Source organism: Phytophthora cinnamomi (genome assembly GCF_018691715.1).
Source record: "Phytophthora cinnamomi strain GKB4 chromosome Unknown Contig39, whole genome shotgun sequence".
Taxonomy (NCBI): domain Eukaryota; phylum Oomycota; class Peronosporomycetes; order Peronosporales; family Peronosporaceae; genus Phytophthora; species Phytophthora cinnamomi.
The window spans coordinates 971,061-1,113,396 of NW_027150972.1; the positions used below are offsets into that span (position 1 = coordinate 971,061).

Here is a 142,336-nt window from a genome sequence, read left to right on the forward strand (position 1 = left end):
ACTACCTAGGTGAGCCAACTCATAACAAACCCCTATATTTTAGAAACACTCAGCACAAGCCTGTGAAAGGCGACGCAATGTCGCATTTGATGAAAATATTCGATGGATGGACACATTCCAATCCATACTAACTGAGCTAGAAGACTGTGGGAAATATGTTGATGATACCGGAAATCGAAATATATAGAAAAAAAAAACTCAATGATTATCTAAAGTTGCTACGAGAAGCCATCTTCAGCAACGCTGCTGATATCAAAACACCACTTGGATATGATGCTTTGGCGATGAGACCCTTCGAGAGCTACACGATGACGCAGAATCTGCTTTTCAAGAATATGAAGAAGCTCAAAGCCGCTTGGAGAAGAATATACACGATTCTAAGAAGTCGGAATCAAAGGCTGATAAAGACGCAGTAAGAGCGTTAAGGGCAGTGGTAAAAGCTACCAAAACAGCATATTGAATCAAATTTCGTGCTTACCAATCTAAGCTTCAGCAGCAGCGAGAAAGTGATCAAATGGGCGATAATGATACGTTAATGTCAGCTTCAGCACTTGCTAAGGTTGAACGGGCAAATCGGCTGAAAGGTCGCGGACTACAAGGGGCAGGTGTCGTGCCATTGGAAGGTGTAGAGCGTAAAGGTAGGGCTTACAACCTGAATGACATTCAAGGCAAAGCGACTCCATCAGCATATGTTTATCGCAAGCTTGGTTCTAAATTTATCAGATTGCCAGATCTTGACAAGAGGACGCTGACCATCGTTCAGCCAAATCGCAGAAAGGTTGGTCCGATGCGTGAGATCAGTGATTCTCTACAGATCATGATAAAGGATCTGGTATTTAGAAACGATATCAGTCAGGAGAAGTATGATCATCTATATATTGATGATAAGAAGCTATTCAAAGAGATACTTGAGATGACCCATCTTCAATACAACGTTGATCAGCATCTTGAGGACCCGCTCGAGTCGCTTCGGATGGAATACGATAAGCTCAAGGGAGAACTGATGCTTGGCAATACAAATCCATCGATTCTAAAGCAACTCAAGGTAGTATGTGTGGATATGTACAGCAATCGATTGATTTCTGATTCTGAATTCAAATCGATTATCAAGGGACTCCTATAGCTATGTTAGTACTCGACCCACGAAACATTTCCAAGAGTGGAGGGCTCTATAATCTAAATGCTGATCAAAATCTTGCTGAGCTGAAGGCTATCATGAAGGATCTGCTCGTCAAGGAGGTTCTATCAAGCGATCGACGTGCCATGTGGGCATCTGACAAGCCATATTCGGCGAAGAAAGTTGTATCCACTCAACTGATGCTACTGGCGACGAATGGAAGAAGTCGGAATCTAAGGCTGGATCAGGCGTTTGGGCTTATAAAAAGAAAGAAGTGATCGGTCAAGACCATTGCATTATGAAGTCATTGAAGCAACTGTTTTTTGGCGCGGGCTGACTCCCCGCTCGGAGCGACTTCGTCAGCTTTTTTAGCTCATTAAGACGTCCATACACATCGTCTCGATCCGCTTTGAGAATCTCCAACTCAGTCTGCTGTCTCAAAACCAGCTTATGAAGGAGTAAGAAGACCTTGCCATAGTCAACAGTCATCTGAAGACCTACCAGATCAACTGTTTCATCCTCGACGTGTAAATCTGGATTTGAAACGTAGTTGATACAATGGTAGAGGCCTGCCTTCAGCATTTCCTGAGCACAGTATCCGAGGTGTCCTCCGGGTCGGTTTTGTATTTAAACATACAAGGCTCAATTTTCAGTTGACCATCGCACACAGAGTCCTCCACCGGTTCAAAACAATGCTTTAGAAGTCGATCACTATATGTATAATAAGCAGTAGAGCTAAGCATTGAACCAGCACATGCGATAGCTATTGGAACAGAGCTTATAGGATCAACTGTCGAGACAAGACCTCCGGATTGCTTGAAGTACGCTACACCAGCTGCCCCAGCGTCTATAGTGGTTGAAACTGTTATACCCACGTACAATCCATATAGAGGCGTCGTAGTACCTATGCCTACTTTTCCAGCGTTTGTTGCTCCCAGAATTGTCATCATGGTACTATCCGATGTACCAAATCGGAGATCACAATTTGACATCGTTCCGATCAACATCGCATTTGTAGAAGTTGAATTGGCACCATTTGACATCTGAATGCAGCCCCTTACAGGCGTTGCATTGGATCCATAGTAGTCTGAGCAGATCGTATATGTTCCATCAAGCCAATTAACACCATCTCCAGTGATGGTTTGCCAAGCAGTTTGAGAAGCAGCTGGAGTGTCAATTAAAACGCCTGAAACAGCTTGAAATAAATTTGACCAGCAGTCTCCCCCAATGCCAACGCCTCCTCCAATAATTGCGGTTCCTGTCTGCTGCGATGTAGCTGCTATAGCCGAACTCATTTAAAACTGCCGTTAGCAATCCAAAGCGCATGCGAATTCGTCAAAGTCATATTAATGCCAGCACTCGGGGAATTATCGATGTAGACGGTCGCAGCACGAGTGGCTGTTACGCTAATATGCGAAGCAGCTAATTGTGGGCGAGCAAATGAAGTAATTACAGCACTGGCAGCAGTTCCACCATTATCAGTACTTGTATCGGTATAGGTTGTAGCCAATGAATAATGCTGAATTTCTGATGTTGTCCAGGATGGTGCTGAAACTGCAGTGCCACCGGTCGTCATATTCTTTGCAATTCCAACTCCTCCAGAGATAACTAAAGCGCCAGTAGTCGCTGATGTAGATAGAGTTGTATCAGCTAAGAGAGTAGTACCAGAATTTATCCAAAGTGCGTATTCATTCGTAAACGATATATTGGTACCTCCAACGGGAGGAGCATCGATATAAACAGTACTTCCAGTAGTTACGGTAACGCCAGTATTACTTACGGTCATTGCTCCTCCATAGAATGATGATACGACAGCACTTGCAGCAGTGCCAGAAGCAGCAGTACTTGTATTTGTATAAGTATTTGAAGAAGAATTAGAGGCAATACCATTGGTTAGCCATGATGCTGCTGAAATAGTAGATGATCCAACTCCACCAAGTGTGATATTTTTGCTAATGCCCAGTCCGCAACTAAGTATCAGACTACCAGTTGTGCATGATGTACTGGTAGTCGTATCTCCAATCAGTGCTGGTCCAGAATTAATCCAGAGTGAATAGGAAGTACCTATTACAGCAGAAGCTCCAGCTCTGGGTGAATTATCAATGTACAAGGTCGCAGCGGTAGTAATAGTAGTTGGTGAGGTTCCAGCAATAGTTGGTTGGGCAAAACTATGGACTACTGAAGTCGCAAAACTACCACTTGAATTGATGGTATATGTCGTGGCTATTGAATTTAATTGAATACCACTTAGGCCCCAGTTTGTGTATGTACCTTCAGTTCCACCAAATGTAATATCCTTACCAATTCCAATACCTCCAGAGACAACTAAAGCACCAGTAGATGCTGATGTAGATAGAGTTGTATTGGTTAATGAAACTACTCCTGAAGCGCTAATACTAGTAGCACCTGATATTCCACCTGAAAGTGATAGAGATGTTAGCGTACCAACGGATGTGACATTAGGTTGAGATGCCGTGCTTAAAGTACCACTGATATTGCCACTCACGGTAAGACCCGTTAAAGTACCAAGCGATGTAATATTAGGCTGAGATGATGTACTCAGAGTACCACTGATATTTCCACTCACCGTAAGACCAGTTAACGCACCAACGGAAGTGATATTACGTTGAGCCGATGTATTTAAAGTACCACTAATGTTTCCACTCACCGTAAGACCCGTTAGAGTACCTAACGACGTGATATTAGGCTGGGCTGCGATTTGGATGGTTCCAGTAAGGTTTGCAGATGATAGCGAATTGATACCAGTGATATTGCCCGATGCATCAAGTACCAGTGATTTCGATAAAGCTGCAGTGCCAGGTGTAATACCGATTACGTAGCTTGGCGCCGGTGGTACTGCTGCACCGTTAACAGTTAGACTTGAGCAACTTAGTGCTCCTAATCCGCTGAGTGATCCATCTGGAGCAACGACAAGAGCTACTCCAGGAGTAGCTGTTCCAGCTGTTATGCCCGTAATGTGGTTCAGTCGATAATCATTAATACCGAGATATAGTGTTTGGGCGTATGCATATGTCAAGTATCCCGTCTGATCAAGCGAGAGGTAGAATGCTGGATTATAGCATGAAGAAAGGAAACTAGGCTTGGGATAACTAAATCCACTCATTAAATCGAAGATTGAGTGGCGCAAGCCCGAAATGGATCGATTATTTTCAACGGAGTTGAAAACGGAGCGATTTCTAAGCTTGCTTATTTTCTGTGGCCTCTTATATAAGTCAATTGATTTTTAGTCATGAGCTCTATTCCCGACTATGGTGGATCACTCCCAAAGAAGTACAAATCCGAGTCAGTCGGTGATATCAAGGAACTTGGCATCAAAAAGCTATTTAGGATGGTCATCCTTGGTCCGTCGTTCTCAGGTAAGAACAACCTGTGCTACCATATTCTCAAACACGCACCACATGTCTTCAGCCGCCTCCACATCATCGCTAGAGATCCACATCAAGAGCTCTATGACTACCTCCGCGACAAGCTTGAAGGATTCATCACGTTTCATGAGACTCCTCCTCAAGTAGATGCTATTAGAATCACTCCTGGAAACAAACCTGAGCTTGTGATCATCGATGATTATTCGAATGATAAGTCCCTTCAGAAGAATGTGTTCAGCCATTATTTCACAAGGGGTCGCCATCATAAACTATCGACTATCTTCCAGAGCCATAGCTGGTTTGCTACAGATAAGATGATAAGACTCAATACTGAGATCGTCGTGATTCTACGTGCCAATAGTAAGAGGGATCTACAAATGTTTGTCCGGGATTTCAACATCGAAGGAATTGATGATAAAAAAAATGATGGTTGCGTATAATAGAGCAGTCGCACGAGGTAAAGGTCAAATTTTGCTTGTCGATAGTGTTAAAAGTGACCTAAGATATGGATTTGATCAAGTCGTTAATCCACCAGACCTTTAAGAACTTTGGGACTCTTACCAACGTCGATGCTTTGCAGTTCGTTCATGTTGGGATTTCACCAGTCTTTGAATTTCTGAGCCACAAGCACATGTAATCTTTTCGCTTGTCCTCGCTTAAATTCGGTCTCTATTAGCCCGAAAATATTCCATATCGCGAGCGTTCTTAGTGTTTTTATGATTAATTCGATATTGACGTCCCTGTTCGAGTAGTCTATTTTTATTCTCTTGGTAATAGGTATACGGATATTCTAAGCGTTCGTCTCTTGATCGATAGGCCGGCTGCTGTTGACACAATCTGTCGAATCGATAACGAGCTGCTCGAATTCGCGTAGCTGTCGCCGATCATCGACTTCATGTTCACTAATGCAATGAATGTCGAAGTTGTCAATCCCAAATTCGAGAAAATGATTATAAATCATGGCTGGACAGCGATCAAGTTTACCGTCGGCCCATCGTCTATAATTAGCTTTGTGCCCCCACCAGCGCACTAATAACGTTTTATGGGTGCTTCCGATATATACGATACTCTCACCAACATTGGTTATCTTATATACGCGTTCGATCATATCTGTATATATAAAGTTCCTATATCGTAATCATTTTATCTATTAGATTTAAAATCGGTTTCTACATATAGCAATCATGAGTGGCTTAGTCAAGATTGGTAATACTAATTTAGTACAAAACGGCTTGAATAATACCTGGCGATACCAATTTCCAGGCTCTGCTTGTAATTTCCAAGATGTCGAGGCTTCGATTCAATCGATTTCACTGTACAACTCCGAGTTCAACATCGATTCAGGGCAATTCGCTAACACCAGTTTCGCGATTGAAGTGCCTACTGCTGCTACCACTTCTACTATTAGTGTCAATCTCCAAGACGAATACTACTTGTACTCCGATATCAACCGAAATATACAAACGACGCTGGTCGCAGCTGGGGCGTATCTGATTGATAGTAATGGAAATAATGTTTTCTACATTCAGATCGAAGGGAATTCAACCTATTATGCGTGCCAGCTTGATTGCTCAGCTATGTCCACATTGCTTCCAACTGGATACACGCGACCAGCAACGGGTCTGTATTCGACAACGGGAACTGGTCTCCCAACGACGACACGAGTTCCGCGTTTGATCATCAATAATGCCAATTTTGGTTTGATTCTTGGCTTTACAACAGGAACATATCCAAGTACATCTCAGACGACTTCTACGAGTCTTCTGAGCAATACCATTCCAGCTATCAGCCCTTCTACGAGCTACATAGTTCGGTGTGATCTTATCAGGAATGACTTCGTGATTTCGGGAGATACGATGGCCTGTTTTGATAAAGGAAATGCTGGTATAGGTCAGCAGATTCAGTACTTCCCATCGCATGAAACTTGGTGCCAGACGGATGACGGCCCTCGGGCGAGCATTACCCTCTCGATATGGAACCAGAACAATCAACCAGTGAAATTTCGTGATAATAGTGTTAATATCATGCTTCTACTGCGTAAGAAACGAAGCTAAAAAAAAGTTTTTTTTCTTATTACTGGTCACATCGTGAAACTTCCAGCGAGCATCGGCTTAGAGCCTCCGGGCTTGCTTTTACGGATAGAACGAAGCTTAGCCATATGAGCCTTAGCATCAGGGGAACCCTTCGAAAACTTGGTTTTTCGCTTAGGTGCTACACCTACTCCAAAGCGATGCTTGATACCCTTGCGGACACTGCTGATGAGCTCGTGATGTCCAGGCTTGGTTGCCTTAGAGTGTAGGAAACATTCGCCCTCATCGATGACGTCAGTGATGATCCCCTTTGTCTTAGCATATCGGAGGGCATTGCCCGCATGTCGCTTGACATCTGCGAAACTAACGCGACCTCCTTCCTCCTCACTATCATAATTGTCTACACCGATTCCGGTAAGAGACTTTAGACCTGCTCTAACAGGCACAGAAGCTTCAGGAGCACCAACTGCGGTAGCAAGAGCTGGAATAGCAGCATCAGCAGCCTTACTTAGTAGTCCCGAGTCTTTGGCGAATTTGAAACCAGACTTGATTCCCGACCAAATCTTACTCCAGATAGAGCCTCCCCGAGCCTTCTTGTAGCCTTACATAATTTCATGCTTCGTGATGTGAAGCCGGACGCCACGACCGCCCTTTTTGGCTTTTAACACCTTCTCATGAGATTCAGGGTGCAAGTGTAATTTGGCACCTGTTCCAGCCAGCTCGGCTGCTGTAAGTGATAGCTTGCCAGATTTGACAGCTTTACGTAGCTTATGTGCGGGGACACCGCTTGAGATGATAAGTTCACGGTATATGATCGTAGAATATTTAACTCAGATTTTTAAAACACTACGATATTTAAATTATAAAATCGTTTGAAGATATCCATGTGATTATACTGCTTTGCATATAACCAAAGGGTACACCATATGCCGCAATATTCTTCATGAGCGGATTGGGTTTGAATTTCGCTATATTTGCTGATACTATAGCTTGTTGGTGGGCCTTCTCCCATTGAGTCGTAGTATTCATGATCATGGACCGCTGTCCAATGCCCTACATGCTGGTTTGGCTTGCGTAGTAGAATCAGAAATGATCCTTTCCTTGGTAGAGCCGAATTGATCTCATTCGACTCATAGATGTGGTCAAGATGGATATCCAGCTGCTTCTCTAAGATATTAAATCGTGATCGGAGGAGACTGGTTTGACTAAGTTCATTTAATTATTTTTTGTACATCCTATATCGAGAGCTATATAAGAGCTCTCAACAAGCAAGTCGGAAACTCAACTCGCCGATCAATTTCTATATCAGTCTTCGCTGAAGAGCGACCCGGCCGTCAAGGTCAGTTCACGCAAGCGCGTTCCGTATGTGATCGATCTAAATCAGGATTCATACGCGAATGGCGTTATTACAATCGATGCTACTGCTCAGCTCAATGGGGAGGAGGGTTTCGCATGCCTTCGCGATGCGTACGTTGTAATCCCGTACAAAGTTAGCATGAAGAACACCCACGCAAGTACTACACTTGCATCTGTAGCCAACCGTCTATCTGTTGGTCTTAAATGTGGTGTTTGGAATGTTATCGATGGTATGTCTCCCGAGCTCAATGGTAAGTCTGCCATTAGCATGAGTGAGTACAAATTATTTGCTAACAACCTACGAGCTCAGGCGGAGACTTCGCTCGACTATGTAAATAAGCATGGTGCAGAAGATTTCCTTTTCCCTGATAGCTCGGGCTCGTTGTTATTCACATCTGGTGCCAGTAGTCTCTATGGTGATGGCTCCAGCGCTACTGCTGCGGATATTACTCCAGCTCTTGGGACGTCTTCTACCGGTGTCGTACCCTGTAAATGATGGATTCGTCAAGCGTCTTCTAAGCAACCCTCCAGTAGCTGGTGGTCAGAACACGAACGGATGGGCTACTATCGCATCGGGTGCTGCTAATACGATCGCTAACCAGTTTGGACGTGGTGCTTTTGTACCTGGTTCAACTGCTGCAGGTGCTGTTGCAGGAACGTGGAACTATACGCTTAAAATCAACCTCGTCGATCTTCACCCGATTTTCAAGGAGTTGGACCTCATGGCTAACCCCCAGATCAAGCTTCGTTTCCGAGTGAATCAGGGTGCGTCCGTCATCACACTTGGTGCGACTAAGTCAATGACTCTATCATCAACTACACTTGTTTTGGGTCAGAGCTGTCCTATTATGGTAGCATCTGCTGCTGGCTCTGCTCCGAACTCAGGTGTGTTTAATGCTACGACCGCAGGCCAAATATCGGTTGCGTGGGGTGTAATTACAAACTCCCTGGAGCCTACTATTGATTCTACATACATCCCATTCACGGCTACCCGTCTCTATGTTCCGTTCCTTGATCTTGAGAACCCCCAAGCTATCATCAGTAAGCCTAACAAGACTATCAGATATACGAGCAGTGGTTTTACCAGCGAGCTGGCACTGGTGTATCTTCTACTCAGCTAAATACTGCGTTTGACCTACAGCTGTCGGCAAGCCTGAAAAACGCTAAGGTAGTTGCTCTACTTCCATTCGCGGAGACCTCTTCAGGCAACTTCAATGCCTCTACCATTCAGCAATTCCAAAGTTGCTTCGATAGCGCTCCTTGGACCGTTCAGCCTGGTTCGTCGATTCATAATTTCAATGTACGTATTGGTAGTCAGCAAGTGTTTGATATCAGCTATGACTGTGATTTCCAAGATTTCATTAATGAGTTCTCTAAGCTCGGCTCGATCAATGGTGACCAAACAAAGGAGTTATCGAACGGCCTTATTGACTACCAAACCTGGCAGCAGACTAACCGTGTCCTCGTAGCCGATGTGTCACGTTTGACCGAGAAGGATGTTCCTCAGAGTATCCAGTGTAATGGGGACGAACGCCTCGACACAAGGCTGCAACATGTTGGTTCTTGTTGGATTCGAGAACGAGATGTCGTTTAATAGACTCACAGGTGAGATTTTAGAATATACTGCTAACTAAGTTCTCGTTTGTAGGATCGAACGATTATATAATCGCCTTTCTTTAACATAATTCTATCATCATTAGTCTTGACTAATAGGAGCGCCTTACCTGACCCACGAGCGATTTGCTTAATTTTTATATCGATACTAATCTGGGACAATAGTAAGTGTAAGACTCCTCTATCTGTGAAGTTATTCATAGTTATGCTAATGATTGATTTGTTTTTTCTAAGATCATGAATGCCCATAATTAAATATTATTTTTTCAAATTTTTCCTGATGCCTATCTATATAGATAGACTGGATAATAATCATGAGTTCATTAACGTTTGGTAAGCATAAAGGAAAGGTTATTGAAGATGTATATGCTTCTGATCCAGGCTACTGTCGTTGGCTGCTGAATCAAAAGATCCCCTACAACTAACAGAGTCTCCAGTCTGTCTGTCTCCTGTCCGTCGTATCCCTCCCTTGGGGTATCAGCCTGCCGTAGCGCATCGTTCTACCGCCCTGCATTAACGCATTAGTAACCTGCCCTATGGCATCTCACCATCTTCCGGACTGGCTTATGTTTGCCCGATATTACAACATAGCCATGCGTGATAAGTATAACGCGCTGTGATTGGCCGATTTTGCGTCAGCTTTCACATTTCCTTTTTTGAATTTCGCGGGCGGCGGAGCGAGGAAGCGCTCGAACGTCGGGCGCTACAGCGAGCCCCACAGGACGAGAGCGCCGCACAGGGACTAAGGTACGCTTAGCTACATAGTTTCCTAACTGTAATAGAAGTGTCGGTTTCGGGAGTTCCGCCTGTTGGGATAACTGGTACCTTCAGGGCAGTCGAGGTATTATAGTGTGGGATTAAGGGCGGCCTGGTGCCTGCTCCGGTGGGGCCACGGGGGAGTTGCAGTGGGTTCCACGACACGGTCATGTAGTCGAGACTCCCCCGTTGGTGCACAGATGCCAGGCGGGTCGTCCCGAATCTGCAACATTGCTCACTTACCTGCACCCCGGGTTTAATTACCTTGGGGAATGGCATTTGGGTACTGCAGCTCTCCACTATACTGACCGTTACTTTCTCTAAAGTGGGTAGCAATACCCATTTTAAGATGATAAGAAAGACTGCAGCTGGCACCCGCCGCCGACGTAGGAATTCGCGTGCCCTTGCCGCAGCGACCGCTCTTGGGAGCCGCGACCCTGAGGTGCCCACGTCCGCCCGCCAGCGGCGTGGGAAATCTCATACCAATCCGGGGTAAATGGGGCAGATCTCGGCGAAGCCGGGTGACCTGCCTCATCTCCGGGCCAGTGGTCGTGTACGGGACCGGCGCTTTAGGTGGACGCACCTATTTGCGCTTCTGTGTCCGCGGCGGGGCGCGTGTATAGGACCCAGGAAATGTCGACGGTGTTCTTAGACTTTATGTCTAACCCGCCATGTGACTCTGTTGCGTGTGCGTAGGCAACAATGGCTCGAACGAAAAAGGAAATGGACGCGCGAGGAGATCGAGCAGGCCATGCGGGACAATGAGCGTATCAACGCAACCCCGGCTGCCCCAGAGGAGCCCGCCGCTAAAAAGCGCCGCCAGGGACGTCGGAGGGCTAAGCGCCATAACTTAAACAAGGAATTTCAAGCGCTTAACGTGGCAGACACAGCTGCAACGGTCACGGCAGTCGAGAGTCGCACCACGGTCGCGAACACGTATGCTGAGCCTCCACCAGTCCGCAGAGAACAGCCTCCGGTCCCGGTAGCCGCGCCTGTTGTTCCTACAGTTGCATCAGCGAGTGCCACCACAATTGAACAAGCGCCTGCCCTTACCTCGGCGGAGGCAGCACGTAGGCGGCGTGCATCAATGTCGGCTTCTCAAAAGGAGCGCACGCGAGCCCGCGACCGTGAGAGAGCTCGAATTAGAAGGGCTAATATGACGGGGTCCCAGTGCGAGCGTCAAAGACGCAGAGCTGCAGAACGTCAACAGGCACGTCGCGCGTCAGTCCCCGAGGCCGAACGGACCTCAGAGCGCGGACAAAACCGTTTACAACGGGCCAATAGAAGAGCTAACCAAACTGAGCAACAAAGGGAGATCATTCAGGAAGACGACCGTCTCCAGCATGCACAACAACGACAGCAAGAAACTCCTGATGAACGTCAAGAGCGCCAGGAACGCGATCGTACTCGCCGTGAAGAACGTCGGGGTAACATGACGCAAGAGGAATCAGAAGCGGAGCGAGCAGCCACTCGAGAGTATCATGCCGTGGTTCGTGATGCTCTAGACGATGAGGAGAGAGAGAAACGACGGCAACAGGAGCGTATACGGCGCAGTACTCTTCGCAGAGGTCATGCACTCGCAAACCAAGAGGATTTCAGAGTCTCCATGCTCAGCGGCGCCAACATCGTCAATGGGCGCCACAGACTACCTCTAACTACGGTCTGCCCTCATTGCAACGCGTGGAAATGGCCTGCAGAATCCAAGAAAGGCTGTTGTTTGGAGGGAGCGGTGCAGCTACCTCCACTACGAGCCGCGCCTCCGCGACTGCACCAGTTGTATACGGATGCCGATTTTCGTCGCCGCATTCGTGCCTACAGCCAAGTGTTTGCCTTCTCGTCGATTGGGGCTTCCTGTAGCAACCGGTCCAACTTCAGGGACGTGAACCAAGACGAGAGCGTTGCTGGACAACGTGGTGTATACACGTATCGTATTCGAGGAGCCATGGGGCACTACCTAGGCTCTCTACTTCCGCGTATCGATACGTTCACAAACGAGCCCATGCCTCCCACGTTTGCCCAGATCTACATCGTCGATCCAGACACGCAACAGCGAGCGGAGCGACGCCGAGGTATCTTCGCTGACCTCGATTCTGGAACGCTGCTGGAGATCGAGCAAATGATGGAGGAGGCCAATCCGTTCGCGCAACAATTTCTCAACTTCGCGGAGAAGCTGCGCGCCGACCAGGCGGCGGGAAAGGAGGTGGTTGATATGGTGTTCCGGCTACACGAAAAGAGGTTGAACCCACGAACCCACAACCTACCAACGGTCTCGGAAGTTGGGGCGACTCTTATCGAGGACGGCAACTTGGACAGCCCGCGCGACATTCTTCTGCGTACTAAAGATCACTCACTGCTGCGCCTCTTCGAGACGCACTCCGTGTGTGACCCGTTGCAGTACCCCCTACTTCTTCCGCATGGAGAGCTGGGTTGGACCTACACAGACGTGTATGCGAACAACGTGGTGCGCAGAAAGAAGCGTGAAATGTCCCTCCGCGAGCACGTAGCCTACCGCTTATTCCAGAAAGTCGGTGACGAGTCGGTACTGCACCAAGGTGGACGATTATTTCAGCAGTACTGCGTAGATCAACGGGCCAAGTGCGAGCAAGAGCAACTGCGTTGGGTAGCATCTCATCAAGCCGAACTACGGGCCGATCAGTACAGCGGGGTTCGAGGCGCGCTTCTAAGTGAATACACAGCGGTTCTGCGCGAGGGAGAAGCTCTACTGACGGAATACAACCGCGAAACTGGGGCGCTACAACACCCCGATGAACCGCAGCGTCGCTCGGGACACTTCCTGGACCAAATTGGCAAGCGCATCGTTCTACCAGCCACGCATTCGGGGAGTCCGCGGGCCATGTACAAGTCTTACCAAGATTCCATGGCTATCGTGCGAGAGTACGGGAAACCGGACATCTTCGTTACTATGACGTGCAACCCTACGTGGGAGGAGATCCAAGAAAAGATACAGGAGCCAAACCAAAGCGCTCAAGACCGCCCCGACATCGTAGCCCGCGTTTGACAGCAGAAACTCGCGGCTATGCTGAAAGACTTGGATGAAGGCGTACTGGGACGTGTTCTGGCGAGGATCTACGTGGTGGAGTTCCAGAAGCGGGGCCTCCCACACGCACACATTCTGATTATTCTTGCAGACGAAGACAAACCGCGTGCAAGACAAATCATCGACAAGTTGTGCTCTTCGGAGCTCCCGGACGCCGAGATCAAACCCCAGCTGTACGAGACCATCCTCACGTGCATGATGCATGGTCCATGTGGCGCAGCTAACCCCTCCAGCCCCTGCATGAAGGACGGAAAGTGCACGAAGGGATACTCGAAGCCGTTGGTAGAGGTTACACAAGGAAACGTGAACGGGTTTCCTGTCTGCAGACGTCGCCGCCGCCCTCCAGGAGTACTCAAGTTCAAGGGAAGGGAGTACGACAACGCCACCATTAACCAGTGGGTGGTCCCGTACAACCCCTACCTTTCACAGAAGTACAACTGCCATATCAACGTGGAGGTTTGTACTGCTCTCACGGCGGTCAAATACCAGTACAAGTACGGCTACAAGGGGTCCGACAAGGCTGTAATCACTGTGGAAACGGTGGGCGGGGAGTTGAACGGTGCAAGGATGGATCCCAACGAGATTCTTTGGTACCTGAACGCAAGGTATATATCTCCGATAGAGGCATGTATGCGGCTTCTCAACTTCTCTATTCAAGGCAAGACGCACTCCATTGTACAGATGACGATCCACCTGGAGAACGAGCAATTTGTAACCTTCCGCTCGAGCGACAACCCGGATCGAGTTCTCACGCGCGGTCGCCACTCGATGTTGACCCGCTTCTTCGAATTATGTGCGAGCGAGGCCCCGGAGAACCAAGTGGCAAAGACCATGGTGTACCAAGACATTCCGAAGCTATTCCGCTGGGATGACAAGGCAAAGAAATGGGTTCGTCGCAAACAATACCAAGCGGCGCTTGGGCGGATGGTTCATGTGACCCCTCGGGACATGGAGCGATTCTACATGCGTGTAATGCTGTGTCACCGCAAGGGACCTCAGTCCTTTGCCAAGCTTCGGACAGTGGATGGTGTTACGTATGCGTCGTACCGCCAGGCCGCACTCAAACTGGGCTACCTTGAAGACGACGCAGAATGGATTGCGTGTATGGAAGAAGCCGCTGCCTTCAAGATGCCGTACCAACTCCGCCAGCTCTTCGCGACGATCATTGTTTATTCTCAAGTTTCGGAGGTTCGCGTACTGTGGAATCGATTCTACGAGGTTCTTTCTGAAGACTTCGCGTACACATACCGGGGCTTGGAAGGACCGGAGAAGGAAGACATGATTATGTTCCACACACACGCAAGGACCTTAACGACCTGATCCAGATCAATGGCTACGTAGTGGCGGACATTGACCTCCCTCAGCTGGATGTATACCCGCGGCTGGTGCTGGATTCGCTGTTGCGGAACAACCTCATTCGACGCGAACTGGAGGGGTACCAGCACTCTACCCTTCAAGCCGTTGTGGACCAAGAAAGCCAGCTGAACGGCGGCCAACGAGCTATTTGCGACGAAATCATCCAGGCGGCCGAAGCGCCAGTTCAAGGCAACAAGCTGTTATTTATTGACGGTCCGGGAGGTACAGGAAAATCAACTCTGCTGCGGCATATCCTGGCGAAGGTGCGACTGTCCGGGAAGATCGCGATTGCTGTGGCTTCGAGTGGAATTGCTTCGCTGTTGCTCATGGGTGGGCGCACAGCGCATTCAACGTTCAAGATACCTCTCAAGCTGAACGACAAGTCGACGTGTGCGATTTACAAACAATCGCGCCTCAAGATGTTGATCGAGCGGGCCAGTTTGGTTATCTGGGACGAAGCTCCGATGACTCACAGGCACGCCTTCGAAGCGGTCGACAGGTCTTTGCGTGACATCATGGGTAACGACCAGGAGCCTTTTGGAGGAAAAGTATTTGTACTTTCGGGTGACTTCCGCCAGATTTTGCCGGTGGTAGTGCGCGGTACACCTGCAGAGACCATCGACGCGTGTCTGAAGTCATCTACGCTATGGCGACACTTCAAGCAGCTGCATCTCACGGAAAACATGCGTGTACAATCGGCAAGTAACGACAGCAGCGCCGCAGAGCTCGCGGCTTTCTCGGAGTTTCTCCTACAAGTGGGAGAGGGTAGGCACGAGGTCAACAGGTCCCTGGGCAGGGACTTTGTGAAGATTCCGCGCGATATGCTGATCGACAACATCTACGAAGAGGGTGACGACATTGAAGACGAAGAAATCACACCTGGAGCTGTTCCACGGGGTTTGAAGAACATTATTGATAAGATGTACGCCGACGTCAACGATCCCGAGGTTGCTACGGACGAGTACTTCGCCAACAGGACCATCTTGACGACTACCAACGCCGTGGTGCACCGCATCAACCAAGCCGTCTCTGAACGACTCTCCGGGGAGGCCCGCGAGTATCTATCGGTGGATTCAGTGGATGACGACAACGAAGGCAACTTCTTTGAACCGGAGGTGTTGCATTCGGTGACTATCAACGGTATTCCTCCACACAAGCTGGCATTGAAGGAAGGCGCCCCAATTATGATGATGAGAAACCTGACTCCGACTTGGGCCTCTCCAACGGAACGCGACTACGGGTTGTCCAGCTCAAGCCCCACGTCATTCATGCTACCATCATGACTGGCGAACGGATTGGTCAAAACGTTCTAATTCCAAGGATCGTCTTCGTCAGCGATGGGGACGCGCGCGAGTTCCCCTTCCGCTTGCGACGCAAGCAGTTTCCAGTTGTACCAGCTTTCGCCATGACCATCAACAAAGCCCAAGGCCAAACTGTCTAGAACCTGGGTTTGTATCTGGCAACACCCTGCTTCTCCCACGGACAGTTCTACGTGGCGCTGTCGCGGGTTACATCCAGGTCCAAGTTCAAGGCTTAGATCGAGTATCCAGAGCTGGAGGAAGACGACGGTGCATACACTGACAACATTGTGTACAGGCAGATATTCGAAGATGCTTAGGCGGAGTAGGCATTCAGCAGTACACACTTCATAAGTACATAAATTCATGTCTGTTTTGGAAGTTCGTTCCAGTTTAACAGTATATCCCTATGACGAAACCATCGCCCGCCGGAGCGAAGCGGAGGCGGGCATACCCATCCCCCAACGACAAAGCGTTGGCTAAGCGAACTAATCAGCCCGCCGGAGCGAAGCGGAGGCGGGCGGTCCACACTACTGTGGCCAAACCCACACCCACCGCCGCGAAGCGGCGGCGCTCGGCTAGTTCTAATTGATTCGAACCCTGCGATTGCTGAGTTTATTAACAGCAAATTCACTAATGATGACGGATCGTTCCTAATGACGTGGGGAAAGCACAAAGGGAAGACTATCCAACAGATCTATTCATTCGATTGTGGATACATCGATTGGCTAAAGAAGAATGACTTTGTTAATGAGAAGATGCCCAAGTTGTTAGCTGCTCTAAATGAGCTCTAAGCTAATGGTATTTTTTTTCCCATAAGATCAATCGACTTTGTGTGATACGACCCGCTATTACTTATATAGTTATTGTTGCTATCTGTGGTGCTCGGAGGTGTGGAGGAGGCCTCCTTCGCACCAGAGGGTGGTTAGCGGTTGTATCTAAGGAAAAGTGTCTGTTGGTGTAGAACGTTCCAGGATCGTTTTTGTTGGTAAATTACAGTTAGAAAAAAAAACGCCGGGGTAATATTCTAAGCATTACTACTCAAGTCTTATTTGCCGCTCTCATTCCAAGTTGGTGGTCCATCGGCTTAGTAGCTATGGCCCCGTCCCGAAACCGAGCCCGGCGCACCCAAGAAGACCTCGACAATCAAGACCGTGAACGCTGGGATCAGCTTTTCGTCGAAGAGGAAGCTCGGCATCGCGCTCTATCGCGTATAGAACTTCAGACCAACCAAGGAGAATCTGACGACGATCTTGCGTCGCCGTCACCGATATACGACCGATGCCTGAATGTGCAAGGTGCCGAACGTGTGCTGAGAATGTGCAACTTCGCGCCAATAGAGTTTGAACGACTGTGAGACGCTCTGGAGGACCACATTCTACGCCATTGGAATGTTGGTAGAGGGAAGAAGAGCTCAAACGGTCCGAAGGATATTCTCTTCATGATGCTTGCTCCGCTCAAGCATTGCGGTAGCTGGGACTCAGTTTCCTCGATGTTTCACATGGATCCCTCACCGTTCCAGAAGATGATCAAGAAGTTCATCACGATGCTTGAGCCCTTCGTGTACCAGACCTTCGTCGAAGAGGAAGAAAAGCGCTGGACAATGAAGCAATTGACGGTCACTGGTAGCACGTTTGCTAACTTTCCTTGTGCTCGTTATGCAACCGATGTTACATTTCAGCACGCGGACACTCCCAGTGGTCGCTTCAACGAGATAAAGAAGTACATCTCGCACGATCGAGTCCTTGTTGAAAATTACTTCGGGCGGCTGAAGAAATTGTAGGGGGTTATTTCGCACAAATGGACCTCGGATCGACCATCTTACAACATGTTCTTCAGAACATGCTTGGCGTTCACTAATTACAGCGTGAGGTGCACTCCTCTGCGACGTGAGGAAGGTGTATACTTTCAGCGCTACGAGACGCGTCTTATTGAATTTGGCCTCGCCATCGAAGAAAGCAAGAAACTGAAGCGTCAGAATTACAGAGACAACAGACGAGCAAGACTTCAGTTTCAATCTCGAGCCGACGTTCGCCCCAGAACATCATCAAGTCGTAGGGCGAGCGTCAGCAGTGTTGGAGTCGACAGTGGCAGGCGCAACAGGTCCACTACCAATCGTCGGGCGAGCGTCGGCAGCAACAGCCTGCTTGACAGTGACTGCAGTACCGAGTACGGGTCGTCGTGACTTTTTTTTGCCTTTTGGCACCCCTCGAGGCGAACGGTCGATACTACTGCCGTAGGTATACTACTACTGTAGTACCTCCGTTCGGAAATAGATGACCATTTGTTTTTTTTGCGCAGCGCTCCGCCTCGTTCATTTTCCTGATTATAAAATTGTGGGAGGGCCGGAGATCTAGAGTTGACACTAAGCATGCACAGTCCAGAGAGGCGCAGGCGTTCTTGTTCCGCCGCACTACATACACAAAAATGGATCTAAGGTCTCAATACATACTTGAGGGGCACTTGATTTGGCTTCGGGTGCTACGAGGATACCACTTGCTGCGATGGATAGCAGGGAGGCGCTCGCATTAGCGAGAGATGTTGCATCGCATGGCAATGACGTTGGAAGACTGTCCGTTCGCATCAGTTTGTCCTTACGCAAATGTCCGAGCCGGTAATCATTTCCACCATTAGACTTCATGATATGCTCCATGGGCGCTGGCAGCGGGAAGCGCGAGTCCTCCGTCCAAGCGTCGCTCTCAGCCTTCGCGTCACGCTCATCGTCAGCAACCGAGCCCTCCATCGTCGTCGGATCCCGCATCGCTTCCAGCACACGACGCGCGCCAAGTCGAGCGTGGGGCACTTGCGCATGTACATGCGAGACACGGGGGGAATCGGTCCGGGCACGAAAGGCGGGCGCTCCTCGTCCATCCAGGAGAACTCCAGCGGCAGCCTCAGGTTCAGCTCCATCGTCTCCGTCGAATCCGTCGAATCAGGCGTTCCAGGCCTCGGCGCAGCAGCGTCAGCGCGTGGCGTCGGCGAGGTGGGGGACGAGAGTCGTCCGGGCGGTTGGCAGGGGCAGCGGGGCGGTGGTCCATCTTGCACTCTTTCTTGACTTGACCACAGCTGCTACTCGATCTCCCATCGAGTTGATTCCACGCTTCCAATGCGCTCGACAACTTGGCGGCCCACGTGGAAGTACATTGCAACCCGGACGATCTCCCCACGTGTAAGCACACCTCCTACACTGCGAAGCAGTAGGGTTTCCCAGATGGCCTGGCGTTCACTATCCGTAATCTCCCTCATCCACCAACTTTCGAATTGAATCCGGAAGCCAGTGTGCGGGGGCCAGTGTGCGGTGGCCAGTGAGCGGGGGAAAGCGCGGGAGATTCAGAATTCAAACCCGATCGGTTTAGAAGGGGAATTATGTTGAGTAGGCTGAAATATGATTGGAAACGGTCATCTATTTCCGAACGGAGGTAGTAATTCATTTGAGTTAGTCTGAATATACTACTCCGTCTCAAAATTGATGTCCCATCCCACTCTTTTTTTAGTCTCGAAAATGATGTCCTCAAACTTTATTTGATTTAACTATGGTGAGTAGTCTGCTCCCTGTAATGCTGCGACACAATCACGGCTGTTTTGGGGGAGCACTGAAGGCTGAGAGGCAGTCTTCCCTCTTCGCTTTGGCCATGTGAGGAGGCTTGAACGTGTTGCCTCCTGTATCCTGAATGCACAAGTCCATCGACCCCTGCAGGCATAAGAACTCGGCATTAATTGTCGATGGCGGCAGCTCCCAATACGCTGCTGTAACGGCATCAATGAGCTCATCAAAGTGAGCTCCCGCCTTCGCGGCGTGCTTGAAACCTCCATTGGACTGGGAAAGTAGGAGAATGGGCGGAGCTGGACGCTTGGTTTGAGGAGGAAGGGCGACATCTGCGATCTGCCGCCCTGTCCCAGCTCTTAAATCACCTCCGTGGCCATTCATTTAGTCACTCTGCTGTCAAAACTAACCGCGCTGAGTAAATAAGCACACGGTTCAAACCGTGAGAACGCGCCGCGTCGTATTTGCCAAACCGCGCTGCAAAAGACGAAATATTGACAAAACACGCATGTGTTCTACAACAATGGGACATCAATTTTGAGACGGAGTGGTACCTTGCACGCTTTTCATTGAAGGTGCACCATCGCATCTGTTTGTTACAAATATAAATCGACCTACCAGAGTCCATGCGACATTGTATTAGCGGGGGTACTCCGTAATTGAATTTAGGTCCTACTAGACCTCCAAATCAGAATTTGACAACTACGCGGTGAGCTGTGCAATCAGGGAAAACGAAGGTGCGACATGTTAGGGTATTCATCTCTCGGCCGAGAGCTGACCAAGGGATTGATATTGAAAGAGCTGAGAAGATATGATCAGTCGTTCACTTGGTCGGCTCCTTCGTGCGTGCACGAATCGCGCGAATTCTCTCTGCTTTTCACTCAGTCGCTGCATGTCATTCTTCAAATTCCCATCTCGCAACCGATCATCATGGCTCGCTCCACTCCCAGCACCCGATCCTCGCTTTCTTCAGCCCGCTCTGGACCGACTTCGAGCTCCCTTCGCCCCGAGGAAGCCTCGGAAGAGAGGCGCAATGCTCGTCGGGGTTTCTTACAGCTCCAGGAGCTGGAGAGTTTACGCGCGAGCAAGCGCGCGCGTCATCACTTCGGTCCATTATTGCCTGATAGTGACGAAGATGAAGACGTGGACCACGCCATTTTGGACAACTTCCAGGCGCTTGGGTACCGCGTACCAAGTTTTACCGTCACTTTCACTGCACGAAAATCACGATCTGCCCATTTAATCAGAATCCGATCGTCCAACTCGGAATCTTTCGTATTGTGCTAGCCGTAGTGGAATAAAGGGAGTAGCTGAGCTCGTGTCATCGTCATGGTGCTCTCGATCAGTAGCAGGCGGAAAAGGGAACAAAGGTTGTGCTTGGGCAACTAGGCCCTACCGTGCAAGGTAGGCCCTACCGTGCAGGGTAGGCAGCTTCTGACCTCGAGGTCTACTGGTACTCAGCTGCGCGTGTGCTCCACACAAAAGCCAGCTGTGTGGCGAACAATAGCCAAAAATCCAGCCGGTTCGCTTGAAGTTGCTATGCACTGCGAGCGCCCGTAGCGTCGTCGAGACGCTTCACCTCGGCCGCGATTCTCGCGGCTTCTTACAAGCGCGGCGAGGCGTCGTGGCCCCGCGCGACCTGCAAGTATGCAACGAGCAAGTTCGAGGTGCCGGCAAGCAATACAATAGTATTAATAAAGCGCCGTCTTGGATGGAGATCAAGACAACCCCGGTAGCGACAGCAATGAAGGTAAATGCAAGCTGTTAGTCTTGCAGTTTTGTGAAGCTGTGTGCTGTAGAGTGTACTGTACTAGTAATTCAGGAGTGGAGCGAAAGTAAGGGTTGCTCATTTCGCGAGATTCTTGTCATGTTCTGCATACGGCGTGGATGATGGCTGTACGCAATCCTGCACATGGTCACGGTACCGTAAATCACGGCGGTCATGTAACGTCGTAAAAAGTCCAATACATAAGCGTAAAAAGTCTCGTAAAAAGGTTTTCGACACTGAATTACCTTGACGCTTTGAGGAGAAGTGTGTGGACCGCCTATCAGATAGGAAACACCTCCGTGTTGGCGTCGAGAAATCGTTTACGACACTTTTTACGCTTATGTATTGGACTTTTTACGACGTTACATGATCGCCGTGATTTACAGTATATACGGTGTGTTCGTAAACTTTCCGTATCTTAGAGCGCTCATCCGCAACGTAGTGGTAAATGCATGTGAAGCTGGTTCTTGATCATCCGTGCGTTGGTTCTCTTCGTATAAATTATAGGCTACAGCCTCCTGTATCAAAACATCCAGACACAGAACTGGCTGCTCATTATTATTAAAAATTAGATTTTGTTTTGCCGGACGACACTTGATCAACTTATTTATGTGGAGTCAACCTTTGGGTCAGGAGCGCAGGCAGGCCATCCAGAAGCAGCGGTGTCCAACGCGCGTGGGAGATGAAGCCTCGAGCTGGTAGATCACAGCGATCTGAAGAGGAGAAACAAGATTTCGATAAAGAATTTCCAGTTATTCTTTGGTTCTTTTGAGCAATAATCTCGTCTTTCGAAGTATTATCTACTCAGTGAAGCTATTAATACAGCGTGCACGTTAGCCAAATCCGTTTTCTGCGACACTTATTACGCAGGGACTGACTTTTTTGCGTCTGCTATCTACGTAATTGTGCTTTATATGATTTTACATATAATCTTGGGATAGGATTTCCTGAACCGGATACATATCCATCTGTTACTGTACTGCCACGTGCAGGTATACATTTATGGCGTAATCTTAGGAAATGTTATGATACAGAAGGATTTACCGTAAATCACGGCGGTCATGTAACGTCGTAAAAAGTCCAATACATCAGCGTAAAAAGTCTCGTAAAAAGGTTTTCGACGCTGAATTACCTTGACGCTTTGAGGAGAAGTGTGTGGACCGCCTATCAGATAGGAAACACCTCCGTGTTGGCGTCGAGAAATCGTTTACGACACTTTTTACGCTTATGTATTGGACTTTTTACGACGTTACATGATCGCCGTGATTTACGGTATCGATGCAAACCACAGCTTGCTTCATTCTACGATTCGCACTTCTCCTCGCAAGTCCCCCAGCCAAAACCCAAGAACGAATATGCGGTCAACCAACATCGCGTTTCTCCTCGGCTCTATGATACTACTCCTGGCTGGATGCGCTCTCTCCGAACCGACGAAATATGGCCAGGGCGGGACCGGCACGATGGCCGCGTTAGATGCGGCACAGAACAGCAGAGTCCGTGGCGAGACCTCACTCAGGTCGCTTCGAGAAACAACTAACATGATGGACGAAGAGCTTGGAGGAGAAGAAAGGGGTTTAAGTCTATCTTGGTTGAAGAAATTGACTCCTTGGAAGCCCAAGGATGTAAACAGTTTGAACAAAAAGTTGCAAGCACAGCAGTTGAGAAACTTCCGTAAGGTGGAGGCGAACAAGGAAAAAGCTCTGAAAGCGGCAACGGAACTAGCAACACGACGAGCCAAGTATTCAAAAGAAGTCAAGATCTTCGAGGAACTTCTGGCGAGTAAAGCCGAGCAGAGCAAATGGATCGCCCACTGGTCGGATAACAAAGTGTCGGTGAGGACTGTCCGCAATCTGATGAAGAAAGCTGGCGTTTATAATGCCGATTACGAGGCAATTTTGACAGCCTACAAGAAATCTCTGAAAGATAAGAAGGATTACCTTGCACTCAGGGATATAGTAATACCAATCAGTTTTTCGTAGGGATAACTACAAATAGACCGAATTTGGAAGCGAATGGCCTGGCCAAGCCTGGGCACCGACGCGAATGCCTCGAGCAGCGACGTGACAGTAAGTTCGTTTGCCGTATCTGGCGACCGGTGACAATTGCGGTTTGCTCGAGAGCATGAGCAGCGGTGTTCATCTACTACAACTAACAGAGTATCCGGTGTGTCTGTCTGTAAGTCCGTCGTATTCCGCCCTTGGGGCATCAGCCTGCCGTAGCGCATCGTCCTACCGCCCTGCATTAGCGCATTAGTAACCTGCCCTATGGCATCTCACCATCTTCCGGACTGGCTTATGTTTGCCCGATATTACAACATAGCCATGCGTGATAATTATAACGCGCTGTGATTGGCCGATTTTGCCTCTGCGCTCACATTTCCTTTTTTGAATTTCGCGGGCCGCGGAGCGAGGAAGCGCTCGGACGTCGGGCGCTGCAGCGAGCCCCACAGGACGCGAGCGCCGCACAGGGACTAAGGTACGCTTAGCTACATAGTTTCCTAACTGTAATAGAAGTGTCGGTTTCGGGAGTTCCGCCTGTTGGGATAACTGGTACCTTCAGGGCAGTCGAGGTATTATAGTGTGGGATTAAGGGCGGCCTGGTGCCTACTCCGGTGGGGCCACGGGGGAGTTGCAGTGGGTTCCACGACACGGCCATGTAGTCGAGACTCCCCCGTTGGCGCACAGATGCCAGGCAGGTCGTCCCGAATCTGCAACATTGCTCACTTACCTGCACCCCGGGTTTAATTACCTTGGGGAATGGCATTTGGGTACTGCAGCTCTCCACTATACTGACCGTTACTTTCTCTAAAGTGGGTAGCAATACCCATTTTAAGATGATAAGAAAGACTGCAGCTGGCACCCGCCGCCGACGTAGGATTGCGCGTGCCCTTGCCGCAGCGACCGCTCTTGGGAGCCGCGACCCTGAGGTGCCCACGTCCGCCCGCCAGCGGCGTGGGAAATCTCATACCAATCCGGGGTAAATGGGGCAGATCTCGGCGAAGCCGGGTGACCTGCCTCATCTCCGGGCCAGTGGTCGTGTATGGGACCGGCGCTCTAGGTGGACGCACCTATTTGCGCTTCTGTGTCCGCGGCGGGGCGCGTGTATAGGACCCTGGAAATGGCGACGGTGTTCTTAGACTTTATGTCTAACGCGTCATGTGACTCTGTTGCGTGTACGCAGCCCAGAATGGCTCGAACGAAAAGGAAATGGACGCGCGAGGAGATCGAGCAGGCCTTGCGGGACAACGAGCGTATCAACGCAACCCCGGCTGCCCCAGAGGAGCCTGCCGCGAAAAAGCGCCGCCAAGCGCGTCGGAGGGCTAAACGATACAACTTGAACAAGGAATTTCAAGCGCTTAACGTGGCAGACACAGCTGCAACGGTCACGGCAGTCCAGAGTCACACCACGGTCGCGATCACGTCTGCTGAGCCTCCACCAGTCCGCAGAGAACAGCCTGCGGCCCCAGCAGCAGCGCCTGTTGTTCCTACAGTTGTAGCGGCCGATGTCTGCGCAACGGAGCAAGTTCCCGGCCCGACCCCGGCGGAGGCAGCGCGTAGGAGGCGCGCAGCAATGACGGCGTCTCAAACAGAACGACGCCGCGCGCGAGATAGAGAGAGGGCCCGGGCCAGAAGGGCGAACATGACGGGATCCCAACGCGAGCGTCAAAGACGTAGAGATGCAGAACGCCAACGGACACGTAGGGCTCTACTAACCGAGGCCGAACGAAGCACAGCGCGCGAACAAAGCCGTGTACTACAGGCCAGTAGAAGAGCTAACCAAACCGAGCAACAACGGGAGATCATGCAGGAGACCGACCGCCTGCTACATGCACAACAGCGACAGCAGGAAACGTCTGATGAACGTCAAGAACGCCAGGAACGTGACCGTGTTCGCCAAGAAGATCGTCGGTCTGCGCTCAGCCAGGAAGTGGTCGAAGCGGAGAGGGCCGCCCGCCGGGAGCATCAAGCAACGGTTCGCGATGCTCAAGAGGAGGAGGAGAGAGAGGAGCGGCGACAACAGGAGCGTATACGGCGCAGCACCCTTCGCAGAGGCCATGCACTCGCGAACCAGGAGGATTTCAGAGTCTCCATGCTCAGTGGCGCCAATATCGTCGATGGGCGCCACAGACTGCCTCCGACTACGGTCTGCCCTCATTGCAACGCATGGAAATGGCCTGCAGAGTCCAAGAAAGGCTGCTGTTTAGAGGGAGCGGTGCAACTACCCCCACTACGAGCTGCGCCTCCGCGATTGCACCAGTTGTACACGGACGCCGAGTTTCGGCGCCGCATCCGAGCCTACAACCAAGTGTTTGCCTTCACGTCGATTGGGGCTTCCTGTAGCAACCGGTCCAACTTCAGGGACGTGAACCAAGACGAGAGCGTTGCTGGACAACGTGGTGTATACACGTATCGTATTCAAGGAGCCATGGGGCACTACTTGGGCTCTCTACTTCCGCGTATCGATACGTTCACGAACGAGCCCATGCCCCCCAAGTTTGCCCAGATCTACATCGTCGATCCAGACATGCAACAACGTGCGGAGCGACGCCGAGGTATCTTCGCTGACCTCCACCCTGGAACGCTGCTGGAGATCGAGCAAATGATGGAAGAGTCCAATCCGTTCGCGCAACAATTTCTCAACTTCGCGGAGAAGCTGCGCGCCGACCAGGCAGCAGGAAAGGAGGTGGTTGATATGGTGTTCCGGCTACACGAAAAGAGGTCGAACCCGCGAACTCACAACCTCCCCACGGTTTCGGAAGTTGGAGCGACTCTTATCGAGGACGGCAACTTGGACAGTCCGCGGGACATCCTTCTGCGTACTAAAGATCACTCGCTGCTGCGCCTCTTCGAAACACACTCTGTGTATGACCCGTTGCAGTACCCACTACTTCTTCCGCATGGAGAACTGGGTTGGACCTACACAGACGTGTATGCGAACAACGTGGTGCGCAGAAAGAAGCGTGAAATGTCCCTCCGCGAGCACGTAGCCTACCGCTTATTCCAGAAAGTCAGTGACGAGTCGGTACTACACCAAGGTGGACGATTATTTCAGCAGTACTGCGTAGATCAACGAGCCAAGTGCGAGCAGGAGCAACTGCGTTGGGTAGCATCCCATCAAGCTGAACTACGGGCCGATCAGTACAGCGGGGTTCGAGACGCGCTTCTAAGTGAAAACACGGCGGTTCTGCGCGAGGGCGAAGCTCTGCTGACGGAGTACAACCGCGAAACTGGGGCGCTACAACACCCCGATGAACCGCAGCGTCGCTCGGGACACTTCCTGGACCAAATTGGCAAGCGCATCGTTCTACCAGCCACGCATTCGGGGAGTCCGCGGGCCATGTACAAGTCTTACCAAGATTCCATGGCTATCGTGCGAGAGTACGGGAAACCGGACGTCTTCGTCACTATGACGTGCAACCCTACGTGGGACGAGATCCAGGAGAAGATACCGGAGCCAAACCAAAGCGCACAAGACCGCCCGGACATCGTAGCCCGCGTTTGGCAGCAGAAATTGGCGGCGATGCTGAAAGACTTGGATGAAGGCGTACTGGGACGTGTTCTGGCGAGGATCTACGTAGTGGAGTTCCAGAAGCGGGGCCTCCCACACGCACACATTCTGATTATTCTTGCAGACGAAGACAAGCCGCGTACAAGACAAATCATCGACAAGTTGTGCTCTTCGGAGCTCCCGGACGCCGAGATCAACCCCCAGCTGTACGAGACCATCCTCACTTGCATGATGCATGGTCCATGTGGCGCGGCGAACCCCTCCAGCCCCTGCATGAAGGACGGAAAGTGCACGAAGGGATACCCGAAGCCGTTGGTAGAGGTTACCCAAGGAAACGTGAACGGGTTTCCTGTCTGCAGACGTCGCCGCCGGCCTCCAGGAGTACTCAAGTTCAAGGGAAGGGAGTACGACAACGCCACCATTAACCAATGGGTGGTCCCGTACAATCCCTACCTTTCGCAGAAGTACAACTGCCATATCAACGTGGAGGTTTGTACGGCCCTCACGGCGGTCAAATATCTGTACAAGTACGTCTACAAGGGGTCCGACAAGGCTGTAATAACTGTGGAAACGGTGGGCGGGGAGTCGAATAGCGCAAGGATGGATCCCAACGAGATTCTTCGGTACCTGAACGCAAGGTATATATCTCCGATAGAGGCATGTATGCGGCTTCTCGACTTCTCCGTTCAAGGCAAGACGCACTCCATCGTACAGCTGACTATCCACCTGGAGAACGAGCAATTTGTGACCTTCCGTTCGAGCGACAACCCGGATCGAGTTCTCACGCGCGGTCGCCACTCGATGTTGACCCGCTTCTTCGAATTGTGTGCGAGCGAGGCCCCGGAGAACCAAGTTGCAAAGACCATGGTGTACCAAGACATTCCGAAGCTATTCCGATGGGATGACAAGGCAAAGAAATGGGTTCGTCGCAAACAATACCAAGCGGCGCTTGGGCGGATGGTTCATGTGACCCCTCGGGACATGGAGCGGTTCTACATGCGTGTACTGCTGTGTCACCGGAAGGGACCTCAGTCCTTTGCCAAGCTTCGGACAGTGGATGGTGTTACGTATGCGTCGTACCGCCAAGCCGCACTCAAACTGGGCTACCTTGAAGACGACGCAGAATGGATTGCGTGTATGGAAGAAGCCGCTGCCTTCAAGATGCCGTACCAACTCCGCCAGCTCTTCGCGACGATCATTGTTTATTCTCAAGTTTCGGAGGTTCGCGTACTGTGGAATCGATTCTACGAGGTTCTTTCTGAAGACTTCGCGCACACATACCGGGGCTTGGAAGGACAGGAGAAGGAAGACATGATCAGGTTCCACACACTCAAGGACCTTAACGACCTGCTCCAAATCAATGGCTACGTAGTGGCGGACTTTGACCTCCCTCAGCTGGATGACTACCCGCGGCTGGTGCTGGATTCGCTGCTGCGGAACAACCTCATTCGACGCGAACTGGAGGGGTACCAGCACTCTACCCTTCAAGCCATTGTGGACCAAGAAAGCCAGCTGAACGACGGCCAACGAGCTATTTACGACGAAATCATCCAGGCGGCCGAAGTACCAGTTCAAGGCAACAAGCTGTTCTTTATTGACGGCCCGGGAGGTACAGGAAAGTCAACTCTGCTGCGGCATATCCTGGCGAAGGTGCGACTGTCCGGGAAGATCGCGATTGCTGTGGCTTCGAGTGGAATTGCTTCGCTGTTGCTCATGGGTGGGCGCACAGCGCATTCAACGTTCAAGATACCTCTCAAGCTGAACGACAAGTCGACGTGTGCGATTTATAAACAATCGCGCCTCAAGATGTTGATCGAGCGGGCCAGTTTGGTTATCTGGGACGAAGCTCCGATGACTCACAGGCACGCCTTCGAAGCGGTCGACAGGTCTTTGCGTGACATCATGGGTAACGACCAGGAGCCTTTTGGAGGAAAAGTATTTGTACTTTCGGGTGACTTCCGCCAGATTTTGCCGGTGGTAGTGCGCGGTACACCTGCAGAGACCATCGACGCGTGTCTGAAGTCATCTACGCTCTGGCGACACTTCAAGCAGCTGCATCTCACGGAAAACATGCGTGTACAATCGGCAAGTAACGACAGCAGCGCCGCAGAGCTCGCAGCTTTCTCGGAGTTTCTCCTACAAGTGGGAGAGGGTAGACACGAGGTCAACAGGTCCCTGGGCAGGGACTTTGTGAAGATTCCGCGCGATATGCTGATCGACAACATCTACGAAGAGGGTGACGACATTGAAGACGAAGAAATCACACCTGGAGCTGTTCCACGGGGTTTGAAGAACATTATTGATAAGATGTACGCCGCCATCAACGATCCCGAGGTTGCTACGGACGAGTACTTCGCCAACAGGACCATCTTGACGACTACCAACGCCGTGGTGCACCGCATCAACCAAGCTGTCTCTGAACGACTCTCCGGGGAGGCCCGCGAGTATCTATCGGTGGATTCCGTGGATGACGACAACGAAGGCAACTTTTTTGAGCCGGAGGTGTTACATTCGGTGACTATCAACGGTATTCCTCCACACAAGCTTACATTGAAGGAAGGCGCCCCAATTATGATGATGAGAAACCTGAACCCCGACTTGGGCCTCTGCAACGGAACGCGACTACGGGTTGTCCAGCTCAAGCCCCACGTTATTCATGCTACCATCATGACTGGCGAGCGCATAGGCCAAAACGTTCTAATTCCAAGGATCGTCTTCGTCAGCGATGGGGACGCGCGCGAGTTCCCCTTCCGCTTGCGACGCAAGCAGTTTCCAGTTGTACCAGCTTTCGCCATGACCATCAACAAAGCCCAAGGCCAAACCGTCCAGAACCTAGGTTTGTATCTGGCGACACCCTGCTTCTCCCACGGACAGCTCTATGTGGCGCTGTCGCGGGTTACATCCAGGTCCAAGTTCAAGGCTTTAATCGAGTATCCAGAGCTGGAGGAAGACGACGGAGCATACACTGACAACATTGTGTACAGGCAGATATTCGAAGATGCTTAGGCGGAGTAGGCATTCAGCAGTACACACTTCATAATTACATAAATACATGTCTTTTTTGGAAGTGCGTTTCACATTAGCAATGCATCCCTTTGACGAAACCATCGCCCGCCGGAGCGAAGCGGAGGCGGGCATACCCATACCCCAACGACAAATCCGTGCTTAAGCGAACCAACCAGCCCGCCGGAGCGAAGCGGAGGCGGGCGGTCCACACTACTGTGGCCAAACCCACACCCACCGCCGCGAAGCGGCGGCGCTCGGCTAGTCTACTACAACTAACAGAGTATCCTGTAAGTTTGTCCACTGTTCGTTTGTTCCCGCCCTTGGGGCATCAGCCTACCGTCGAGCATCGTCGGGGGAGCGCCCTTCCCGCCTGGCGACAGTGTATTAGTAACCTACCCTATGGCATCCCACCATCCTTTTGACTGGCTAATCTATGCCCGATATTACAAAAATAGCCTTGCGTTATATTTATAACGCCCTGTGATTGGCTGAAATTGCCTCCGCGCTAAATTTTACGTTTTTGAATTCGAATTCGGGCGCGGCGAAGCGACGCAGCGCGCGGACGTCGGGCGCCACAGCGGACCCCACCGTCCGCGAGCGCCGCACAGCGACGACGGTGCGCTGTGTGTGCGCGCATAGCAACATGTACATGCGCCCTAAAGTCAATAAAGTTAATAGACGACAACCTTCTGGGCCTGAGCGTTGACTGGATAAATACATTATATATTATTACTGCACTGTGATTGGCCAAAACCCTCTCTGTTAGAATATATTGTTATTCGGGGTGCCACACACATTTCGCGATACAGCGTGCGAAATACAAGACGTGCGCTGGACAGGGGTGAACTCGGACCTTCAAGCACCTCCCACACGACCTTCCAGCACGCCGGACCTTCAAGCATGCTGGACATTCAAGCACCGAACGCGATCGCGTAGTAGTGGAGCGAGCTGGCACAGCGAGCGTAACGGAGTGGGACAAACGGTAGACCAAGTAGTGGAGCGAGCTGGCACAGCGAGCGTACCGGGTTGCGACCAACAGGAAGTCAAGTAGTGGAACGAGCTGGCACAGCGAGCGTAACGGGTTGTGACGACCAGTAGACCAAGTAGTGAAGCGAGCTGGCACAGCGAGCGTAACGGGTTGGGGCCAAGTAGTGGAGCGAGCTGGCACAGCGAGCGTAAAGGGTTGAGACGAACGGTATATCCAGTAGTGAAGCGATCTGGAACAGCGAGCGGAACGGGTTGCGACCAACAGGAAGTCAAGTAGTGAAGCGAGCTGGAACAGCGAGTGTAACGGGTTGTGACGAACGGTATGTCCAGTAGTGAAGCGAGCTGGAACAGCGAGCGGAACGGGTTGCGATAAATGGTCGTTCAACTACGCCGGACCTTCATACACGTCGGACCTGCAAGGCCGCAGGACCTTCAAGGACCTACAAGTACCGAGCGCGATCGCGTAGTAGTGGAGCGAGCTGGAACAGCGAGCGTAACGGGTTGCGACCAACAGGAAGTCAACCAGTAGAGGGAGCTGGAACAGCGAGCTGGAACAGCGAGTGTAACAGGTTGTGACGAACAGTAGGCCAAGTAGTGGAGCGAGCTGGCACAGCGAGCGTAACCGCCTATGACTGACCACACACACACCGCCGCGAAGCGGCGGCGATCGGCTAGTCTACTACAACTAACAGAGTCTTCGGTGTGTTTGTCCGTCAGTCCGTCCGTTCTCTGTCTTCGGGCCTTAGCCTACCGTAGAGCATCGTCCTACCGCCCTGCATTAACGCATTAGTAGCCTGCCCTATGGCATCCCACCATCTTCGGGACTGGCTTATTTTTGCGTGATATCTATTCGTCCTGTGATTGGCCGATTTGGGCTCTGCGCTAAAATTTCTTTTTTGAATTCGAATTCGGGCGCGGCGGAGCGACGCAGGGCGCGGACGTCGGGCGCCGCTGCGAGCCCCACAGGACGCGAGCGCCGCACAGCGACGACGGTGCGCTGCGTGCGCGACATAGCAACCTGTACATGTGCGCGATAGCGCTATAAAGTAAATAGACGACGATCTTCTGGGCCTGAGCGTTGACTGGATAAATACATAATATATTATTACTTCATTGTGATTGGTCGAAACTCTCTCTGTTAGAATATATTGCTATTCGGGGTGCGACACACATTTCGCGATACAGCGCGCGAAATACAAGACGTGCGCTGGACAGAGGCCTTCCAACGCGACTTGCAGGACCTTCAAGCACATCCCGCCCGACGTTCAAGCATGCTGGACATTCAAGCACCGAACGCGATCGCGTAGTAGTAGAGCGAGCTGGCACAGCGAGCGTAACGGGTTGCAACGAACGGTATATTCAGTAGTGGAGCGAGCTGGCGCAGCGAGCGGAACGGGTTGCGACGAACGGTATGTTCAGTAGTAGAGCGTGCTGGCACAGCGAGCGTAACGAACTGTACACCCGCCGGAGCGTAGCGGAGGGGGCTATAACAAATAGTGAAGCGAGCTGGAACAGCGAGCGTAACGGGTTGGGTCGAACGGTATGGCAAGTAGTGAAGCGAGCTGGAACAGCGAGCGTAACGGGTTGCGACGAACGGTATGTTCAGTAGTGTAGCGAGCTGGAACAGCGAGCGGAACGGGTTGGGGCGAACTGTAGGCCAAGTAGTGACGAGAGCTGGAACAGCGAGCTGAACGGGTTGAGACGAACGGTATGCCAAGTAGCGGAACGGGTTGCGCCGAACTGTAGACCCGCTGGAACGATGCGGAGGTGGCTATGACAAATAGTGAAGCGAGCTGGAACAGCGAGCGTAACCGCCTATGACTAACCACACACACACCGCCGCGAAGCGGCGGCGATCGGCTAGTCCCCTACAACTAACAGAGTATCCTGTCAGTCTGTCTGCTGTGTGTCGGTTCTCTGTCTTGGGGCCTTAGCCTGCCGTAGAGCATCGTCGGGGGAGCGCCCTTCCCGCCTGGCGACAGTGTATTAGTAGCCTACCCTATGGCATCCCACCATCCTTTTGACTGGCTAATCTATGCCCGATATTACAAAAATAGCCTTGCGTTATATTTATTCGTGCTGTGATTGGCTGATATTACCTCCCCGCTAAAATTTATGTTTTTGAATTCGAATTCAGGCGCGGCGAAGCGACGTAGCGTGCGGACGTCGGGCGCTACAGCAAGCCCCACAGGATGCGAGCGCCGCACAGCGACGACGGTGCGCTGCGTGTGCGACATAGCAACCTGCATATGTGCTCTAAAGTTAATAGTGGCCGACCTTCTGGGCCTGAGCGTTGACTGGATAAATACATAATATATTATTACTGCTCTGTGATTGGCCGAAATCCTCTCTATTAGAATATATTGCTATTCGGGGTGCCACACACATTTCGCGATACAGCGCGCGAAATACAAGACGTGCGCTGGACAGGGGTGAGTCCGGACCTTCAAACGCGACTTGCAGGACCTTCAAGCACATCCCGCCCGACGTTCAAGCATGCTGGGCATTCGAGCACCGAACGCGATCGCGTAGTAGTGGAGCGAGCTGGAACAGCGAGCGGAACGGGTTGTACGGAACGGTAGGCCGAGTAGTGAAGCGAGCTGGCACAGCGAGTGGAACGGGTTGCAACGTACAGTAGGCCGAGTAGTGGAGCGAGCTGGCACAGCGAGCGTAACGGGTTACGATGAATGGTCCTTCAAGCGCGACCTGCCGGACCTTCAAATACGCCGGACCTTCAAGCACTTCGGACCTTCAAGCCCACAGGACCTTCAAGCACGCCGAACCTTCAAGCATGCTGGACATTCAAGCACCGAACGCGATCGCGTAGTAGTGGAGCAAGCTGGCACAGCGAGCGTAACGGGTTGGGACGAACAGGAAGTCAAGTAGTGAAGCGAGCTGGCACAGCGAGCGGAACGGGTTGAAACGAACGGTATGTTCAGTAGTAGAGCGAGCTGGCAAAGCGAACGTGACGGGCTGGGACGAAAAATAGGCAACGTGGTGATGCGAGCTGGCACAGCGAGCGTAACGGGTTATGATGAATGGTCCTGCAAGCGCGACCTGCCGGACCTTCAAGGACGCCGGAACTTCAAGAAGGCTGGATCTACAAGCCCGCAGGACCTTTAAGCACCGAGCGCGATCGCGTAGTAGTGGAGCGAGCTGGCACAGCGAGCGTAACGGGTTGAGACGAAAGGTTTGCCAAGTAGCGTAACGGGTTGCAACGAACTGTACACCCTCCGGAGCGAAGCGGAGGGGGGCTATGGCAAATAGTGGAGCGAGCTGGAACAGCGAGCGTAACCGCCTATGACTAACCACACACCCACCGCCGCGAAGCGGTGGCGATCGGCTAGTCTACTACAACTAACAGAGGATCCGGTGTGTTTGTCTGTAAATCCGTCCGTTCTCTGTCTTCGGGCCTTAGCCTACCGTAGAGCATCGTACTACCGCCCTGCATTAACGCATTAGTAGCCTGCCCTATGGCATCCCACCATCTTCCGGACTGGCTTATTTTTGCGTGATTTCTATTCGTGCTGTGATTGGCCGGTTGATTTGCCTCAGCTTTCACATTTCCTTTTTTGAATTTCGCGGGCCGCGGAGCGAGGAAGCGCGCGGACGTCGGGCGCCGCTGCGAGCCCCACAGGACGCGAGCTCCGCACGGCGACGACGGTGCGCTGCGTCCGCGACATAGCAACCAGTAGATGCGCGCGATAGCGCTATAGTAAATAGAGGACGACCTTCTGGGCGTGAGCTAAATAATAATATATTATTACTGCTCTGTGATTGGCGGGATCCCTCTCTGTTAGAATATATTGCTATTCGGGGTGCCACACACATTTCGCGATACAATACAAGACGTGCGCTGAGCAGGGGTAAACCCGGACCTTCAAGCACCTCCCGCAGGACCTTCAAGCACCACTTCATACTATACCTCCAAGCACGTCATACAGGACCTTGGAGCGCCTCCCCTCGACCTTCGAGCACGTCCGACCTTCAAGCGCGACCTGCCGGACCTTCAAATACGCCGGACCTTCAAGCACTTCGGACCTTCAAGCCCACAGGACCTTCAAGCACGCCGAACCTTCAAGCACCGAACGCAATCGCGTAGTAGTGGAGCGAGCTGGAACAGCGAGCGTAACGGGTTGCGACCAACAGGAAATCAAGTAGTGGAGCGAGCTGGCACAGCGTTGCGACGAACGGTAGGCAAAGTAGTGTACAGCGCACAAAATACAAGACGTGTGCTAGACAACGGTAAACATGGACTTTCGAGCACGTCGGACCTTGAAGCCCGACCTTCAAGCACGCCGGACCTTCGAGCACCGAGCGCGATCGCGTAGTAGTGGAGCGAGCTGGAACAGCGAGCGTAACGGGTTGGGACAACCGGTATGCCAAGTAGTGGAGCGAGCTGGCACAGCGAGCGGAACGGGTTACAACGAACGGTATGTTCAGTAGTGGAGCAAGCTGGCACAGCGAGCATAACGGGTTGCAACGAACGGTATGTTCAGTAGTGGATCGAGCTGGCACAGCGAGCGGAACGGGTTGCAACGAACGGTATGTTCAGTAGTGGATCGAGCTGGCACAGCGAGCGGAACGGGTTACAACGAATGGTATGTTCAGTAGTGGATCGAGCTGGCATAGCGAGCGTAACGGGTTGCAACGAATGGTATGTTCAGTAGTGGAGCGAGCTGGCATAGCGAGCGTAACGGGTTGCAACGAACGGTACGTTCAGTAGTGGATCGAGCTGGCACAGCGAGCGGAACGGGTTGCAACGAACGGTATGTTCAGTAGTGGATCGAGCTGGCACAGCGAGCGGAACGGGTTACAACGAACGGTATGTTCAGTAGTGGAGCGAGCTGGCACAGCGAGCGGAACGGGTTACAACGAATGGTATGTTCAGTAGTGGAGCGAGCTGGCATAGCGAGCGTAACGGGTTGCAACGAACGGTACGTTCAGTAGTGGATCGAGCTGGCACAGCGAGCGGAACGGGTTGCAACGAACGGTATGTTCAGTAGTGGAGCGAGCTGGCACAGCGAGCGGAACGGGTTACAACGAATGGTATGTTCAGTAGTGGATCGAGCTGGCATAGCGAGCGTAACGGGTTGCAACGAACGGTATGACGAGTAGTGGATCGAGCTGGCACAGCGAGCGGAACGGGTTGCAACGAACGGTATGTTCAGTAGTGGTGCGAGCTGGCACAACGAGCGTAACGGGTTACAACGAACGGTATGCCAATTAGCGTAACGGGTTGCGCCGAACTTTAGACCCGCCGCAGCGATGCGGAGGGGGCTATGACAAATAGTGGAGCGAGCTGGAACAGCGAGCGGCGGCGATCGGCTAGTCCCCTACAACTAACAGAGTCTTCGGTGTGTCTGTCTCCTGTTCGTCGTATCCCGCCCTTGGGGTATCAGCCTGCCGTAGCGCATCGCCCTACGGCCCTGCATTAGCGCATTAGTAACCTACCCTATGGCATCCCACCATCTTCCGGACTGGCTTATTTTTGCGTTATATTTATAACGCGCTCTGATTGGCCGATTGATTTGCCTCAGCATTCACATTTCCTTTTTTGAATTCCGCGCGCGGCGGAGCGAGGAAGCGCTCGGACGTCGGGCGCTACAGCAAGCCCCACAGGACGCGAGCGCCGCACAGGGACTAAGGTACGCTTAGCTACATAGTTTCCTAACTGTAATAGAAGTGTCGGTTTCGGGAGTTCCGCCTGTTGGGATAACTGGTACCTTCAGGGCAGTCGAGGTATTATAGTGTGGGATTAAGGGCGGCCTGGTGCCTACTTCGGTGGGGCCACGGGGGAGTTGCAGTGGGTTCCACGACACGGCCATGTAGTCGAGACTCCCCCGTTGGTGCACAGATGCCAGGCAGGTCGTCCCGAATCTGCAACATTGCTCACTTACCTGCACCCCGGGTTTAATTACCTTGGGGAATGGCATTTGGGTACTGCAGCTCTCCACTATACTGACCGTTACTTTCTCTAAAGTGGGTAGCAATACCCATTTTAAGATGATAAGAAAGACTGCAGCTGGCACCCGCCGCCGACGTAGGAATTCGCGTGCCTTTGCCGCAGCGACCGCTCTTGGGAGCCGCGACCCTGAGGTGCCCACGTCCGCCCGCCAGCGGCGTGGGAAATCTCATACCAATCCGGGGTAAATGGGGCAGATCTCGGCGAAGCCGGGTGACCTGCCTCATCTCCGGGCCAGTGGTCGTGTATGGGACCGGCGCTCTAGGTGGACGCACCTATTTGCGCTTCTGTGTCCGCGGCAGGGCGCGTGTATAGGACCCTGGAAATGTCGACGGTGTTCTTAGACTTTATGTGTAACGCGCCATGTGACTCTGTTGCGTGTGCGTAGGCAACAATGGCTCGAACGAAAAGGAAATGGACGCGCGAGGAGATCGAACAGGCCTTGCGAGACAACGAGCGCATCAACGCAACTCCCGCTGCCCCAGAGGAGCCTGCCGCTAAAAAACGCCGCCAGGGACGTCGGAGGGCTAAACGATACAACTTGAACAAGGAATTGCAAGCGCTGAACGTGACAGAGAGGGTCGCAACGGTCACGACAGTCGAGAGTGACGTTGCGAATGAGAACACGTCTGCTGAGCCTCCGCCAGCCCGCAGAGAACAGCCTCCGGTTCAGGCAGCGGCGCCTGTTGATTCTACAGTTGTAGCGGCCGATGTCAGCACAACGGAGCAAGTTCCCGGCCCAACCCCGGCGGAGCTAGCGCGTAGGCGGCGCGCAGCAATGACAGCGTCTCAGACAGAACGAAACCGTGCACGCGAAAGAGAGAGAGCGCGAGTTAGAAGGGCTAACATGACGGGATCCCAGCGTGAGCGTCAAAGACGTAGCGATGCAGAACGCATGAGGGCACGCCGGGCTTTACGAACAGGGTCCGATCGAGAACGTACGCGAGATTCAGAGAGACGTGAGGGTCTACCGGAGAATGATCGGCGGGCTATACAGGCGGTTGATCGACTTTGGCACCAACAACGCCGACAACAGGAAACCCCAGAGGAGCGAGAATGCCGACAGGAACGTGACCGTGTTCGCCAAGAAGAATGTCGGGCTGCTCTAAGCCAGGAAGTGGTCGAAGCGGAGCGGGCCGCCCGCCGGGAGCATCAAGCAATGGTTCGCGATGCTCAAGAGGAGGAGGAGAGAGAGGAGCGGCGACAACAGGAGCGTATACGGCGCAGTACACTTCGCAGAGGTCATGCACTCGCAAACCAAGAGGATTTCAGAGTCTCTATGCTCAGCGGCGACAACATCGTCGATGGGCGCCACAGACTGCCTCCGACTACGGTCTGCCCTCATTGCAACGCGTGGAAATGGCCTGCAGAGTCCAAGAAAGGCTGCTGTTTAGAGGGAGCGGTGCAACTACCCCCACTACCTGCTGCGCCACCGCGATTGCACCAGTTGTACACGGACGCCGAATTTCGGCGCCGCATCCGTGCCTACAACCAAGTGTTTGCCTTCACGTCGATTGGGGCTTCCTGTAGCAACCGCTCCAACTTCAGGGACGTGAACCAAGACGAGAGCGTTGCTGGACAACGTGGCGTATACACGTATCGTATTCAAGGAGCCATGGGACACTACCTGGGATCTCTTCTTCCGCGTATCGATACGTTCACAAACGAGCCGATGCCCCCCAAGTTTGCCCAGATCTACATCGTCGACCCAGACATGCAACGACGTGCGGAGCGACGCCGAGGTATCTTCGCTGACCTCGATTCTGGAACGCTGCTGGAGATCGAGCAGATGATGGAGGAGTGCAATCCGTTCGCGCAACAATTTCTCAACTTCGCGGAGAAGCTGCGCGCCGACCAGGCGGCGGGAAAGGAGGTGGTTGATATGGTGTTCCGGCTACACGAGAAGAGGTCGAACCCGCGAACCCACAACCTACCAACGGTCTCGGAAGTTGGGGCGACTCTTATCGAGGATGGCAACTTGGACAGCCCGCGCGACATCCTTCTGTGTGCAAAAGATCACTCTCTATTGCGCCTTTTCGAGACACACTCCGTGTATGACCCGTTGCAGTATCCCCTACTTCTTCCGCATGGAGAACTGGGTTGGACCTACACAGACGTGTATGCGAACAACGTGGTGCGCAGAAAGAAGCGTGAAATGTCCCTCCGCGAGCATGTAGCCTACCGGTTATTCCAGAAAGTCGGTGACGAGTCGGTACTGCACCAAGGTGAACGATTATTCCAGCAGTACTGCGTAGATCAACGAGCCAAGTGCGAGCAAGAACACCTGCGTTGGGTGGCATCCCATCAAGCTGAACTACGGGCCGATCAGTACAACGGGGTTCGAGACGCGCTTCTAAGTGAAAACACGGCGGTTCTGCGCGAGGGCGAAGCTCTGCTAACGGAGTACAACCGCGAAACTGGGGCGCTACAACACCCCGATGAACCGCAGCGTCGCTCGGGACACTTCCTGGACCAAATTGGCAAGCGCATCGTTCTACCAGCCACGCATTCGGGGAGTCCGCGGGCCATGTACAAGTCTTACCAAGATTCCATGGCTATCGTGCGAGAGTACGGGAAACCGGACGTCTTCGTTACTATGACGTGCAACCCTACGTGGGACGAGATCCAGGAGAAGATACCGGAGCCAAACCAAAGCGCTCAAGACCGCCCCGACATCGTAGCCCGCGTTTGGCAGCAGAAACTCGCGGCGATGCTGAAAGACTTGGATGAAGGCGTACTGGGACGTGTTCTGGCGAGGATCTACGTGGTGGAGTTCCAGAAGCGGGGCCTCCCACACGCACACATTCTGATTATTCTTGCAGACGAAGACAAACCGCGTGCAAGACAAATCATCGACAAGTTGTGCTCTTCGGAGCTCCCGGACGCCGAGATCAAACCCCAGCTACGAGACCATCCTCACGTGCATGATGCATGGTCCATGTGGCGCAGCTAACCCCTCCAGCCCCTGCATGAAGGACGGAAAGTGCACGAAGGGATACCCGAAGCCGTTGGTAGAGGTTACCCAAGGAAACGTGAACGGATTTCCTGTCTGCAGACGTCGCCGCCGGCCTCCAGGAGTACTCAAGTTCAAGGGAAGGGAGTACGACAACGCCACCATTAACCAGTGGGTGGTCCCGTACAACCCCTACCTTTCACAGAAGTACAACTGCCATATCAATGTGGAGGTCTGTACAGCCCTCACAGCAGTCAAATACCTGTACAAGTACGTCTACAAGGGGTCCGACAAGGCTGTAATAACTGTGGAAACGGTGGGCGGGGAGTCGAACGGTGCAAGGATGGAGCCCAACGAGATTCTCCGGTTTCTGAACGCAAGGTATATATTTCCGATAGAGGCATATATGCGGCTTCTCGACTTATCCGTTCAAGGCAAGACGCACTCCATCGTACAGCTGACTATCCACCTGGAGAACGAGCAATTCGTGACCTTCCGTTCGAGCGACAACCCGGATCGAGTTCTCACGCGCGGTCGCCACTCGATGTTGACCCGCTTCTTCGAATTATGTGCGAGCGAGGCCCCGGAGAACCAAGTGGCAAAGACCATGGTGTACCAAGACATTCCGAAGCTATTCCGCTGGGATGACAAGGCAAAGAAATGGGTTCGTCGCAAACAATACCAAGCGGCGCTTGGGCGGATGGTTCATGTGACCCCTCGGGACATGGAGCGATTCTACATGCGTGTACTGCTGTGTCACCGCAAGGGACCTCAGTCCTTTGCCAAGCTTCGGACAGTGGATGGTGTTACGTATGCGTCGTACCGCCAGGCCGCACTCAAACTGGGCTACCTTGAAGACGACGCAGAATGGATTGCGTGTATGGAAGAAGCCGCTGCCTTCAAGATGCCGTACCAACTCCGCCAGCTCTTGGCGACGATCATTGTTTATTCTCAAGTTTCGGAGGTTCGCGTTCTGTGGAATCGATTCTACGAGGTTCTTTCTGAAGACTTCGCGCACACATACCGGGGCTTGGAAGGACAGGAGAAGGAAGACATGATCAGGTTCCACACACTCAAGGACCTTAACGACCTGTTCCAGATCAATGGCTACGTAGTGGCGGACTTTGACCTCCCTCAGCTGGATGAATACCCGCGGCTGGTGCTGGATTCGCTGCTGCGGAACAACCTCATTCGACGCGAACTGGAGGGGTACCAGCACTCTACCCTTCAAGCCATTGTGGACCAAGAAAGCCAGCTGAACGACGGCCAACGAGCTATTTACGACGAAATCATCCAGGCGGCCGAAGTACCAGTTCAAGGCAACAAGCTGTTATTTATTGACGGTCCGGGAGGTACAGGAAAATCAACTTTGCTGCGGCATATCCTGGCGAAGGTGCGACTGTCCGGGAAGATCGCGATTGCTGTGGCTTCGAGTGGAATTGCTTCGCTGTTGCTCATGGGTGGGCGCACAGCGCATTCAACGTTCAAGATACCTCTCAAGCTGAACGACAAGTCGACGTGTGCGATTTACAAACAATCGCGCCTCAAGATGTTGATCGAGCGGGCCAGTTTGGTTATTTGGGACGAAGCTCCGATGACTCACAGGCACGCCTTCGAAGCAGTCGACAGGTCTTTGCGTGACATCATGGGTAACGACCAGGAGCCTTTTGGAGGAAAAGTATTTGTACTTTCGGGTGACTTCCGACAGATTTTGCCGGTGGTAGTACGCGGCACACCAGCGGAGACCATCGACGCGTGTCTGAAGTCATCTACGCTATGGCGACACTTCAAGCAGCTGCATCTCACGGAAAACATGCGTGTACAATCGGCAAGTAACGACAGCAGCGCCGCAGAGCTCGCGGCTTTCTCGGAGTTTCTCCTACAAGTGGGAGAGGGTAGGCACGAGGTCAACAGGTCCCTGGGCAGGGACTTTGTGAAGATTCCGCGCGATATGCTGATCGACAACATCTACGAAGAAGGAGACATTGAAGACGAAGAAATCACACCTGGAGCTGTTCCACGGGGTTTGAAGAACATTATTGATAAGATGTACGCCGACATCAACGATCCCGAGGTTGCTACGGACGAGTACTTCGCCAACAGGACCATCTTGACGACTACCAACGCCGTGGTGCACCGCATCAACCAAGCCGTCTCTGAACGACTCTCCGGGGAGGCCCGCGAGTATCTATCGGTGGATTCAGTGGATGACGACAACGAAGGAAACTTCTTCGAGCCGGAGGTGTTGCATTCGGTTACTATCAACGGTATTCCTCCACACAAGCTTACATTGAAGGAAGGCGCCCCAATTATGATGATGAGAAACCTGAACCCCGACTTGGGCCTCTGCAACGGAACGCGACTACAGGTTGTCCAGCTCAAGCCTCACGTTATTCATGCTACCATCATGACTGGCGAGCGCATAGACCAAAACGTTCTAATTCCAAGGATCGTCTTCGTCAGCGATGGGGACGCGCGCGAGTTCCCCTTCCGCTTGCGACGCAAGCAGTTTCCAGTTGTACCAGCGTTCGCCATGACCATCAACAAAGCCCAAGGCCAAACCGTCCAGAACCTAGGTTTGTATCTGGCGACACCCTGCTTCTCCCACGGACAGCTCTACGTGGCGCTGTCGAGAGTTACATCCAGGTCCAAGTTCAAGGCTTTGATCGAGTATCCGGAGCTGGAGGAAGACGACGGTGCATACACTGACAACATTGTGTACAGGCAGATATTCGAAGATGCTTAGGCGGAGTAGGCGATCAGCAGTACACACTTCATAAGTACATAAATTCATGTCTTTTTTGGAAGTGCGTTTCACATTAGCAATGCATCCCTTTGACGAAACCACCGCCCGCCGGAGCGAAGCGGAGGCGGGCATACCCATCCCCCAACGACAAAGCCGTGCTTAAGCGAACCAACCAGCCCGCCGGAGCGAAGCGGAGGCGGGCGGCCCACACTACTGTGGCCAAACCCACACCCACCGCCGCGAAGCGGCGGCGCTCGGCTAGTCTACTACAACTAACAGAGTATCCTGTAAGTTTGTCCACTGTTCGTTTGTCCCCGCCCTTGGGGCATCAGCCTACCGTCGAGCATCGTCGGGGGAGCGCCCTTCCCGCCTGGCGACAGTGTATTAGTAGCCTACCCTATGGCATCCCACCATCCTTTTGACTGGCTAATCTATGCCCGATATTACAAAAATAGCCTTGCGTTATATTTATTCGTGCTGTGATTGGCTGATATTACCTCCCCGCTAAAATTTATGTTTTTGAATTCGAATTCAGGCGCGGCGAAGCGACGTAGCGTGCGGACGTCGGGCGCTACAGCAAGCCCCACAGGATGCGAGCGCCGCACAGCGACGACGGTGCGCTGCGTGTGCGACATAGCAACCTGCATATGTGCTCTAAAGTTAATAGTGGCCGACCTTCTGGGCCTGAGCGTTGACTTGATAAATACATAATATATTATTACTGCTCTGAGATTGGCCGAAACCCTCTCTGTTAGAATACATTGTTATTCGGGGGTGCCACACACATTTCGCGATACAGCGCGCGAAATACAAGACGTGCGCTGGACAGGGGTGAGTCCGGACCTTCAAACGCGACTTGCAGGACCTTCAAGCACATCCCGCCCGACGTTCAAGCATACTGGACATTCAAGCACCGAACGCGATCGCGTAGTAGTGGAGCGAGCTGGCACAGCGAGCGTAACGGGTTGTGACGAACGGTAGGCCGAGTAGTGGAGTGAGCTGGCACAGCGAGCGGAACGGGTTGGGACGAACGGTATGTTCAGTAGTGGAGCGAGCTGGCACAGCGAGCGTAACAAGTTATGATGAATGGTCCTCACGCGCGGCCTGCCGGACCTTCAAGCACGGTGGGCCTTCAAGCACACCGGACCTTAAGCACCGTGCGCGATCGCGTAGTAGTGGAGCGAGCAGGCACAGTGGGCGTAACGGGTAAGCCGAACTGTACACCTCCGGAGCGAAGCGGAGGGGCTATGCAAATGTGGGAGCGAGCTGGAACAGCAGCAGAACCTATGTAACACACACACCGCCGCGAAGCGGCGATCGACTAGTCTACTACACTAACAGAGTATCCTGTAAGTTTGTCCACTGTTCGTTTGTTCCCGCCCTTGGGGCATCAGCCTACGTCGAGCATCGTCGGGACGCCCTTCCCGCCTGGCGACGTGTGTTAGTAACCCTACCCTGGCTCCCACCATCTTGACTGGCTATTGCCCGATATTACAAAAATGCTTTGCGTTATATTTATAACGCCCTGTGATGGCTGTGCCTCCGCTCATTTTACGTTTTGAATTCAGATTCGGGCGCGGAGCGAGGAGGCGCTCGACGTCGGGCGCCGCTGCGAGCCCCGCGTCCGCGAGCGCCGCCAGCGGACAGTTGCGCTGCGTGCGCGATAACCTGTACTGTGCGCATAGGCATATAAATAGAGGACGACCTTCTGGGCGTGAGCTAAAATATAATATATTATTACTTGCTCGTTGGCCAAACCCTCTGTTGATTTATTGCTATTCGTGTGTCCCACACATGTCGATACGCGCGCGAAATACAAGACGTGTGCTGGACAGCAGATTACTCAACCACGTCGGACCTTCAAGCCTCAAACCGAGCGCGATCGCGAGTAGTGGAGCGAGAGCTGGAACAGCGAGCGGAACGGTGGGACAGACAGGATGGCAAGTAGTGAAGCGAGCTGGAACAGCGAGGCGTAACGGATCCAACGGACGTATGGCCAGTGGTGGAGCGAGCTGGCACAGCAGCGTAACGGGGAGGACGACCGGGTCAAGAAGTGGAGCGAGCTGGCGAGAGCGACAACGGTTGAGCCAAAATGGTAGGCAAAGTAGAGGAGCAGACTGGCACAGCGAGCGTAACTTATGACAAACGGTATGTCGAGTGAGGAGCGAGCTGGCAACGAGCGTAACGGAGGACGAACAGTGGGTAAGTATAGCGAGCTGGCACAGCAGAGTGTAACAGGTGTGTGAGATAGGCCAAGTGATAGCGAGCAGGCGCGATGTAACGGGTTATGACAACGGTAGTGGCAAAGGTGGAGCAGCTGGCACACCGAGCGTAACGGGTTGCGAGCAACGGTGGCAAGTGGTGGAGCGAACTGGAACAGCAGAGCGTACAGGGTGGACGAAAGGCATGTAACGTGTTGCAGAGACTGTACCCCGGGCAAGCGGAGGGGATATGCAAGTAGTGGAGCGACTGGAACAGCGCGGCGTAACCATATGATCTCACACATCCACCGCCGCGAAGCGGCACCGATCAAGTCTACTACAACTAACCGAGTCTCGGTGTGTTTGCATGTCGAAGGTCCGTTCTCTGTCATCGGGCCTTAGCCTACCGTAGAGCATCATCATCGTCCTACCGCCCTGCATTAACGCATTAGTAACCTGTCCTATGGCATCCACCATCTTCCGGATTGGCTTATTTCTGCGTGATTTCTATTCGTGCTGTGATTGGCCGGCTGATTTGCCTCAGCTTTCACATTTCCTTTTGAATTCCGCGCGCGGCGGAGCGAGGAAGCGCTCGGACGTCGGGCGCTACAGCAAGCTCCACAGGACGCGAGCGCCGCACAGGACTAAGGTACGCTTAGCTACATAGTTTCTAACTGTAATAGAAGTGTCGGTTTCGGGAGTTCCGCCTGTTGGGATAACTGGTACCTTCAGGGCAGTCGAGGTATTATAGTGTGGGATTAAGGGCGGCCTGGTGCTCCGGTGGGGCCACGGGGAGTTGTAGTGGGTTCCACGACACGGCCATGTAGTCGAGACTCCCCGTTGGTGCACAGATGCCAGGCAGGCCGTCCCGAATCTGCAACATTGCTCACTTACCTGCACCCCGGGTTTAATTACCTTTGGGAATGGCATTTGGGTACTGCAGCCTCCACTATACTGACCGTTTCTTTCTCTAAAGTGGGTAGCAATACCCATTTTAAGATGATAAGAAAGACTGCAGCTGGCACCCGCCGCCGACGTAGGAATTGCGTGCCCTGCCGCAGCGACCGCTCTTGGGAGCCGCGACCCTGAGGTGCCCACGTCCGCGCCGCCAGCGGCGTGGGAAATCTCATACCAACGGGGTAAATGGGGCAGATCTCGGCGAAGCCGGGTGACCTGCCTCATCTCCGGGCCACGTGATGTGGGACCGGCGCTTTAGGTGGACGCACCTATTTGCGCTTCTGTGTCCGCGGCGGGCGCGTGTATAGGACCCTGGAAATGGCGACGGTGTTCTTAGACTTTATGTCTAACGCGTCATGTGACTCTGTTGCGTGTACGCAGGCCAAAATGGCTCGAACGAAAAGGAAATGGACGCGCGAGGAGATCGAGGAGGCCTTGCGAGACAACGAGCGTATCAACGCAACCCCGGCTGCCCCAGAGGAGCTCCTGCTGTTAAAAAAGCGCCGCCAAGCGCGTCGGAGGGCTAAACGATACAACTTGAACAAGGAATTTCAAGCGCTTAACGTGGCACACAGCTGCAACGGTCACGGCAGTCCAGAGTCACACCACGGTCGCGATCACGTCTGCTGTGCCTCCGCCAGTCCGCAGAGAACAGCCTCCGGTCCCGGTAGCCGCGCCCGTTGTTTCTACAGTTGCAGCAGCGGTTGCCACCACAAGGGAGCAAGAACCCACCCTTACCTCGGCGGAGGCAGCGCGTAGGCGGCGCGCAGCAATGTCGGCTTCTCAAAGAACGCACTCGAGCTCGCGACCGTGAGAGAGCTCGAATTAGAAGGGCTAACATGACGGGATCCCAGCGCGAAGCGTCAGAGACGTAGAGCTGCAGAACTCCAACGTGCACGTCGAGCGTCAGTCCCCGAGGCCGAACGGAGCTCAGTGCGCGAAGAAAACCGTTTAGGACGGGCCAATAGAAGATCTAATCAAAACCGAGCAACAACGGGAGATCATCCAGGAGACCGACCGTCGCCAACATGCAGAACATCGACAGCAAGAAGGCCCTGGTGAACGCCAAGAACGGCAGGAACGCGAGCGCGTTCGCCAGGAAGAACGTCGGGCTGCGCTCAGCCAGAAGTCGTCGAAGCGGAGCGAGCCGCCCGCCGGAGCATCAGCAATGGTTCGCGATGCTCAGGAGGAGAGAGAGAGGAGCGGTGACAACAGGAGCGTATACGGCGCAGTACGCTTCGCAGAGGTCATGCACTCGCAAACCAAGAGGATTTCAGAGTCTCTATGCTCAGCGGTTCCAATATCGTCGATGGGCGCCACAGATTGCCTCCGACTACGGTCTGCCCTCATTGCAACGCGTGAAAATGGCCTGCAGAGTCCAAGAAAGCTGCTGTTTAGAGGAGCGGTGCAACTACCCCACTACCTGCTGCGCCACCGCGATTGCACCAGTTGTACATGGACGCCGAATTTCGGCGCCGCATCCGTGCCTACAACCAAGTGTTTGCCTTCACGTCGATTGGGGCTTCCTGTAGCAACCGGTCCAACTTCAGGGACGTGAACCAAGACGAGAGCGTTGCTGGACAACGTGACGTATACACGTATCATATTCAAGGAGCCATGGGCACTACCTGGGATCTCTTCTTCCGCGTATCGATACGTTCACAAACGAGCCGATGCCCCCCCCCCGTTGCCCAGATCTACATCGTCGACCCAGACATGCAACAACGTGCGGAGCGACGCCGAGGTATTTTCGCTGACCTCCACCCTGGAACGCTGCTGGAGATCGAGCAGATGATGGAGGAGTGCAATCCGTTCGCGCAACAATTTCTCAACTTCGCGGAGAAGCTGCGCGCCGACCAGGCAGCAGGAAAGGAGGTGGTTGATATGGTGTTCCGGCTACACGAAAGAGGTCGAACCCGCGAACTCACAACCCCCACGGTATCGGAAGTTGAGCGACTTATCGAGGACGGCAACTTGGACAGTCCGCGGGACATCCTTCTGCGTACTAAAGATCACTCGCTGCTGCGTCTCTTCGAAACACACTCTGTGTATGACCCGTTGCAGTACCCACTACTTCTTCCCGCATGGGAGAACTGGGTTGGACCTACACAGATGTGTATGCGAACAACGTGGTGCGCAGAAAGAAGCGTGAAATGTCCCTCCGCGAGCACGTAGCCTACCGGTTATTCCAGAAAGTCGGTGACGAGTCGGTACTGCACCAAGGTGGGCGATTATTCCAGCAGTACTGCGTAGATCAACGAGCCAAGTGCGAACAAGAGCAACTGCGTTGGGTGGCATCTCATCAAGCCGAACTACGGGCCGATCAGTACAGCGGGTCCAAGACGCGCTTCTAAGTGAAAATGCGCGAGGGCGGCCCCTATTGACGGAGTACAACCGCGAAACGGGGCGCTACAGCACCCAGACGAACCGCAACGCCGCTCAGGACACTTCCTGGACCAAATCGGCAAGCGCATCGTTCTACCAGCTACGCATTCGGGCAGTCCGCGGGCCATGTACAAGTCTACCAAGATTCCATGGCTATCGTGCGCGAGTACGGAAAACCGGACGTCTTCGTTACTATGACGTGCAACCCTACGTGGGACGAGATCCAGGAGAAGATACCGGAGCCAAACCAAAGCGCTCAAGACCGCCCGGACATCGTAGCCCGCGTTTGGCAGCAGAAACTGGCGGCTATGCTGAAAGACTTGGATGAAGGCGTACTGGGACGTGTTCTGGCGAGGATCTACGTGGTGGAATTCCAGAAGAGGCCTCCCACACGCACACATTCTGATTATTCTCGCAGACGAAGACAAGCCGCGTACAAGACAAATCATCGACAAGTTGTGCTCTTCGGAGCTCCGGACGCCGAGATCAACCCCAGCTGTACGAGACCATCCTCACTTGCATGATGCATGGTCGATGTGGCGCGGCGAACCCCTCCAGCCCCTGCATGAAGGACGGAAAATGCACGAAGGGATACCCGAAGCCGTTGGTAGAGGTTACCCAAGGAAACGTGAACGGGTTTCCTGTCTGCAGACGTTGCCGCCGGCCTCCAGGAGTACTCAAGTTCAAGGGAAGGGTACGACAACGCCACCATTAACCAGTGGGTGGTCCCGTACAACCCCTACCTTTCGCAGAAGTACAACTGCCATATCAACGTGGAGGTTTGTACGGCCCTCACGGCGGTCAAATACCTGTACAAGTACGTCTACAAGGGGTCCGACAAGGCTGTAATAACTGTGGAAGCGGTGGGCGGGGAGTCGAACGTGCAAGGATGGATCCCAACGAGATTCTTCGGTACCTGAACGCAAGGTATATATCTCCGATAGAGGCATGTATGCGGCTTCTCGACTTCTCCGTTCAAGGCAAGACGCACTCCATTGTACAGCTGACGATCCACCTGGAGAACGAGCAATTCGTGACCTTCCGTTCGAGCGACAACCCGGATCGAGTTATCACGCGCGGTCGCCACACGATGTTGACCCGCTTCTTCGAATTGTGTGCGAGCGAGGCTCCGGAGAACCAAGTTGCAAAGACCATGGTGTACCAAGACATTCCGAAGCTATTCCGATGGGATGACAAGGCAAAGAAATGGGTTCGTCGCAAACAATACCAAGCGGCGCTTGGGCGGATGGTTCATGTGACCCCTCGGGACATGGAGAGGTTCTACATGCGTGTACTGCTGTGTCACCGCAAGGGACCACAGTCCTTTGCCAAGCTTCGGACAGTGGATGGTGTTACGTATGCGTCGTACCGCCAAGCCGCACTCAAACTGGGCTACCTTGAAGACGACGCAGAATGGATTGCGTGTATGGAAGAAGCCGCTGCCTTCAAGATGCCGTACCAACTCCGCCAGCTCTTCGCGACTATCATTGTTTATTCTCAAGTTTCGGAGGTTCGCGTACTGTGGAATCGATTCTAAGAGGTTCTTTCTGAAGACTTCGCGTACACATACCGAGGCTTGGAAGGACAGGAGAAGGAAGACATGATCAGGTTCCACACACTCAAGGACCTTAACGACCTGCTCCAAATCAATGGCTACGTAGTGGCGGACTTTGACCTCCCTCAGCTGGATGACTACCCGCGGCTGGTGCTGGATTCGCTGCTGCGGAACAACCTCATTCGACGCGAACTGGAGGGGTACCAGCACTCTACCCTTCAAGCCATTGTGGACCAAGAAAGCCAGCTGAACGACGGCCAACGAGCTATTTACGACGAAATCATCCAGGCGGCCGAAGTACCAGTTCAAGGCAACAAGCTATTCTTTATTGACGGCCCGGGAGGTACAGGAAAGTCAACTCTGCTGCGGCATATCCTGGCGAAGGTGAGGCTGTCCGGGAAGATCGCGATTGCTGTGGCTTCGAGTGGAATTGCTTCGCTGTTGCTCATGGGTGGGCGCACAGCGCATTCAACGTTCAAGATACCTCTCAAGCTGAACGACAAGTCGACGTGTGCGATTTACAAACAATCGCGCCTCAAGATGTTGATCGAGAGGGCCAGTTTGGTTATCTGGGACGAAGCTCCAATGACTCACAGACACGCCTTCGAAGCGGTCGACAGGTCTTTGCGTGACATCATGGGTAACGACCAGGAGCCTTTTGGAGGAAAAGTATTTGTCCTTTCGGGTGACTTCCGCCCGATTTTACCGGTGGTAGTACGCGGCACACCAGCGGAGACCATCGACGCGTGTCTTAAGTCATCTACGCTATGGCGACACTTCAAGCAGCTGCATCTCACGGAAAACATGCGTGTACAATCGGCAAGTAACGAAAGCACCGCCGCAGAGCTCGCGGCTTTCTCGGAGTTTCTCCTACAAGTGGGAGAGGGTAGACACGAGGTCAACAGGTCCCTGGGCAGGGACTTTGTGAAGATTCCGCGCGATATGCTGATCGACAACATCTACGAAGAAGGAGACGACATTGAAGACGAAGCAATCACACCTGGAGCTGTTCCACGGGGTTTGAAGAACATTATAGATAAGATGTACGCCGACATCAACGATCCCGAGGTTGCTACGGACGAGTACTTTGCCAACAGGACCATCTTGACGACTACCAACGCCGTGGTGCACCGCATCAACCAAGCCGTCTCGGAGCGACTCTCCGGGGAGGCCCGCGAGTATCTATCGGTGGATTCCGTGGATGACGACAACGAAGGCAACTTCTTCGAGCCGGAGGTGTTGCATTCGGTGACTATCAACGGTATTCCTCCACACAAGCTTACATTGAAGGAAGGCGCCCCAATTATGATGATGAGAAACCTGAACCCCGACTTGGGCCTCTGCAACGGAACGCGACTACGGGTTGTCCAGCTCAAGCCCCACGTCATTCATGCTACCATCATGACTAGCGAACGGATTGGTCAAAACGTTCTAATTCCAAGGATCGTCTTCGTCAGCGATGGGGACGCGCGCGAGTTCCCCTTCCGCTTGCGACGTAAGCAGTTTCCAGTTGTACCAGCTTTCGCCATGACCATCAACAAAGCCCAAGGCCAAACTGTCCAGAACCTGGGTTTGTATCTGGCAACACCCTGCTTCTCCCACGGACAGCTCTACGTGGCGCTGTCGCGGGTTACATCCAGGTCCAAGTTCAAGGCTTTGATCGAGTATCCGGAGCTGGAGGAAGACGACGGTGCATACACTGACAACATTGTGTACAGGCAGATATTCGAAGATGCTTAGGCGGAGTAGGCGATCAGCAGTACACACTTCATAATTACATAAATCTATGTCTTTTTTCAAGTGCGTTTCAGTTTAGCAGTATATCCTTTTGACGAAGCCATCGCCCGGCGGAGGCGGGCGGCCCATACTACTGTGACCAAACCCACAACCACCGCCGCGAAGCGGCGGCGCTCAACTAGTACGAGCAACCCAACTCGGTCGGCCAGTGCCTTAACCATATTTCATCGCTGTTCTGCCGCTGCGGTTGTTGGAATCGAAGTGTATGGGATACTCCAAGCTGATTCGGCGGCATCGGGGTCAGCTTAAAAGTTTGACGCGGGTAATGGTATGAGCTTTTCAATTTATATTTAGGCTTACCACAGCAATTTTACTCGTACCTTAGTGGTCTAGCTGATCCACTAAATGCTTAGTTAGTGTGATGGTACACAGCACCAGAAGTCTACATTCGTGCCAGGCACCGGCATCATCACATGTAGATATGCTATAAAAGCGTTGAGGCGATCTCGCACGGGCGGCGCTGGGGTTAGCGGCCGAAGTATTACCGCACAAAAAAAAGTCAAGCGCGTTGAAGCCGATCATCGTAAACGAAGTTGGCGAGTACACTCGAAAGAGCTAAAGATTCTAAAGGGTCAAGTATATTTGATGTGATAATCGCGTGTGCTAGCAAAGAGTAGCGCAAATTGCGTGTCTTACAGCTACAGTTGCGCGCGGAGACGTCTACCGACGTTGGACTCATCCCCAGCATCGCTATCGTCGTCATAGTCCGACGAGCTTTCGCTATCGACCAAAACGGACGATTCCGTCTCGATGAACACTTCAATGGGCAGGACGATCACAATCGGCACGTAGTCTTCTTGCCCACTCGACTCGTTGGCATCAGCCGTCTCCACAGACTTGACGGAGTCAACGGAACTGCCTGGAACCAGGGGTAGCGGAACCTCAGGCTCGCAGTCATTGCAATTTCGACTGTTGGCGGGTTGTTCCCCTTGAAGTGCGTCCTGGTTAAAGACGACCAGTAGCTTGCACGGCGGGGAGTCCGAAGTGACGGCTTCGGGAACGAGAGCGCAGGCGCGGCAGTCCGGGATGCCGAACAGGTTGCAGCCAGGGTCTTCGCTCGAATCGAGGCATGCCGGGTCCGTGATGGCCATGATGCCTGCATAGACCAAGTCGGGCGTCGACGTGCACGCTGGGTCTTCGGGTAGCACAAGGACGATGTCCGCCTGGGCGCGGGGGAGGAGGCTCGCATTGAGCACGCAGAACGCGAGGGCCTTGAGCAGGGTCTGGATGCTGACCATGGTAGACTGTTGCAGGTAGATGGCTGTTGTAGTGAGCAGCAAATGCCGAAGTGGGGCCAAAGTTCGGGGCGTGCTGAGAATAGCTGGCCTGCTTGATCCCAATACGAACAACTGCATACCTACCTAGGCATGTCCTAGGCACCTAGGACAGCAATACCAAGCCATGGAAACCAAGCGCCTATAAATACTGGATCATGGCACGAACCAAGGTCTCATGATCCCCAAAACGCAGAACGCGAGCCTACCCGCTTCAAGTTGAAGTGGGGTCTCGCCAAAGTGCGATTTCTCCACGCGAGCAAGCCCAGCCTGCCCGCGCGAATACACAGCAGCGTTACTGCCCCAGTCACGCAACATGTGCTGCACGGGGCGATGTGCCGCGTGCGTCAAAAGCGTTGAGCTCCGACGCTGGGGGCCGCACGCGCCAGCGTTACGGAAGATTTAACTTTCGGCGGTGCCAGCGGAAGGAGCTGGCGACTCACCGAGCCGGTCGCGATCGGGTGGACCGGGCAATCCCGCGGGCAAAGTGAAGTTCCGTCCTGCGCGCCGCACAGCCTCACGCGCGCCTGGGGTAATCGCCGGCTCTTCTTTGAGCCAAGGCGCGTTCAAGACTCTACGGAGCAGGAAAGCTGAGCCTCATCCCAGCCGAGGGACATGCCCCGTTGCCTATCCGCCCCGGGCTTCCCAAAAAGGCTCTGCCAAGGGAGACAAGCCAGCCTCCGCCACGGGGACGAGATACACACACAAGTACAAAAACAAAGAAGGCGTCACGTCAATCATTTGGAGTGAGGGGCAAAAGGGCAAAAGCGTTCTGACTTTATTTTGCGCAAGGAAGTCAGAAAAACCTCTACTCAATGTAATACCCTATTATTTTCAGTTTCACGGGATAAAACTATGTGAGCAGCCTCTGGAACCGCATTTCACTGCCCAACCCGAACCGCAAAGCCCATATCGCTTTTCCTCTGCGGGCAAAAAGGGCCACAGCAGCGGAGACCGAGGACGGACCTTCCCCATACTCTATTGAGCAGCTCTGCGCTGCCAAGACAGACTCGGTGGATAGCAGCCCAGCATCCCGGCAGCTCTCGCCGCGTCGCGTTGTAAAGGCCCCAGCTCGCGGGGCCTCCATTCTCCAACTGCGCGTCGCCGCGCAGACTTTTCCTTCCCCATGAATGGCTCGCTCCAGCTCGTGCTGCTGCTGGTCACGGGCCTCGGGGCCTCGCGGGCGGCGGCCGAGGCGTGCACCAACGCCAGCACGCTGGTGGAGGGCGAGACGGACACCACCGCTGTCGTGTACGACTCGGACTGCAACGCGCGCAGCTTCGAGGTCGTGGTCAGCTCCACGGTCGAGCGCAGCCTCAACCTGTCCAACCTCGACGTCGTGCAAGTGCGCAGCTACCCGCGCGTGTACCAACTGTAAGACCAAAAGGTAGCACCTCGTTACATGCAGAGAGCAGAGCGTGACGAGCTGTTCGTGGAATCCCTTGTGACAGGCTGCTCAACAACAACGAACTCGAGAAGTTCGCGCCCGCGGACTCGGACAACGACATGGAGGACTTGTACGTGCATGAAGCAGGTGCAGTGCAACGCTGTGCTCTTGACTGATGGAGATTTTGCTGCAGGGAGCTCGCGGACAACTTCATCACAGACCTGTCGGCCTTCAACTTCCCGCGTCGACTCAACTACCTGGACCTGAGCGCCAACTCGATCACGACGCTGTCGTCGTCGACGCCCTGGCCCGAGTCGGGCGAGCTGCAGACGCTGCTGCTGCACGGCAACTCGCTCAGCTCGGTGGGGGTCGACACGTTCACGAAGCTCGTCGCGCTGCAGTCCCTGTACGTTGCAGGAAGATGGAAGAGGTGTGATGATGTGGTTGCTGACTTTGAGCGAATGTTGTAGGTCCATCTCCAACACGGGCATCACCAACCTGGACGACCTCATGCTACCGGTGTCGCTGCGCACGTTGAACGCGACTAAAAACTCCTTTACAAGCGCGTCAACCAACTTTTCCAACCTGCCCACGGCCCTGCAGTACCTGTGCGTACCAGTTGACACGAGAAATTGGTAGTGACGCATATTCTGACCGACTTGTGTTTTTATTTCTCCAGGGACCTGAGCTCCAACTTGCTCACGGCGTTCCCGACCATCGTATCGTCTCTCTCGACGCTTGTGGAGCTGTACGTTCCGACATCTGCACCTTGGCCTACGTGGTCACTGACTAACCTACACTTTTGCATCGTGCAGGAACCTTGAGTCGAACGGAATCAAAAGGTCAGCGGCGTGACTTTCGCTTCGACGCTACGAAAAGTGTACCTAGCAGACAACCCGCTGTCCACGATCGAGATTTGCCGCTCGGATGTGAGTGTGTTTCAGAGCCTTACGGAGTTCACAGTGCCGTCTTCTCTCGCGAGCACGTGCTCGAATTCCAAGGCGACGCACGAGGAGATTCAGGGGGTCTCGTTCTGCGTTCTCGAGGACGAGGAGTGTGTCATCTCGTCCACGTCTGAATCGGAGTCGAACAGTCTAGCTCAGGCAGACATCAACGACATCTCAAGCTCTAGTGGTGCGGCCTCATCGCAGGAATCGAACACGAGCTCCAACTCGTCCATTTTCTCGGCCGAGTCCATAGGGGTCATCGGTAGCACATTCTTTCTTGTTGGAATCCTGCTCAGTGCGCTGGTGTTCGGGTTCATTTGGAACAAGCGGAGAAACAGCAGCGACGGGAGTAATGACCACTCGCGACGTGCTGCGATGAAGATCAACCGCGATCGTCGCTTGGGCAGCAGCGGTGGAAACTTCATGGTGTTCACGTCCAGCGGACGGGTCAGTCGCGGAAATGGAAACGAGGAATACCGCGATACGGACAGCAAAAACGACAACCACAGCACTTTTGGGAGTGGTTTCCACACCCTGGAGAAACAGCGTGGGGCGTGTACGAAAGTCCTCTGGACAAATACAACCCGGTCGCGATTCTCGAGCCAAGCCCCAACGACAACGGCTATCTCGGAGCCAGCACGGCTTCGCTGCAGGTGCGCAGCAAGCTCAAAAGCAAGATCAACCTGGACGATCTGTTAGTGTACGAGATCCCGCCCGAGGAGATCCAGATGCGTCGTGCGCTCCACATGTCTGCTTCTAAGATGAGCAGCAAGGCTGCGCTGGCGTTGAGCTCCGTCGGAGTGGGTAACCCCGCAAGAAGATGGATAGAGCGCTGTTTCTGGCCGAGTACCAGGGCTACAAGGTGGTGATTCAAGCACTCATGCGCTCGAAGAAGCGTCTCGAGAAGCGTTTCGTCGAGCAGATCCGTCTTGCTGCGACGTTCGACCACGCGTCAATAGTGCACTTCATTGGTGTCACCACCGGCTGCAGCACCACTGCCAGTCGTCGACGTGGCAGTAGTGCTGTGGCCTCGCCACACCCGTACAATGGCAACGGGCCTACCAACAGCACGAGTGAGAGCATGGCACGCGCTACAACCAAGAGCCGATACCCAAACATGGGTGCTCCGTCGTGGCACCTGGGTGTCGTGTTCGAGTTCATGCAGCACGGCTCTCTCGCTACGATGTTTGAGTCGGAGCGCCACCGTCGTGAGGGCAAGGGATTCCACCCGAACGCCAGCGTTGCGGCGAGTATCGGCAGCGGTAATGGCAACATCTTCAGCTGGTACCCGGTGTTCGCGAACTCGAGTGCGAGCGTGAACGCGAACCCGAACGCCGACTGGAGGTGCAAGCTGTCGATCGCTCTGGATGTGGCCATGGGCCTGGTCTACCTGCACGCCAACAACTGCGCACACGGCCGTGTTTGCGCGCGCAAGGTGCTGGTCAATGAGCAGGGCGAGGCGAAGCTGAGTGCGATGGATGTGCTCCTGCCTTCGGATCTCACGCCGAAGAAGGACGACAACAACAACAACAACCGCATAACGGACGACTTCCGTGGTTCGCTGAGGGAGAGCGCGATGTGGACCATGCAGAAGATCACGGGCCTCCGCGCGACGCGTTCGTCCAAGGCCAAGCGCCACGGCTCGGGCGGCAACCTGGGCCGCCGCAGCCGCAACGCCAACAACAGCGGCCAGAGTGACGTGAGCGGAGTGAGCGCAGCCAGCAGCGTCACGCTGGACGGCGACAACCCCGCGTTCGAGGAAGAGAGCGACGAGTTCGACGCGACTTCGCTGAACTCCAGCGGCATCGGGTCGGCCACGGTGGCGGCTCAGCGGGACGACGTGTACGCGTTCGGCACGTTCCTGTGGGAGCTGGACACGATGATCGCCGTGGAGGAGGACCTGGCCAGCTCGAAGGTCGGCGTAGGCGGCGACCCACACCTGCTCCAGTTCTCAGCGGATTGCCCGCTGGAGCTGCAGGAGCTGGCTCGTCGGTGCTGGCACGAGGTGCCAAGCAAGCGCCCGGACGCCATCGACGTTCAGGGAGGAGCTGGTGCGCGTGCTGGAAGGCCGGTTGACCACCACCGGCCAGGCTCCGCCCACCTGGGCGAGGCCGAGCTACCTGAGCTCCAACAGCGCGCTCAGCAGCCTGTCGAGCTCGGAGCTGTCGTCCAATATGTCGTCGCTGCGGAGCTCGTGCTCCGTCATGGCCGTGTCCGTGGCCGATCTGTGAGAGAGTACGAGGCGGCTTCAAGGCACCAGTTGATGTATTTATTCGAGCTCCGCATCCGCAGGAGCACAATTTTGTCAGCAAGTCCCAAGTGTGTCTTCGTGTGTGACTCGGGACGCCGTGTCCCGAGTATTACAATTGCAATGCGGGCCTCGACAGCCTCGACGCGTCCCCGATCGGAAGGGAGGTGGGACTGTCGAGCGCCCTGCATAGATAGAAACGCATATAACCATGGATAACAAGTGCAGTGCTTCAATGCAGGTCCCTGTTGAAGTCATGTCGACGGTGGCGCTGTTCGTCGCCACATCAACACGAGAGGGAGCAGCGCAACGTCTGCGTCAAGGTTTCGCTTGATTATCAAGTTGATACTCTCGTCGACGAGCGCCAGACCTGCCAGGTCGCCTGGCTTACTTAAGGATACATGTATTAGCTCCATTGTCAAGTCGGGACGATGACGGCGGGGGCCTGCCCGCCGGGGCGACGTACAGGTACGGTTGCCGCTGTAACTCGGGCATCTGGTCTCGCGGCGCCACCATGGCGTCTCGCGATTTGCGAGCCTTTGGGTCTCGGCCGCGGCGGGAGCCGCTCCTTCGACCAGATCCCCGCTGGGCTATGCGAGCCAAGCTGTCGAGGCGGAAGCGCAGCAACGGGCACATCGCCTGGTCCAGGCTCGACCACCGCGAGGCGCGGGAGGTGGTGAGCTGCTCCACCGCAAGGCGACTTGGGCCGCGCCCGCATTGCAATGGCCAGCACCGGCCAGCCACGGGCGCCGCTCAAACGTCCAGCAGACGCTCTGGGCCGCGCGGGCCGGCGCCACGCACACGCAGAGGCAGGCAGGCAGGCAGGCAGGTTCAGCTCCAGCCGCCGCGACAACCTGGCGAGCGAGCAAGCACGCATACCAGCTGGCGGCGCATGTCATCCACAGCCGGTCCCTGGCCGTGACAGGTCTCTCCTCTTGCTCGCCCGCTCTCTCTGCTTCTTGGCGGCTCTTATCCCCCAGTCTCACTTCGCCTCGAGCTAACCACGCGCAGCGCCCGGTAGCTCCACCATTTTCCAGACGCTGCTCCGCTCTGTCGAGGCCCACAACGCCTCGGCCAACACCTCGCGTTGCATGCGGCGAGGCGCCACTGACTCGTGGGCGCCACGGCCCACGCACACGACCACCACGCCGCGTTCGCAGCGGTCCACGGCCACCACGCCGCGCTCGACGCGCTCCGGCTCGGCCGCGACAGGAACCATCCTCGTCAACCTCGACGGTGCGTGCCACGCCACGCGCGACTCAACTCGACGCAGGCCACGTTGGACTAACCTTCTCTCTGTGTGTCTCGGCTGCCGGCCGCAGTGTTCATCCATCGGGCCAACATCGGCCGCGACATCAGCCCGAACGACGAGGACCTGATCGTGCTCTTCCGCCGCAACAGCAAGGAGGTCACGTCCGAGCCCGCGCACTGGAGCGCCGAACACTGCGCCGTGTGGAACCAGCACGTGGGCATCCAGACGTCGCTGCTGCGCCACAAGAAGGCGGGCGGCGCCAGCAACGAGTTCCTCAAGAAGGAGTACGAGATCGTGCTCGTAGCGGTGAGTTCCTTCGTGTGCAGGCCAGGGTGTCCGCCCGCGCGACAGGCGCCCCATATGCCCCGGACGCCCATTACACGTGGCGCCAGGTGTTGCATGCGGGGAGACGAACCTGCGGCCCGGACGCCCCGAACTGATCTCCGTACAGCACTTCTGACTCTTTTGCGTGTCTTGCGTTGCCCCCTGTAGCTACCGAGCCACTCGGCCGTCGCGCTCTTCTCCTTGGACTTCGCCACGCTCGTCCAGCTCGGGGCCAGTTCGCAGGACAGACAAAAGTCCTTCCGCATCTCGCCGCTCAAGTGTCGGGACCTGGCGGCCACGCTCGAGTTCGACATCACGTGGGACTTGGTGCAGTCGCCTAGCAGCTCGCAGGTGGGCTCCAACACGAACGCCAACATGATGATGCATCCGGGCGCCAACTCGCACACGACCGGCCTGGCCGGACTGCCACCGTCCTCCACGCTGCTGGGCAAGAGCACGCAGCAGGCGCAGAAGTCGCAGACGCCCAAGACACAGGCAGCGCAGACGCCTCGGTCGCGTGAGGCGTCCAGGTCCAGACGAACCGTGAATGACACATCGGTCTCCACTCGACGGACGACCACGAGTCTCAGCTCAGCAGGCAGCGAGCGCGAGCTGTTGGAGGAGCTTTCGTCTTCGAACTGCACCAACTGTCGATCGGCCAAGCGGAGACTCGATCGCAAGGAGGTGCAGGTGCTGCAGCTGGAATCGTTTCTGAAAGAGTCGCAGAAGCGCATCGACGCGCTGTCCGCGGAGAACGAGGAGCTGGGCATTCGCGAGAAAGCCGAGACGCGCAACGCAGCGCAGCAGCGAGCGCTGAGTCTGCGTCTGCTGCAGGAGCTCGAGACGGCGGTGCAATTGTGCAACAGCCAGATGCAGGTCCAGGACATGACGTTGCTGCCACAGCGAGAGCTGATCGAGCGCGTGAAGAAGTTTCACGAGGAGGTGGACCCACTGCGTGGACACTCGATGAGTTCACGGCCGTCACGCACTTCTCAAGTATCTCAGACTTCCTTTGACTTCCGTGCCGAGACGGAGGCCGCGTTGCAGCGCAACCAGAGACTACAGCAGCAACTGGAGTTCTTGGGCCGATCGATGGACTACGATAGCGAGAATATTGAGGGCAGCACTCGGACTCATCGTTCCGCCACGGATGCATCAGGCACTACGATCTCGTCGGCGCACAGCGGCAGCGTGACGGTGGACTGCGAAGCACGCCCCGTGGCGCTAACTATGACGCAGCAGCTGAACAACCTTGAACGCGAAAACTTCAAGCTCCGCGCAGAGCTCGAGGGCGCGCTGGCCAATGCTGCAAGCGCTTTGAAGAAGCACTCCGGCGGCTTCCCGTCGGGCTTGACGTCGGGATTGTCTCTGACTGCGGAGGTGTCAGAGACTACGAGCTCTTCTAGCCGAGATGATATTGATGAGCCTGAGAACGAGGACTCTGCGCTGCTCACTCGTATTCGCGAGCAGCATGAGTTTGAAGCAGGCAGATCTGCAGCGCTCGAGACCGAGCTGGACAAGGCAAAGAGCACAATCGATAGGCTAAAGGACCAGCTCGAAACAGCTCAGAACGAAAGCGCGTACAGGGAGGAGAAGGAGCAGCCTCAGCAGGCACCCGGGTTCCTGGACAAGATCTATGCCGACGTCGGCAAGGCCAAATTGGTGCTGGAGGAACGCGTCAAGCAGCTCGACGAGATGCTTTCCAGTGCCACCGAGGAAAATGCTCACCTTCGCAGCGAGATTGAAGAGCTACAAAACCAGAAGAACAGCAGCCAAGGCCAAGTAACATCGGCTGAGATCGACGAACACATTGCAGAGCTTGAACGGCTACTGGAGTTGCGTGAAAAGGAAAAGAAATCGAATGAGTCAGAGCTTGCTGCTACCAAGAGGCAGCTTAAGGACGCTGAAGCCCGCGCTAGCGCAGGTCAAAGGGCCAAGGCTGAGCTAGAGAGTGAGCTCGCGGGAGTGCGCCTTACGCTGAAAATGGCGCAAGAAGCGACGACGCAGCTCGAGAACCAATTGGCTTCAATGTCTGCCAATCCCCTCCCGCTACGACAAACTCGACGTCGTTTGTGTCTCACTACTCGGCTGCAAGCGACTCGACTACTCAGAACGACGAGTTGGCCGAGGTGCAGAAGCAGCTGAAGCTGTCAAAACAGGAAGTCATGCAGCTCCGTTTCCGCAGCAATCAACTTGAAAGTGTCCATGAGCGTCTGGAAGATGCACTAAAGGAGAAACGCACGCTGGAGGTGAAGCTGACAGCGCTGGAAGGTCAGCTATTCGAGCAGCGTAGTCGCACTATTAACACTGACAACAGCAGCTTCATCGCTCCCTCGCTGGATGCCAAGAGCTCGGCCATGCTCACTGAGATGCAGCGCGAGCTGGACCAGAAGTCCGCCGCGCTGACGATGGCGGAGCGTGACCTTGAACGCATCCGCGGTGGACATGGTGGTGAGTCCGGTAGCACCCCTGGCAACATCGAGGACGTGGCCGATAAAGTGAAGCGCTTCGAGAACGAGATCGCGAACCTGTGCCAGCGCAACGAAGAGCAGGCGAAGCGTCTGGAGAAGCTGGGAGCCCGCGTGACCGTCGCCATCCGCGAGCGCGACGAACTCGAAGTTATCGTGCAGCAAATGGTAACGGAGATGTCGCTTCTGGGCAAGGACGTGAAGCTCCCTGGATCAACAGCCCGAGACCACCGCACGATTTCGATTCCCGAGACGGAGGAGTTCGAGGAGAAGTCGCCGTCCTCGATTCTTCACCGCATGACTCCGCCGTCGTCGGTGCAGACCGGCAAGATTACAGACCGCTACGCTTGCGCGGTGGCGTCCAGCGCGTCCCACGCATCGACTTCTTCTGCGCCCGGCGTGACGAACAGCAAGGTGGCGCAGCTCATGAAGAACTTCTCGGCGCAGAACAGCGACAGCGACAGCCCCAGTCCGTCTCCGAGCGGCGTGGCGGTCAAGCGCCCCATGAAGCTGGACTTCCGCAACCGCAAGACCTCAGCCTCCAGCCACCGCGGCAACTAAACCCCGAACCCCTAATTATTTGATGTCGAAGTAAAGCAATGAAGTGCAGCAAGAAAAATAATGAGATTGTGAGCCGTAGATCGCCCATAACAACGTCCGCCAACGGAGTTCGAACAGTAAAATGAAACGTTCAGAGTTAAAGCGACTAGCGACTGGCGAAAGTAACGGTTTTCATCAGTCGCGCTCTCAACTTCAAACAGCACCGCACGCCTAGATCCAAGTGTTGTGCGGCAGGCTCCCCGAGCGGAGGATGTGATACGGCTGGGCCTCGTGCTCCTCGTTAGCCACGATGAAGTCGTCGATGGCTTGCAGCTCGGCGTCGTACGCGCGGATGACCGGCTGCAGCCTCAAGTCGTGAGTGAACGGGGCCGCGTGGTACACGGACTTGAGTGTCGTTGATTCCGGCCGCGGCCGGTTGAACAGTGCGCTGAGAAAGATCATGGAGGGGAAGAGCTCGCGCGGCTGCAGGAAGCTGAACACGTCGATCTTCGCGTGGCCGTCACGCTCTTTGCGGTTGGGCAGATGCTTCCAGAGCGCCGCGGCGCTGAAGGGCATGGCTACCGTGGTCCACGTCACTTCTCCGTTCATGGCGTGGTGCTTGACGACGCTTTGGAACACCAGCCTCGTCAGGAGCTGGTGTAATCGCTCCTTTCCTTTAAAAGCCTGGGGGAAGTCGTGCAGGTGCGGGATCTTGGCACACTCAGCCGCCCACTGCTGCAGCTCCACGTCCGTCCTCACAGCTTCGTCGTCCGAGTAGTAGACGTCGAGAAACCCGCCGACGAAGCGCGAGATGGCGTCCGCATGCATCTTCCCGTACACCGCGTACTTGTGTGGCAGGTGCTGGATGCCGCGCGCCTTCACGTCGCTGTAGACGTCGTCGAGCAGCGAGATGCGCTGTCGGGCGTCCTGCAAGAAGCGCACGCAGCCCGCAGCTCCGATGCCGAAGGTCTTATCCAGCGGCGTGGAGGTGTTGAAGAGCACAACCCCCGCCTGTTGCTCTAGGCCAAAGTCAAGAGCGAAGTGACGCATCAACAAGGCCCTGACCGGGTGCTTCTCCGCGAAAGCTCGGTACAGCTCGACGCGGATGGGGATCGACAGCGTGTGGCTCTCGGCGAAGTGCTGCATCTGCTGGAACGTGGCCTCTGCGGCGTTCAAGGCCGTCTTGGCCAGCTGCCACTCCTCAGGCGAGTCGAAGGGCGTGTAGGTGATGCCAGAGTCCACGAGCTTGATAGCCAGCGGAAGGAGCTGCTCGTTGAAGCAGAAGTAGCCGACGACCGACGGCAGATACTTCGTCGGATGCTGTGCGGTTCCTGTCTCGAGGTCCGACTCGACCTTGGAGACGCTGGGGTCCCCCCACTGTCCGATGGTGGCCAAGTCCACTACGAACAGCTTCTTGTCGGCTCGCAGCGAGTCCACGGACGCCCCAGCGCCACAGATTTGTGCCACGTTGTCCGCCGTGAGCGTCTCGTCCTCCGGGTCGGCGTCGGAGTCTCGCACAGCTCTCAGGTTGAAGCCGCGTAGACTGAGACGAGAGGCGCCGAAGCCGACGTCCCCGTGGTCCACCGACTCCACTGGAACGTCCGCAATGGGGTGAAACAGCTCGTAGAAGTGCGTGTATGCGTCTATAGAGTTGAGCTGTGGCAGCCAACGCGCGGCCAGCGCCGCCATAAGCTCGGGCGTGTCCGGCTTCAGGTCGCGGAGTTCCACCAGGTCTTGGTACTGCAGCTGCTCGGCTATTGAGCCCGGGCGGGCCACGGGCCCCATGTAGATCGGGATGTCTTGGCCGTCGATGGGCCACGTGCGCTCTTCGTTCTGGAGGTTGTTGGCCATGAACTCGATCTCTGCAGCGCGCTCGGAGGTGTGCGCGATGCTGAGGAAGGAGGACAAGGTGTTACAAGTTGAAGTGGAGGAGTTGAACAGGGTGCAGACGTCGGACGGCTCGTCGGTTGTCAGGACTAGAGGAGCGTAGTCGTCGGCGAAGAGCAGCGGACCCAAGTACAACCAGCTTTGCGTCACTGCAGCGGACACCCCCACGGCTGTGAGGAAGTATTTCATCGTTTCGTTAGCGGTGTCGAGGCCTGCAGATTGGAAAATGAGTAGGGGATAAGTGACCATCGATAGCGCTGCATCTTGCATCATCGGGGCTGGACGTCTGCATGGTAGGCATGGTGCCATCGAGGGTTCGAGGACAAGTGCAACGAGGAATGTAGCCATCTCGTGCTGAGCGCCGTCCGCGCTTCAGAGTCTGGGTTGTGCTGGCCGATTCGATGCAATGTAAGAACTTCGATTTCGTCTTAGTGACGCTCATATGGCTGTGAAGTTGTGCACGACCTGCACTTGCCAAAGCCGATGGAATTAAAGACCGTCAAGCTTCCGTTGCCGGCGCTAAATCGGATGCTGTCGCTGCGACTGTGACAATTTGGTCGAGGCGCTCGTACGCAGCGCACAGGACGAGCACAGTTTGATCGCGAATCGATTCGTATTCGAACGTGATCGTCGGGATAGCGCCACGAATTTAAATGTCTGGTTGCCATCGAACCTACAGTACAGGAGGCGTACTCACACCGACGTCCCGGAATCACCCGATTTGTGGTGAGCTTCATATCTCGGTCGCGGTCGTGTTAAATACTATCTGTCCCAAGTGAGCTTACACGACTCCGAGATGATCATTCGCCCGCAGAGTAATTGCAGGCGGGTGGCACCTTTCTGTGTTTTGCGTCTATGCTTCACGAGCGCCGGATTCGTACTACTTCACGAGCGCCGGATTCGTACTACTTCACAATTTTCTTCTCCGACCAACTTCGATCCGATGGCCCTCCGCGGTTTCCTTAATTAAAACCTTAGCTCTACTCGCGCTGATGGTCGACGCGAACACTACCAGCTCGGAGCCGATTCGGCGTCTCCGAACCGAGCCGCTAGGAGACAAGAACGTCGAGCTACACCCGACACGCATTGTCAAGACAAACTCACCAACCAGTTGACGACAAGATATAATCAAGCACGCTGCAAACAAAATCACCGGAAACGACAAATAAAAGGCCAGCAGTAGGTAAGCTTATAACCAAGGTATCGATCGTGACAAACGAGGTATTGACTGTAAGCTTTGATTCCATCTCGAGCTATTATATGAACCGACAGGTGCACTTCGTAGTATAAACGCAATATGAACGTCCAACTCGAACTGTTTCACCCTTGCGAAGCATTCAAGCTCACATACCTTCAAATTATTGAAGTGCTGAGTGAGCTGTTTGGTAAGCATGTACAATGGAGAAGTGGAATAAGTGTACTGGGGTTCTGAATCCCCCACGTGACTCTCAGGTCGTGTCGAAGTGAAGCATCACCAGGCACGCTAAGCAAATCACAGCATTTGCGATTGCTTGTCCACAAGGAAGTCCCCCGAGTGACTCGGCGAGTCGGGACCTTGGGGTCGATAGTCAAAACTACCAGCAGGATCTGCCTTCGGATGTGCTCAGGATTGGAATGAAGGCAGGACTACGACAAAGCGAGGCGCTGACCCTGGCTATCGTTCAGTTTAACATTTGTCAGATTCGGACGAAGCAGCGCGATGGCAGCGTCCTCCGGTCTCAAAATCGTCGCTCTGCTCACGCTCCTGCTACTCGGCATGTCAAATGGCAGCTCGGATCCGTCTCGACACCTCCGCGTCTAGCAGCCAGTGACAAGACAACTGCAGGGGAAGATGGGCTGGTGGGCCGTGATCAAGACCAACTTGGCGTACCAACCGATTGGCTCCAAACTGTACCAGAAGCTCAGGCAGATCAAGGAGCGAGTTTGGACAAGGACGTCTAACTGTTACAGTACTTTTGAGTGAATTTTATACGTCGCTGCCCATTCCTTCGCGGGCCAAAGCCTTTCACCAACACTATGTACTTCTCATCTACGCCTCGATACCTTCGATCGATATCGTCATTGGCATTTCCTACCTACTCTAGTCCAGCTCCGAGATGAACGTGCTCGTGTATGAAGTCTCGGGCGACTGGTGTCGGTAGCGCGTGTTGGCGTTCATCTGACTCGTGAACTGGTACACCGATTCGGCGCTCATCTGCAGCTCCTGCATCCTCCGCACCAGGTCTGCTCGAGAGTTTGCAGTGTTGGCTGGGCGCTGAGGTGCATACGAGTAAATCATCTCGGGGTCTTCGTCGGCGTACTGAGGTTGGTGGTGCTGTCGCGGTTGGTACGTGGTCAACTCGAAGCTCGGCTCCTCTTGGGAGCTCTCTAGGTCGCGCGGAGACAGCAGCGTCGACGCGAAGGAACTAACGGACGAGACCGTTTTGGCAGCCGAGGAATCCGAGAAGTTCGACTTGCCGCTGTCCATCCTGGTGATCAGTAATTTGGGCTTCTTGATCACGTCGTCGGACAGCTCGTCGTCGCCGTTTCCTCGCAACGCGGCAGTGTTGGTGCCTGGCGCCCAAGCCACCGTGGACAATTGATCCGTCTCGCGACCTCGCAGCTTGGCTGTGTCGGTGCCCGGTGTCCAAAACCGCATTTGTGAAGTAGAACTACTCGACGAGGAGTTGTGCTCCGAAGAGAACGAGTTCCTGGCCCGCCGTACCGAAATCTCGCCGATTTTCACGGGGGCACTGTGCGTGAGCTCGTCGAGTCCGTAACTAGCCTCGATCTCTCGGCGAGCAATGGCACGCGCGTCCAAGCGCCCGGCATTCATCGTGCAGTTCTTGCACAGGATAACGTTCAAGCAGCGTACCTGGTCATTAGGTTGGCCCTCATCCCAACTCCGGCTTTGAGTCATGCTGATCGTCGTCTCTCGCCGCTTCACGAAGCTCAAGTTGCGGCTCACTCTGCAGCGCGAGCAGATCTTGGCCCGACAGAGACTACACGACGCTGTGCTATGTAAGACGCCGAATTTGCGTTCGCATATGCCACAGCGACTTGACGAGGCCTTCGACTCTGGGTGCGCGCGCCGGAACTCTGAGGCAGCACCTTTGAAATTCAACAACCAGCCTAGTTTCTTGCTCTGGCTGCACGTAGCAGCCTCCGACACCCCAGCAAGCAGCAGCGTCGTGGCCATGTTGGTCGCCTGATAGTCCTGCATCTTGCCCTTGAAGTCCACAAATCCGCGCGCGAAGACATCGACCTGAGCCGAGCCGCCCTGTGCTGAAGAAAAGAGCGAGCAGGTCGAGAGCCATCCACGCGTGAAGCCCTGCGATACCAGTTCCCCGCATTCTTGCACCTCTACCGACTGGCACAGTTGGTAGCCGATCTCTTGAGGCTCCGTGGTCCCCGGGACCTTGTGCTGCACAACCCCCGACGCAACCAACGCGACGAAGTCACGAGATCTCCGCGAACTTGACTTGCTACGAGCAGACTCTCCGCGGAGGACCCACTGCAAGCCTATGAACTGGAATGGTGTGGCGGCGGTGGGAGGGTGGACGGTGCTGATCATCGCCGTGTCCAGTAGCTCCAAGTCCGTCATGTAGCGCAAACGCAGCTGCAGTTCGGCTGAATCCGTTGCTAGGAGTCCATACATGACGTCGTTCAGACTGCCGTCGATGCGCCCCGTGATCACCGCCGAGGCAACGGACGACGACCCGGGCACTGCTGTCGACGACGCCGAGGTCGCCATGTCGGGCGTGTAGGCAGCCATCGCCACCGCTTTCGTGGGCCTCGCCGCTCTGTCCGTCGTGGCCATGGAGGCGACCGAACTGCCAGACATTGAGCCGCCTGACGATTTCGTGCTTCGACTCGTTAGCGGATTCAGCTCCAGGTGCGTCGGTTGTCGCTCCTTGTACACGTTGAGCCCTTCCTGGGTCTTGAGCGGCTTCCACTGCCACTTGTTGTGCAGCGGGTTCTTGCCGCTCCCGCAGGCGGCGACGTGCGCGTCGAACTCCCTGATCGTATCGTCCAGTAGCTGACGCACTTGTCGCTCATAGCGGCGCGCTTGGTCCGGCGTCACGTGGACGGCGGGGAACGGCGTCACGCCTTTCATTCCGGTGGCTGGCGCCTGATAGTCTACGACGCGCCAAACGACAAGTGACCAGGACGATGGAGCTCCTGGGCATTGGCACCTTCTGGGGGGCACCAGGAAGTCCTTCCCTACCCGGATAAGACCCCAGAGCGAGGTGAAAGGGGAACGACAGGTGGCTGTGCTCGACCGATGATATTGTACTCGTCATTATAATAGCGGAGCTTCAACGCCCCATCCATCCACCCGTTAGCTTCGTGTGTGTAGCGCCGTAGGAGATGACCAATGCACGCGGGGCACGCAGAAGTAAACACGTAATGTAGAGCAGGTCGTGGACATCGCGGCGCTCGTCGCAGCAGCCATAACTTGAGTCACCTGCTGTGTTGATTTGACCTGCAGGGAGTCCCCCCGCACACAGTCACCTCTGCAAATTGCGCATGCGCAAATTGCGCAATGGCTCGCGGAGAGATCATTTCGTCACCTTGCACGCCCCATGCAGACACGTGGTGTGGATGGAGAGGTGATGCCTGTGCCGTTCCATTCCTGTTTCTCTCTGTTCGCTTCTTTAACGTGATGCAAAATACAGTCTTATATCCCGTAATACAAGGTAGCTCTGACCACCAACACCTCACTTGGTCCTTCTTACTTCGGCTCAACAGATCGTCGAGCCACGCGACTTGAGTGGATTTAACCTTCAGCGACTTGGCGAGTCCGTTCAATTCGACTCCGCCCACGCTCGGAAGTAGGACAACCGATGGCTTTCCGATGCCGTTTGCTTGGGGTGTTAACCATCTCGAACGCAGCCTGGTCCGTGGTGGCCAGCTGGGATAATTCGGCCTGGGTCATCTCTGTCTCCGCCGTGATCCTACAAGGAGAACGGCAACAATCACCAAAAGGACGGTACTATTAACCCACAATGCCCGTCTAATACCGACGTTGAGGAAGTTAGAAACACGTGATGGTGACCAATAGGAGTTTTCACGGTTGGAAAGTAAGTAAGTACTAGTATGGCAGCATCCTCACGGCGAATCATCGCCTCGGTTGCTAAGGGGGCAATCCCACAAATATTCTCTTTCAGAATATTTTTGGCAACGCCCCCCAAATATCATACATATTCTAGTTAGAAAGTTGAACTTCATTTGCAATCGAGTCGAGAACTGCCTCCAACCCCACGAGGTAAGACGTGCACGTAGGGCGAGCTGCTGTCCGTCATACTTATACTGTGCGTTGCCTTGTGTTGCTGTAGCATTGCTGCTGCGCCGCTATTCCTACAAGAGCTCATCATCGTCGCCGCTACGTGTGAGGGTCATCTCATGGCGAAGAAAAGCACCAATTTTGAGAAGCGCCCGGCGCAAGACCTCAGTTCGCTACAATGCCAGTATCCCGGGAAATGTGGCAACGAGAGAGCGCTTAAGGCGAATGGTCAGCGGCACTGGCTTTGCGCTATCCACCGCGACCACCAGAATGCGATGCAGCGTGCGCTCTACCAAAAATCAAGCAAATCAAGGAAGGCAAGTTCCAAACGACAGAAGATTCGCGATTCTATTAATGTAGAAGAGGATCGCGGGACTATGCTCGGGGCTCCAATCTCACGCAGCGGTGATGCTGGGAACGCAGAACGACCTACACGTCTAGAACATGCACGGGATTGCAGCGCGCGTGATCACACAGACGTTGCAACCAACGTGACAGAATCGGCGCCGTTGGATCCACCAGTTGAGGGAGGCTGCCACACGACGCCACCACCGGCGAGCGCTGTACACACGCTTCCCCATGTGTCTGTTCAAGTGAATTACACGCATGCGCAAGACCTTCCGCCCATTCACATTCGCGTAGCTGCCGCATCTTCTCCATCCGTCTACATTGTAGTTCAGGCGTTCCCGGTCCCCCCCGCGCAGCCAACAGCGGTTCCAGCGTCTTACGTCTCCTGTGTTGCGCCTCAGGTGGAATATGGCCACACTGACGAGGATAGCGGCACTCGAGACCAGACCATTGCGACGGCAGCAACACCGAACGAGTTCGCCCATGGCTCTCCATCTGTGTTGAGCCTTAACGTTGGCACGAGGCCGTCGTCATCTTGTTTGCAACGCAAAAGTTCTACTGGTGAATGAAATCACGTAGATGAAGCACAGGGGCCCTCGTTGAAGGTATAGCTTCAGCCAGGCAAGCTGTAATCCGTGATATACACGCTTGAATGTTTTGTCTTCTGATTAGTTCTGCTCTAAGCATCAACTACGAATTTGTTAGCTAGTCGTTTGCTTTTAAGATGACTGCGACTTCCCCATTACAATGACTCGATAGTTCTGTTGTGCACAATAGCAATGGCTTTCATGTTGAGTACCGCCGGCACTGCTGACTGTGTAGTTCGAGCTACAGCGTTTGAAACACGATCTTCTTCGCGCTGAAATTCCTTTACTTTCGCAGGAGAACCGGTAAGTTTATCTAATGTTAATCGGTGAGTGAGTACGATGGAGGACCGATGTCTAACCCGTGAGAGTGCTACATAAGTGAAAGGTATGCTAGGAATCGAATTCGAGTGAAATACGACATACTTACAAGTAGGACCTTGGACTTTATGCAAGGTCATTGCGTAGGCAAGCCTAAGCGGGATGCCTCTTCGTACAACACGGAGATCGCTTGATTCCTTTCCCCATGATACGTCTTTAGGGTTTATTGGCACAATGTTCGGTATGTCGTCCAGCAACGAAGGTCCTAAGTACACGTCGGTAATTTGCACGAGAACAATAGGTAATTCACTACCCCGCACAAACATAAAATCGTACACTACGGCATTTGTACATTACACAGTCCAGCCGACTGGGCCATGTTGTATGTGAGCGTGACGGGGGCACCAATGCAAGGTTTTAGCTTGTTAGTCACTACTCTATCACGGTCTGGGTTGGCTTGTTGTGCATCCTTCACGAGCGCGCGTACCGTCCCCGCTGGAATATCTCTTTTAATTGCCAACCTTTTCTGCTGAACAAAATGCTGTGAAGTAATGTTCACGATCGGTGATCTGGCGGAGCTAGTACCCTTCTCGTTGGCGGCAGCTACGTCTACATTTTTGTACGCTACATGCTTTGCATTGTCCGTCCATGTAGGTTCATCTATCATTGCTAAACAGCGCGTGTTGAAGAGATCTATATCAGCTTGTGTAGGCACCTTCTGCCTCAATCTACGAAGAGCACTAAACCACTCTGGATCAAGTTTGCCTCTATTTTGGCTCGTTAAGGTACACACAGTCTGAATACTAAGCCAGATCTCCCTTCCGCGTCTTTGAACCACGTTTGACATTTTAACTATGGTGTTGAAAGCGAGCTCGGTACTACAGGGTCTAACTGAGCTGCATCGCCAGTAAAATAAACGTCTCTACCTCCGAATAACTCATCCGAGTGACTCGGCCAGATTTCTCGCATCCGCCTATCTATCCAGTACAGCATCCCACACGAAATCATGCTGAACTCGTCAATAATGACGAGGTGCACGTCCTTGAATTGCTGTTGCATGTTTTTCAGCTTAGTCGGACCAGTTTTGGTTTCTTTCAAGGATTTATATGGTACAGAGAATGCAGACTTAGAAAAAGAGGAAAACCCAAGGGCCGAACATAGCGTCTTCCCCTTGATGTTAAACGCTGCTGTCCCTTGGTGAGCAAGTAGTAGAACGCGTTTTGATGTTCGTCGCGTCGAACCATGCTCACCGAATACGTTATGCACGTCTTTCACTATGTGCCGGATCAACCAGCTCTTTCCGGACCCGCCTTCGTCATTTATTATCATCTGGAGTGGTTTGCAACTCGACTTTTCCAGCGAACTTTTAAACCGTTTTCGAGACTGCTCCATTGCAAGGGCAAACGGCACCCACTGCGATTCGGCCATTGTTTCCGTACTAGTTTCTCTACTAGTTTCCTCACGGTCATTTATCGGATAGCGATAATGCGATATTTTCCTGGTATTCTCGTGAAATACGTTTCCTAGAGTACGCTGGTCTTGTTTCTCTTTCGACCACGACTTTAAATACACATTTATAAAATCACGAGCTTTGCTCATGACTTCCGCCGAGTAGGTATGCCTAGGTTTTAAGTCAACGCCATTGAGGTTTCCCGAAGCGACTTCATCTGTTGGATCTTCTTGAGAATGTTCATCGCCTACCCATGGGTTGCCAATAAAAACGTATTCAGAAGCAGAGAATGAAGAAATACTACATGAATCGCGGGAATTTCTGAGTAGATCTAGCTTGTGTTGCCGGGCCAGCTTAGCATTGGACTCTTGCCGAAGCTCTTCATGCAAATTCTCTTCTTGTACTTCAAAAAAGCGTTCGATACACTGCTCATCAGTCTGTGGCAAGTCTTCCAATGATCTCCAGGGAACATACATAAACACTTCCGAAAAGCAAAAATTTCGTTCCCCGAAACCGGGTGCATCCACAAGGACTTCTGCACCACCACCGCCTTGTTTCGGCGTGCTATCCACCCTTCCCCGTCCACCCGTTTCCAGATGTCACCACTTTTTTTCTTTTTGACTATCTCAGGTATCGCTTCATATTCCTCAACGAATGTTGCAAAGCTAATCGACTCAAATAAAGTATCAGCTGGCCGGTTCATGTATGCTCGATGGGCTCGATTCTAATTGAATTCGAGTTAAATTGGTTCAGTGCAATAAGATCCTCTACTCCCTGCGGCTGCACGCGGTAGTATCTAAGATTATGGCGCAGGACTTTCACTTTTACGACCGACCGCGACTTACTATGCATAGGAAACGTTCTTAGTAAGATGTAGATCGCCTCGGGAGCACCAACTTCTCTCACAGACAGCGTAGAATTTGCTACGCGTTTCTAGCAATTACGCGTCGAAAGCGTAGCGTATCAGGCTCTGCTTTGCTAATGTAAGCCCCCGCGTACTCTGCGGCTCCATATGAATTACCGATCAATTGTAGATCCATATTACCACGCCAACAAGATAGTAAATGTGGTGAATAATTGTTGATCATGGACACCTCACGTCTTAAATGTACCTTTAATGATGGGGTTCCATCCGCGCCAACATTTGTTTCAATGATCGTTTTCTCTTGCAGAGTTTTAGGGAATCCAAAGCGACACTTGGAGCTCTTTTCCTACACGATGAGTTTGCATAGCACTCATGCTGTTGTACGCGCTGTACGAGCCTGGAAAGATCACATTCCCATTCGACTGTTCCAATTGCTGGGGGTCTCAACGCCAAGATATCCACCTTACCGGTGCGATGCACGCCGCATGTAGTACACGAACAGCTATCTAATTCTTGTAGTGTTTTCGACAAAACCGATATATGTTTATCAACAAATGCGGCAAGCTCCGCTCGTCCTTCATCGGTTTCTGACAGCTTTAGCACATCTGGGGCACCTTCGATCCAGAGTAGGCAATGAACGTGGGGTGAACCACGCTGCTGAAACTCAACTCTCAGAAATGATCAATGATTAAAACGTCCGGAAGCGCCGATTAAAATGCCTCGCACTGATGTCGGGGTTTTGATTCAAGTAGCTTCTTCGCTCTTCAAAAGAAAGTTGCCTGCATTTTGCTAGCGTCAGGGCGGGGTTACATGCTCGAGCGAAGTCCGGCCAAATAGAGTCAGCGGCGCTCAAGGTTAAATAGAAAGTAGGCCACCTTGTTGGTAGCACACGGTTCCCAATCATGGCCATTAAATCGTCGCGGGCGTTGGACCAGTACAACCCACTACCCCGTACTACCCAAAAAATGGCTTTAACGAATCTAACACCTGGATTGCAGCACTGAGTTCTTCTTTTTCGCTGGACGGATGTCCGCAATCTCTTCTGGGACTTTGATCACGCCCACACCCTGCAGTTTCTACTGCCGTGACACGGCTGTCCGTAACACGAACGCGTCTCACCAGGCCATCGACTTGCCTTCTCTGAATCAAATTCATGCAGAAAAGCTTGAAATTCCCGTGAATTAGAACACGTCTGTCATGCCACCTCATAAGGTGTGCGCAGAAGTCGGCTAAGCTGTACTCGTGCATTCTACCTTCCTTATCATTAACCGCGTGATATCCTCCTTTTCCATCCGGAAACAACGTAGGGAAGCAACACAGCATTAAGTGCTCCGTCCGATATTCATCTATCGGATGTTCTTGACGTCGCAGCTCACCAATAGGAATATCAGGATCCGATGCATTTACACCTGCCACTCTCATCAGCTGTTCTAGTTCGCTCTCTTTATTGCCCTGACTGCCTTCAAGTTCAAACGATTCAGTTAGATTGTCAAGTACGTCACTTCTTTCATCATCTCCATTTGAGCTCGCCAATTGAGATTGAGCAAACATGCTCGCGTCATCGTACTGGGTAGTGCATGTTGCACAATCTTCCGTGCTGCAGGTGGGTCGAGCGCCGGATCCTGGAGTTCGTCCGTCACACAATCTGGTAAAGTCGGCGAATCATGCTCACTGCTAGTGACGGGATAATCACGATTCTCGCTGTTGACCTGCTGAGTGTGACCTCTTAGCTCCTGTACTTCCTCATCTGTTACTGATATCGTTGGTATGTCTTGTGCGGTGTCTACCTCTTCTAGCGCACGGAGATTTTCCTCCGAAATCGAGACGTCTTTGTAGAGATCGTTGTTAGCAATCAGCCACTCCAACGCGCTCCGCACCAATGCAGGCCGGACGCGAAAAAACTTTGTGGTTTTGTCCGACTTTGACGCGAGAAAAACAACCCCACATTCCCTCAACGGCCTCGGTAGTTCTCTTACTCTTGCTCCAGGTTCATTCCAATAATTTATAGCATTGCCTCGAGTGAATTATTGGCCGTCACGGTAGAGATTCACACACGTAGTGAACGAGATCCCCAATCCGACCAATCTTGCCTCCATCCGATTAGTACAGCCAGTTCTTTAGGCACCTCACAGATTCGGAATCCACTGCTCCGACAGAACTTAGGTGTGCTTCGTGAGCGCAGTGATCGATAGCATCGATCACACCGCCAAATCGACTGCGTTGACTGCGTATCCCTGCCAGACACACTCGAAACAAGACCCTCCGGTAAAATTTCCACTGCTCCTTCCTCGTTGCGAAGGGGATAAAAAAACCTGGATTCAGATTCGTACCATCTTAACACGGCATTCACTGAGTTTGCGAGCTCCCCACAGCTTCCGCATACGCGAAACAGTGGGTCATCGATGCCCCCGAAAAACGCTACAACGTACACAATTGTCGCTAGGTGAGTCTCCCAGACCAGAAGTCCGTACGAAAAACACTAACCTTTTTTGTCGTTCTCGATATTTTCTTCATCGTCTGCATTCAATCGAAGCATCGACTTCTTTCTCCGCTTGTTGCGAGGAAGCTGCTGAGTATCTGCGTTCCGTTTTTTGGTTTCCTCGTGCCGCGCGAGCTGGGCTCTGGTGCGCTCTGCTTCTACGTCATCAACAGACACCGTAGGCTTTAGCGTTGCTTTAGGCTATGGCGTTGCTCTACGATACGGGACTGTAGATTTTGCTGTTGCCTTCAGAGCACGTTTTGCGGCTTTCGCGCGTCGTGTCAACTTGGCAGGTCTTGCCATCGTCTTGCCAAATGGCCTGGATGCTCATTCAGAGCTGAAGCGACGGATGTTGTGAGGACTCCCCCAGCATCAACAAACCCACTCTACGGCCTAAATCTGCTAGATTTTGGGTGAGTCTCACCCGGGGTATGGTCCACTGTCGGCTTCTTCTGTTTTGTCTGTTTTGCAACTCTACAACTATATCTCCACATCCTCACCCCTTGAATCCATTTCCGCTACAGCAGTTGTAAAGTATGGCATTCAGGCACGTTCTAGGCATCGACTTCAACTAAAATGACTTCCCGCTATCGTACAACCACATAAAGTGGCACAACTGCTAGAAAATACAAGGCATGCAAGATCTCTCCATAGAAGTAACAGCGCCCGTCATTTTTTCAGTGTCAAAACACTCTTTTGCATTCAAATCTGCTACATGAAATGAACTACTTTACAGCCTCAACACTCACTCGCGCGTAGTTAGTTCTGGATGAAAGCAACTTGCACCGTCCAATGCCCACGGCCAAACATGGTGCATGCTGCGACCCCGTGTCGTGTGTTCGTTTCTCCAGTTCACACACTGATGTGATCGCCGCTCTTACTGCGCGTTAGCGGAGCACAAGCTCTCACTTTCTAGCTCCCTTCGTCCGCCATGTCGTAGTCAGACTCGTCATCGCCGGATTGGGTACCCATGCCCGACGAGGTTGCTGGAGACTTGGACTTCGGAGACGACGGCAAGACCTCTCCCTGGGTCTTGCGCTTATTGGAGGGGGGGGGGGGGGGGTCCTCTTCGTAGATTTTGATGGTATTGTCGCGCTCGTACTGCACACTTCCTTTCGCAATGTCCGCATAGAACCCAACGCCGTCGACTTGGTGGAACGTGTACACAGCACCAGGGCGGGATTCCATGTTGGACTTCCCGTATGATCCCTTCTTCGGCTTCGCGTCCCAAACCGTTACCTGAACAAGGTAGGGCTTTCTCTTCAGAGGCGTCAGGTCATGCAACGCATTCGCCGTCAACTCGAACACGGAGCGTTGACTGGCGTCAATCCCAGTGACGCGGGTTCCACGACCTCCAATAACACGCTCCGAAGAAAGACAGCACAGCTTGAGCGTCACGCTCACATCCGCAGCCGGCTCGGTAGCCGAGATGAACTCGCGGAAATCAGCGACGCACGAATAGAGGTTGACCTCCGCCTCTTCTCTCTGCTTCTGCACGTCATTTTGGATAGCCTTCAGCAGCTCCATGGTTGGTCTTGCAAAATGCGTCGAATGTTCAGGCGTGAGTGTGTAGCACTGCTCAAAAGCAAAAGTGAGCTGAGCGTAGATGCGAGGGATGATCGTATCCTTCTGTGTCGTCAGTGGAATCCTTCGCTCGTCGGGAACCTGTGTAGTGGGTCTAACTTGACTCACTACTTTAGCTTACACGTTGCGCAACGTGTATGAGGAAGCGTAAGTACTTAGTAATTACTTAGGTTAATTATATTTGAATACACAAATATAAGTTAAGTAAGAAAAGGATTCCAAGTGACTTAGATTAGGTAAAATGAGAACTGTATTGTTTGTAAATTGATCTTCCTCTAAAATCTGCTAAAAACTGTTTATCATCTATGAAAGGGTTGGCAGCGGCTGGCTGTCAGAGCCCCGCTAATATGCATGTCTCTGATTGGTAGAAAGATGCTGCTTTCTACCAATAGGATCTTTTGGGTATGTGTGGACCACTCACTGTGGTGGTCCACTTCAATGTATCCATCGGTGTGTCTTACACCAATGTGAGGAAGTGTCTAAAACTTTTAACAGATAACCTATCTGTTAAATTCACAAGTGGCTTGCAGCCACTTGTGCGTGTAACCCCGTTACACCATCCCCCCCTTAAGGTTAGACGCGCGGGGTCCCCGCACGTCAATCTTTTGGAATTGACCATTCGTCAATTCTCCGCGTTTGGAGAAGAAATCCGCGCTCATTCAACGATGAGCGCGCCTCAGAAGAAGTTTTCTAAGTCGGTGGGGAGTCATCTCTCCATCGACGACTACTTCGAACGCCAGAAGGCGAAGCATGGCGACGTCGTCGACTTCGACGACGACGATGAAGATATGGAGGACGAGAAGGACTCGTCGTCAAAGCGCAAAGACTCAGTGTCGAGCGAATCGCTCGACCCTCATGCCAAGAACATTCGCCCGCGCGAAGGGGACGAATCGGACGCTTCGAGTTCGAAGCGTTCGCGTACTGAGAGCGATACCCCACTCGCTTCCGCTGGGGCTCTCAGTACTCCGCGCGCTGCTGCTGCAGCGCGTGATGTCAAAGCTCAAGGCTCTCCGCGCGCTGCTCCTGCAGCGCGCGATCCGTGGATGCCGTCCGCATCCGAGATTGCGGACCGGTTCGGGAACTCGGTACCTCCGAATGAGGTGCCGCTGTACGTATGCAGCGCCATCAAAGATGACGCTGTGGCTGCCGAGCTGCACTTTGATGTGGAAACGCATCAAAGGCGCGATTACTACATCGGACTCTTTCATGAGCTCCGATGGTTTCAAAGCAAGAAGACCTCTTCTCGCAGCAAAGTGCCCGAATGGCAGGCACTTTGTCAAAGTTGGAACGCCTTTGTTGAGAACTTCAACAAGAGGCCGAGTGCTTACCGTGATCGGATTAAGCAAGCGCGTGATCGCTTCGAGACATACTAGAAGCGTGGAAAGCTGGAGCAACTTCATGTTGCTGCTGAGGAGGCAAATGTGCCGTGCGCTGTGCCCGAGGGCTTTCAGTGCACGAAGTGTTTCCCAGGCGCGGTCCGCTTGAGCGACCGCGACCTGAACGGGTACACGTCGTTCCGTGTGCCCGAGAGTCTCAAAGAGCTCCGTGCTAAGTTCTTAGCACGTGAGGGTTCAGGCGCTAGCGATGACCGCAGCGCTCGTATTACTTCTGCTGCGCCAGCGCGTATTGCTCCTCGTACGCCCTCACCATTTCCGGAACGTCCTCCAGCAAGACGTTCCGCGGCTCCCATGTATCTCGATGGGGAGGAAATCCTCTCCAACGAATACGAAAACGAGCCCCTTGAGGGTTCGTTTTCGGGATACTATGGCCAACAATCCGCTCAACAATCCAGCGGGTTGAGCCGCGGGTGTCACGGATCGGCGGTGGCGGGGGTGGGAACACGCCCCGGGTATGATCAGCCCCGGGTTGATCAGTATGCGCCTCTCCACGACCGGGTGACCGTCGTGGAGCGTCTGCAGGGCGCTGAGTTCGCCGCCCTGAAGCAGGAGCTGGCGAACCAGAAGGCCCAAGTCGCGGCGGTCTCGCAGACCGCATCGAACATCCAGGTCGAGCTGGGGACCCAGATGAAGGGGTTGCTCCAGCGCGTCCGCGCGCTGGAGGAGAGGCTACTCGTCGCCGAGGCCAAGGCTTCCGCTTCTGCCTCGGCTCCTGCCGAGGCTTCGGGTCAGCCGAGCTAGATGGCTCGTGCTGCAGGTATGGCTTCAGCCGTCCGACGTAGAAGGTCGGATGGAGGCGCATGCTAGACGGTATGTCTAGCGTGTATGCGTTGCCGTGCCGTGCCAACACAGTGAACGGCCCGATGAAGCGCGGAGCAAGCTTACTTGCTCCGAAATCCGAAACTGCATGTCTAGGCAGGTTTTGAGTAGCTAACAAAACTAATGAACTAACTTTGAATTCATTTGTGTTGCCTCTACCCACATTGTCTGCGTTCAGCTTCTGTTGATCAACAGAAGCTGCTATTGTGTCTTGGACAAACCGAATTACGGCTTGTCTTTTGGTGATGAAACTGATTGCATCCGAGTTGAAGTCATTTAGCTCGCTCTCCGCTAGAGGCCCGGCCTCTGCGTGGTTCTTTGCGGTGTCTGCGCCCTGCGCAGACCCGTGGTCGTTGGCCTTGTTGTTGGGGGAGTCTGCGCCCTGCGCAGACTCCTGTGGTTTGTCCATTGTTGCAGCTGACACTGTGCAAGTGTCAGCGGTTTTCTGCGGCTGCTGTATTGCAGTCGTAGATCCTCCCCCACTTAAAGTGGGAGCCATCACTCCGAGTAAACTCGGCAGGCGTAGATGCCGCATGGCATTCACGTAGAACGGTGTATGACCGGTCGAGGCATGCACTGAGTTGTTGATGGCAAACACTGCCAGCGATAAGCACTCGGTCTAGTATTGGAACGAGTGAGCGTAGCTCTTCAACATATCATCGAGCACGCGATTCACGCGCTCGGTTTGACCGTCCGTCTGCGGATGATCCGCAGTCGACATGGAAAGCTGGTTTCCCAGAAGTGTAAACACTTCTTGCCACAGGTGCGTTGGGAAGCGCGGGTCTCTGTCCGACACGATGTCGGTCGGCATGCCATGGTGGTTGAACACCATGTCGACGAGCAGACGGGCCGTCTGCTTCGCGGTCACCTCTGCTGGCACCGCAGCAAGATGTACCATCTTGCTGAAGCGGTCTACAAAGACCACAATACCGGTGTTCCCTCCGCTATCCGGGGGAAGACCAAAGATGAAGTCCAAAGACATGGACTTCCAACACTCCGACGGAGTCGGTAGTGATTGCAGTGGAGCCTGCGCGAATGGCGCAGGCTTTACGCGTTGGCATACCTCGCAAGCACGGATGTACTTGCGCACCCACTTATACTGGTGGTGCCAGTAGAAGTCACGCGTGAGAAGGACGTAAGTCTTCTCACGTCCGAGATGTCCCGCAGTCGGGGCATCATGATACTCGTACATGATCCTGAGTCGCAGGTCATGGTCATTTGGCACGACAACGCGATCCGCGTTGTCGTCGACTGCATTGTAAAGCAGCAGTCCGTCGTGCACACGAAAGCGGTGTGCACGCGCTCGAAGGTGCTTGGGCAGCTTCTGACGGGACTTGTCAGATGGCGCTGTGCCATAGGCCAGCAAGAGCTTCGCGTCCGCGTCGTGCGCGTACGCGGCCTTCACATCATCCAACAGAGATGATGTGGGTTTGCTCGATCGCATGGCGTCAATGGCATTGACGTCAACAGCTTCTGCATAGTCCGGCCGACGTGATAACGCGTCGGCCACTACATTCAATCTTCCGGGTTTGTATTCGACCCGGAAGTTATACCCCGCAAAGAATGAGAGCCACCTCGCCATTCTTTGTGATATGTGTGGCGACTTCACTGCGGTGCGCAGTGATGCATGGTCGGTGTAGACCACAAATGGTCTACTCCCAAGCAAATACACTCGGAACTTTGCGAGTGCATACTTCATGGCAAGGAGTTCCTTGTCATGCACCGGATAGTTGCGCTCAGCTGGCTTCAGCTGACGCGATTGGTAGTAGACGACACGATCACGGCCCTCGTGATCATGCTGCATCAACGCGCATCCGATCGCGAAATCGGATGCGTCACACACTACGTGAAATGGGCGATCTTGGTCAGCCACTGCCAAGATCGGCGCCTCAGTCAAGCCCCGCTTGACTGCGTCAACTCATTTTGGCAATCGGTTGTCCAATTCCACACAGCTTCTTTCTTAAGAAGTTGTGACAGCGGGCGGATCTTGCCCGCATAATCCTCCACGTACTTACACAAGTACGTGGCCAAATAAGGAACTGCCTCAGTTCCTTGACACTTGAAGGCGTTGGCCATTCATTGATCACTCTGACCTTTTCCGGGTCAGGGCGAACACCATTCTTCCCTACGAGACACCCGAGGACGGGTATCTCGCTCGCCCCGAAGATACACTTCTTCAGGTTCGCGTAGAGCTTATGCTTTCGCATAAGCTCAAGTAGCTGCCGGAGATGCACCCTGTGCATCTCTACGTCGAGTCTTCCCGTCCACAGCCCGGCTGTGGATGAATACATCATCGAAGTAGCTCGGTGCGAAGTCGCGCACCGAGCGCAACAAGTGCGTCACGCACCTGTTGAAAGTCGCAGGGGCATTCTTAAGCCCCTGTGGCATTACTAGCCACTCCCAGAGCATGCCGCTTGGCGTGCTCACTGCCGTGAGAGGGATATCGCTCTCACGCATTAGGATTTGATAAAATCCATCTCGCAAGTCGAGAGCACTGTAAGCGGTGCTCCCGGCCATCGAATCGATGATAACATCTTTTCGTGGTATCGGCGTCTGCGCCGGTACCGTCGCATCGTTCAGCTTGTTGTAGGCATGAACGATGCGCCATCCGCCCTGTGGCTTCTTGACACAGAACGTCGGAGCACTATGCGGGGACTTTGATTCCCGCACTTGTCCTGCTTTGCGACGACTTTCAAAGAAGTCGTCGATCGCTTTCACTTGCTCTCGCAGCAGTGGCCACTGCCGCGTGACACAGTACTTCGTGCCCGGCACGAGATCAATCTCGTGCTGAATGCCCTTATCCTGCGGAAGCTCCGCAGGAATCTCTTCCGGGAGTACGTCTTTGTACTCCCTCAATATTTCGTAATAGGGACTCGAATTCAGCGAGTCCCAGCCTTGTTCCTCGAAGCGCTCTCGCTTCGTCTTCGCACTGAGAGTGTCTTCACTCTCAGTGGTACTTCCCATGAAGAGCTGCCTCAGCTCTTCGCTCTCGCTCGCCGTTCTTTCGCTGTCCGAACGAACGCAGACTTGCTCGATGCGTCCATCGTGCAAGTCGCGAGTGAAGCGCTTCCAGCTCATGGCTGGAAGCGAAGTCAACTCCGACGCCGTCGTCGGAGGACTAGCGAGTTCCATGTCACGATACTGGAATCCAGTATCGGTGCGCGTCAAGACGCTTAGCGTCTTGACATTCGGCGTCACCGCCGCAGTCTGCCCAGCAGACTGCTCTTGTTGCGTCTCGGTCCCGGACCGAGACTTGCGCAGCGTTTTCCGCTTGCGCCGTCTTCTTGTTGTGCGGAGCTCGGCTCCGCACAGTTGTTCTTCTGGTCCAGGCCCGGCCGTGAACAGTTGTTCGCTGGCGGACCCTGTCCGCGGGCGCGCGGTATCAAGCCCGGCTTGACCGTATTTTCCTTCGTGCAGCCCGGCTGCACGGTAATGTGTCCCTTCGCCAGCAGACCCTCTCTGCGGGCGCGCGATATCAAGCCCGGCTTGATCGCATGGCGCTTCGTCGTGCAGCCCGGCTGCACGACAGCATGCAAATTGCGTCAGTGCGGTACGTTTGCAACCGCCCGCACTGTTTGCAGCGTCAACTCCCGGAGTTGACACGCCTTCGTCACCTCGACGCCAATCATTGGCGGAGCCCCTCATGACCGAGGGTGCGTCGGCTCCCGGAGCCGACGCGTCGTTGTCGACCTGACCGCTTCGGGTCAGGGACTGTCCCTTACACGCTTGAACGTGGGTGTTGGTTCCCGGAACCAACACATCTTTTTCTTCCGACGTTGGCAGCATTGCCGACGTGGGTCTCACTTGTGCGCGCCCTCGCGCACTTCCTGGGCACTCCGGGACAGCAGCATGAAGCGCTGTGTCGACTGGTGAGCCGCGCGCACCTGCTGGTGCGCGCGCTGCGGTAACAGGGCCATCGCTCTCTGTTCCGCTGTCGCGTCCGAAGCGCACGAGCGTGCGCTTCTTCCAGTCTATTACCGGATCATGCCGTGCAAGCCACGGCATGCCCATTACCACGTCGAACTTATCGTCCAGGTCCAGGACGATAAAGTGTTCGACAAACACTCGTTGTTTGTACGAGAAGCGCACGTTCACGACGCGCTTCTCGGTCTTCACGATGGCACCTGTTGCCAGTCGTACCTCCAGAAGACTTCGAGGTGTATCTACCTCCTCGAAGTCAAGTCTCGGCAGGCTTCGTAGTCGAACAAAGTTGTTCGACGCGCCTGAATCTACCAAAGCTCGAAGAGAGCCACTCGCTCTCTTCGAGTAAACCTTCAAGATGACTAGGTTCGGCCTGTCATCTTGTTTCTTGCAGTGAGAGCTGGTCTCACTGGGGCTGCAGTCCTCAGTGTCGCGTGCCCGATGTCGGCACGCGCGACTGCATTACCAGTAGGGCGCCCCGCGCCTACTGGATGTTCGCGTTTTTTGTTGGTCCGCGGCGATGCCTGGCATCGCCACGACGGCCACCTCCAGGGGGCATGGGAGCTGTGCACTCCCGTGCAAAGTGACCGATCCTTCCGCAACGGAAGCATCGCACATTATTTCCGTGCTGCTGGTAACCAGCAGTTGTTGCGTTCGAGAGGTCAATTGGCTCCGGACCTCCCGTCCTCGCTACCGGGCGCGGTTGCGGCCTCGGTACGTTTACATGGAGTTTAGCCTGTCGCAGGCTAAACTCTTCTTGCATGGCAAGAGTAATCGCAGCTTCGAGAGTACTCGGGTACTCTCGGAAGAGATAGGTCTTCACAGGCCCATCTCTAAGCCCCTTCATGAACGTGACGACCTTGGTCGCCTCGTCAATCGGGTTAGTCACGATATTTGATACCAAATATCGTGCGCGCTGCGCGTAAGCATGGACGTCATGCTTACCCTGCTGAAGGTCGAGGAACTCCGCCCTCGACCGGAACTCATTTTGTGGGGGCTCAAACGCTTGTTTGAGCTCCTCTTTGAACACTTCGTACGTGCTGAAGCACGTAGGATCGCAGAGTCGGCGTCCATACGCCCAACTCCTTGCGCGTCCGCCAAGGCAGGACATGGCGAACGCGACCTTCGACAGCGGGTCGACGATGCGTCGAGCCGCTATGGCTGTGTCGAGCTCGACAAGCCATCGGAGGAGAGGCTCGCCCTCTCTTCCCACGTAATTGCTTACGCTCAACTTTAATGGTTGAGCACGCGGTGTCGTCCCTGACGACGCCGTCACTGAGGAAGCAGCATCACGCTGCTCCTTCATGATGAACCCCAGAGCAACACCATATTGCTTTGTCGGCGATAGCGTACGCAGCATCGTAGCTATCGCCGCCTCCCCAATGACTGTTGACAGTCGTTGGAGGGCCTCCCACTCTGGATCTGACAGGTGGTGGCAGTCAGCGCGTGCAACATGCGTTGCAGGCGTGTTGGAGCTCTCCATGGGCACCTCCGTGCTCATGTGGTTCTCGGCTCCGCGTTCGTACACTCTGTACGAACGTCAAGTAGTCGGTCGTTGGACGGACTATAAAGTACTACCAGGTGTAGTGGGCCTACTTTGGCTCACTACTTTAGCTTACACGTCTCGCCACGTGTATGAGGAAGCGTAGGAGTTTATTCATAATTTGAAGTCATTATACTTGAGTCCACAAGTATAATATAAATCAAATAAAACACCAAGTAGCTAGTTTAAGGTAAAATGAGAACTGTATTGTTTGTAAATTGATCTTCCTCTAAAATCTGCTAAAAACTGTTTATCATCTATGAAAGTGTTGGCAGCGGCTGGCTGTCAGAGCCCCGCTAATATGCATGTCTCTGATTGGTAGAAAGATGCTGCTTTCTACCAATAGGATCTTTTGAGTATGTGTGGACCACTCACTGTGGTGGTCCACTTCAATGTATCCATCGGTGTGTCTTACACCAATGTGAGGAAGTATCCAAAACTTTTAACAGATAACCTATCTGTTAAATTCACAAGTGGCTTGCAGCCACTTGTGCGTGTAACCCCGTTACAACCTGTGCATCATAGCGTGGTTCGTATGAATATTTGATCAACAAATATCTTATCAGTTCCGCTCCATTCTAGCTTGTACTGTTCAATAGTTACTATTTTTAGACTCGCGGCGGTGTACTTCTCCACCAGTACGTATGGCATACTATATACATCGCCAGACATTCAGAAATTGATATTTTGACTGAAGACACCCTTTGAAAAAGCCTGAAAACCAGAATGGATACGTAGTATAAAAGGAGAATTTAGGTCGTTTTAGAGGTGCGGGAAGATTTTTGCTGCTCAATGGGGGGGTTCCCACCGGCAAATTTTTAGTAGGCTACTCAAGATTGGCGACTCAATAAATCCAGCGAAATCATGAGTTGTGTTTCCACCGGCATATTTTGAGAAGGCGCGGCCTTTCGTCCATTCCAAAGAGCTGCTTGACGATGGAAGAGCTGGCTAGCGGAACGCTAGTAGTTCTGCATAGGTTTCTGTCTCGAGGCTACGCATCATCTAGCGGCGGCGAGGACAGTGACGACACTGATGAAGCAGTGCAGTACTTGCTCAGTGGCAATGCCTGTACCAGTGGATTGTCTCCACCACTGTATGAAGATTGCGCTGCATCCGTGTTTTGGTTGTTCTCAGCGAAGTCCGCAATATATGTCTGACGAGGAGCACTACTATCCTCTCTCTCAAAGATAGGCGTAGAGGAAACTAAAGCGGAAGGCTCGACAGAGTCATCACCGCCTAAGATGTTCTTCAAAGCATTGAATACGGCTATATCCATGTCGGCATTGCGAGCGTCCATCTTGTTAGCAGCCTTGATGGCTTTCTTTTGCTCACGTGACAGTTCAAACCAACAAGGCTGGCCGGTTGATCCGACCACACGGTTGTTGTTAAATGCGACTATGAACTTGTACGCAACAGGCAAGTTGTTCTTCTTGTCGATTACTGCTTTCTCACTGCGAGACGTGGTGCCACCACACAGCGTCTTGAATTGCTCGAATACTCGCGTGTTAAGAAGGGCCGTCGACTCCCCCTTCTCTGCTGGGGTATCCAGCTCAACTCGCCATGCCTCGATGAGCTTCAGGATCTCCGTTGTAGTCCAGTTAGGCCCTCGAGCACGAGATTCACCCTGCTGCTTCTGCTGCTTCTTCTTCGCCATGAGACCTTCTCCTCCGCCCCCTACTCAATATTTTTTGCAGTAGCAGAAATCCTACTGCAAAAATCCGCACCGTCTGACGGGTTATTGAGTAGGAAAGTAATGAATCAGGTTAGGTTCTCAAAACCGCCTACTCAAGAGTTACCGGTGGGAACCCCCCCAATGCAGTATTTTCTACGCATGTCTATACTTTTACTCTATCATATTGTCGCGGCCCTGCCGCGGGTACTTTTGGGTAACTCAGCAAGGTATCCTGGTCGAGCTGCATTTCACTTCTTGCCTGTTTATCGTTGTATCTCTACACGGAATCATGGATTGATGATTCGATGATTCCCTAACGTGTAGCATTACTTCTTTCTCCGCAGTGCCGCAAAATTTCCTCTACTTCGCGCTCCATCCTCACGGCAGCTGCTCACAGTTCTACCGGTTGCCATTTTCAATGCCGTTTGCAAAACCATACTCACAGTTCTACCTGTTGCAACTATCCACCTGCAAAACTTCAACGTTGTGAGGCTTCGCACGACGCACAGCGCGTGGCACACTGTTGAAGTAGAAAGTGGTCTACCTGCTCCAACAATCCATCTACTAACATTCAACGTTGTGAGGATTTGCGCGACGCGCTGTGCGTGGCGCACCGTAGAAGTAGACTACTCAGCTTGAACCCGTAAGATATCGTTATCTCCTCGCCTCTTTCGATTGCTCGGTTAGCAAACAAACCACAGCACGTTTCCCCGGCTACCTCCCAACGCTCAACATTGCAGTTCGGCTCGCAGCTATGGTTAGCGAACCGAGCCATACCACCAACGTAACGTGCGTCGATGACCTCTTTGTCTGTCAAAACCAAGCCGTACGTGTGCTGCGAACGCCGCGCTTCCTGTATGCCATTAGTTCAAAATTAGTAGTTACCCTCGCATCGGCTCTCGATACGCGTACCGCTCGCTCTCGATTCGCATACATTTCCCGACTCAAAACCTCGCCGACGTACTGCGCGACGAGGTCGTCCTTTGTGATTACCACATCTGTGACGAGAGAAATCCCTTTTCCTTCGATAGGTTTGAGACCCATTGCTGCGTGGTCACCTCGTAGCATCCGCTGATTTCCGCACGTTATTGTCGAAAAGCAATGACCAGCAACGCATTCAAACTTGGGCCTTAGAAGTTTTGTTAGCATTGTGTATACATATACATCCGAGTATTATCCACACGAAAATACCGCTCGATTTTCGCAGCCAGGACCGCAGGTTTCTTGCCAATCGGCACGGGCGGCACAGTGGCAGTACGGGATTTCCTGTCGCGGAAATTAGTCCATAAGAGCACCGTTAGCTTTGCAATCATCACAATTGAATTTTCCTTTCAAAACCTGAGCTTACCGGTGGTTCTTTGCGAGACCTACATATGTAGAGGTTCCGCGAAACGTCTTCATACTCGGTATATGCCCGAATTACAGAACGCTGCTGCATTATGATCGATTCGATTAGCACATCGCCATAGCTTGCAACACGGTTTTCTTAGGTACCCCTACCGTTTGTGGTCGCGAACCCTGCCAGAGAAACTCATGCCTTTCTCTCGTCAAAAGCAGATCCATCTTTAGTTGTTTCATTGGGTGCGCAGATCCAATCTCCTCAACCTGCACACAAAACAAAAGTGACGTTACCTAGCCATCGGTCTAAACGAGCTTTGTAGGTCCCATCCTTACGTAGTACTTGACGACTCATCACAGAATGTGCCCTCCAGTCTCCGGTACACTTGCTTCCAGCACCATCCTCGCTGCAGCCGCACAGTTTCAAGGTACCACATGTAGCCAACTCTCGTTTCTACAAACATCGACGACTTCCCACCTGAATATCAACTATACACCGATTTCTTGCCCATCAACAGCCAAATACATTCACGATAACCTACACCACCCCACTACGAAGGTCCAGCTACAAATACACAAAACCAGACAGCATCAGGCATCAGGTTCGCTACGGAAGTACTCTACAACTCATACCTGTCCGGAATGGTCATCTAGCGCTTTACTAAGTGTTGGTTTCTCCTGTTGTTGCAGCAGCGGTGGCAGAAACATATCCTTTCCTTTTTTTATATCCTTTCCTTTTGTTGAATCTGCTGACATTATCCCGACCTGACACTGTAGCACCAGGGTCTCTTGAGAGTATTCCTCCTCGCCTTCAATGCTAGAGGTGCATATTCGACACTTTCAGAGGTGGTCCCAGCTGACGAATGGAGTCCAAGTTGTCGGGCTCGTACTGCATACTGCCTCTAGCCACGTTGCCATAGATCCCAACATATTGGACGCCACGGAGAGTATACACCCCCACCGGGATAGAAGTCGACGTTAGATATCCCATACGACACCGAATTTGCATCCCATACAGTCACCTGCGCAAGGTTTGACCCAATATTCAACTGCGTCAGGTCACGCTGGTCATAAAGCGTAGGCTCTATCACGAAGGGGTCAACCATGGTAACGCGAATCCCTCGACAGTTAGGAAGCCGCTCAGAAGAGAGGCAACGCAATTTGAGCGTGGCGCAGACATCCGCAGCGGGGCGAGTAGTCGTAATAAAGTCGCAAAACTCGACAACGCGCGAGAAGTAGTTGACAACGATTTCCTCTGTCTGCTTGAGAACTTCGTTGTGTATAACATCCAGAAGGTCCATGCTTGCGTAGAGGGTGAGCTGAAAGCACACGTGTGGCGCGTCAATCCAAATCGAAAGTGACAGGTTGAGGTGCAGGGTTCCTACCACCTCATTTCTCCATCATCCGGAGGGAGCTTAAGCCGCTGGCACCAGATAAATATCAGGGTGCTTTAACGTGACGGTCGTCCCGTATAGTTCACCGTGACGACACCCCACACCATAACCACGCAACGCATATGCTGCCGTTGCACGTAGGGGGCGACAGAGATGACCACTATCCTGGCGGCCCCTCGACGCGCACTGTGGAGGGCTTCAAAAAATATACTGATGCTTTTCGTGCAAATTCAGTCTTCATTATCAGGCGGGATCAGATACACATCGTGTACCCATCCGACGTTTTTACCGACTTCTTACGAGCGCCATCGCTGTCGCATTTGATGGTAATATCCACTAAATCACAGTGTCCCTCAACGCTATTCAGGGGCGACCGAGCTGAAGGGGTGGGTACACGGTCTGAATCGTCACGGCTAAGTCGTAGCTAAAGCGTCGGATCAAGACGCAATCCTTCGGTGCCTGATACAAAAGGGTACTTTCTGAGTTTCTTAAAAACTTGACCTCAGTTTAGTGGCAGTTAAATCATTCGCACCAGGTGGTTCTGCCGAACCACTGTTTGAAGCGTCAAACATCTGATTCTTGAAGTTCCAATAGAGAGGTAAATTTCGATCGAAATTGCTCTAGTGCGTTGAATGATAAAATGTCCGCCCTAACCCGTTTCCTAATAACGTCAGTTGTGTCCTGTAAAAAGGGTACATGAAGCTGTAAAACAAAGTAAAAATTAAAGAAGTTCGTTTCATTATAGGGGGGCTTTGCCCCAAAAAAGTTTCATTGTCCAATGAAATCAAACCTTCAAACCCTGCGAATACTTTCCTCCAAAACGAGGAAAGTTTGAAAGAACGGCAAAGCTCGCGTCCAGGTATTGAGTAGCAGGTGTTTGCCAGTCCTTGAAACAAGTATTATCCAGGTATGTAAATTGAAATAAATTTCCGACTTTTATTTTTTTCTTACCACCCTCCAGCCACTCATTCACTCAAATCGGCGGGAGCGGCACGTGGCAACCATGGTACTCACCCACAAGACGGCGCTGACCAAGCAGCGCATGGGTGATGAAGCTAGAGAGGAGCAGGAAGCCAGGGAAGCAGAGGAAGCACGCAGAGAAAACATAAGGGCGGCACGGACGAGGTCTTTCAGTTTCTGGCTCAAGTGACGAAGCAGGATGACGAATCCTGGGCTGTTGAACGTCGTCGAGAGGACTACAGACACAACCACAACATCAGCGAGAATATATACAGGTCTTACCCAGGTATTCGCCAGGTTTCACACAATTCTCCACTTATGCCCGGCATTGAATTGCTCATGCAATCTAATGCAAAACCTTCAAGCATCTACGACTTCATCAGAGAGAATTCGTCTCACAGTGTCACTATGAAGGATGTTCAGAATTTGGTGGCGCGTTTACGTCGTTCTGGTGCGTGGTGTTAGCGGAGGCGGTCATGTACTGTTGAGCATCTAATGCGGCATAATGTTGGATACTTGTAGGTGATGAACTTTCAGATGACGACGCTGTCACCGAAATGCTAGTTGATTTCAATTTACAATCCGCCAATAATGTCTCCACCGCTAATCAGAGTGCCAAAGGAAACACAGGGGTTATATCGTTCACAACTGGGCACATGCGATCAATGTTTGATAGCTTTCCAGAGGTGCTGCAAATGGATTGTACTCACAAAACGAACAGGTGGGCACAGTAACATCCTTTTGCCAGGTATTCAACACGTTTTAACCGGGTATTGTGCAGGTACAACTACCAACTGCTTTCGATCGTAGCGATGGATCAATTTGGGCATGGCCAGCCGCTTCAGTACTCGTTGCTCGAGACTACATCGGATTTGCACATGACAAAAGCTCTCGGCCATTTTAAACGTGCGAACGAACACTGGCGGTTCATTCGAATCGTTATCGTGGACAAGGATATGCGGGAAGTGGACATCATTCGACGCAAGTTTCCTGAAGCCTGTATTTTTCTGTCACTTTCATGTCATAAAGTGGCTGCACGAGGTGGTTCGAAGTGGGAAGTATCAATCATTTTCAAAGGACGTGGTCGAGCACTTAAAGCATGTTATAACAAACATGACTTACTCGACAGCCGTTGATGGGTACGAATTTCATCGGGACGAATTTAAGAGTTTGGCTTGCAGAGATGGAAAGCACACTCTCTGGCAGTATTTTCTCGATAACTGGGATGCTTGCTCGGATATGTGGGTGATGGCACACCGCTCGCAGCTCCCACATTTTAACAATCACACTAATAACCGACTGGAGAGCTTTTTTGGGAAAGTCAAGCAAACGATGAGAAGCCATTTCACCATGCGCGCCAGTCTTGCTGCTCTATTGGCTTGGCAATGCAGACAAGAAGATGAATACAAGTCAGTTGTGGAGATGCCAGGAACTTTACGGAATTAGGAATATTCAGAGGAGATGAATATTGTGCTAAGCATGACTACTCGGTGGGTGGCGGAAGCCATAGAGACGCAGTACAAGATTGCATCGGATCCAACTTTGGCAGCAGGCTAATCCTTCACAGACAACGACACTTCGGTTACAGTGCGAGGCAAGCATCACGAATACCAAATACAGAAAGATGGACTAGACTGCGACTGTGATTTTGCGAAAACAATGAAGCTACCTTGCCGTCACGCGATGGTGTATATGAAGTCAACTGGAAGCGCATTCTTCATCGCATTCAATGCGATCGAACCAAGGTACGCGCAGAGTTTGCCAGGTTTTTACCAGGTTTTGGTCAGGTATCGAACGGGTTTTCACTCACATGCCACGTTTTCTTTTGTGTAGGTGGTTTGGCCAGAGTCGCAGTACTATGGATCGAGTAAGTGCATTAACTTCGCCGTTTCTTGCCAAAGTTTACAAAGCTGAAAATCAATCTCATGGAGGACCTATGACTGAGCGCGAAAAATACCGACGCGCTCAGCAAGCATTTGGCCGCATGAGCGGGGAGCTGTGCCAACTTTCCGACGCGATGTTCAACACAGCAATGTCCAAATTTGATGAATGGTGGCACAATGTCAGACAAGGCAACGTGGAGATTACATCACCCGTCGCTGCCAATGATAGCAACGAGCACAGTGGCGAAAGTGATGGTCGTGTGCTGAGCGAAAACAGCGCTGCTGCAGAACCCAAGAGCCTCCAGGATGCAGAGAGCACCGGTAAAGGAGATGATAGAGGTAATCAGAACAATGAAGATTGTGATGGCTGTTACGATGTGTCGCCTACGCAAGTTGCATCCGACGATCGTCTTGAAGAAGCCAAGGTTGCTATAAAACTGAATGGCTGTGCTCCTGTGGTGGGCCGGCCTCGCGTTAACCGGGTTCAACGTCGAAACGCGGCTCGATGCGCTTTGAATGAGTATAATAAGGGCATGAAATTGAGAGCCCTCCTTCGAGACAAGGACGTTTCTGACATTGTGGCCTGCCTCGATGAAATTACTCCTTCACTCCAGGAAGCACGTTCGTACTTAGCAACACACCATGTGTATCTACACAGCGGAGTTCCTGCCTTTACTTGGGAAGTGGATTCGGATTTTGTGCCTGATACTGTGCGTTACCGCCTCCCTGAGGCTACAGTGGATATGGCACTCACGCGACTTGATAAAGAAAAGCTTGTTTTGAATGGCGGAAAGCCGCTACTGAACGAAATTGTGATCGATGGAGAGAGCAATGAAGATAATGTGGTAGTCGTTTTTGAGAAGATAGGCAAATTTACACGTGATCAGTTGCAGGCCATGAAATATCTGTGGAATTTGTTGAGTATATGCAACAACGGAAACGAATGTTGCATGTGGCTGAAAGATAGAGTAAAAGTTCTGGTGGACAATGACGGTAATGTGGACGGCGTATCCGAAATGCTCCTGAATGCATGGCCTTACGATTCAGTTCCCGGTGTGCAAATTCTATACTGCGAACTATATCGTTTTCGCGGTGGAACATGGCTAAATGACAATACCATATTGGCCTATGCATCCGTTCTCAAAAAGCAATACAAAAACAACGCCTGTGTGCTCTTGCCACAATCCTCGAGCGACGAAAAAAATGCTGTTTCGGGAGAAAGTATATTGCGCATCCACGAGTGTGTACGTGAAGGATGTGACTATGTGTTTTTGCCGGTAAACTTCGACGAGAGCCACTGGGCCAGTGTTGTCGTCGTTCGGGGCTAAAACAATCTGCTCGTGTACGATAGTATGCATTCAAGGGCTGTGCAGAAGGTGTTGAAGACAATTGCAAACGAGGTCAATAGTGCAGTGTTGGGTGAAAAATACACCGTGAGTGTCGTGAAGCTACCACGTCAAAAGGATGGAAGTAGTTGTGGCGTCTTCACCTGCATGCATTTTATGCGCCAGGTGGCAACTCGAGTTCCAAAGGACTTCTCGCCATCGGGCATCGTAAAGCTACGCTGGCAGATGATGGATGCGATTTTGGCGATGAAGCTTTCCACAGAGTAGCACCTGAAAGTGTTATCTGAGGTAATTCATCGTCAATACATGGACTAAACCTGGTAAATACCTGGGTCGAGACAAATGTTAGCGTGATGATTTGCTTGCTCAGATAGGTACCGACGATTAGCGATCTTCGTCATTTGCACTTTTGCCAAAGTTGCACACATATGATTTGTCCAGGTTTTGGACCCGGGCAATACCTGCACAGGTAATATAAACCAAAATTACCGCACTGTTTATGTGTAAATGCGATACCTGGTTTAAACCTGTCGCCAGACCTGGAAAATACCCAAAGTATACTTGACCTAACCCTTCGAAATACCTGGACGGCAACTTCGTCCTTGAAATAAAGACCACAACCTCGGTTTGATTGATTGGCTGTTCAGGGAAGTAGTAGGTTTGATTTTATTGGGTGAAATTCGTGTGGCTGAATTGCCATCGATTGCCGTGGTAAGTGTCACGGCGATGACCATGTCTCCCGAGCGCAAGACGCCCACCGCCAAGAGCACGACCCCCACGCACACGGAGCTATTCCAGTTAGAAGCCTGGAGTGCTTCCCAGGCTGCAGGACCTCCACTTGAACGCGGTGAAGTCAAAGAGGAAGTGATATTGCTTTAGCTGCGCAAACTAGATCACTTCCTGCCTATCCTGAATTACAGCATCCAATAGCAGACCTTGTTCAGCGCTCCCCCCGGAGCCACCGTTCCCTCACCCCTCCAAGGAGTTCATACCTTACAAGCTGCGCTACGTGTAAGAGGAAGCGGTAGATTAGTTTAATTAGGATAACATATACTTGGGTCCTCAAGTATAAATTAAACTAAACAAAGACACCGAACTAATTAGATTAGGGTAGAATGAGAACTGTATTATTTGTAAATTGATCTTCCTCCTAAATCTGCTAAATCTGTTTGTCGTCTATGAAAGGGGTTGACAGCGGCTGGCTGTCAGAGCCCCGCCAATATGCACGTCTCTAATTGGTAGAAAGCAGCATTTTTTCTACCAATAGGATCTTTGGGTAGGTGTGGACCACTCACTGTGGTGGTCCACTTCAATGTGTCCATTGGTGTGCCTTACACAAATGTGAGGAAGTATCTATAACCTTTAACGATATTTATCTGTTAAACCGTAAGTGACAATTGTGACGCACAAGTGACTGTTGTCACTTGTGGCCGTTGTCATGCACAACTGACTGTTGTCACTTGTGTGTGTGTAACCCCGTTACATCATCGGTGACAACAAAAGGATATTTCCAACAGGAACGGGGTACCCGCACGTCAACGTCTAAATTGACTATTCGTCAATTCTCCACGTTTGGAGAAGAAAACCGCGGTCATACAGCGATGTGCGCGCCCAAGGAGAAGAAGGACCCGAAGGCGGTGGAGGGTAATCTCTCCATCGACCAGTACTATGAGCGCCAGACGGCGAAGTACGGTGACGTCGTCGACTTCGCCGGCGACGACGAAGACATAGAGGACGAGAAGGACTCGTCCTCTAAGCGCAAAGACTCAGTGCCAAGCGACTCGCTCGACCCCCAGGCTGAGAACGTCCGCCCGCGTGAGGGGGATGAATCGGACGCTTGGAGCTCGAAGCGCTCGCGTACTGAGAGCGATACCCCACTCGCTTCTGCTGGGGCTCTTAGCTCTCCGTGCGCTGCAGGTGCAGCGCGCGATCCGTGGGTGCCGTCCGCGTCCGAGATCGCGGACCCGTATGGGAACTCGGTACCTCCGAATGAGGTGCCGCTGTATGTTTGCAGCGCCATCAAAGATGACGCTGTGGCTGCCGAGCTGCACTTTGATGCGGAAACGCATCAAAGGCGCGATTATTACATCGGACGCTTTCATGAGCTCCGATGGTTTCAAAGCAAGAAGACATCTTCTCGCAGCAAAGTGCCCGAATGGCAGGCACTTTGTCAAAGTTGGAACGCCTTTGTTGAAAACTTCAACAAGAGGCCGAGTGCTTACCGTGATCGGATTAAGCAAGCGCGTGATCGCTTCGAGACGTACTCGAACGTGGAAGTTGGAGCAGCTCCACGTTGCTGCGGAGGAGGCTAATGTGCCGTGCACTGTGCCCGAGGGCTTTCAGTGCACGAAGTGCTTCCCAGGCGCGGTCCGCTTGAGCGACCGCGACCTGAACGGGTACACGTCGTTCCGTGTGCCCGAGAGTCTCAAAGAGCTCCGTGCTAAATTCTTAGCACGTGAGGGTTCGGGCGCTAGCGATGATCGCAGCGCTCGCACTACTTCCGTTGCGCCAGCGCGTACTGCTCCTCGTACGCCCTCACCATTTCCGGAACGTCCTCCAGCAAGACGTTCCGCTGCTCCCATGTATCTTGATGGGGAGGAAATCCTCTCCAACGAATACGAAAACGAGCCCCTTGAGGGTTCGTTTTCGGGATACTATGGTCAACAATCCGCTCAACAATCCAGCGGGTTGAGCCGCGGGCGTCACGGATCGGCGGTGGCGGGGGTGGGAACACGCCCCGGGTATGATCAGTATGCGTCTCTCCACGACCGGGTGACCGTCGTGGAGCGTCTGCAGGGCGCTGAGTTCGCCGCCCTGAAGCAGGAGCTGGCGAACCAGAAGGCCCAAGTCGCGGCGGTCTCGCAGACCGCATCGAACATCCAGGTCGACCTGGGGACCCAGATGAAGGGGTTGCTCCAGCGCGTCCGCGCGCTGGAGGAGAGGCTACTCGTCGCCGAGGCCAAGTCCTCCGCTTCTGCCTCGGCTCCTGCCGAGGCTTCGGGTCAGCCGAGCTAGATGGCTCGTGCTGCAGGTATGGCTTCAGCCGTCCGACGTAAAAGGTCGGATGGAGGCGCATGCTAGACGGTATGTCTAGCGTGTAAGCGTTGCCGTGCCCGTGCCAACACAGTGAACGGCCCGATGAAGCGCGGAGCAAGCTTACTTGCTCCGAAATCCGAAACTGCATGTTTAGGCAGGTTTTGCGTAGCTAACAAAACTAATGAACTAACTTTGAATTCATTTGTGTTGCCTCTACCCACATTGTCTGCGTTCAGCTTCTGTTGATCAACAGAAGCTGCTATTGTGTCTTGGACAAACCGAATTACGGCTTGTCTTTTGGTGATGAAACTGATTGCATCCGAGCTGAAGTCATTTAGCTCGCTCTCCGCTAGAGGCCCGGCCTCTGCGTGGTTCTTTACGGTGTCTGCGCCCTGCGCAGACCCGTGGTCGTTGGCCTTGTTGTTGGGGGAGTCTGCGCCCTGCGCAGACTCATGCGTTTTGTTCTTTGATGCTGCAGCTGACACTGTGCAAGTGTCAGCGGTTTTCTGCGGCTGCTGTATTGCAGTCGTAGATCCTCCCCCACTTAAAGTGGGAGCCATCACTCCGAGTAAACTCGGCAGACGTAGATGCCGCATGGCATTCACGTAGAACGGTGTATGACCGGTCGAGGCATGCACTGAGTTGTTGATGGCAAACACTGCCAGCGATAAGCACTCGGTCTAGTATTGGAACGAGTGAGCGTAGCTCTTCAACATATCAACGAGCACGCGATTCACGCGCTCGGTTTGACCGTCCGTCTGCGGATGACCCGCAGTCGACATGGAAAGCTGGTTTCCCAGAAGTGTAAACACTTCTTGCCACAGGTGCGTTGGGAAGCGCGGGTCTCTGTCCGACACGATGTCGGTCGGCATGCCATGGTGGTTGAACACCATGTCGACGAACAGACGGGCCGACTGCTTCGCGGTCACTTCTGCCGGCACCGCAGCAAGATGGTACATCTTGCTGAAGCGGTCGACGAAGCCCACAACACCGGTATTCCCTCCGCTGTCCGGGGGAAGACCACAGATGAAGTCCAAAGACATGGACCTCCAACACTCCGACGGAGTCGGTAGTGATTGTAAGGGAGCCTGCGCGAATGGTGCAGGCTTTACGCGTTGGCATACCTCGCAAGCACGGATGTACTTGCGCACCCACTTATACTGGTGGTGCCAGTAGAAGTCGCGCGTGAGAAGGACGTAAGTCTTTTCACGTCCGAGATGTCCCGCAGTCGGGGCATCATGATACTCGTACATGATCCTGAGTCGCAGGTCATGGTCATTTGGCACGACAACGCGATCCGCGTTGTCGTCGACTGCATTGTAAAGCAGTAGTCCGTCGTGCACACGAAAGCGGTGTGCACGCGCTCGAAGGTGCTTGGGCAGCTTCTGACGGGACTTGCCAGAAGGCGCTGTGCCATAGGCCAGCAAGAGCTTCGCGTCCGCGTCGTGCGTGTACGCGGCCTTCACATCATCCAACAGAGATGATGTGGGTTTGCTCGATCGCATGGCGTCAATGGCATTGACGTCAACAGCTTCTGCATAGCCCGGCCGACGTGATAACGCGTCGGCCACTACATTCAATCTTCCGGGTTTGTATTCGATCCGGAAGTTATACCCCGCAAAGAATGAGAGCCACCTCGCCATTCTTTGTGATATGTGTGGCGACTTCACTGCGGTACGCAGTGATGCATGGTCGGTGTATACCACAAATGGTCTACTTCCAAGCAAATGCACTCGGAACTTTGCGAGTGCGTACTTCATGGCAAGGGGTTTCTTGTCATGCACCGGATAGTTGCGCTCAGCTGGCTTCAGCTGACGCGATTGGTAATAGACGACACGATCACGGCCCCCCCGATCGTGCTGCATCAACGCGCATCCGATCGCGAAATCGGATGCGTCACACACTACGTGAAATGGGCGATCTTGGTCAGCCACTGCCAAGATCGGCGCCTCAGTCAAGCCCCGCTTGACTGCATCGAATGCCTTTTGGCAATCGGTTGTCCAATTCCACACAGCTTCCTTCTTGAGAAGCTGTGACAGCGGGCGGATCTTGCCCGCGTAATCCTCCACGTACTTGCACAAGTACGTGGCCAAGCCAAGGAACTGCCTCAGTTCCTTGACACTTGAAGGCATTGGCCATTCATTGATCACTCTGACCTTTTCCGGGTCAGGGCGAACGCCATTTTTCCCTACGAGACACCCGAGGACGGGTATCTCGCTCGTCCCGAAGATACACTTCTTCAGGTTCGCGTAGAGCTTATGCTCAAGTAGCTTCCGGAGATGCACCCTGTGTATCTCTACGTCGGCTTCCCGTCCACAGCGCGGCTGTGGATGAACACATCATCGAAGTAGTTCAGCGCGAAGTCACGCACCGAGCGCAACAAGTGTGTCACGCACCTGTTGAAGGTCGCAGGGTCGTTCTTGAGCCCCTGTGGCATTACTAGCCACTCCCAAAGCATGCCGCTTGGCGTGCTCACCGCCGTGAGAGGGATATTGCTCTCACGCATTAGGATCGGATAGAATCCATCTCGCAAGCGAGAGCACTGTAAACGGTGCTCCCGGCCATCGAATCGATGATAACATCTTTTCGTGGTATCGGCGTCTGCGCCGGTACCGTCGCATCGTTCAGCTTGTTGTAGGCATGAACGATGCGCCATCCGCCCTGTGGCTTTTTGACACAGAACGTCGGAGCACTGTGCGGGGACTTTGATTCCCGCACTTGTCCTGCTTTGCGACGACTTTCAAAGAAGTCGTCGATCGCTTTCACTTGCTCTCGCGGCAGTGGCCACTGCCGCGTGACACAGTACTTCGTGCCCGGCACGAGATCAATCTCGTGCTGAATGTCCTTATCCTGCGGAAGCTCCGCAGGAATCTCTTCCGGGAGTACGTCTTTGTACTCCCTCAATATTTCGTAATAGGGACTCGACTTCAGCGAGTCCCAGCCTTGTTCCTCGAAGCGCTCTCGCTTCGTCTTCGCACTGAGAGTGTCTTCACTCTCAGTGGTACTTCCCATGAAGAGCTGCCTCAGCTCTTCGCTCTCGCTCTTCGTTCTTTCGTTGTCCGAAAGAACGCAGACTTGCTCGATGCGTCCATCGTGCAAGTCGCGCGTGAAGCGCTTCCAGCTCATGACTGGAAGCGAAGTCAACTCCGACGCCGTCGTCGGAGGATTAGCGAGTTCTATTTCGCGATACTGGAACCCAGTATCGGTGCGCGTCAAGACGTCCGGCGTCACCGCCTCAGTCTGCCCAGCAGACGGTTCTCGTGGCGTCTCGGTCCCGGACCCAGACTTGTGCAGCGTTCTTCGCATGCGCTGTCTTCTTGTTGTGCGGAGCCCGTCTCCGCACAGTTGTTCTTCTGGTCCAGGCCCGACAGTGGACAATTGTTCGCCAGCGGACCTTGTCCGCGTACGCGCGGTATCAAGCCCGGCTTGACCGCATGGCGCTTCGTCGTGTAGCCCGGCTGCACGGCAGCATGCAAATTGCGTCAGTGAGGTACGTTTGCAATCGCCCGCACTGTTTGCAGCGTCAACTCCCGGAGTCGACACGCCTTTGTCACCTCGACGCCATTCATTGGCGGAGCCCTCATGACCGAGGGTGCGTCGGCTCCCGGAGCCGACGCGTCGTCGTCGACCTGACCTTTTCGAGTCAGGTATTGCCCCTTACACACTTGAATGTGAGTGTTGGTTCCCGGAACCTGTACATCTTTTTCTTCTGACGTCGGTAGCATTGCCGACGTTGGTCTCGCTTGTGCGCGCCCTCGGGGACTTCCTGGGCACTCCGGGACAGCAGCATAAAGTGCTGTCTCGACTGGTGAGCCGCGCGCACCTGCTGGTGCGCGCGGCTCACCAGTCGCTGCGGTAACAGGGACATCGCTCTCTGTTCCGCTGTCGCGTCCGAAGCGCACGAGCGTGCGCTTCTTCCAGTCTATTACCGGATCATGCCGTGCAAGCCACGGCATGCCCATTACTATGTCGAACTTATCGTCCAGGTCCAGGACGATAAAGTGTTCGACAAACACTCGTTGTTTGTACGAGAAGCGCACGTTCACGACGCGCTTCTCGGTCTTCACGATGACACCTGTTGCCAATCGAACTTCCAGAAGACTTCGAGGTACCTTTACCTCTTCGAAGTCAAGACTCGGTAAACGCCGCGGTCGAACAAAGTTGTTCGACGCGCCCGAATATATCAATGCTCGAAGAGAGTCGCTCCCTCTCTTCGACGTTACCTTCAAGATGACCAGGTTTGGCCTGTCATCTTGCTTCTTGCAGCGAGAGCTGGTCTCACTGGGGGATGCAGTCCTCAGTGTCACGTGCCCGATAACGGCACGCGTGACTGCATTAGTGTCCAGTAGGGCGCCACGCGCCTACTGGATGTTCACGTTTTTGTTGGTTCGCGGCGATGCCTAGCATCGCCACGACGGCCACCATTGTAGTGCACGGGAGCCGTGCACTCTCTGGCAAAGTGACCGATCCTTCCGCAACGGAAGCATCGCACATTACTTCCGTGCTGCTGCTGGTCACCAGCCGTTGCATTCGAGAGGTCCATTGGTTCCGGACCTCCCGTGCTCACTACCGGGAGCGGTTGCGACCTCGGCACGTTCGCATGCAGTTTAGCCTGCCGCAGGCTAAACTCTTCTTGCATCGCGAGAGTACTCGGTACTCTCGGAAGAGATAGGTCTTCACAGGCCCATCTCGCAGTCCCTTCATGAACGTGACGACCTTAGTCGCCTCATCTATCGGGTTGGTCACGATGTTCGAAACCAAGTATCGTGCACGCTGCGCGTAAGCATGGACGTCATGCTTACCCTGCTGAAGGTCGAGGAATTCCGCCCTCGATCAGAACTCATTTTGCGGGGGCTGAAACGCTTGTCTGAGCTCCTCTTTGAATATATCGTACGTGCTAAAGCACGTAGGATCTGAGAGTCGGCGTCCATACGCCCAACTCCTTGCGCGTCCGCCAAGGCAGGACATGGCGAACGCGACCTTCGACAGCGGGTCGACGATGCGTAGCCGCTATGGCTGTGTCGAGCTCGACAAGCCATCGGAGGAGAGGCTCGCCCTCTCTTCCTACATAATTGCTTACGCTCAATTTTAATGATTGAGCACGCAGTGTTGTCCCTGACGACGCCGTCACTGAGGAAGCAGCATCGCGCTGCTCCTTCATGATGAACCCCAGAGCAACACCATATTGCTTTGTCGGCGATAGCGTACGCAGCATCGTAGCTATCGCCGCCTCCCCACTGACTGTTGACAGTCGTTGGAGGGCCTCCCACTCTGGATCTGACAGGTGGTGGCAGTCAGCGCGTGCAACATGCGTTGCAGGCGTGTTGGAGCTCTCCATGGGCACCTCCGTGCTCATGTGGTTCTCGGCTCCGCGTTCGTACACTCTGTACGAACGTCAAGTAGTCGGTCGTTGGACGGACTATAAAGTACTACCAGGTGTAGTGGGCCTACTTTGGCTCACTACTTTAGCTTACACGTCTCGCCACGTGTATGAGGAAGCGTAGGAGTTTATTCATAATTTGAAGTCATTATACTTGAGTCCACAAGTATAATATAAATCAAATAAAACACCAAGTAGCTAGTTTAAGGTAAAATGAGAACGGTATTGTTTGTAAATCGATCTTCCTCCTAAATCTGCTAAAACTGTTTAGCATCTATGAAAGGGCTTGCGCGTATTTTGGGGCTTGCCATAGCGATCCCACTGGTAATCGCGCTGTCGGATCACGTTGGACTTATTTTCGTGTTATCTGCTCTTGTAACGTTGATTCCATGTGCTCGATTCCAGGCGTGAAGAGCTGCCTCAGCCTCCTCGAATGATTCAAATTCTAGTTCAGGTAGCAGCAGTGCCTTGAAGCTTGGGTCAGGTCGAGATGACATTTCGAAGAATGAGGAGACTGAAGCTTTCGCAGCAGATTGGGAACGTGTAGTGCAGAATTAGACGCTTGGATTTCGATGTACATTTAACCAACGCGTGCACACACCATTTTAATGTCTATAGGATACGGTTTTAGCATGCTGCTGCCAAGAAACAGCACTATCCAGCGGCAACTTTTTTGTATTTATAGTCTACACAGAATTGACCAAATTTTAGCGGGACCTTAATTTGTGTTACCCATTTACACCAATGACTATTTTTGGTACCTCGAGCTCCGTAACCTCGAGCTCCATAGATTTTCCCATTCTACGTAGTAGGTACCTGCAACCGTCATCATCAGCTGGTTTTCACGCATAGAGATCTTTATGATCTGAAAACGGCAACACTTACGGTTTTCCCTTTTAAGCATCGAAGCCTACGATATCGTGCCGAGGTGTGCGGACGTTAAATTCAACGGGAGGCTAGATATATTACTGCTCGTTGCAAAGTCATCAAACATGGAAATAAAGTATATCTTTGTCGTTATCTCCAACCCGTGTGACCTTCTTGTTACACCACGGCGTAGGTAGATAGTTAACACAAGTTGACCACCTCAGCGGTTGGGAGCGCCACGGCTAGCAGGGGAGTCTACCAGTGCGAGGCCGTTCAGTGTCGACCAGACTTTACTGGCCTGCACGCATGGCTAGGATAGGGATGGCTGGGAGGAAGCATTATCAGCACTAGTGGTCGGGTGGCCCCACTAGCCGCTTCCTGCTCGTAAACCCGGTTATATGCACCGGACAGCAGAGCCCTTCGCACACTGGCACATGCGAGCCCTGTCGTCCCTCGGCCGAGGAGCTCCAACTACCACAGCCCCCATGGTCTCTCTCCACGGTCCCGCCGCCCTATTCGAACACTGCCCTCATCTGTGCACGAGCCTGCCTCTGCTCACCTGTCTCGACCGTAACCCTGCGTCGGCGCAACTCGTGTATATTAGTCTTGATCCTCCACTAACCAGTGAAAAATCGCAACTGAGGGTCGAGCCGGCCGACCGCCGCTCGCTGCCCTCCTACTCCCCGTCGATCTACCTCTACTCCTACTGCACGGGCGCCTTCCTAGCCTACTGGACCTCTCCCTCACCGGTACTTCAAGGCCTCATAGCCTCACGTTCCTGCTCTTGATCTCGCCTCGCCTCGCTTGAATACTCTTCGCCCTTGTCCGTCGGCGTGTCGCCTCACGCCTGCGACCTTCTACCGTCGCTGTCGCCACTTCAACCTTCCACTGCTTGCTCAACGCCCGTCGATGGCTGGTGGCACTAGCCCACTGGCTCGCCCTCGTCACCACCCGTATCTTGTCCCACACTACGGCCCGACTTGGCCACTTGTCCACCGTACTCGCCTCACGTCAAGTCGATCACCGCCACGCGATCGTCTGGCAGTGCTCGTTCGTGGCCTTGCGCTACGCGACGAGCCAACCTACTACATCTTCATGTCGCGTTTTATTAGAACGGTGCCTTTATCGCGGCGCTTGTGCGCCGCGAGACACACTTAGTAAAAGGAACGTAGAAGGCATATGGTGGTGTGCACTGGAAGTTTACGCCTTTATTTGATTTGATGATTACGAAGGTTCACTAGGGATTTCTTTAGGAATTGTATTGTTCCTAATTTCGGACGTAATCTGAGATTTTTTATATTGGCTGCAAAGGTGAGATGTATTCACTTAGCTTTATTGTGGTTTGCAGATATTTTGTCGCTCGGATTTAGGGCTTAGATCGATCTCTGAGATAAATTAATTCGACGACATAAAAATGCGAGATGGTAGTAAATCGACCTCCAGGTGTAGGTAAGTCGCACCACCTCTTCCTACTTAATATAACTAGCGCATCGTTGGTTCTCAGGACACCGAGGTAACGTCGCCGGCTACTGCTACCCCGGTACGGCTCTGTTGGACGTGTTTAACGGCTCATTAGCTTCGTCTGTGAGTGCACGTGCAGCTCCTGCAACACTGGGCTTTCCGCTTCTCTGTGGCGCGAGCTGCTCCCCGCCATGTAAGACCACATGTTGATGCTACGCTACCATTTTACGTTAGGAAAAGCGTTTCGTATGAACCGCTGTTGCTCCTCTAAATAAATGTAGGGTGGGCTTTCACGTACGTTCGAACGCGGGTAACCACGGCACTCGGCCAACGCGACGAGCGGTTAGTTCGATCTCCTTCATCAACCACACCATCGGTCAAAAGCAACTTGTACCAACGCTGCAGTGTTCGCACGTTAGGCCCAAATATATCCCTTATTAATACATACTGCATACAGATTCCACACACATGCATAAGAAAAACGGCTCGCCAACGGTAGTCGAGAGAGTACATTCTGCACTTGTGCACGATGAAGGTTTTCAAAACTGCGGTGCTTCGACAGATCGGCAGCGTGATCGGCTGACCACTCGTCAAGTGTCCAGATGTAAGTGTCCAATTGCATATGTTATATATATAAAGGGCGGCATTATAATTCGTACACAGCCATCGCGATTTAAAATAAATCGGCCCGAATTGCGTTTTTGGATCGGCAATTCGACCACAGATAGCGTAAATCGAGATCGATATCGAGGCTGGTGAAAATAACTTGGTCGAGTTAGTGGCCATCTGTTTTTATATCGGGCGCCAGAAATTATAACTCGGGCAAAACACTAGGTGAAAACGACAAAAGAATTGCAAAGCATAATAACAAAAACGAATTCTAAACCCCTTGATCGTCCTACGCTCATTTACGTCGTTCGGCCGGCCTCTGAACCCGACGCTCCTTCAGCGCCTACATCCCCTGGCTTCCGTGGATGTCTCTGCTGTTGTTCAGAACTCCAATACGTACCCTACGAGCTAGCAACTGACCGGCAGAGGCCACTGTCTGGCTCATATCGTCGTTCCACGCGGCACAGACCGCGCTGGCTGCATTATTTGATCCACGGGTGTCAAACCACGCGTCGAACTGGTAGGCTTCACGCAGGGGGCTTCACTTTCCCACACCAGGGACTTGTTGCTTGATCCGCAGCCGTCGTCGCTCCATCTAGGCATACGTCGTGGTGGTATCAGGTCCACCTGCCGGTGATTTCAGCTTAATGCACGGTGGGTGTTGCGTCGCCAGCTGAGTTGACGGGGTAGGCCCCGTCGAGGGCTTCTTGCATCACACCGCGCGCCCAGTTCGCGTGCTGCGCACCAGAAACGGCACCAAGGCCCTGCCACGTGGCGGGGATCCCTCCCATAATCTGGGTGTGTTTACCACATGACCGTGGGCCAAAACCAAAAGCGGGTGGGCCAGGAGTCCTGGACTTTCGTTTGTTTGCAAGACTAACTTTCAGATGGGACCCCCATCATAAGATGAAAGTAAAAATCCCGCCGGAAAACGTTGGCCGGGACAGTGCCCCTTTCTTGGTATCTCTTGTTTTCGTTTTTGATTTTGACATCTCTCAGTTTGGCCTTGAAACCGCACTACACCGCCTCACTCATGTGCCACTCACACTTTGACCTAGATAACTTGTAGTGCGCCTCCCCCAGCAGCGCCTTGGCTGCAAGTCAAATCATACCTTCCTATATGAAATCTAGATATTGGTCGTTACATAGTTATAGGTTCGCTCACGATTAGATGGTCGCATTATTTGTCTCTTCTTTTTTTTTCACCATAGAGTGGGCCAGTAAACAGCTCTCCAGTCTCGAAGGTGCATCACCTTAGATGATTAGATGATAGACATATGCGGAATTGCAGGTTCTCTCAATTTGGTTTTGGCTGCTCTCAATTTGAACCACGTCTTCTCCAAATCTGACCGCGTCACTGTTCAGGAGCGCTATTACAATCGAGAGGAATAACTATCTGGAGCTGTACCACTATGATGGTACAACTGGCACTCAAAGGCAGCAGTGCAGTGTTAGTGCCACAATCCGAGCGATGAGCTGGAATACCGCTAATAAGTCGTAACATGTCCTCTCCGGCTGTATAGCACCACCAGCCACCACCACAAGAACCATAGCAATGACGTGATGAATGATAATATGTTGGCCATTATACAGAAAGGCTCAGAAGAACTGGGTGAGCGATTAACCTCACCCCCGCCTACGGCTGATTCATTGGCAATGCTTATCCAGGCGGCAGACCGCTTCACTAGTAATGATACCACGTGCATTTCGCTGGAATAGTATCAAACCTATGCAGCAACCGACCCATACTGTTGCGCTTTGCTGGACATGGTTCACGAAACGTATTCTCCCGATAGTGAATGACCTCTTGATAGTGCTAATCGTATCACTAACCACAATTTGGAGGTTGCAGGATATTTTGACTTGAATTTGTGTACCATGGGTCATGCTAGGCTAGCACTACCAAGAACAGAATTGTCTGTACAATGTCTGTACACTGTTTTTCGTAGGCATCGGCTGAGCAAAGCCTAATGGTGATCCCTCCGACTCTTCAATCAACAATACACATGGGCCGTACCTTACGTATAGTACGGCAAGACCGGAGGAGCTGGATCCACCTCATGCGTGTGATGCTGTCCCAACAAATCGTTGGGACAGCATCAGATCGCAATTTTCTTCCCAGCACTCAAGACTATCTCTCGACTTGGACCTCTCGCCAAGAACCTACCATGCGGGTGGAATACGTCGTCTTGGTGGTTGCTGCCACTCTTTCCGCAAGCTTCGACGCCTCAGCGGCGACTGGGTTGACCCTGTCTCAAGTGGCTGCTCCGGGCCGTGTGCAGTCTGTACTTGCAGATGAACGCCCGATCAAGCGGTTTCTGCGGGTCGCTGTGGCGGTGGAAGAAGACGAAGAGCGGGTGCTCGAGAAGTTTACCCACTTGCTGCCCCTGAACAAGGTGACGATTCTGGGGAAGGACGGACTTACATTCTCTAACAAGTTCATCAAGAAGATGCTGAATAAGGAATCCTTCCGGACGAAGTATTTGACAGAGTGGGCTCAGACTGGGGACATCGACGGAGTGGCCTTTAAGGTTATGTTGGGGGATATGAGTAAGAAGGGTCGTGTCGAGCTGCTGAATAGATACACTGCTGCTCTGGGATCTCCGAACGGAATTGTAATGCACAATGCAGGACCGATTGTCTAGATAACAACAAGAAACGGGTTGCCAAACCAGTAAGACAAAGACTAGTACCAGCAGCGATTAAAATACGCCATCGCTGTTTAATTTGGTCAATATGACTTTTATCATATTGACAGCCTTTCTGCAAGTACAACCTGCGGAGAACCATTATTGACGCAATCCTCGAACTCCAACAAGTCGCAGATAGCAACTGACTGCGCCGATCACAGTTTAGCAACGGCAGCTCGTCATGTGGCTCACTAAATGCTGTCGAACTCGAAGTAAAGTTGAAAAGAAACCAAACGATAGTTATCTGGTCCTGCGGGACGTCGTACACTAAGGTAGTTTTCCACGCGAAGTTAGTGCAGTGTTGAAGCAAGGCGGAATGAGCAAGCGGACGAAGCTGGGGAAAAGAAGTTTTGAAGCAGAATGAAGACATTACGACCAAGACCTCAAATTGAAGACCCAACATGTAGTTGTGCAGAAAATGGGTAGGTGGGCTGGCCAATGCCGATCCTAGACCAGGAATCTTGGCCCCCCTTTCCTGTCGTGGTTCATTTGGAGTTACGTCGACGCGGGAATCAAGCCCTCACGACCGCGCCGCCGTACAAGTGCTGGGGGCGTTTCACCAGCGGTGCGTCCAGCACCACGCCTGCCATATCGGCGTAGTTGTAGGAATTCAACCCACCCACCATCCCTGATAGGGGTTGTCACTCGGCACCTTGCCTCTCAAGCAAGGCAAGGCATCTTCATGCCTTTGACCTTAACCAAATGAACCACATTGACCCCTAATCTGATTGAATGCTGCAAAGGGCCATTATTAGGATAACAGAGGTAGATTGGGTATCACCGTGCTACATGTACAAGCGAATATAGACGTCGCTGAGCATAGCATAGCCGCCAGGCTTAAGGTATCGCGAGGTATTAAAACCACGGAAGGTAGAATTTAACCTCGTGAACTTTGCGGAGGCAAAGTATGGCCGCTTGAACTCAAGGAGCGAAATTTGGTTGAACGACGGTGGACCCGTGATACTCGCCTATCAATTGGACCTCAGTATCAGCGATACTATCACGGTAATGATACCGGTCTACCTCGCGTCCTTGAGATACGGTTCTACTGTACGCTCGCAATGCTTGCATTGTAACGCACTGCGTTATATATTACTGGTTTCGTAATTTATTACGGAGCACGTAATTTATATTTGTTGCGGTACGAATTACGGGACAGCTTACGGGACAGCTTACGGAACGAAGTTTACGGGGCGACCCGTCAACTAACAATTGCATTCAACAAGGAGTGGCCATGAAGTGAGTAGCTAGTCTAGAGTACAAGAGAGTACGGACTTTAAGTTACAATATCACTTTTCTTTTTGTCTTCTACGAGCCCACGCTTCGACTACATCACATAGTAGCACTTGAAGAGTCCGAGCATCGACTTGTCCGTTCCCGACCATCGCGCCGAAAAGTTTTGAAGATTTGCGCCACCGTGATGGAACAGACCACCACACCGCAATCGTTTGGAGACGTGCTGCAGCTTCTCGCCCGCCAACAAGCTGTTTTCAAGCCATGATGCAGCAGCAGTTCGCTGCTAGTGAAGCCCGCATGGACGCGCTCACCGCAAGGCCAACAGGGACCCGCAAGCATCAACCTCCAACCTACCAAGGGAAGCTCGACGAAGATCTCGAGCTGTGGTTTTTCGCTGTGGAGCAATTCTAGGCGGATTATCATCCGAAGATGATGGAAGAGTCTTCTCCGTTTGTGACTATGGTGTCGTGTCACGTCGGAGTCACCCCCATGAACTGGTATCGACAGTTCTCGCTGGAGTGCGACAGCTCCGGCCGCATGAAGACATGGGCGGTTTTCAAGGAGGCCATGCGTCATCGGTTCCTTCCGCCCGACAGCGAGTATCGCTTGCGCGAACGGCTGTGCACGCAGAGCCAAACATCGTCACTGCACGATAACGTGGCAGATTTTCAAAATTTGCTCATCCAATGCACGGTGCCCATCAGCCAGCTAGAGTTTCGTTTCTACTTCCAGCAGGGGTTAAAGTCGGCGACCGCAAATCATGTGCGCGAGCATCACCCGGCGACACTGGATGAGACTATCCAACTTGCGATGAGATTTGATCACGCTGGTAAACGTGCTCTCACGCTGGACAACGACTGGCAAACTACGGCTACTTACCACCGCTGCAAGAATGTGGGCCACATCGCGCCGAACTGTCCTGCGAAGTAAGTTTACCTCTTTTCAAAACGGGGTCGTGTAACGCACTGCGTTATATATTACTGGTTTCGTAATTTATTACGGAGCACGTAATTTATATTTGTTGCGGTACGTATTACGGGACAGCTTACGGGACGGCTTACGGGACGAAGTTTACGGGGCGACCCGTCAACTAACAATTGCATTCAACAAGGAGTGGCCATGAAGTGAGTAGCTAGTCTAGAGTACAAGAGAGTACGGACTTTAAGTTACAATATCACTTTTCTTTTTGTCTTCTACGAGCCCACGCTTCGACTACATCACATAGTAGCACTTGAAGAGTCCGAGCATCGACTTGTCCGTTCCCGACCATCGCGCCGAAAAGTTTTGAAGATTTGCGCCACCGTGATGGAACAGACCACCACACCGCAATCGTTTGGAGACGTGCTGCAGCTTCTCGCCCGCCAACAAGCTGTTTTCAAGCCATGATGCAGCAGCAGTTCGCTGCTAGTGAAGCCCGCATGGACGCGCTCACCGCAAGGCCAACAGGGGCCCGCAAGCATCAACCTCCAACCTACCAAGGGAAGCTCGACGAAGATCTCGAGCTGTGGTTTTTCGCTGTGGAGCAATTCTAGGCGGATTATCATCCGAAGATGATGGAAGAGTCTTCTCCGTTTGTGACTATGGTGTCGTGTCACGTCGGAGTCACCCCATGAACTGGTATCGACAGTTCTCGCTGGAGTGCGACAGCTCCGGCCGCATGAAGACATGGGCGGTTTTCAAGGAGGCCATGCGTCATCGGTTCCTTCCGCCCGACAGCGAGTATCGCTTGCGCGAACGGCTGTGCACGCAGAGCCAAACATCGTCACTGCACGATAACGTGGCAGATTTTCAAAATTTGCTCATCCAATGCACGGTGCCCATCAGCCAGCTAGAGTTTCGTTTCTACTTCCAGCAGGGGTTAAAGTCGGCGACCGCAAATCATGTGCGCGAGCATCACCCGGCGACACTGGATGAGACTATCCAACTTGCGATGAGATTTGATCACGCTGGTAAACGTGCTCTCACGCTGGACAACGACTGGCAAACTACGGCTACTTACCACCGCTGCAAGAATGTGGGCCACATCGCGCCGAACTGTCCTGCGAAGTAAGTTTACCTCTTTTCAAAACGGGGTCGTGTAACGCACTGCGTTATATATTACTGGTTTCGTAATTTATTACGGAGTACGTAATTTATATTTGTTGCGGTACGTATTACGGGACAGATTACGGGACGGCTTACGGGACGAAGTTTACGGGGCGACCCGTCAACTAACAATTGCATTCAACAAGGAGTGGCCATGAAGTGAGTAGCTAGTCTAGAGTACAAGAGAGTACGGATTCTAAGTTACAATATCACTTTTCTTTTTGCCTTCTACGAGCCCAAGCTTCGACTACATCACATGCGTGAAACGACGAGCAAGCATTTGATGGTACGTGTAGTGCTACATGTTCAAACGTGGTCTCTATTAAAAAGGGGTCTAGGCTCTAGACTCTAGGGGTACTCTAGATGCCTTGTACGCGTCTCTTAGAGTGGGCAATTCACTACAACATTGACGCACCACAGTAACTCTATCTACTACCGGTAAGTACAGCATCGTTTTGGAACTGGTTCGGATCCTGGTTCTGGAACCTCGGAACCCGATACCCTCAACCTCAATTGATGTAATATTGTGATTGTTCTCAGTCACAGAAGCTTGCAGGAGCCACCAAGACCAACTAAAATGTTGCGATTAGAAAGAAAGATGAATCGAAAGTGTGGTTCCAGCTAGTGGATGCTGCAACTCACGGCGCGTACGCGGATGCCCAGACAGCATCAGTGTCATCTGGCGGTGTCAGTTATATTGCTGATCTCCGCGAGGCAGTCTAGGACTAGGTAGTCTACCCTCACATGTGATTGCAGCGATCCTGCGAGTCTACGCCAACAGAGCCGTGTATGACGACGAGAATGGCCAGCCTCCGAAGGAGGATTCTCCAATTGGTTTGTTCGGTGCAGCGGCGAGGGATGCGCTCGTCGTGGTTGTGAAGGCACCGCATGCGCTGAGATTGACTGCTCAAGCCAGCAACCCCCCCCCCCCTTTCCTGAAAAAGACGATTGAATCGGCTTCAGTGTACATGACGCACAACAGATACATGTATTTTGAATTGGAGGTGAGCGCAGACAATACAACAAGAAGAAAGCGTCGCGATGTCAAAGAGGAGTTTCGATGACCCGAAAAACGATATCTCCCATGGCTGGACAGATCGACAACAGTCATTTGTGCGTGACAATTGTCACTTATGGTTTAACAGATAAATATCTGTTAAAGGTATTAGATACTTCCTCACATTTGTGTAAGGCACACCAATGGACACATTGAAGTGGACCACCACAATGAGTGGTCCATACCTACCCAAAGATCCTATTGGTAGAAAGCAGCATCTCTCTACCAATTAGAGACGTGCATATTGGCGGGGCTCTGACAGCCAGCCGCTGCCAACCCCTTTCATAGATGCTAAACAGTTTTAGCAGATTTAGGAGGAAGATCGATTTACAAACAATACAGTTCTCATTTTACCTTAAACTAGCTACTTGGTGTTTTATTTGATTTATATTATACTTGTGGACTCAAGTATAATGACTTCAAATTATGAATAAACTCCTACGCTTCCTCATACACGTGGCGAGACGTGTAAGCTAAAGTAGTGAGCCAAAGTAGGCCCACTACACCTGGTAGTACTTTATAGTCCGTCCAACGACCGACTACTTGACGTTCGTACAGAGTGTACGAACGCGGAGCCGAGAACCCCATGAGCACGGAGGTGCCCATGGAGAGCTCCAACACGCCTGCAACGCATGTTGCACGCGCTGACTGCCCCCACCTGTCAGATCCAGAGTGGGAGGCCCTCCAACGACTGTCAACAGTCATTGGGGAGGCGGCGATAGCTACGATGCTGCGTACGCTATCGCCGACAGAGCAATATGGTGTTGCTCTGGGGTTCATCATGAAGGAGCAGCGCGATGCTGCTTCCTCAGTGACGGCGTCGTCAGGGACAACACTGCGTGCTCAATCATTAAAATTGAGCGTAAGCAATTATGTAGGAAGAGAGGGCGAGCCTCTCCTCCGATGGCTTGTCGAGCTCGACACAGCCATAGCGGCTCGACGCATCGTCGACCCGCTGTCGAAGGTCGCGTTCGCCATGTCCTGCCTTGGCGGACGCGCAAGGAGTTGGGCGTATGGACGCCGACTCTGCGATCCTACGTGCTTTAGCACGTATGATATATTCAAAGAGGAGCTCAGACAAGCGTTTGAGCCCCCGCAAAATGAGTTCTGATCGAGGGCGGAATTCCTCGACCTTCAGCAGGGTAAGCATGACGTCCATGCTTACGCGCAGCGTGCACGATACTTGGTTTCGAACATCGTGACCAACCCGATAGATGAGGCGACTAAGATCGTCACGTTCATGAAGGGACTGCGAGATGGGCCTGTGAAGACCTATCTCTTCCGAGGGTACCGAGTACTCTCGCGATGCAAGAAGAGTTTAGCCTGCGGCAGGCTAAACTGCATGCGAACGTGCCGAGGTCGCAACCGCTCCCGGTAGTGAGCACGGGAGGTCCGGAACCAATGGACCTCTCGAATGCAACGGCTGGTGACCAGCAGCAGCACGGAAGTAATGTGCGATGCTTCCGTTGCGGAAGGATCGGTCACTTGCCAGAGAGTGCACGGCTCCCGTGCACTACAATGGTGGCCGTCGTGGCGATGCTAGGCATCGCCGCGAACCAACAAAAACGTGAACATCCAGTAGGCGCGTGGCGCCCTACTGGTAATGCAGTCGCGCGTGCCGTTATCGGGCACGCGACACTGAGGACTGCAGCCCCCAGTGAGACCAGCTCTCACTGCAAGAAACAAGATGACAGGCCGAACCTAGTCATCTTGAAGGTTTACTCGAAGAGAGCGAGTGGCTCTCTTCGAGCTTTGGTAGATGCAGGCGCGTCGAACAACTTTGTTCGACTACGAAGCCTGCCGAGACTTGACTTCGAAGAGGTAAATGTACCTCGAAGTCTTCTGGAAGTTCGATTGGCAACAGGTGCCATCGTGAAGACCGAGAAGCGCGTCGTGAACGTGCGCTTCTCGTACAAACAACGAGTGTTTGTCGAACACTTTATCGTCCTGGACCTGGACGATAAGTTCGACATAGTAATGGGCATGCCGTGGCTTGCACGGCATGATCCGGTAATAGACTGGAAGAAGCGCACGCTCGTGCGCTTCGGACGCGACAGCGGAACAGAGAGCGATGGCCCTGTTACCGCAGCGCACGCACCAGCAGGTGCGCGCGACTCGCCAGTCGACACAGCACTTTATGCTGCTGTCCCGGAGTGCCCAGGAAGTCCCCGAGGGCGCGCACAAGCGAGACCAACGTCGGCAATGCTACCGACGTCAGAAGAAAAAAATGTACAGGTTCCGGGAACCAACACTCACATTCAAGTGTGTAAGGGGCAATACCTGACTCGAAAAGGTCAGGTCGACGACGACGCGTCGGCTCCCGGAGCCGACGCACCCTCGGTTATGAGGGCTCCGCCAATGAATGGCGTCGAGGTGACAAAGGCGTGTCGACTCCGGGAGTTGACGCTGCAAACAGTGCGGGCGATTGCAAACGTACCTCACTGACGCAATTTGCATGCTGTCGTGCAGCCGGGCTACACGACGAAGCGCCATGCGGCCAAGCCGGGCTTGATACCGCGCGTACGCGGACAAGGTCTGCTGGCGAACAATTGTCCACGGCCGGGCCTGGACAAGAAGAACAACTGTGCGGAGACGGGCTCCGCACAACAAGAAGACGGCGCAAGTCTCGGTCCGGGACCGAGACGCAACAAGAGCAGTCTGCTGGGCAGACTGAGGCGGTGACGCCGGATGTCGAGACGTTAAGCGTCTTGACGCGTACCGATACTGGGTTCCAGTATCGTGAGATGAAACTCGCTAGTCCTCCGACGACGGCGTCGGAGTTGACTTCGCTTCCAGCCATGAGCTTGAAGCGCTTCACGCGCGACTTGCACGATGGACGCATCGAGCAGGTCTGCGTTCTTTCGAACAGCGAAAGAACGGAAAGCGAGAGCGAAGAGCTGAGGCAGCTCTTCATGGGAAGTACCACTGAGAGTGAAGACACTCTCAGTGCGAAGACGAAGCGAGAGCGCTTCGAGGAACAAGGTTGGGACTCGTTAAAGTCGAGTCCCTATTACGAATTGTTGAGGGAGTACAAAGACGTACTCCCGGAAGAGATTCCTGCGGAAGCTCCGCAGGATAAGGGCATTCAGCACGAGATTGATCTCGTGCCGGGCACGAAGTACTGTGTCACGCGGCAGTGGCCACTGCCGCGAGAGCAAGTAAAAGCAATCGACGACTTCTTTGAAAGTCGTCGCAAAGCAGGACAAGTGCGGGAATCAAAGACCCCGCACAGTGCTCCGACGTTCTGTGTCAAAAAGCCACAGGGCGGATGGCGCATCGTTCATGCGTATAATAAGCTGAACGATGCGACGGTACCGGCGCAGACGCCGATACCGCGAAAAGATGTTATCATCGATTCGATGGCCGGGAGCACCGTTTACAGTGCTCTCGACTTGCGAGATGGATTCTATCAGATCCTAATGAGTGAGAGCGATATCCCTCGCACGGCAGTGAGCACGCCAAGTGGCATGCTCTGGGAATGGCTAGTGATGCCACAGGGGCTTAAGAATGCCCCTGCGACGTTCAACATGTGCGTGACGCACTTGTTGCGCTCGGTGCGCGACTTCGCACCGAGCTACTTCGATGATGTGTTCATCCACAGCCGAGCTGTGGACGGGAAGACCGACGTAGAGATGCACAGCGTGCATCTCCGGAAGCTACTTGAGCTTATGCGAAAGCATAAGCTCTACGCGAACCTGAAGAAGTGTATCTTCGGGGCGAGCGAGATACCCGTCCTCGGGTGTCTCGTAGGGAAGAATGGTGTTCGCCCTGACCCGGAAAAGGTCAGAGTGATTAATGAATAGCCAACGTGTAGTGGGTCTAACTTGACTCACTACTTTAGCTTACACGTTGCGCAACGTGTATGAGGAAGCGTAAGGACTTAGTAATTACTTAGGTTAATTATATTTGAATACACAAATATAAGTTAAGTAGGATAGGATTCCAAGTGACTTAGATTAGGTAAAATGAGAACTGTATTGTTTGTAAATTGATCTTTATCTAAAATCTGCTAAAACTGTTTATCATCTATGAAAGGGTTGGCAGCGGCTGGCTGTCAGAGCCCCGCTAATATGCATGTCTCTGATTGGTAGAAAAATGCTGCTTTCTACCAATAGGATCTTTGGATATGTGTGGACCACTCACTGTGGTGGCCCACTTCAATGTATCCATTGGTGTGTCTTACACCAAGGTGAGGAAGTATCTAAAACTTTTAACAGATAGCCTATCTGTTAAATTCACAAGTGGCTTGTAGCCACTTGTGCATGTAACCCCGTTACACCATCCCCCCCCCTTAAGGTTAGACGCGCGGGGTCCCCGCACGTCAATCTTTTGGAATTGACCATTCGTCAATTCTCCGCGTTTGGAGAAGAAATCCGCGCTCATTCAACGATGAGCGCGCCTCAGAAGAAGTTTTCTAAGTTGGTGGGGAGTCATCTCTCCATCGACGACTACTTCGAACGCCAGAAGGCGAAGTACGGCGACGTCGTCGACTTCGACGACGGCGATGAAGATATGGAGGACGAGAAGGACTCGCCGTCAAAGCGCAAAGACTCAGTGTCGAGCGAATCGCTCGACCCTCATGCCAAGAACATTCGCCCGCGCGAAGGGGACGAATCGGACGCTTCGAGTTCGAAGCGTTCGCGTACTGAGAGCGATACCCCACTCGCTTCCGCTGGGGCTCTCAGTACTCCGCGCGCTGCTGCTGCAGCGCGTGATATCAAAGCTCAAGGCTCCCCGCGCTGCGCCTGCAGCGCGCGATCCATGGATGCCGTCCGCGTCCGAGATCGCGGACCCGTATGGGAACTCGGTACCTCCGAATGAGGTGCCGCTGTATGTTTGCAGCGCCATCAAAGATGACGCTGTGGCTGCCGAGCTGCACTTTGATGCGGAAACGCATCAAAGGCGCGATTATTACATCGGACGCTTTCATGAGCTCCGATGGTTTCAAAGCAAGAAGACATCTTCTTGCAGCAAAGTGCCCGAATGGCAGGCACTTTGTCAAAGCTGGAATGCTTTTGTTGAGAACTTCAACAAGAAGCCGAGTGCTTACCGTGATCGGATTATGCAAGCGCGTGATCGCTTCGAGACGTACTCGAACGTGGAAGTTGGAGCAGCTCCACGTTGCTGCGGAGGAGGTTAATGTGCCGTGCACTGTGCCCGAGGGCTTTCAGTGCGCGAAGGGCTTCCCAGGCGCGGTCCGCTTGAGCGACCGCGACCTGAACGGGTACACGTCGTTCCGTGTGCCCGAGAGTCTCAAAGAGCTCCGTGCTAAATTCTTAGCACGTGAGAGTTCGGGCGCTAGCGATGACCGCAGCGCTCGCACTACTTCCGCTGCACCAGCGCGTACTGCTCCTCGTACGCCCTAACCATTTCCGGAACGTCCTCCAGCAAGACGTTCCGCGGCTCCCATGTATCTCGATGGGGAGGAAATCCTCTCCAACGAATACGAAAAAGAGCCCCTTGAGGGTTCGTTTTCGGGATACTATGGTCAACAATCCGCTCAACAATCCAGCGGGTTGAGCCACGGGCGTCACGGATCGGCGGTGGCGGGGGTGGGAACACGCCCCGGGGCTGATCAGTATGCGCCTCTCCACGACCGGGTGACCGCCGTGGAGCGTTTGCTGGGCGCTGAGTTCGCCGCCCTGAAACAGGAGCTGGCGAACCAGAAGGCCCAAGTCGCGGCGGTCTCGCAGACCGCATCGAACATCCAGGTCGACCTGGGGACCCAGATGAAGGGGTTGCTCCAGCGCGTCCGCGCGCTGGAGGAGAGGCTACTCGTCGCCGAGGCCAAGTCCTCCGCTTCTGCCTCGGCTCCTGCCGAGGCTTCGGGTCAGCCGAGCTAGATGGCTCGTGCTGCAGGTATGGCTTCAGCCGTCCGACGTAAAAGGTCGGATGGAGGCGCATGCTAGACGGTATGTCTAGCGTGTAAGCGTTGCCGTGCCGTACCAACACAGTGAACGGCCCGATGAAGCGCGGAGCAAGCTTACTTGCTCCGAAATCCGAAACTGCATGTCTAGGCAGGTTTTGAGTAGCTAACAAAACTAATGAACTAACTTTGAATTCATTTGTGTTGCCTCTACCCACATTGTCTGCGTTCAGCTTCTGTTGATCAACAGAAGCTGCTATTGTGTCTTGGACAAACCGAATTACGGCTTGTCTTTTGGTGATGAAACTGATTGCATCCGAGCTGAAGTCATTTAGCTCGCTCTCCGCTAGAGGCCCGGCCTCTGCGTGGTTCTTTACGGTGTCTGCGCCCTGCGCAGACCCGTGGTCGTTGGCCTTGTTGTTGGGGGAGTCTGCGCCCTGCGCAGACTCCTGTGGTTTGTCCATTGTTGCAGCTGACACTGTGCAAGTGTCAGCGGTTTTCTGCGGCTGCTGTATTGCAGTCGTAGATCCCCCCCACTTAAAGTGGGAGCCATCACTCCGAGTAAACTCGGTAGACGTGGATGCCGCATGGCATTCACGTAGAACGGTGTATGCCCGGTCGAGGCATGCACTGAGTTGTTGATGGCAAACTCTGCCATCGATAAGCACTCGCTCCAGTATTGGAACGAGTGAGCGTAGCTCTTCAACATATCGACGAGCACGCGATTCACGCGCTCGGTTTGACCGTCCGTCTGGGGATGATCCGCAGTCGACATGGAAAGCTGGTTTCCCAGAAGTGTAAACACTTCTTGCCACAGGTGCGCTGTGAAGCGCGGGTCTCTGTCCGACACGATGTCGGTCGGCATGCCATGGTGTTTGAACACCATGTCGACGAACAGACGGGCCGTCTGCTTCGCGGTCACTTCTGCCGGCACCGCAGCAAGATGGTACATCTTGCTGAAGCGGTCGACGAAGCCCACAACACCGGTATTCCCTCCGCTGTCCGGGGGAAGACCACAGATGAAGTCCAAAGACATGGACCTCCAACACTCCGACGGAGTCGGTAGTGATTGTAAGGGAGCCTGCGCGAATGGTGCAGGCTTTACGCGTTGGCATACCTCGCAAGCACGGATGTACTTGCGCACCCACTTATACTGGTGGTGCCAGTAGAAGTCGCGCGTGAGAAGGACGTAAGCCGACGTGATAACGCGTCGGCCACTACATTCAGTCTTCCGGGTTTGTATTCGACCCGGAAGTTATACTCCGCAAAGAATGAGAGCCATCTCGCCATTTTTGTGAAATGTGTGGCGACTTCACTGCAGTACGCAGTGATGCATGGTCGGTGTAGACCACAAATGGTCTACTCCCAAGCAAATACACTCGGAACTTTGCGAGTGCGTACTTCATGGCAAGGAGTTCCTTGTCATGCACCGGATAGTTGCGCTCAGCTGGCTTCAGCTGACGCGATTGATAGTAGACGACACGATCACGGCCCTCGTGATCGTGCTGCATCAATGCGCATCCGATTGCAAAGTCGGATGCGTCACACACTACGTGAAATGGACGATCTTGGTCAGCTACTGCCAAGATCGGTGCCTCAGTCAAGCCCCGCTTGACTGTATCGAATGCCTTTTGGCAATCGGTTGTCCAATTCCACACAGCTTCCTTCTTGAGAAGCTGTGACAGCGGGCGGATCTTGCCCGCATAGTCCTCCACGTACTTGCACAAGTACGTGGCCAAGCCAAACAACTGCCTCAGTTCCTTGACACTTGAAGGCGTTGGCCATTCATTGATCACTCTGACCTTTTCCGGGTCAGGGCGAACACCATTTTTCCCTACGAGACACCCGAGGACGGGTATCTCGCTCGCCCCGAAGATACACTTCTTCAGGTTCGCGTAGAGCTTATGCTTTCGCATAAGCTCAAGTAGTTTTCGGGGGTGCACCCTGTGCATCTCTATGTCGGTCTTCCCGTCCACAGCTCGGCTGTGGATGAACACATCATCGAAGTAGCTCGGTGCGAAGTCGCGCACCGAGCGCAACAAGTGCGTCACGCACATGTTGAAAGTCGCAGGGGCATTCTTAAGCCCCTGTGGCATCACTAGCCATTCCCAGAGCATGCCACTTGGCGTGCTCACTGCCGTGCGAGGGATATCGCTCTCACTCATTAGGATCTGATAGAATCCATCTCGCAAGTCGAGAGCACTGTAAACGGTGCTCCCGGCCATCGAATCGATGATAACATCTTTTCGCGGTATCGGCGTCTGCGCCGGTACCGGCGCATCGTTCAGCTTGTTATACGCATGAACGATGTGCCATCCGCCCTGTGGCCTTTTGACACAGCACGTCGGAGCACTGTGCGGGGACTTTGATTCCCGCACTTGTCCTGTTTTGCGACGACTTTCAAAGAAGTCGTCGATTGCTTTCACTTGCTCTCGCGGCAGTGGCCACTGCCGCGTGACACAGTACTTCGTGCCCGACACGAGATCAATCTCGTGCTGAATGCCCTTATCCTGCGGAAGCTCCGCAGGAATCTCTTCCGGGAGTACGTCTTTGTACTCCCTCAACAATTCGTAATAGGGACTCGACTTTAACGAGTCCCAACCTTGTTCCTCGAAGCGCTCTCGCTTCGTCTTCGCACTGAGAGTGTCTTCACTCTCAGTGGTACTTCCCATGAAGAGCTGCCTCAGCTCTTCGCTCTCGCTTTCCGTTCTTTCGCTGTTCGAAAGAACGCAGACCTGCTCGATGCGTCCATCGTGCAAGTCGCGCGTGAAGCGCTTCAAGCTCATGGCTGGAAGCGAAGTCAACTCCGACGCCGTCGTCGGAGGACTAGCGAGTTTCATCTCACGATACTGGAACCCAGTATCGGTACGCGTCAAGACGCTTAGCGTCTTGACATTCGGCGTCACCGCCGCAGTCTGCCCAGCAGACTGCTCTTGTTGCGTCTCGGTCCCGGACCGAGACTTGCGCAGCGTTTTCCGCTTGCGCCGTCTTCTTGTTGTGCGGAGCTCGGCTCCGCACAGTTGTTCTTCTGGTCCAGGCCCGGCCGTGAACAGTTGTTCGCTGGCGGACCCTGTCCGCGGGCGCGCGGTATCAAGCCCGGCTTGACCGTATTTTCCTTCGTGCAGCCCGGCTGCACGGTAATGTGTCCCTTCGCCAGCAGACCCTGTCTGCGGGCGCGCGATATCAAGCCCGGCTTGATCGCATGGCGCTTCGTCGTGCAGCCCGGCTGCACGACAGCATGCAAATTGCGTCAGTGCGGTACGTTTGCAACCGCCCGCACTGTTTGCAGCGTCAACTCCCGGAGTTGACTCGCCTTCGTCACCTCGACGCCATCTATTGGCGGAGCCCTTCATGACCAAGGGTGCGTCGGCTCCCGGAACCGACGCGTCGTTGTCGACCTGACCTCTTCGGGTCAGGGACTGTCCCTTACACGCTTGAACGTGGGTGTTGGTTCCCGGAACCAACACATCTTTTTCTTCCGACGTCGGCAGCATTGCCGACGTTGGTCTCGCTTGTGCGCGCCCTCGCGCACTTCCTGGGCACTCCGGGACAGCAGCATAAAGCGCTGTCTCGACTGGTGAGCCGCGCGCACCTGCTGGTGCGCGCGCTGCGGTAACAGGGACATCGCTCTCTGTTCCGCTGTCGCGTCCGAAGCGCACGAGCGTGCGCTTCTTCCAGTCTATTACCGGATCATGCCGTGCAAGCCACGGCATGCCCATTACTATGTCGAATTTATCGTCCAGGTCCAGGACGATAAAGTGTTCGACAAACACTCGTTGTTTGTACGAGAAGCGCACGTTCACGACGCGCTTCTCGGTCTTCACGATGGCACCTGTTGCCAATCGAACTTCCAGAAGACTTCGAGGTACATTTACCTCTTCGAAGTCAAGTCTCGGCAGGCTTCGTAGTCGAACAAAGTTGTTCGACGCGCCTGCATCTACCAAAGCTCGAAGAGAGCCACTCGCTCTCTTCGAGTAAACCTTCAAGATGACTAGGTTCGGCCTGTCATCTTGTTTCTTGCAGTGAGAGCTGGTCTCACTGGGGGCTGCAGTCCTCAGTGTCGCGTGCCCGATAACGGCACGCGCGACTGCATTACCAGTAGGGCGCCCCGCGCCTACTGGATGTTCGCGTTTTTTGTTGGTCCGCGGCGATGCCTGGCATCGCCACGACGGCCACCTCCAGGGGGCATGGGAGCTGTGCACTCCCGTGCAAAGTGACCGATCCTTCCGCAACGGAAGCATCGCACGTTGCCTCCCTGCTGCTGGTAACCAGCAGTTGTTGCGTTCGAGAGGTCAATTGGCTTCGGACCTCCCGTCCTCGCTACCGGGCGCGGTTGCGGCCTCGGTACGTTTATATGGAGTTTAGCCTGTCGCAGGCTAAACTCTTCTTGCATGGCAAGAGTGATTGCAGTTTCGAGAGTACTCGGTACTCTCGGGAGATATAGGTCTTCACGGGCCCATCTCTAAGTCCCTTCATGAACGTGACGACCTTAGTCGCCTAGTCAATTAGATAGGTCACGATATTTGATACCAAATATCGTGCGCGCTGCGCGTAAGCATGGACGTCATACTTACCCTGCTGAAGGTCGAGGAACTCCGCCCTCGACCGGTACTCGTTTTGCGGGGACTCAAACGCTTGTTTGAGCTCCTCTTTGAACGCTTCGTACGCGCTGAAGCACGTAGGATCGCAGAGTCGGCGTCCATACGCCCAACTCCTTGCGCGTCCGCCAAGGCAGGACATGGCGAACGCGACCTTCGACAGCGGGTCGACGATGCGTCGAGCCGCTATGGCTGTGTCGAGCTCGACAAGCCATCGGAGGAGAGGTTCGCCCTCTCTTCCTACATAATTGCTTACGCTCAATTTTAATGATTGAGCACGCGGTGTCGTCCCTGACGACGCCGTCACTGAGGAAGCAGCATCACGCTGCTCCTTCATGATGAACCCCAGAGCAACACCATATTGCTCTGTCGGCGATAGCGTACGCAGCATCGTAGCTATCGCCGCCTCCCCACTGACTGTTGACAGTCGTTGGAGGACCTCCCACTCTGGATCTGACAGGTGGGGGCAGTCAGCGCGTGCAACATGCGTTGCAGGCGTGTTGGAGCTCTCCATGGGCACCTCCGTGCTCATGGGGTTCTCGGCTCCGCGTTCGTACACTCTGTACGAACGTCAAGCAGTCGGTCGTTGGACGGACTACAAAGTGCTACCAGGTGTAGTGGGTCTAACTTGACTCACTACTTTAGCTTACACGTTGCGCAACGTGTATGAGGAAGCGTAAGTACTTAGTAATTACTTAGGTTAATTATATTTGAATACACAAATATAAGTTAAGTAAGATAAGATTCCAAGTGACTTAGATTAGGTAAAATGAGAACTGTATTGTTTGTAAATTGATCTTCCTCTAAAATCTGCTAAAAACTGTTTATCATCTATGAAAGGGTTGGCAGCGGCTGGCTGTCAGAGCCCCGCTAATATGCATGTCTCTGATTGGTAGAAAAATGCTGCTTTCTACCAATAGGATCTTTGGATATGTGTGGACCACTCACTGTGGTGGCCCACTTCAATGTATCCATTGGTGTGTCTTACACCAAGGTGAGGAAGTATCTAAAACTTTTAACAGATAGCCTATCTGTTAAATTCACAAGTGGCTTGTAGCCACTTGTGCGTGTAACCCCGTTACACAACGCCTTCAAGTGTCAAGCAACTGAGGCAGTTCCTTGGCTTGGCCACATACTTGTGCAAGTGCGTGGAGGATTAGGCGGGTAAGATCCGCCCGCTGTCACAGCTTCTCAAGAAGGAAGCTGTGTGGAATTGGACAACCGATTGCCAAAAGGCATTCGATGCAGTCAAGCGGGGCTTGACTGAGGCGCCGATCTTGGCAGTGGCCGACCAAGATCGTCCATTTCACGTAGTGTGTGACGCATCCGACTTTGCAATCGGATGCGCGTTGATGCAGCACGATCACGAGGGCCGTGATCGTGTCGTCTATTATCAATCGCGTCAGCTGAAGCCAGCTGAGCGCAACTATCCGGTGCATGACAAGGAACTCCTTGCCATGAAATACGCACTCGCGAAGTTCCGAGTGTATTTGCTTGGAAGTAGACCGTTTGTGGTCTACACCGACCATGCATCACTGCGTACTGCAGTGAAGTCGCCACACATTTCACCAAGAATGGCGAGATAGCTCTCATTCGTTGCGGAGTATAACTTCCGGGTCGAATACAAACCCGGAAGACTGAATGTGGTGGCCGACGCGTTATCACGTCGGCCGGACTACGCAGAAGTTGCTCACGTCCATGCCATTGACGCCATGCGATCGAGCAAACCCACATCATCTCTGTTGGACGACGTGAAGGCCGCGTTCGCGCACGACGCGGACGCGAAACCCTTGCTGGCCTACCTTCTGACAAGGCTCGTCAGAAGCTGCCCAAGCACCTTCGTGCGCGTGCACACCGCTTTCGTGCGCGTGCACACCGCTTTCGTGTGCACGACGGACTGCTTCTTTATAATGCAGTCGACGACAACGCAGATCGCGTTGTCGTGCCGAATGACCATGACCTGCGACTCAGGATCATGTACGAGTATCATGATGCCCCGACTGCGAGACATCTCTGTGGCGATGCGGGCTGCAAAATCAGGGAATAGCCTCGCGGCTAGACCTCGATCTCAGACCACTCAACTCAGAATCTGAGATTAGATCTCACATCCCAAGCTGGGTGAGGCGTGTGTTCCTCACTCTTGCAATCCCTTGACTTGGTTCTTCCTAAGGCTGCGCTGTGGGCCCAGACTTGCGTCGGCCACACCAGCTGTCTCCGAACTCGACAGTTCCCAGATGCCCCCAGACGAAGCTTGCTCCTTGCTTGGAAGATCCTTGTACGCACGTGCTGAGACCGCTGTGCCCCATTTTCTTGAATATAAACACGTTCACTCCACACACACTTAGTCCACTTCTCTTCGCAGGCCCTTGGAACTCTGAGCCTTAACAGCCTCCTCCTTGCTCAGCAACTCCGGCTTCGCTTCCAGTCACGACGCTTCCTCCGGCGGCTCAGACTGAGAGCCGCACAACGGTCTTCACTCGCCCCTCAGACCAGAGTGGCCCTGAGAGTTGGCTCGGTCTGAGCCTGCCTTGATCCAGGGTTCTCGCTCTGCGCCCTGGGACTTCCGCGCACCACGCCTTGATGTAGGCGATACAGCGAAGCTGGGAAACACTATCCCAGACTATTCGCGCCACACGGATACCACTAGCAACCCCAGAAACCACTATCCCAGGTGTTGCTCTGCCGAAACCTCAGAGCGGAGCACCTTCCGCCCGAAAATCTGAAGCACCGCCAGGAAACCAGCCAACCAGCAAGAAAAACTAGCAAAACCACTGTCCCGCGTGTGGAAATACAACAACGAGGGCAAACCGGGCCGAAACACGAAAAGGCTTGGTTGTTGAACTTGAATTTATTTGGAGTTAGCTGAGCTTGATCGTAGAACACTCGTAGCGACTCCACTTGACCTTGCGCGCGCCGCCGGGGGCAGGGACTTGGTCCCTGTGAAGCAACACGCCCGTCGGCGCAAGACGAACTCCGCAGCTTGCGGTCTTCGGGGCAAAACAAACTCTGATTATTATCATGCACATGCACATACAAAGGCCTATCAAGTAAGGGTGCAAACATCTCCTGGGTACACCTTGAACAAGGGTGAGATACCCACTAAGCTACTGGCTTGGCGGCGCCCGTGAATGCGCGTCGCTGCTTTGGCGTTCTTCCATTGGCCTGTCTGGGTCAGTCATCACTTGATTACATTGATTACTCCTGGGTGCAAATCAGTGATATCCTGATTACGCCAGGATCTTGTGACCGGGATTGGCCGGACTTGGTCTGTCATCACCTGATTACACTGATTACTCTGGGTACAAATCAGGTGTAATCCGGATGACGCCAAGATCCTGTGGCTCCCGTTCAAGCTCTTAGTCACGTCCTAGGCTCGGGGCGTCAGCTGTCTTTCACCAGTTTCCACTTAACCGCACGAACATCGTGCATCCAGACACCAACTTGCGCCCACAATCACCGTGTCTCAGTTTTGGCGCGAGTCGAGGGACTGCCGGGTTGAAAACCTGAGCTGGGAGCGAAAATACGATGTTGATTCCATATCCCGGCTGTCCAGCCAATTTGGCATGTCTCAATTCTGGCTCGAATTCTGGGACTCTGAGGCTGGGAATCTGAGCTGGGGGCAAAATCACGATGTTGACTCCATATCTCAGCTGTGGCACCCCAGAACCGAGATGAAATCAGACGCCGCACGCCTCGCCCTCTTCCCAGACCCCAGACTGCACATCTCAGGGTCTGGTCCACAGGCAAACCCCAGACCGAACTCCAAATCACAAAGTCTCAGACTTTTGCCATCACTCTCAGGTCTCAAAACCTCTGGCACTCCAAACTACTAGGTCACCAATCTGAGACCTGGGGTCTGAAACTTAAGCAACCATGGGGCTTCAAATCACAGATCCAGAAGGCCAGGGCTCAGCTCTCCGCCCAGAGTCTGACTCAAGGCCTGGAACCTCAAATCTGCGGCCTCTAGGGCGAATCGCAGACCTCAGACCCCAGACCGAATTCAAATCTCAGACCTGGTGTCTGGGGTCGCTGCAACTCGACGTTCGCAGAGCTCAGTTTCCAGATATAGCCAGCACAACTTGAAGTATGTACAAAACCCAGACTTGGGTCAAGAAATATCCACGTTTCAAGTGACATGTGGCCGGTACGTGATAGGGTTTGGGCTTCTGATTGATGGGTCCTGGCCTAGAATTGGCTGGGACCTCGTCACAACCGTCCCTTATGTGCGCTGGGTCCAAAGAGATCATTCTCGAGTTGGCCCCAACGCACATAACCGGAAGATGCCCACACTCGCCCCGTCCCGGCCGCGAAATCTCTTGCCGCGGCTCCCGGGCCTCGGGCCCAGCCATTTCACGAACAGTCCGGAGTCACAGAACTTCACATTGCAGCGCTGGCACGCATAGCACATTTTCCGGATGGCCGACGACCACGCGGACGACCAGCGGCTCCCCGCACCATCGCAAGGTGGCGGCGGACAAGATGAAGGGTCGCGGGGCACTCCTGCGGCTCCCGCAACCTCCGGCAGCTCGTCCACGGCGGTCAGCAGCACGTTCACGACCTCCAGCAGCATGTCTACGGTGACCAGCAGCGCTCACACCACACCCGCAGCCACCACAGGCGCCTTCACGCCGACGACGGCCTCCGCGAGTGCATTCGCGCTGACGGCGACCCCCTTGGGGATGCCCACGGGCTCCACGACGTCCTCGGCGGCCTCCAGCATGTCTCCAGCGACTCTCGCTTCAGCTTCTACGGTCCAGCGTCCCGCACAGGCACTGCTGACTTCGCAGCACCACAAGCTCGTTCTCGTCGGCCACGCCCTCCTCGGCATCCACGACACTTGCATCGGCGGGCACAACGGCCTTGAAGCCACCGCCAGCGTCGCAGACGCCTTCGGCAACGTCCCCGGCGGGGCCTCGGCGGTCATTCACGCTCTTCAGCCCCTCGCAGCTCCACTCATCGCCCGTTCCGTCCGCCATTCGGGTCCCCGCGACGCTTGACGACGTCGAGAACCGCGCAAATCTCGTTGATGGGCTGGATGGGGTCGCGCGCATTGAAGACGTCACACGCTTCTTGAGCAATGAGTTGGCGTGGTTGAGCAGGATGGCACATGTCACCGCTTCGCAGGACGTGATCCAGCCAGTCGCTTCCGCGCCGCTAATTTTTTCGGATCCAAGATCGCGTATTCGCTTCGAGCGAGAGACCATCCCCCTGGTGCAATCTTTCGGCGTAGAACACTTCGCTCACCGCGTTGTCGGCACAGCCCGGTGCTTGCAGCGCGGGCTGAATTACGCTCAAGCGCTCGAGCGTCCCAGTCCCGGCGGTGCGACCCACATTCAAGTCGGGCAACTCTCGGCCGAGATCAATCGGCTCACCGTGGAGCTGAAGCGAGAGTCGCTGGAGACATGCTGGAGGCCGCCGAGGACGTCGTGGAGCCGGTGGGCATCCCCAAGGGGGTCGCCGTCAGCGCGAATGCACTCGCGGAGGCCGTCGTCGGCGTGAAGGCGCCTGTGGTGGCTGCGGGTGTGGTGTGAGCGCTGCTGGTCACCGTAGACATGCTGCTGGAGGTCGTGAACGTGCTGCTGACCGCCGTGGACGAGCTGCCGGAGGTTGCGGGAGCCGCAGGAGTGCCCCGCGACCCTTCATCTTGTCCGCCGCCACCTTGCGATGGTGCGGGGAGCCGCTGGTCGTCCGCGTGGTCGTCGGCCATCCGGAAAATGTGCTATGCGTGCCAGCGCTGCAATGTGAAGTTCTGTGACTCCGGACTGTTCGTGAAATGGCTGGGCCCGAGGCCCGGGAGCCGCGGCAAGAGATTTCGCGGCCGGGACGGGGCGAGTGTGGGCATCTTCCGGTTATGTGCGTTGGGGCCAACTCGAGAATGATCTCTTTGGACCCAGCGCACATAAGGGACGGTTGTGACGAGGTCCCAGCCAATTCTAGGCCAGGACCCATCAATCAGACGCCCAAACCCTATCACGTACCGGCCACATGTCACTTGAAACGTGGATATGTCTTGACCCAAGTCTGGGTTTTGTACATACTTCAAGTTGTGCTGGCTATATCTGGAAACTGAGCTCTGCGAACGTCGAGTTGCAGCGACCCCAGACACCAGGTCTGAGATTTGAATTCGGTCTGGGGTCTGAAGTCTGCGATTCGCCCTAGAGGCCGCAGATTTGAGGTTCCAGGCCTTGAGTCAGACTCTGGGCGGAGAGCTGAGCCCTGGCCTTCTGGATCTGTGATTTGAAGCCCCATGGTTTCTTAAGTTTCAGACCCCAGGTCTCAGATTGGTGACCTAGTAGTTTGGAGTGCCAGAGGTTTTGAGACCTGAGAGTGATGGCAAAAGTCTGAGACTTTGTGATTTGGAGTTCGGTCTGGGGTTTGCCTGTGGACCAGACCCTGAGATGTGCAGTCTGGGGTCTGGGAAGAGGGCGAGGCGTGCGGCGTCTGATTTCATCTCGGTTCTGGGGTGCCACAGCTGAGATATGGAGTCAACATCGTGATTTTGCCCCCAGCTCAGATTCCCAGCCTCAGAGTCCCAGAATTCGAGCCAGAATTGAGACATGCCAAATTGGCTGGACAGCCGGGATATGGAATCAACATCGTATTTTCGCTCCCAGCTCAGGTTTTCAACCCGGCAGTCCCTCGACTCGCGCCAAAACTGAGACACGGTGATTGTGGGCGCAAGTTGGTGTCTGGATGCACGATGTTCGTGCGGTTAAGTGGAAACTGGTGAAAGACAGCTGACGCCCCGAGCCTAGGACGTGACTAAGAGCCTGAACGGGAGCCACAGGATCTTGGCGTCATCCGGATTACACCTGATTTGTACCCAGAGTAATCAGTGTAATCAGGTGATGACAGACCAAGTCCGGCCAATCCCGGTCACAAGATCCTGGCGTAATCAGGATATCACTGATTTGCACCCAGGAGTAATCAATGTAATCAAGTGATGACTGACCCAGACAGGCCAATGGAAGAACGCCAAAGCAGCGACGCGCATTCACGGGCGCCGCCAAGCCAGTAGCTTAGTGGGTATCTCACCCTTGTTCAAGGTGTACCCAGGAGATGTTTGCACCCTTACTTGATAGGCCTTTGTATGTGCATGTGCATGTGCATGATAATAATCAGAGTTTGTTTTGCCCCGAAGACCGCAAGCTGCGGAGTTCGTCTTGCGCCGACGGGCGTGTTGCTTCACAGGGACCAAGTCCCTGCCCCCGGCGGCGCGCGCAAGGTCAAGTGGAGTCGCTACGAGTGTTCTACGATCAAGCTCAGCTAACTCCAAATAAATTCAAGTTCAACAACCAAGCCTTTTCGTGTTTCGGCCCGGTTTGCCCTCGTTGTTGTATTTCCACACGCGGGACAGTGGTTTTGCTAGTTTTTCTTGCTGGTTGGCTGGTTTCCTGGCGGTGCTTCAGATTTTCGGGCGGAAGGTGCTCCGCTCTGAGGTTTCGGCAGAGCAACACCTGGGATAGTGGTTTCTGGGGTTGCTAGTGGTATCCGTGTGGCGCGAATAGTCTGGGATAGTGTTTCCCAGCTTCGCTGTATCGCCTACATCAAGGCGTGGTGCGCGGAAGTCCCAGGGCGCAGAGCGAGAACCCTGGATCAAGGCAGGCTCAGACCGAGCCAACTCTCAGGGCCACTCTGGTCTGAGGGGCGAGTGAAGACCGTTGTGCGGCTCTCAGTCTGAGCCGCCGGAGGAAGCGTCGTGACTGGAAGCGAAGCCGGAGTTGCTGAGCAAGGAGGAGGCTGTTAAGGCTCAGAGTTCCAAGGGCCTGCGAAGAGAAGTGGACTAAGTGTGTGTGGAGTGAACGTGTTTATATTCAAGAAAATGGGGCACAGCGGTCTCAGCACGTGCGTACAAGGATCTTCCAAGCAAGGAGCAAGCTTCGTCTGGGGGCATCTGGGAACTGTCGAGTTCGGAGACAGCTGGTGTGGCCGACGCAAGTCTGGGCCCACAGCGCAGCCTTAGGAAGAACCAAGTCAAGGGATTGCAAGAGTGAGGAACACACGCCTCACCCAGCTTGGGATGTGAGATCTAATCTCAGATTCTGAGTTGAGTGGTCTGAGATCGAGGTCTAGCCGCGAGGCTATTCCCTGATTTTGCAGCCCGCATCGCCACATCTCGGACGTGAGAAGACATACGTCCTTCTCACGCGCGACGTCTACCGGCACCACCAGTATAAGTGGGTGCGCAAGTACATCCGTGCTTGCGAGGTATGCCAACGCGTAAAGCCTGCGCCATTCGCGCAGGCTCCCTTACAATCACTACCGACTCCGTCGGAGTGTTGGAGGTCCATGTCTTTGGACTTCATCTGTGGTCTTCCCCCGGACAGCGGAGGGAATACCGGTGTTGTGGGCTTCGTCGACCGCTTCAGCAAGATGTACCATCTTGCTGCGGTGCCGGCAGAAGTGACCGCGAAGCAGACGGCCCGTCTGTTCGTCGACATGGTGTTCAAACACCATGGCATGCCGACCGACATCGTGTCGGACAGAGACCCGCGCTTCACAACGCACCTGTGGCAAGAAGTGTTTACACTTCTGGGAAACCAGCTTTCCATGTCGACTGCGGATCATCCGCAGACGGACGGTCAAACCGAGCGCGTGAATCGCGTGCTCGTCGATATGTTGAAGAGCTACGCTCACTCGTTCCAATACTGGAGCGAGTGCTTATCGATGGCAGAGTTTGCCATCAACAACTCAGTGCATGCCTCGACCGGGCATACACCGTTCTACGTGAATGCCATGCGGCATCCACGTCTACCGAGTGTACTCGGAGTGATGGCTCCCACTTTAAGTGGGGGGGATCTACGACTGCAATACAGCAGCCGCAGAAAACCGCTGACACTTGCACAGTGTCAGCTGCAACAATGGACAAACCACAGGAGTCTGCGCAGGGCGCAGACTCCCCCAACAACAAAGCCAACGACCACGGGTCTGCGCAGGGCGCAGACACCGCAAAGAACCACGCAGAGGCCGGGCCTCTAGCGGAGAGCGAGCTAAATGACTTCAGCTCGGATGCAATCAGTTTCATCACCAAAAGACAAGCCGTAATTCGGTTTGTCCAAGACACAAGAGCAGCTTCTGTTGATCAACAGAAGCTGAACGCAGACAATGCGGGCAGAGGCAACACAAATGAATTTAAAGTTGGTTCATTAGTTTTGTTAGCTACTCAAAACCTGCCTAGACATGCAGTTTCGGATTTCGGAGCAAGTAAGCTTACTCCGCGCTTCATCGGGCCGTTCACTGTGTTGGTACGGCACGGCAACGCATACACGCTAGACATACCGTCTAGCATGCGCCTCCATCCGACCTTTTACGTCGGACGGCTGAAGCCATACCTGCAGCACGAGCCATCTAGCTCGGCTGACCCGAAGCCTCGGCAGGAGCCGAGGCAGAAGCGGAAGCCTTGGCCTCGGCGACGAGCGGCCTCTCCTCCAGCGCGCGGACGCGCTGGAGCAACCCCTTCATCTGGGTCCCCAGCTCGACCTGGATGTTTGAGGCGGTCTGCGAGACCGCCGCGACTTGGGCCTTCTGGTTCGCCAGCTCCTGCTTCAGGGCGGCGAACTCAGCGCCCAGCAAACGCTCCACGGCGGTCACCCGGTCGTGGAGAGGCGCATACTGATCAGCCCGGGGCTGATCATACCCCCGCCACCGCCGATCCGTGACGCCCGTGGCTCAACCCGCTGGATTGTTGAGCGGATTGTTGGCCATAGTATCCCGAAAACGAACCCTCAAGGGGCTCGTTTTCGTATTCGTTGGAGAGGATTTCCTCCCCATCGAGATACATGGGAGCCGCGGAACGTCTTGCTGGAGGACGTTCCGGAAATGGTTAGGGTGTACGAGGAGCAGTACGCGCTGGCGCAGTGAAGTAGTGCGAGCGCTGCGGTCATCGCTAGCGCCCGAACTCTCACGTGCTAAGAATTTAGCACGGAGCTCTTTGAGACTCTCGGGCACACGGAATGACGTGTACCCGTTCAGGTCGCGGTCGCTCAAGCGGACCGCGCCTGGGAAGCCCTTCGCGCACTGAAAGCCCTCTGGCGCAGCGCACGGCACATTAGCCTCCTCCGCAGCAACGTGGAGCTGCTCCAACTTCCACGTTCGAGTACGTCTCGAAGCGATCACGCGCTTGCATAATCCGATCACGGTAAGCACTCGGCTTCTTGTTGAAGTTCTCAACAAAAGCATTCCAGCTTTGACAAAGTGCCTGCCATTCGGGCACTTTGCTGCGAGAAGATGTCTTCTTGCTTTGAAACCATCGGAGCTCATGAAAGAGCCCGATGTAATCGCGCCTTTGATGCGTTTCCGCATCAAAGTGCAGCTCGGCAGCCACAGCGTCATCTTTGATGGCGCTGCAAACATACAGCGGCACCTCATTCGGTGGTACCGAGTTCCCATACCGGTCCGAGATCTCGGACGAGGACGGCATCCACGGATCGCGCGCTGCAGGCGCAGCGCGGGGAGCCTTGAGCTTTGATATCACGCGCTGCAGCAGCAGCGCGCGGAGTACTGAGAGCCCCAGCGGAAGCGAGTGGGGTATCGCTCTCAGTACGCGAACGCTTCGAACTCGAAGCGTCCGATTCGTCCCCTTCGCGCGGGCGAATGTTCTTAGCGTAGGGGTCGAGTGATTCGCTCGACACTGAGTCTTTGCGCTTTGACGGCGAGTCCTTCTCGTCCTCCATATCTTCATCGCCGTCGTCGAAGTCGACGACGTCGCCGTACTTCGCCTTCTGGCGTTCGAAGTAGTCGTCGATGGAGAGATGACTCCCCACCGACTTAGAAAACTTCTTCTGAGGCGCGCTCATCGTTGAATGAGCGCGGATTTCTTCTCCAAACGCGGAGAATTGACGAATGGTCAATTCCGAAGATTGACGTGCGGAGACCCCGCGCGTCTAACCTTAAGGGGGATGGTGTAACGGGGTTACACGCACAAGTGGCTGCAAGCCACTTGTGATTTTTTAACAGATAAGATATCTGTTAAAAGTTTTAGATACTTCCTCACCTTGGTGTAAGTCACACCAATGGATATCCTTACGTTACTCCGCTGCTGACGATATTGTCCAGAGACTCCACATGATAAGGACAAGATTGAGGGCCAAGACTGGACACTGGCATAAGATTCGCCGTTAGGTGGATGATTTCCTTCCGTTTCGATTCTTGGATATACCGCAAAGTGGGGCATCATAATGTTGGGATCGTCTGGTGATGTTCGACGTCTTTTGCGATCAGCACAAGTGGCTGAATACACAAATATAAGTTAAATCAGATAAGACTCCAAGTGACTTAGAATAGGTAAAATGAGAACTGTACTGTTTGTGAATTGATCTTCCTCCTAAATCTGCTAAAACTGTTTATCATCTATGAAAGGGGTTGACAGCGGCTGGCTGTCAGAGCCCCGCCAATATGCACGTCTCTAATTGGTAGAAAGATGCTGCTTTCTACCAATAGGATCTTTGGGTAGGTGTGGACCACTCATTGTGGTGGCCCACTTCAATGTATCAATTGGTGTGCCTTACACCTATGTGAGGAAGTATGTAAAACCGTGCGTTGTAAGCAAATTCAGCTAGACACAGATGGTGATCCCAGTCGTCAGAATCTGCATTCGAAAAGGCTCTTAAGTAGTTCTCCAATGTCTGGTTCAATCGCTCACTTACACCATCCCCCTGCGGTCTGAATGCTGGTGTCAGTTTTTGTTTCACTCCTAACAGCTCGCACAGATTTTTCCAGAAGCTCGAAGTGAACTTAGCATCACGATCGGAAACTACCACATTCGGCAAGCCATGTAGTTGAAATATATCTTTGTGAAATCGCACTGCAACGTCATTTGCCGTGTCCGAGCCCTTCCCGGCTACAAAGTGAGCCCTCTTGGTCAAATGATCAACCACGACCATCACACTATTGTGGGCACGAGGCGTCGTTGGTAGTCCAGTAATAAAGTCCATGGCAATGTGGCTCCATCGCTGAGTTGGAATGTCATGACTGTTCAATAGTCCTGGGGGTCTCACATTACGAGCCTTGGTTCGAGCGCGAATTTCACATCCTTTGACGTACTTCGTAATATCACGGAGCATCCGTGGCCAATAGTAGAGTTCTTCTTCAATCAGACGGCACGTACGATCAATGCCCGGGTGGCCATACACAGGGCTGTCGTGAAATTCCTCGCAGACATACTCCAACAGTTCGCGCACTCGCGGCAAAACGAATCGGGGTGAGGCATGATGTCCTGCTTGGTAGTACAACCGTCCGTCGATCAGCGAGTATCGTTCCAATAGCCGTGGAGCAGCTAGCGGACTCGATTCCTCTTTTTTCACTGAGTAGGCCGGGTCAAGTAGACGGAGTAGAGGTTTGGTCGTGTCATCTTCCCCATATCGTCTGACTGCTTCCTTCACTGTAGCTGACAAAGAGGAATCAACTCGTTGACGTACATGTCGATGAGTTGAAATTGCAGCTAGTGTCACCGACTCAATTTTGTCCATAAAATCAGGCCTTCGCGAAATGCCATCGGCGACGCTGTTTGTTACTCCTTTGACATACCGAATTTGAAATTGGTACTCCGCAAGTTCATCGTACCACCTGGCGATACGTCGCGAAATCGATTTTTGCTTAAACACGGTCTCCAGACTGTTGTGATCAGTCTCCACTACAAAGGGTCTGTCCAAGAGATACACTCTCCAGCTACGAAGCCCAAATAAAGTGGCTAGAAGCTCGTTTTCACGAATGGAGTAGTTCAATTCTGCAGCTTTGTACTTCCGGCCTCCAAATGCAACAGGTCTTTCGATCTCGACACCATCCTGTACTTCTTTCTGGTAAAGGACGCCCCCAACTGCAAAGTCAGACGCATCCATCCTCATGAAGAAGTCCTTTCCAAAATCAGGAATTGCAAGTACCGATGTTTGTCCAACCTTCACCTTCAATCGCTCAAGATGTTCTATCAGGGCAGGGGTCCATTCTAATTGCTTGTTCTTAGACTTCAGCAAGTTAAACAGAGGCCCAGCATCGTCAGCAAACCGTCGACAGAACCGCTGAACGTACGCGGCCGTACCAAGAAACGACTGTAAGTCATGCCTCGTAGCTGGTCGTGGCCAATTCTGAATGACCTTCACTTTGTCCGGGCTGATCCTGACTCCATCGCGGCCGACAATATCACCCAGACACGGAATGGAATCCGCACAGAACACACACGTACTGAGTTTTACAAAGAATTTGTGTTTATCCAGTCGTGCAAAGACTCGATCCAGTGCGTCCAAATGCTCTTGCAGGCTGGTACTCCGCGTGAATACATAGATATCGTCGAAGTAGCTCTGACAAATATCTACCAGATCACTCAAGATTCTTCGAATACCATCGTTGAAGGTCGCGAGGGCATTAGACAAGCCCATCGGCACAACCAAAAATTCGTAGAGGCCATCAGGAGCCTGAAACGCGGTGAATGGGATGTCCGACTCCCGCATCCTAAACTGGTAATATCCACTTAGCAGGTCGAGACAGGAGTAGTAGTATGCACCCTGCATTTGTTCCAGAATCTTGTCCTTTCGTGGCATTGGCATTGTACGCCGGATAGTGTTGGGTTTCATCGCACGAAAATCGTGCACAATTCTCCAGCCATCCGGTTTGCAAACGCAAAAGGTGGGTGCCCCATGAGGAGAGGTCGAGCGTCGAATGTACCCGACCGCTTCCATCTCGCGCACCCATCGAGTAACCTCAGCTTCTTGAGCCGGTGACTGCCTCCACTGCTGCCGGAAGACAGGTTCTTCAGATTTAACATTCATCTTATGCAGCCCATGCTCCACAGGTGGCAGTTCGGCCGGGAGTTTCTGCCTGAACAAGCTTGGGTGTTTGCACAAGTATAGGTACACCGGATGATCTCCGAAATCTTCAATGTCTTTTGCTCGAGTAATTAGCGGTACCTCGGCTGGCTTAATCACCAGGACAAATTCTACCTCCTGAGGCTTCTCCATCAGTCGACGGAATTGTTTCATCGAGATGACTCTAGTCTCCCCCGTTTCCATCGAGTTAAACGACTGCTGCTCAGCTAACGTTACGTAATCTTTCATCCGAACGCGCTCGTGCTTCTGAATGAGCGCTGCCAGCCGAGCATGCAGCGTCTCCATCGATGGCCGAATGCTGCCAGTTCTCCAATCGATATGAGGGTTTACTTGGCGAAGCCATGGCATGCCAAGCAATATATGCTTGTCCTCTGGTACTGGAAGTAAAATAAATTCGGCTGTGTATGCCTCCATTCCCCCCAAACAGAGTGTAAGCTGCGCAGTTTTCTTTGGAATCACAACACTTTCTGCATCAGCGATCGTCAGAGATAGTAACACATCATGCTCCACAACACTATCCATCAAGCCCAACTGCTTAATAAATTCAGGAGTAACTGCATTAATCGATGCCCCGCTGTCGACAAAGCCAGTAGCAGCTACTACGTGCTCGTTTAGCCGAACCTCGCACTCCAAGTTCACAAATGGGTGTTTCGAACTCTCACCGACGTGAATGAATACGGCTTCATTATCATCACCCGACCTCACCACTGTAGTCTCCACCTCCTATGCTGACTTCCTCTCCACCAACCCACACTTGTCCCGTATAATGGGCTTGGGACTAAACCCGCTCGATCGACCGTCATCAAGCGGTTTTACTCGTTTAAATGCTCACGAGCCTCATCGGCATCATCCACAACGAGCTTGTCGACGAGTGCGTAGTACTTAACTCGGTATTCAGTTTTATCCTGTGTAGACTTTCGAGCACTCGACTGAGATCCAGGACGCTTCTCTGGATACTTCGTCCAGCGCTCATCCGGATTGTGATAACCTTTCTTACAATAATGACACTTCTTCTTCCCACCAGCGCGACTCGTGTTGCTGTTTGACTTTGATGGAAGCGTAGCGCTTCTTGGACAAAAATTGCCCTTGGAGTGTCCACTCGATATGTTTTTGGCACTATGCTGGCTCGGCTTGCTCTCCTCGAGTCGCTCCAGCTCAACCTCATTGAAACCTTCCGAGATCACCTCCTCAAGTGTCGCAGGTTTTTGCGCAGAATTTGTTTCCTCAAATTACTGCTACTTAGGCCTTTTAAGAAAATCTTCATCGCAAAAACAGGATCGAGTGGCACCAAACGGAGTTTTTCTTGGAACTTGGCTACATAGCCCTGGTAGGAACCACGTTGTTTGAAATTCAGCAATTCGTTCCTCAACTTCTGCTGAAAATTCGGTTCCTTGAAATTCTTCTCCATGGAACCCTTCATGGCACTCCAGGTATTCGCAGTCATCGGGTTGGTCATGTAAGTCTCATACCAGGTGGCTGCGTTCTTCCGCACGCACTGACCGAGCTCAAGGCCGACGACCGCGTCATCAATAGTGAGGTCGTAGCCTTTAAAGACAAAGTACGACTCAAATTGGAAGATGAAGCTGTTAAGCTTCACTCCATCAATGTCACCCTCAAAGATAGGGGGTTTCGTCTCCATCTTCCGCAGCTGTCGCATGGACGAAGTTGCCATCTCGACATCTTCCTGCTGGCGGCGTGGTCGGCTAGGTACCTGCGCGGCGGAAGGTTGTTGCTGCTGCAGCTGCTGCTGTTGTTGCTGTAGATTCGCGACGGCGGCTGCCGTTTGTTGAGCCTGAACATGGCCGACAGCCGCAACGTGAGTCTGGAGCTCAGTAATTGCCGCAACTGTCTGGGAGACGGCGGCTTGAAATTGCCCCATCGCAGCAGTATTCTGCTGGGTCGATTCTTGCGTCGTTGCCACTGTTTGTACCAGGGCGTCGATGCCTTCTAGAATCCGGTCCAGGCGGTGGTTCACCTGGCCAATGCGCTCGTCCATCTCAGCCATAGTGGCCTCAACATTGTTGATGCGTTCGTCGGCTGGATCAACTGGTCCATTAGCCAGCGCTAACTGGCGTTCAGTAGCTTGGCGGCGCGTCTCCATGGTCGTTGTTTCTGCAAATTCTACTATGTCGCAAAAGCGTCGTCACGTTTTGGTATATGGTAGCACTTGAGCAGAGGAAGTAGTAGCTGAAGCACTCAGGCAAGATGCCGTCGCCGTAGCAATCAGTACTTGGTTGTTCTTGAACGGGTAAATTGAGATCTGATTGATTTTTAGTCGTGCTTCGCTTTCTAGCTCTCACTACTGCACTACATTACTCTTTTCCTTATCATCTAACATGTGACTTGAACTACAACTTCAATTTGATCTTGAGCGGCGCACAGCCAGGAGCGGATCACAGCTGCCGTGTTCATCCGCTAGAAATGGTCGTGTTCAACATGAAGTTCTCGTCCTCATAGCTGTCTCGATTTGACTCGTAGCAGCTTCGATATTCTCGTGACAATGTTGTTCAATTGCACGAACGTCGGTGATGCTACCTGTAAGTTGCACTTGAGCCATTCCACCCTCACAACTTCTGTTCAAACGCTGTCAATGAACTTCGGATTGTCTATCATGATACTCGGGACAGGACCGCAATACCGTACCTCACAAATGAAATGCTTAACAACTAAATTGCCATTTCACCAAATCGGCCCGCAATCTAAAAAAAATGCTATTTCTTAACACCAAGAAAGCGGTTTGATACCAAGTAGCAATAGGTTTTGTATGCAGCTACAAACTTACTGTCTCTTTCGCGGCCACGGTGAATACGTTCCTGCTGCAACGTGGCTCGAACGCGAGCTGGGTCAAGGCGCAAGAAACACGCGCTAAGGAGAACATTTTACATAATTGGATTGGACACCAAGCATTTCCAGAACTATCGCAGAAATCGCTAGATAACATTGATCTATATGCAGCGGAAACCAGGATCAAGAAGAAACAGCTTTATCGGCTTTGTGGCGATGTCGTCAATGATGTTAGCGATGTTGTTCTCGCGACGATAGATGACGATGGAAAGCCATCTCGACTACCTCGTCTACCGCCAAATATTACCGTACTTTCACCTAGAAGGAGCACTCGGCTGCTATTTTCTACTACCTCCACCCTTTGTTGCTTGGTGTAGTGGGTTCCGGTCTTGAACACACGTGAGGGAAGCTGGCGCTTCCAGGTAAACCTTCTTCTATTGCTTCTCTCCTACGAAGTAGAATGTAAACTAACTGATCTTGCTACAATGTATCTCCTACAGCATTAGAAGGTTCCTCGTCCTCTAAACACCTATACCAGCTTGGCCTCACGTTCTGTGCGGCCCAGTGCTCGTGGACAAGGCTTGGTCCTATAGCCCGCCACTACACCGCCCCGTCAAGCCTTGGCCACATCTGGCTTGACTTGTGTCGTCGGGCCAAGACATAATGTTGCACGAATGTTTTCCGAATGTAAACGTTGCCGTGATCATCACTCCGGTTAATCACTCTGCAACTTCAACTTGATGCAAATCTTGATGCCCATTCAATGTACTTTGTCAGCCCTGTGTCTGCCGCACGGGACACATACGCTCGCAGCACGACTGGGATATCCTTAAATAAGGACCGTACAGTCTCCCATGAGTCCTCGATCGCCTCCAACCCTTTCCAAGCCACTAAAACCTCGTAGTCCTTTTTCCTTGGACACCAGCGGTGCTCCTTCAACTCAGACACAGCCAGGACAATTCCTTGGGATGCTACGTGTTCTCGAACATCTTCTGTTACTTCGAAGTCCTTGTCTGCATAGTACTTCAATCTAGAACCATGCACATTCATCTCGGCTCCCGTAACCAAGTGTCTGACCACAAAGGAGTGCGAATCGGCTCTCACAATCTGGTAGGGGCCAACCCACGTGACTAGCAGTTTGTCTTGGTGCTTTTGGTCAACACGAGACCGCAGCACGTAGTCCCCCACACTAAAGTTGGCCTTTTTCGCACCTCGTTGGCCTTTTTTGTTGCGCTGAGTTTGCCGATCTCGTTCTTCGTCGACCGCCTTGTGCATAGTTTGGACACTAGCACGTAGCGCTTGCAGCTTTGCTCTATCAATTCGGGCTGTTCAGTCAACTCCAACACCTCTCTCTGCTCCCAGTTGACGCAGAACTCGAGCGGGGAAGGCAGTGGTAGTGCACAGAACAACTCTACAGGTGCCTTGTTGCCCAGCGAAGGCACAGGTGTGTGGTTGATGCTTGCTCTCAGTAGCGGAACAAACATTGTCCAGTCTCGGATGTCCTTTTTGTACTCCAGACACATCACTCGGAGAACTTGGATCACGTCGCGGTTGACACGCTCAATGCTACCATTGATCCATGGGCTGTAGGCCACCGTGAATTTCTGCTCACATTTGAGCCGCTTACAAACTTCCGCGAGTACCTCATTTTTAAAATGGGTACCTTGATCACTGATCCAAATTGGCGGGATTCCAAATCTCCCATGCCAATCTAATATCGCAGCCACTGCAACCGCACTAGACGGCGTAGCACACGGCACAAGTTCACAGTAGTGTGTCGCATGATCCTTCAATACTAGTAGATACTTGTCGTCGCCAAAAGATGCACCTACTGTAAGAAAATCCCAATGCAGTGCTCTATTACGCTCATGACAGCGGAAAGTTTCACTCCATGGACGTTGTACCACCTTTCCACCTTTAACATGGTGGCACAGTAGGCAGGCAGCCAGGAATCTGTCCACCTTCCTGCGTAAATAGTCCACATGAAAGTGACGTTGAAAGTGTTCCATCATAGCAGCGCGGCCGCGGTGACCTTGCGCACCGCAATGAGCAATCACCATGAGTCTTTGAAGCAGGTTGTTGCATTGGCTCGGGATCCACAGTCTCTTGTTGTGGTACCAGCCCTGACCAGAATCACCTCTGACCAAGAATTTGCTAGCTACCGTATGCACATATCGTTCCTGGGCTGAAACGATTTCATCCAGTGTAGGCCACGTGAAATCCGGGTCATCGAATGGTCGGATGGCCATCCTTTTTAGCGGTGCTCGTCTCGTCACTGAGTGCGTAGCGCCCACGCCGAGTCGACGGGGTCCTGTCTGCCTCCCCTCTTCGACGCTTGCCTCGGGCCTTCGGGGTCCTATCTTCCTCCCTCGCCGGCGCTTGCGCTCAGTACGCTGGGTCCTATCTTCCTCCCGACACCCCGCTTGCGTAGCACCATTGCGCGCAGCGCAACAGTATCACTGTGGTTTCCAGCCCACCTGGATATCATGTCAGCCCATACGTTACTCGATCCTTCAATATGCTCGATGTGGTACCGATATTCCATGAGCTTCATCGCCCACCTGAGTAACTTGCCTCTGATATGCTTTTCACTTCCTTGCCAGGCGCGAACACGTAAATTAGGTTGCGATGATCGCAAAACAACCTAAATCCTTGTGGGCGAAGAAGCAAATGACTCAGTTGATCACACGCACAAATAATCGGGTACGCTTCTTTTTCAATCACGCTCCAGTTGCGTTTCGAACCAGTAAATGTGCCGCTGACGCACACTAGTAGCTCGTGCTGTTGTTCTGCAACCGGCGTTTTGGCCTGCCACGATCGTACTTGTGTCACAATCAAACCATAACCGACGTCGGACGCGTCGGTGATGAGGCACATCACGGCGTGTGGCTCCGGGAATGCCAAGGTGGCCGCGTTCTGCAGCTTGCCCTTGAGCTCGTCAAACGCCTGTCGACCACTGCCTCCCAAGTCTAGTGCAATGCCTGATGCTACTCGCTTCGTGCGTCTCGTCGCAGTCGCGAGAGCTTCATCCAGTTTTTCTTGTAGTGGTTTTGCCACCCTGGCGAAGTCAATCACGCTCTCACGCATCCAATTCGCTGCGCACAGAAATTGCTGCAGCTCGCCAGCGTTGGTCGGGTAGGGCAGCGTGGTGAGCGCCTTGATGCGTTCGGGTCATGACTGACACCTCTGCCCGAGATAATTTTCCCACACCACTTTACTTGGGGTTCGTACAGACTCGACTTGGTGACGCTCAACTTGAAGCCAAAGAAATCTAAGAGCTCAAACAGTCTTTCTAGCTTCACCAAATAGGTCTGCACGTCCTTAGCGTATAGCATCAGATCGTCTATCCACACCAAGAGGTGCTTGTGCAACAGCTCCTGCAAGCACTTCTCCACAGTGGCCTGAAAGAATAGTGCAGCGTCGCAGCAGCCCTGCGGTACACGTCTTGGTGTGTAGATCTTACGATCGGTCATGTACGACAAGATTTCCTGACACGCTTCATCCAGCGCAATTTGTCAGTACCCTTTAATAAAGTCAAACAACCCGAAAATTCACAGTCTTTAACCAGCTCGAAGTCAACCTGCGGATTTGGCATCACCCCACAATGCCTTCGACTTGGATGTTGACCGGCTTGTAGTCTGCGGTCTGGCGGTAGCCATCAGCGCTAGGCTTCCTCGCAGGTAAGGCTGGGCAAGCCCACCTACTGTAAGGATTTTCGTAGATCCACCCAAGCTCTTCAAGTTGTTGGTTGAACTCCTCCATGAAGCGTCTGACCTCGGGAGGATACTTCCTTGCCTTGCACTTGTAGGGCTTCGCGCCTGGCTTCAGTCGGATTCGCATTGGTGGAACCCGTGCTGGAGGGTCCCTACCCAGCTTCGATCTGAACAGGTCAAAGCGCGTGGAGATTCTACGCAGTTCTTCCAGGTAGTCGGCAGGAAAACCTCGACCCCTTGCTTTTCCACCAGTGCATTTACCAACTCCAACAGTTCATCACTTACTTCTGCTCTTGG

The 142,336-nt window shown here is 53.3% G+C and overlaps 13 protein-coding genes across 13 annotated transcripts; 6 read left to right on the forward strand and 7 right to left on the reverse strand.

Moving 5' to 3' along the window:
* Positions 1 to 25,084: 25,084 nt before the first annotated feature.
* Positions 25,085 to 29,797, forward strand: IUM83_10683 (helitron helicase-like protein; the record flags this gene model as incomplete). The annotated part of the gene is made up of 1 exon (XM_067935199.1): positions 25,085 to 29,797. One exon carries the CDS (start codon positions 25,085 to 25,087, stop codon positions 29,795 to 29,797), a length of 4,713 nt encoding a protein of 1,570 aa, XP_067791483.1.
* Positions 29,798 to 51,981: 22,184 nt separating this feature from the next.
* Positions 51,982 to 52,581, reverse strand: IUM83_10684 (uncharacterized protein; the record flags this gene model as incomplete). Its single annotated transcript, XM_067935200.1, has 1 exon — positions 51,982 to 52,581. The coding sequence occupies one exon, from the start codon at positions 52,579 to 52,581 to the stop codon at positions 51,982 to 51,984; it is 600 nt and encodes a 199-aa protein (XP_067791620.1).
* Positions 52,582 to 53,743: 1,162 nt separating this feature from the next.
* Positions 53,744 to 57,182, forward strand: IUM83_10685 (serine/threonine protein kinase; the record flags this gene model as incomplete). The annotated part of the gene is made up of 10 exons (XM_067935201.1): positions 53,744 to 53,991; positions 54,069 to 54,134; positions 54,198 to 54,410; positions 54,475 to 54,612; positions 54,684 to 54,752; positions 54,820 to 54,846; positions 54,951 to 55,398; positions 55,461 to 55,751; positions 55,805 to 56,956; positions 57,042 to 57,182. 10 exons carry the CDS (start codon positions 53,744 to 53,746, stop codon positions 57,180 to 57,182), a joined length of 2,793 nt encoding a protein of 930 aa, XP_067791480.1.
* Positions 57,183 to 58,290: 1,108 nt separating this feature from the next.
* IUM83_10686 (uncharacterized protein) lies at positions 58,291 to 61,804 on the forward strand (the record flags this gene model as incomplete). The annotated part of the gene is made up of 4 exons (XM_067935202.1): positions 58,291 to 58,435; positions 58,522 to 58,757; positions 58,944 to 60,740; positions 60,887 to 61,804. 4 exons carry the CDS (start codon positions 58,291 to 58,293, stop codon positions 61,802 to 61,804), a joined length of 3,096 nt encoding a protein of 1,031 aa, XP_067791617.1.
* A 210-nt stretch (positions 61,805 to 62,014) lies between these two features.
* Positions 62,015 to 63,859, reverse strand: IUM83_10687 (Allene oxide synthase-lipoxygenase protein; the record flags this gene model as incomplete). Its single annotated transcript, XM_067935203.1, has 1 exon — positions 62,015 to 63,859. One exon carries the CDS (start codon positions 63,857 to 63,859, stop codon positions 62,015 to 62,017), a length of 1,845 nt encoding a protein of 614 aa, XP_067791621.1.
* A 1,891-nt stretch (positions 63,860 to 65,750) lies between these two features.
* On the reverse strand, positions 65,751 to 67,766 carry IUM83_10688 (uncharacterized protein; the record flags this gene model as incomplete). The annotated part of the gene is made up of 1 exon (XM_067935204.1): positions 65,751 to 67,766. One exon carries the CDS (start codon positions 67,764 to 67,766, stop codon positions 65,751 to 65,753), a length of 2,016 nt encoding a protein of 671 aa, XP_067791619.1.
* Positions 67,767 to 75,895: 8,129 nt separating this feature from the next.
* On the reverse strand, positions 75,896 to 76,510 carry IUM83_10689 (NADH-cytochrome b5 reductase; the record flags this gene model as incomplete). The annotated part of the gene is made up of 1 exon (XM_067935205.1): positions 75,896 to 76,510. The coding sequence occupies one exon, from the start codon at positions 76,508 to 76,510 to the stop codon at positions 75,896 to 75,898; it is 615 nt and encodes a 204-aa protein (XP_067791618.1).
* An 8,728-nt stretch (positions 76,511 to 85,238) lies between these two features.
* On the reverse strand, positions 85,239 to 87,320 carry IUM83_10690 (uncharacterized protein; the record flags this gene model as incomplete). Its single annotated transcript, XM_067935206.1, has 5 exons — positions 85,239 to 85,921; positions 86,697 to 86,772; positions 86,832 to 87,048; positions 87,111 to 87,185; positions 87,268 to 87,320. The coding sequence occupies 5 exons, from the start codon at positions 87,318 to 87,320 to the stop codon at positions 85,239 to 85,241; spliced, it is 1,104 nt and encodes a 367-aa protein (XP_067791604.1).
* Positions 87,321 to 87,493: 173 nt separating this feature from the next.
* On the reverse strand, positions 87,494 to 87,907 carry IUM83_10691 (uncharacterized protein; the record flags this gene model as incomplete). The annotated part of the gene is made up of 4 exons (XM_067935207.1): positions 87,494 to 87,524; positions 87,594 to 87,735; positions 87,800 to 87,822; positions 87,891 to 87,907. The coding sequence occupies 4 exons, from the start codon at positions 87,905 to 87,907 to the stop codon at positions 87,494 to 87,496; spliced, it is 213 nt and encodes a 70-aa protein (XP_067791646.1).
* Positions 87,908 to 106,361: 18,454 nt separating this feature from the next.
* IUM83_10692 (putative secreted RxLR effector protein) lies at positions 106,362 to 106,838 on the forward strand (the record flags this gene model as incomplete). Its single annotated transcript, XM_067935208.1, has 1 exon — positions 106,362 to 106,838. The coding sequence occupies one exon, from the start codon at positions 106,362 to 106,364 to the stop codon at positions 106,836 to 106,838; it is 477 nt and encodes a 158-aa protein (XP_067791497.1).
* A 1,710-nt stretch (positions 106,839 to 108,548) lies between these two features.
* Positions 108,549 to 109,049, forward strand: IUM83_10693 (uncharacterized protein; the record flags this gene model as incomplete). Its single annotated transcript, XM_067935209.1, has 1 exon — positions 108,549 to 109,049. The coding sequence occupies one exon, from the start codon at positions 108,549 to 108,551 to the stop codon at positions 109,047 to 109,049; it is 501 nt and encodes a 166-aa protein (XP_067791603.1).
* A 679-nt stretch (positions 109,050 to 109,728) lies between these two features.
* Positions 109,729 to 110,169, forward strand: IUM83_10694 (uncharacterized protein; the record flags this gene model as incomplete). The annotated part of the gene is made up of 1 exon (XM_067935210.1): positions 109,729 to 110,169. One exon carries the CDS (start codon positions 109,729 to 109,731, stop codon positions 110,167 to 110,169), a length of 441 nt encoding a protein of 146 aa, XP_067791647.1.
* A 16,147-nt stretch (positions 110,170 to 126,316) lies between these two features.
* Positions 126,317 to 126,701, reverse strand: IUM83_10695 (uncharacterized protein; the record flags this gene model as incomplete). The annotated part of the gene is made up of 2 exons (XM_067935211.1): positions 126,317 to 126,436; positions 126,516 to 126,701. The coding sequence occupies 2 exons, from the start codon at positions 126,699 to 126,701 to the stop codon at positions 126,317 to 126,319; spliced, it is 306 nt and encodes a 101-aa protein (XP_067791648.1).
* Between the last annotated feature and the right edge of the window lie 15,635 nt (positions 126,702 to 142,336).